At 41.3% G+C, this 144,179-nt stretch overlaps 4 protein-coding genes across 7 annotated transcripts; 3 read left to right on the top strand and 1 right to left on the bottom strand.

Moving 5' to 3' along the window:
• Positions 1 to 12,984: 12,984 nt before the first annotated feature.
• On the top strand, positions 12,985 to 77,722 carry LOC123033072 (ubiquitin-conjugating enzyme E2 E1). Its single transcript, XM_044449434.1, has 6 exons — positions 12,985 to 13,112; positions 14,423 to 14,600; positions 15,913 to 15,963; positions 62,347 to 62,479; positions 74,780 to 74,927; positions 76,832 to 77,722. Exons 2-6 carry the CDS (start codon positions 14,449 to 14,451, stop codon positions 76,927 to 76,929), a joined length of 582 nt encoding a protein of 193 aa, XP_044305369.1. The 5' UTR covers positions 12,985 to 13,112; positions 14,423 to 14,448; the 3' UTR covers positions 76,930 to 77,722.
• A 9,297-nt stretch (positions 77,723 to 87,019) lies between these two features.
• On the bottom strand, positions 87,020 to 105,660 carry NKIRAS1 (NFKB inhibitor interacting Ras like 1). Its single transcript, XM_044449411.1, has 4 exons — positions 105,602 to 105,660; positions 103,210 to 103,338; positions 100,095 to 100,336; positions 87,020 to 87,465 (listed from the first exon to the last, which is right to left on the bottom strand). Exons 2-4 carry the CDS (start codon positions 103,301 to 103,303, stop codon positions 87,226 to 87,228), a joined length of 576 nt encoding a protein of 191 aa, XP_044305346.1. The 5' UTR covers positions 103,304 to 103,338; positions 105,602 to 105,660; the 3' UTR covers positions 87,020 to 87,225.
• Positions 105,661 to 105,741: 81 nt separating this feature from the next.
• On the top strand, positions 105,742 to 108,988 carry RPL15 (ribosomal protein L15). The gene is made up of 4 exons (XM_044449430.1): positions 105,742 to 105,806; positions 106,540 to 106,724; positions 107,353 to 107,489; positions 108,632 to 108,988. Exons 2-4 carry the CDS (start codon positions 106,553 to 106,555, stop codon positions 108,935 to 108,937), a joined length of 615 nt encoding a protein of 204 aa, XP_044305365.1. The 5' UTR covers positions 105,742 to 105,806; positions 106,540 to 106,552; the 3' UTR covers positions 108,938 to 108,988.
• A 6,697-nt stretch (positions 108,989 to 115,685) lies between these two features.
• NR1D2 (nuclear receptor subfamily 1 group D member 2) lies at positions 115,686 to 137,905 on the top strand. 4 transcript variants are annotated; one of them, XM_044449387.1, is made up of 8 exons: positions 115,876 to 116,103; positions 123,783 to 124,043; positions 126,959 to 127,047; positions 127,437 to 127,581; positions 128,848 to 129,509; positions 131,203 to 131,388; positions 133,215 to 133,425; positions 134,995 to 137,905. In XM_044449387.1, the coding sequence occupies exons 1-8, from the start codon at positions 116,088 to 116,090 to the stop codon at positions 135,189 to 135,191; spliced, it is 1,767 nt and encodes a 588-aa protein (XP_044305322.1). In that variant the 5' UTR covers positions 115,876 to 116,087; the 3' UTR covers positions 135,192 to 137,905. The 4 variants fall into 4 exon arrangements, with proteins under 4 accessions (XP_044305325.1, XP_044305322.1, XP_044305323.1 ...); XM_044449389.1 differs by lacking the exon at positions 115,876 to 116,103 and adding an exon at positions 124,504 to 124,600 and having other exon boundaries at positions 123,960 to 124,043; XM_044449390.1 differs by lacking the exon at positions 133,215 to 133,425 and having other exon boundaries at positions 115,686 to 116,103; positions 134,995 to 135,073.
• Positions 137,906 to 144,179: the final 6,274 nt, after the last annotated feature.

Raw genomic sequence — 144,179 nt, forward strand, 5'->3', positions numbered from 1 at the left:
CCACCCTGAGTCCAGATTCTTTAGGGCAGGGATGAGTAACATATGAGCTGCACAATGCAGGCATCCACCCATCTCTAGCGTTTCCAAAATTTGGCAACACTGGCAAACTAAATCAGTAGTATACCATGTTGAAGGGTCAAAGGGGACAACCTTAAAGCAAGCATGGCTTCATCCCATTCTGGTGTGGCAGTGGAGGCCTACAAAAGTGTCTAGATAGTGATGGAAAGCATTCCCCTGCCGCTGCTCACTCCTGTTTTAGGAGAAGGGCAACTCCTTCCAGAACTGGCTGAACACTGCTTTCCCTGGACAGATGAACCACATGCCAATGATATTTCCATCCTCTCTGAGAATTTTGCCTCCTATCCAGTCTATCACTGCCTCCAAGCACTTTGACCACCTCATCTAAATGGAGCAGGGTGCAGGGAGAGGGAAAAAGAGAGCATAGTGTTTACACCACCCTGACAAACTCCAGATAACATTGCTCAGAAGTTTCACATAAATGTTAAAAAGCAAAGAGGACAAAAAAGAACCCTACAGAACCCATCAAGTGGGTGAAGAACCTCTTTCAGCCAAGGACTCCATTTCAGTGAAGTTCGTAGGGCCACATTCCAGTAATAGGCAGGGGAAAAAAGTGAAAGGGCAAGTCTGAAGGCAAAAGGAGCAGGGGAACAAAATAGAATAAAAACAAGCACATTTTAGCTCAAATTATTACTTTTTACAAAGCATCTGATGAGGCATTTCAACCTTTTTTAGAAGGGAGAAACAGCACAAGCCAGGAAAACAGCAATTGATTAGTTGTTAGCAAATGATTAGACCAAAAATGATTTTGGTCCTAAATTTGAAGTTCTGCACCCCCAGGAGAAGTGCTGTGTGATCTAGCAGAAATCCCACAGTTCCACCTTCTGGAATTAGCCTTTCGGGGTACTTGCAGACAAGGTTTTTCTAAGGTAATCACCTCGCTTTATTTCCCATTTTTTACAGATGTTGTCATCCATTCATAAGCCTCTTGTGGCTTCTCACTGCTTCCTCTACCATTTTTCTTCCCTCAAAAAAAATGGAAAGGCAGACACATCGCTACACAAAGCCTATGGCCATCCATCTGTAAGCACCATAGGTAGGAGAAGAACTGCTGTGATCCTGATGCCCAGTTCAGAGAACCTGTTCAAAAGCATGTTGTTATCAATTATTTCAAATACTGCTGAGAGATCCAGAAGAATTAACAGGGTCACATTCTCCTTCTGCTCCTAGTACTGGTTATCTGTCTGAGTAACCAGAGTAGTTTCATGCCTAATGCTAAAGTGAAATGGCTCCTGTAAAAAGTCTCATTCAAGAGCTCCTGGGGTTGTGGAACAACACTTTGACTAGTTTGGGAAGAGGAGGGAACCAGATAGTAGCTACTGCAATCTTTGAGTCCAAGTCGAGTGTATCAGGAGGTAGCTTACTGCTCCACAAGGTGCAGCTGAGAACATGAGGCAGTAGCTTTTGTGCTGTTTCCTTGCAGATGTCACTTGAATGAGGAACCTGGCTCATAGCTACAGCTGGTCCTGCCAGATCGCAAAGTGAAATGACCTGCACCAAGTAGAACCATGGGAGTAGGACAGGAACTCGTGTCTAAATATGGTGGCCTTGTATATATCATGTCCTCACAACAGGAAATATCTAACTAGAAAGGAGAATCAAAGAAAGCCCGGATTTGCATAAAATATGCATACACCAAAAGCAAATATGGAAATAGTTTACTTTACAGAGAAGTGAAATACATGTAGGTGAGGGGATTACCACTAGGGGACTCTGTCTGTTCATCTGCTGCTCAGGTGCTAATGGTCCATGGACAGACTCAAAGCTCCTCCTTTGTCCTCTTAAATTGGTTCTTTATCTTGAACCAACCTGGCCTGGATCAGCCAGGACTTTGATTAGAGGCCACCTTCAGAGGGAAGGCTAGCCCTATGATAGTCTTGCAGATTGAGGAGAATCTTTTGCAAGGTGGGAGGGATGTCTGAATGATATGGCATGGTTCAGTTTGGCTTTTTAAAGTGCTGGAAACTAATGATCAGGAGTGGCCATTTGGGCTGTACTTCAAGTAGCAGAATATCATGGGTTATCACTGCTCACAGTTCCCACGCTTCACAGCTCTCTGTGCAAATATGTACCATTCATTTGAACACCCTGGGACATCAAGGATTCATATTAAGACCTCCGGGCTTAAACAAGATGCATTCTCCAGGAAGTGGTGAACTACAAGACTTTGAGAATGGCAGGAAGTGGTAAGCCACAGGAAGTGGCAAACTACAGGTTTACCTGGAAGTAAGCCTCACTTTCTCCAGTCAGGCTTACTTCCATTTAAAAGTCAATAGTTTTTTCTGGAAGTAAGATTAAATCCGCAGAGTTGTCCTGCAGGGGTTCTCCATTCTTAATCCAGGATCTGCCAGACTCATCCCTGCAAAGTGACGTTTTTCACACATTCAATCAATGTGAAAATCAGGAAACTGATTTTGAAAGAGAAGAGCAGATTGGGATAGTACCCACAGTCTCCACTTCCACATGAAAAGTGACATCTCTTGGAAATCAGTCTTCTGTGCAGTTGCCAAAGGTACAAACCAGTTAACCTGTCTCTCAATTGCTTGGTAAAGATGTAAAACACCCATTGTTAAGTCTTGTATCTCAATGCCTAAATCATGACTGGCAATAAAGCAGACTCTGAAATGTGTATTTGAAATGGGTATGCAAACTACAATTTGCAAAAGCATCTACTCCCATTATTCAGTTGGAGTAAAGGGTAAGTTGCAGAATATGTGACTCAAGCTCAGGGCCAGTACATTGATTCATACATACAAGATTGCCTCATCTTATCATAGAATTATGTATCCTGGGAATTTTCACCTTTTATGTTTGGCTGGGTTGCATGCTTACTGGTATAATGTGCAATAATGTATTTTCTTTGATTTGGGGGAAAATAAAAGGTTCTAAATGTTAGTAATCTTGCCTTGTAATAACCTTAGCTTATAAATTGACCTGTTGACTCCAACAATCTCCTACATTTCTTATAGTTTATTTCCATAAAACTAATAAAGCATGAAATGCCTGTATTCCACAGCCTGTTTTCTATCTCTTTGAAAAGAGTTAAATAAAAAATGATTAAGCAGATGCAGGAGGAAGTTGTTGGAATAAATCCTCCTTTTCCTGATACCCTCATTTTCCCCTTGCCATGCCACCTTTCCCCCAGCTCTGTATTCTCTTTGGAAAATGTTATATGATAGTACCAGAAGTTTAAGGTTCATATTTTGGCAGGCAAAAATATTGTTGAAATGGTTTGCTCTTTAATTCAACAGACCCGTCTGCAGGCTAGTGAACTTCTGCCCCCTTCTGTGCATTCAGTAAGACAAACCTGCATAATCAGGTGTGTGGAGGGGAAGAGACTCCTAAGTACTGTGCAGAGGTAAATATACTAAAGATGCAAAAAAGCATTTCTTGTCAATGATGCTGCTATTTGAGCCAGACAGGGATTTGGAGCATTCTTTGAAGAATGATTGCAGCTGGTAGAAGGACCATAGCCTACTGGTCGAACACATGCATGCAAAGGGTTCCAGCTTCAATCCCTGGTGGACCTGAGACATGGGACAGCTGCTGCCTGTCAGTGTTGACAATACTGGGTGAGGTGGACCAAGTGTCTGATGCAGGATGAGGCAGCATCCCTGGTGCATCAGGGATTGCTACATGGCTAGAAACATGGTACTAATTATCAGGAAGGATTATCTCCAGAGCTGAACTGGCCCCAGGATTGTATTCCTTTTGTGGCGCTCTGAGACATTTAAAAGGCACCTAGATGCAGCCAGCCAGTGCTTCTTGATATTATGATTACTGCAGGAAACATAAGGAAATCTGATAGGGGCAATCAGTTCTAGGCCCCAGGAACTATTTGAGTAGTTGTCCAACAGCCCAAGACAGCATTATTAGTAATGATAGTGGATATTAGACTTTTTGACACTACATCCCATACTTGCTGCCAGAACTCCATAACTTTTGGGCTTCATGAAAGCAGAGCAGCAAATACAGAAATTTAACCCCCAATAAAGCCATACTTTGGAGCATGCAATATGAATCAGGCAGATTTCTAAATCTAATTCAGGACCATCTCTATGGTGGTCCTGAATTAGATGCAGTCCACAATTAGATGCAATACACAATCAGGATGCAGTCCTATCAGGTTATCTATAAGCCTCCACACTCAAATGCTTACAGGCATCCAATGCAGAGTGGGAGAGCAGTGGAGACTAAATAGAGCAGTGGCTTTTCCACCTGTCTAGCAAGAGCATCTCAAAGGTGAAGGGAAGGAGGCTGGAGCAACTTCAAGATACATTGCATCCTGGCTGCTCCAATCTCCTTCACTCCCTGCTCTCCAAAGTACTTCCTTTTAGCCCTCTCTGAGATCCCTTTCCTGATGTTGGAGAGCAGCTGGTGCGATTCTTCTCCAGCGGCTGTGAGTGGGTAAAACACAGATCTGGGAAGCTGAAAAATGACTTCTCAGATCACTCTCTCAATCTTGTTCCTAGTTCATTCAGCAACAAGGAAACAGAAAACCATCTGTAACTTGTTAGGTGATCTTTTCTTAGTTTGAAATCTATTATCTAGCCTTCTCCAAGTATAATGCCATTTGTTTACTCTGCTGATAAGCAAAAGAGAAAAAACTTTCAATAATATGCAAACTAAGAACTAGGGGAAATGTCATGACAACCAAAAACAATGCAACCTCAGTGAGCATCAAGGTTCAAGGTACTAAAATGGGAAAGTGCTTGCAATAAAATGCCTGAAAACAATGTGGACACAACATCAGAGCCATAGATTAAAGACAGAGCATGAAAAATCAAACCTCTGATATGGAGTGATAATGCTAGGGCAGCTGAAAGTGTAACACCAATTACTGTCAGGTTCCTACAATTCTCTCTTTCTGATCTGTGGTATTCAGTGTTGACTAAGCAGTCTTATAACAGTCTTACAGTTACAGCAGCATAAGTTGTGAGAAGAGAGTGAGGCTGTGTCAAGTAGCTTTACCTCTGATGCTACCTATGTCATGCAGGTTCTATATGCAAAGCCCAGAGTAAATAATGATAGAAGTTGCTAATCTTGTAGTGTTACACAACATTCTGAGGCACACTCATTTATTGTTATATCTTATGGGATATTTGTTTATATTTTATGATATGTATCTTATTTTAATTTATAACTTACAGGATATATTTTATGGACTACCCTTCCCCCAGATTAAATAAATAACTGTGATTTGACACAGGAATGACACAGGAATTATCATTCTCTCTAACAGTCAACTTGAGTGGTCAAGTACCTTTGAGTTTGGAAGTAGAACAGAGCCAATGAAAAACAAGGAAGTGCATATAGTTGGAAGACACACAGAAGTCTGTAAATTTAAAAAGAAACATTTTTAAATGAACAGCCTGACAGGCACCTGGAATTGATGGCCATATAACTGTTAGAAAGAAAGGACTAGGAAGCAGATGTCAGGCAGGCTCTGCAGGTCTATCAGTCTATAGTGCAGAGCAATTGAGACACAAATATTAGGCTAGGGGAGAAAAAGACAGTGTGGCTGGGAAGAGGGAATTAATGTAAGAACGTACAAAAGTGCAGTGTTGGATTAGGCCGAAGACCAATATTCTGCACAGTGGCTCATCAATGTGAGGAGAACACAAGCACAACAGCACTCTCCAACTCATCTTTTTCAGCAACTAGCACTGCAAGGATATGCTGCCTCTGAAATTGAAAATAGTGTTCTGGATCTATTTAATCATACTTAGTAGACTGATTGAAATATATACGAGTTGGTGATTGCTATCTGAAGTCCTACTGATGTCCAAAGATGCATTCTAGGTATGATTAAATCTGGATCCGACCCAATATACAACCCTTCCGTATCAGGGGCAGCTCAAGTCCCTAACAGAGTGGGTTTTAGTCATTCATTCATTTCTATACCACCCCACAGCTGAAGATCTCTCAGCAGTTTACAACCTGGAAGGTCCTCTGATACTGAATCCTGTGTAACTGTTGCTGGCCTCTGCTGCCAAGGTTTTCCATTCCTCCTTGGCTGAGGATTGCTCTTTTTCTTTGCCTTTCCCTGATTCCCTTTATCTTTATTCTCAGCAGCCTTGCTTTATTCTGTTGTTTTTGCTGTCTTTCTTCATAGCTTCTCTTCTCTCGTTGGCCTTTTCTGCTTCTCTTCTGACTGTCTTTCTACTCTAGTTCCTCTACCTATTCAGCTGCAGCAGTCTATTTTTAAAATCCACATCCCACTTTCTTCGCCTCCATTCTGCATCCCTTCCACTTTTCACAGCTTGCATTCCAAAACAGGAGGTGTACATCAGAAAAACGTAAACTCTTCAAATGTTCTGTAATGTCCACCTCAAAGATTATTCTGACTTGACTCTAAGCTTTGTGGGACAGTGAGTGGGAGAATAGGGGTTCTGCACAAAAATGTGTGCATATTTTTGTGCTTGTATCACCAAGTGTACATATCAGTTGCACACCTTTTAAAAATGTATTCATTTCCCTGTCACTGATTAAAGTTTGTCTGTGTGCATTTTTTCAAATATGTATATATTTGTTAAGCAAATTGAATTGCAAGCTTGGAAATGTATAGGTTTCATATCACAAGTTATGTTCAGGTCCAATTTGGGTACATTCTGGGAAAAAGCAAACTAATTCAATTTTCTCACCATTCCAAATTCCAAGACCTTTCAAAGTAGGTATAACATACTCATTTTAAGCGCTGAGGATACAAAACAGCTTTCTCTATCCTCATAGACCTCTGGTTTCTTGTCTACATTCTACATTTTAAAAGTCTTAATATTAATATATAACATATATATATATTAGTTCCTAAAATAACATCTCAGACATATACTTCTACACCAATTTACTATCTGAAAATCTTACGCTATTTGACCTGGAATGAAATAGATTCCAGAAACTATTCTGGAACACAAATCTCAGCTTAGAAAATACTGTGCAGCTCCCTGTTGATAATTCCATTACCAAAAATCTGGTTAACAGTAAGTTTAAAAGAAACCAGTTATTTCTGCTGGAAAATATCCTTGACAAGAAAGAATTATTACCCAACTGGGAGGTAGGGGTAATGCCAGTAACTCTTCAAGGGATGCATCATAGTTACATCTAGAGCTATAAAGGCAAACCTAGTTTTCTGGGTGTATCAAATCACATGAAACAAATTAAGGCATATCTTCATTCATTTCCAGTGGAGAACACATGGAAGTACAGGATCACGGCAATTCTGTACATGACAGAGTGGCCATGTGTCCTCTTTTACATAGGTTATATGTAAGGAGCTGTCCTCTATCTGAAATGCTTTCCAGTCCAAATGTGATTTAAAGAAAAACAGCTATAGGAAGAGTGAGCAGGGCATTCAAATTGTTATCAAGAGCACCTGGATACCAGATAGAGCAGGGCACATGGGTGCTTCACCTTCATACCCACGTGGTGAGAGGTACTACATTTCTATTTAAATTGTAATTATTTTCTAATTTGCACCTGTATGTATAATTCAGCATAAAGAACTTTATGCAAATAGGTATCCTCTTTTGTGGTAATGCAGCTTCTTTTCTGCCAGTTTGTAAGCGGCCAAACACATGCCTCAAAAATGAGTCCCATTTTGTTCAGAGTACTCCCAGGGTATACAATTGCAGCCCAAAAGGCAAGAAGTACATGGAAAGGATGTACACTCTGCCCCAGCCCTCACCAGCAAATTCTCGGTTCTGTAAACTCAGCCTGCACAGCTTGTATTTCTTTGTGCCCAAACAACTCATCATCGACTCCTTCTTGCTACTATGTGTAAGAGAAGTGGTCCTTAGCAGGCTTGGCAGCAGGGTGGTGCAAGACATTTTTGTCGCCCAGTATGAAGGACAAGATGGCATCCCTTCTCCCATGCCATGTACAGAGGCCAACCAGAATGGCAGTTCAATCTTATTTCAGCGGGTGTTAGAACACAATCTTCCATCATCCTTCAGGGCAACATGTTAGCTAAGGGGGTGCATCACACACACCACCTCTGCCCTCCAACACTTTTGCCGCTACTCCTGGCCACAAGCATTTCCTGCCTGAGGCAGCTGTCTCATTCTGCCTAACAACAGGGCCAGGCTGGTTGGCACCTTTTTAACTGTGGCTTGCTTCCAAGGCAGCAAAATCCTGCGTTTCCTGTTATATATGAAAGGCAATGTGAATCTTTTTCATGGGTACACACACTGGGGAGTAAGTACCTGTGATGTTAGTCATTCCTATGCTTCAGTCTACCTGCATGATGGATTACCAGTTCATTCAATTCACTTTCCCCTTTTTTGATATGGAAGTAATACTAACGTTGCTATAAACAGATTGTGTTCTAGTTCTGCTGTACATTTAGAAATATGTTGCAACCAGACCAGCATATGAATTCATTCCCGTAGATATACAATGGACTTTTATGATATTATTATGTTTTCATATGAATTCATTCCCGTAGATATACAATGGACTTTTATGATATTATTATGTTTTCCATCGTATTCATTATGTATCTCCAATTAGTTCTTATCATTTGTATTCCCTTTTTGATTACTGTATTGTGCTCAGTTGAGGTTTGTCAGCAATTACTCAAGCATCCTAGTGGAAAGAGCTAATTTAGAATCCAGAACTGAAGAGAGCAGTCATATAGGTTTACTTGGAAGGAAGTTCTGCTTTGTTCAGAGAAGGTTTTTCCTAGCTAAGAGATGAACAGGATTGCAGCAAGATTTTTAATGCAGCTTATTTTATATTAAATGCCAATACTAATGCCAAAACAGTTTATTTACGTATTTAAAATCTTTATACCCCATCCTATACAGAAAATTCTCAGTTGAAACAAACAAAAAAGCTGAATTCAGTTGGATGGTGTCCCCACAAACTTTCATGCCATCTCCAAGTTCTACACCCGGAAATAGGGTGGCTAGAAGTCCTACTTTGCAGAGAACTGCCCTCTGTTGTGGGGAACTGACAAAAAACAACTCTCTATTTTAAAAGCTTCCAGTCAAAATCTGGTTTAAAGAGCGCGGAACAGGACAGGGTTACTTTCTACCTTAAGAATCAGGCTTGCCATTTGGGTGTACTATTGGATGTGGCTTTGGAGCTGAATTCTCAGGTTTTGACAGTGTCAGGAGTACATTTGTGCAGTTGATACTACTGTGCTGGCTGTGCCCATTCCTGGAGATGTCTTATGCCACACACACACATGCCTTAATGATATCCTGTTCAGATTACTATAATATGCTCTACATGGGGCTGTCTTTGAAAACCTTCCAGAAACTTTAGCTGGTCCAGAATGTTTCAACCAGCCAGTTGGCAGGGGCCAGTGACAGAAAGCACATTACTTTCTTGTTCCATCAGTTTTTCACTGGCTACTAGTCTGTTTCTGGGATCTACTGAAATTTCTGGTTATGACTTACACAGCCCTAAATTGTTTACGATCAGGCTTCCTGAAGCTGCATTCTTCTGTATGAACCTGGCCAGGTTTTAAGGTCTTCAGGAAAGACACTTCTTCCTGTACTACTCTCTTTGCAGTACATTGATGCATTTGATGACACTGCAAGGGTGGGTTTTGTTGGTAGTTGTTCCTAGGCTGTGGAACTCCTGCCTTGGGAGGCTACATTGGCTCTCACTGTGTTGTCCTTCCTTTGGTAGACAAATACATTATTATTGAAAGATCATGTAAGATAGACTGTTGATTAGGTACTGTTTTTATTCTTTTACTGCTATAATTTAATTGTGTTTTAATGTATTCATTTTATTATTGTTTTAAACTTTTAAAAATGTTCCTTTGATTGTAAACTGCATTGAGTGCCATTTTCTTCAGAAAGTTTCAGTACAAATCAAATAAATACGTGAACCATAAGGAGGGAGAACAAGGAAAGCAGAATGATAGAAAGGTCATGTAGTCCAAGCAGAGGCAACCTTTTTGGGTCCATGGACATGCTGACATTTTTAAAAAGTGTGAGCCACCACAAATTGCCCCTAGGGAATTCCAGTGCCCTGTTCTAGTGCATAATCGCTATTATGGGAAGATATGTAGTACTACTATTTAAATTTCAGTTACTGATTCTCTGTTTGCAGCTAGACATATACACTTACATCTAGAAATATGCAAATTGGCATCATCTTTTTGATGATTTGTTTTTTTTGGAAATGCATAAATGGCGGCCGCACTCTGAAATTAGGTGGTGTGACAAGCTTCCAAATTGTGATGGGTAGCCCATCTTCCAAACATTCCAGGAAGGTCTGTCTGGCACTTTTATCTTTTATTTATTTTTTTTTAAGATCTTTTGCTAGTTCGTTTTACCATACCTTTTAAATATTGGTACTGCTGGTTTTACTCCATTTTATTGTTCAGCTGTTTAACTTGCTGGCTTTTATTATTTATTTGATTTAATTTTGTTTATGAGCCCCTCCCCACAAAGGCAGTAACATTTAAGGGGGAATGCTTACGTTTCTGAATAAATATAATCACTAACCAAATGTAACAATGGCAGGCTCAATTAAAGCTCTCCCTTTTCTGCCTGGGTCTGGTATGTCTCTGTAGAAGCAAGCCAGCTGCCAAAGAATAGATTAAGCTGACCTGGGAGGGGACCTCTTCTCCTCCTTGATGAAGCTGGTGTTGGTTCTTGTCTCTCTTTAGTTCCATCTTGCTTTCCTCCCACCAGTAGAACTCAACCCTTATAGCTGCATCCACTGGAGGCTTTAATCACATAATTTCCCTGCCTCATAAACAGAATTTTACAGGGGCCCAGGTAATATCATCTTCTACTTGTAACCCTGCCATATTTCTCCACTGCTTCTTCCATCTGTTTTCCTTCCACAGAAATACCCATTAGAGAGGAAAAGACAGAATAATTGTAGAATGGGTGCTTTGAGACAAGGCTTTTATAACACCACTGGCCCTTACTTTTTCACAAAATGTTATGATGGATCCAGGCAATGTCGCCTTTCACTTGTAATTCTCCTTCATTTTTCCCACAGCTACTTCTGTTTTTTATTTATTATTTATTTATTTCCTTGAAAATATATAAAAATCAAAAAGGGAGATAGTGCTAGGAACTGTCTGTCTAGAAGTATTCTCTCACTCCTCAGCCTGCTAACTTGCTTTTGTAGTTTTCTATCTCATACTCGACCGCATTAACAGTGCAATTGTGTACATGTCTACTCTGAAGGTTCAAATAAGTTCAGTGGGATTTACTCCAAGGAAAGAGAATGTTTGCTTCGCTTCCCAAAGATAAAGCCCAGCCTCCCTTGTGCCTACCTTTCCTCCAGAAAGTAGAAGCTGGTCATGCAGGGGAACTATCAGAGCAACCCAGCTTTTCTGCTCCTTGGCAGGGTATGCAGTTACCTTATTTGGGGGCTTGCCTTATCCCAAGAAGCAATAATGCACAGTTAAGAGTCCGAAAGACAGCTTATCCCAGTTATGGGATTTTCTGCCAATTGCAATTACAAGTTGCTTTGCTTTGCTGCTATGCAGTAGCGGAGCAGTTGTAGCAATTTAGAGAAGGAAAGATAATCAGTGAAGAAACTTTATGACTAAGTGATTGGCTATTGAATATATTTGATAATAAAACCAGATTTTCCTTCAGTCTGCTGCTGAGCTCAAGGGTCTACATGTTAGACCATACAATGGGTTTGGTGACATCATAGACTTCTCTACTGTAAACTAATGATGTCACCTGGACGGAACAATGGAATCCTGTACTATAGGATGGAAGAACCAGGAGCTAATGGCACCACTAAAACTGGAGAGATGATCTTGATATTGATAAACATTTTGCTATGGTGTCACACACATTAATGCTTTTAAAACATCCTTCCTCAGTGAAGTTCCACTATGGTCCCTCTGCATCAACAGCTCCAGAACTTGTACTTGCTCACAACTGTCTTTCAAAAATCCTGTTTGCACCTGCTGGATTGTGACCCTCAATTTCTGAATTGCTCTGCAGAGTTAGAGGTGGAAAAACGGGAAAAAAGGTTACTGACTGCTTTAGGGTAAGCAAAAAAGAGATCGACATGAAACTAAGGATTAGTTTACCAAAAGTACTTGTAGGAGTTTACAGGCAGTGAGCAGAAAAGACGAATCGGTGCTTTTAGGGCTCCAGGAGGAGAGAAGCTGCTTATTTGTGCTTCTGCAGAGTTTGGACAAGTCAGATCCGCTTGCTCGAAGAGAAACAGGTCCTCCTCACATGGGAGGCCTGTTGCTTTGGCACCTGGCAGCTGGTCTGCCGAGGCTGTAGCTGGGAGAGCTGTAATCGCTGCTGGAGAAAGCTAGCGAAAGTAGGGGGGCACTTTAACCCCCCGAGGCAGTTGCCAGTTCCTTTCTCTCTCCTCCCCCACCCCCTTTGATGCTTTTAAGATTTGGGCTGGTGAGGAAGAAAGGAAAGGAACGTCACTAGGAGGGAAACTGGTGTGTGAGGGGAACTGGGGGAAAAGCAACCCATGAGATTGTGTCACATTCCGGAGAAGCGCCCCCGCCCCTGCCGGAGCCCTACTCCTGAAAAAAAACATACCTCTCATTGATTATGATTGTTATAAAATATTCCTTTTTGTTTTAATGTACTCCTTTGGACATTGCACTGCCAAGGTGTGAAGCAAACAGCTTGCTTCAGGCACAAAAACAAATAGCTCAGGAGCATTTTCTCCCTCGTTCGCCATCCAAAAATCCTAAGGGCGCAGTTTGCGCGGGAGAGGAGCTGGTGGGGGGGGGGGGATTTTGAGTTATGCCTCAGGGAAGCTCCCTTTTGATGAGTTCCCCTCCCCTCTGAGAAAGAGAATGCATATGTATGTATACGTGTGTGTGCGTGTATATGCACACATGCATATACATTAGCTTTTATGCGTGTGACACCGGCTGGCTGGTTGCCCTCCCCTGCTTGGAGCGTGGGGGGGGGCAGAGGCAGGCAAGCAGGCAGGCAAGCAGGCAGGGAAGCCATTGCCTGTTTAATAGTTGCTGTTGCAGCACTTCCGCTTCTCTCCCAGCGAGAGAGACACGAGTGGCCAGGCCCAGCCGCACCGAGGAGGAGCAGCCAGACACAAAGGGAGAGGTATGGGAAAGGGGCACCCCATCTCCACGGCGAGGCGCAGCTCCCTCTCCCCCCGCACGGCTTTGGCCCGGCAGGGCGCTGAGGGAAAACGGGAAAGGGCGGCAGGAGGAGAGGTGGGGGGGGCTTTGTTGGCTGCCCAGGGAAGGCGAGAGATGGGAGAGCGACCTGGGTTGGCAAAGGAGACGTGGGGGAGGGAGAAAGGAATCGGGGCGATCCTGTCTGGGGCTGTCAGATATCCCACCCGCGCCCCACAGCCGCTCCCGCTGGCTGAGCTGGGGGAAGGCAGCAGTGGCAAGAGGGTGTCTAGATGTTTAACTCTCCCCCCCCCCAGTCCTGCCTGAGAGAGAGAACACAAGAGATGGGCTAGTGGGGGTAGGAATTGGGTGGGGGTGTATTAAAAGGGGGGTCACAGGGTTGCGAAGTAGGGAATGGGAAGGGGAAGCGAGGAGTGGGGGCAGGGTGCCCCTTTTCTCAAATTGGAGGGAGTCTTCCTCCCAATCCGTCCTTTAATTTTAGTTGGGAAATTCTCTCCACCCCTACCCAGCAATGGTTGCCGACAGCTACTGGTTATTTCCCCCAGTACAGTCCCCCCCCCCCCGCCACTCTACTCCCTGCTTTTTCGCGGCAGCCTTTCTCCCACCCCCAAAATAGTAGTCCCCGATTATGCGCCTTCTAAAAAGTATTATTCCCCCCACTTGCTGTGGTTTTTAATTTCCCCGCTAATCTCTTTAGGCATCCCTCCCCCTCCTCCACGACCCCCGTTTCTGGTCAGCCCTTCCTGGTGCTGCCCCCTTCTTTCGAGGTACTGCATCTCTTCTTTCCCCATAACCTTGTTGGCACCGGTTCTGCTCCTTTTCCAGCAACGTTTCCTACTGTCTAAGCGCTGATCTCCTTTCTGTGTCCTTTTTCTCCATGTGTCTTAGATGCTTCTGGGACTAGATATTTGGGAGAGAGGAGTTGATTGGTCTCTTTTTTAAGGGATTGGACGAAGAGATTTTTTTTAGGAAATTACTTAGGCTCCCTAATCCTATTTTCTTTTTATTAATTCTTGTGGCCTCTGTGTATCCCTTCCTTTGCTCTCTCCACATTTCCAGAGATGGAGCTGGTACTAAATGTTACTGAACTAGGGAGAGGGAGAAGCTACTTCTTTTTCTTCCTTGAATCCATTCTCTTTTTATTCTTCAAAGCTTTTGGAGGGAAACAGAAATGCTTCTGAAGAGATAGACCCTGACCCCCATGGCAGTTAGGTTCCTTGTCTGCATGTTAACTCCCTGCTTCCCTCCCTGCTCCTTTTGGCATCTCTTCTCCAGGTTTGGGGTCCGTAGTGGGGGTAGCTATGTCGGATGACGATTCGAGGGCTAGCACCAGTTCTTCCTCATCTTCATCCTCCAACCAACAGACCGAGAAAGAGACAAACACACCTAAGAAGAAGGAAAGTAAAGTCAGCATGAGTAAAAACTCCAAGCTCCTCTCCACCAGTGCCAAGAGGTGAGAATCTTTAAGTCTGCACTGAGTTCTGTGCCTAATGACTTTTCTTCACTCATAGCTTTGTACCATTGTTCTTTCTGCAAAATTCACAGCTTTTTCTACATCAGCATGATCACTCACTCCCTTGATGCTTTATTTTTTTCTTTTCAAGACTCTCTTTTTCCTAACTATAGTTCCAAACTTCTGCTCAAATTTACATCCGGAAAGGTTCAAAAGATGTGATTTGAAAACAAGAATAGCTCTACTCAATTCCTACCTTGTACCTGAATTAGTGCATGGCCTTGAGCGAAATGCTTAATTTCTTCACTTATCAGTAGATGTGGATGATGACAATCTTTACAGAAGTGCAGTAAAGATTAATTAAGGTTTGGCAGCTGTTGGAGGTCATCTGATTAGATGTAAAATACTACACTTCCATGGGGGGAAGCTACTTTTTATTGTTGGTTGCAATTGAAATAAATATTTTCCATTTCTTAAATACACCTTAACCTTACTTTACAACTTTCATGCAAAACCTATCTGTTGCTTGAACAAGAAGAATCATTAGTTTCAATAAGACAAAAAGAATTACACTGTACTAACCTTGCATTTAAATTCCTTCTTGTATATCTGTTGTGTGATTGAAATGAGAATCAGTATTTTCAGCAGGTTGTGTGATGAGTCCAGTGCTCTCCATATTACTCCTCTTGATGTTACTGTGACACAGAGCTGGTGAAAAGAGGAGGAGCCTTTCATCAGAAATTTACACAGAGTAGGTGGATTCTGGTATTGTCTATTAATAACGCTGTCTCTTAAGGAGGAAAAAGAAATACTCTGTACATCTTTTGACCACGGCTTCCTTTTACCTCTTAAAAATCAATGGGAATGTTGCTGCTGATTTAATTGATGCTGGAATTTCCTTCATGCTGGTTAGTGGGGGAAACCTGCCCATGCTATTTTGGTTTCATTTAGGTGATACATTAAAATGTATTTTAGTTTAGCAGCCTTTGTGGGAAGCTGGTATGTCCCACTAGAAGATACCAATAGTGGTAGCCTCAAAGTCTTAGTCTTGCTGATTTCAGGCTAAACAGTGTCTCTTAGGCTGTGTTCCCTGCTGGTGAAGATGGCATAACAGTAGTTTCAGCTACAGGATTGCCATACAGATCACTGAGATTAAGAAGTGTTGAGCTGGCTATGTCTTCATTGACTCATGCAGCAAATTGAGTCAAACTCTCAATATGTTTGTGTGGCTGTTATATGTGGAAGTAAAACTGCATTCTTACACAGGGACTTTATTAAATTGCTTACCTTGTCTTTTGGTTTTTTGCCATAGGATTCAGAAGGAGTTGGCTGACATCACCTTAGATCCACCTCCCAACTGCAGGTAGGTGTTGATGCATCCACTCTAAAGTTAAAAGTGCATGTTTCAATAAACGTATTGTACCACCACGCTCTATCTCCTCCCATGTCCTATTGGCAGCATTTAGGTAAGAAGACATGTACCATGATGTCATTGCACGCTGCATTTCCTGGCTGCACTGGGTACTGCTTGTTAAGAGAGCAGAATATAAAGTACAGTGGCATCAACTCATTCTTAATGAGATAGTGATATGCAGGAGAAGCTGTAATGTTGCAGCAGCCATATATGTATGGATACATATAGACTGACTTTATGGGAAATTGGCAAGATTGTTTGGTTGTTCGTTTTCAAATACTGTTTTTTGTTCTCTATCATGACATGGTGTATCTGTTATGAATGGCTTGAATAGAATAAAACAATTCCCCATGAGCTTTGAAGTTCACAGGAGAAATATTCTGGATGTGAATTTTCTGCTTCTTAGGCTTATTTTAACCTATCTCAGAATAATTGCATTAGGTGTTACTGCATTGCAAGTTGTCATACTGCCTCTTGGTGTGCTTCTTTCTGTCACTGGTCAGTTAGGAAGGTTTGTGAGCATCTCCCTGTCTGCCCTAGACCTCCTTCTGCACATCACCTCTCTATTATTATTTTCACTGAAATTTGCAGTAAGTTAAGGGGAAGACTTGCTTCTCTCTTTTCCAGGTATAATGTCTCTATGTGGAGTACTAAGGCATGTTGTAGGGGTGGGATTTGTGTCTGTAGTTCAACATATGCACATTAAGAGCATGCATGTAATCTGATGAAAGCACACCCCAGGGGATGTCATTGCCTTTTATAAGCGAGTGTTTGAACTGTATGTTAAAAGATTTAAACACTTCTGAAAGTACCTGCTAAGCTGCTTTTTAGGTTATCACTTAGTTTTTGTAGTCCCTATGTGTTAGATGTGGGATAGTGCCGCATATTGGTTGTTATTTCCCTCCTTAATTAAACAGGAAGGCTAATTTCAGCAGAGTTTGTCACCATTTAGGTTGTCTTTTTCTAGAGAGCACCTTAAACTTCCCTTATCTGTTTCTCCTACTAATACCAATTTCAAAAACTGTTGCTGTTGATGGTGGCAATTAAAAGGAAATATTGGTGAAAATACTAATCTTTTAAAATGTTTAAGGTGGATTGTGTCTCCTCTACCCACAACGTGTATGTATTCTTTCCACTTAAACTGCTCCAGCAAGCAAATGATGCTTATGTTTCATTTTAAAAATCATTTTATGTGGAGAAGTTGAGAGGAGAATGTATGAGGATGAGGGAAATCTAGGCTTAATGAAGGGCTGCCCTGTTTATTTAATAGGATCAGCGAAAGACATTTTTCTTTCTGTTGGCTAATGTCCCTACTGCAAATGATAAGAACGATTGCAAGGGACTGATACCTGTATGAAAGAGGGGAAGTTACTGACACGACTGTATTAAGGCTTTAAAAGTTTTTAGTTGATTGTGTTGGAGAAAAGAAACATAAAAGAACACCCAACAAATGAGTTTGTTATGTTAGTAAGACTTCATTCAGTTTTAACTCATGAAGTTGTGAACTTGCTGAATGGGCTATACCCAGGGTTGCTCTGTTCTTAATTGTTTTTGTCCCTCTGGATCGAACTCTGTGTCCAAATCATCCTAGTAATCTCGTAACAGTTATCTCTCTTTAAACAGCTCATATATGAACTTGGTGTCTTTCAGAGCTATGCTAGCAAATTACCTTGTCAGAGCATAATGACTGTAGATGTGGTTTCTTATTTCACTAGTGCGGTCCACTGGGAATCATAAACTTCAAGACACATATGAAGATGTTTGCTTTACTTAAGCCTTTTGAGGGGTAAAATCACTTTACGCTACAAGCACTTTAAACTATCCAGTGATCACAGAGGAATTTTGTACTTCAGACTGTATAAGTGAACAGAAGTTGAGGGGTTTTTTTAATTTTCTTCTCTCCGTAAATACTGTTGAACTTGAGATAAATATATTAGCCTTGATTTGTACTAATGATAAAGGGGATGAACCTACATGTTTTGCTGTTACTGATAGGAATAGTTTTACAGTAACTGCTGTGTCAGCGCTTTAAAATATATTGGTTTGGGAATACAGAAAGGCATAAAACATTCTTGTTGCAAGGTAGTACAGAATATATTTCTCATACTAAGAGCAATTCAAAGTTTTTAAAATGCAATTTTGTATATGTGTGTGTTTGTGTGGAAGAGGACCATTTTTCAGTAAAATCTATATTTTATGGAGTGTAGGCATTGTATTAAAATTACAGACACCGCAAATGGCATAACTGATTTAAGTAGCACTTGTGAAAGTAGTCTAGGTACTGCCAGTCTGTAATATATTCAGAGGGGGGTCAAGCTATTTAGTTGCTGCAATAGGAAGGCCCATTCCTCTGCCCCCAGCCAGTACAGTTTCATGCTGCTCTCATTCAGAGTTAGAGAAGACTTTAGCAGCCATATATAGGCATGAGGCATACAATTTCTGTGGATTTCATAAATCTTTGGTGTACTATATCTTCAGTGCACTTAGTGGCAAAGATTCTAGTGCCACTTTGCAGTGGTCCTCGAACTGTGGGACCAGCTTCGATAGGGGAGTGCCAGAGAGGGTAGAAGCTGTTACAGAATGTCTTTTAAAGACAGAATGTGGTGCCTTTTCACACCATCCTAGTGCCCTGAATATGATAATGGTCATGAGTGGGGGTTTTTTAATAAGCTTTTTGGCGTAATAGCTCTCTGAACAAACACCTTTAAAGCATTTTTTTGGTCCATATGGTCCTGCACCTGCCCTTTCCGTTGATCAGTTTGCCTTCAGGCCAAGGTTGCACATTGCCAGTGAACTGTCTGCCTGTGTTTTGTATTGGCTGTGCTTGGGAAAGCTTGGATTGTTCCTTTTATTACTCAAAGAGCCTCAGCATGAAAACCCCTGTCATAGGCTGCTACCTCAAGTGACAGTAGGAATGCCCTTTTCTTTTACACTTGTGCATACAATTAATATGGGTAATGGTCATTTTTAATGTGAAGTATGGTCCTTAGAAATACTGCTATTAATTTCAAATTTCTAGATGAAATCTATGTCTGCATACAAGCATAGTCTTAAAATGTACTACAATATATCAGTTGCTTTTTATAAGAGAACACATCCAGGCCATACTTCTGAGACACAAGTGCAGCCTTACCACAGTGAATAAGAACAAATATGGTAATACATAATATTGAAACATGGGTAATGTAGGCTTATGTGACTACACAGTTTGGGAAATATGTCACTTGTGAAATTAGCCATTGGCTCTAATCTGTTTTGGGTGGTGGCACAATCCTTGTTTTGTAAAACTTTAGATATGTATATGTTTGATGTTAGAGAAGCAAATGGTGACTGCCTGTAAAATTTGAGTAAAATAGCAGCTTCTGGCTGCTTTTGCGTACTAGATGACTTTTGCACCTCCTCCTACCTAACATGTGATCACCTTCATTACCCCAAGACCTTCTCCTTTGCTCTACAACTGATAACAATCATGATGTTGCCGAAGCATCCCCCTGCATTCACATGGCAGTACTTTTCAGGGGATCAGGTTTCCCCTCTCTTATTTTATGGTCTGGTATTGGTTCTTGGCTTGAAATACTCCAGATGTTGACAGAAAGTGCTTTTCTTTGTTGACTTGGCATACTTCGGGAATGTGCACTGAAGACTAGAATTGCCCTGACTGCACTGACTTATGCACACAATGATGACAGTGCAGCAGACTGAAGAGCAACAACAAATGCTTATGAAAAGAAATAGACTTCTGAGCAAGAAGTCATTCAAATTAGTATATACAAAACTTTCATGAGACTTTGTATAAAATCTTTAGCCTGGTTGCATCTGGAGAAACCTTGCTATTTTACAATGTGAGGCATTTGTATTGTTTGGAAAGTTACATTTCTAGTTAATATTGAGGAGTTTTCAGATTGTTTTGTGGATTTTATTTTGCTAACCCAATACTTCTGAAAAATCTCATTTGAAGGGTGAGCAATGTCCTTTTACTTTATCAGTTTATGAAATTCCTTGGGTTCTGACAGATACAATTAGACAAATGTATGCATGTTTTAGCTTTGGCTTAAATAGAAAATATGACTTTAATATTCAGAAGATCAGTTTGGCAATAAAAAATAATGTTGTGTTCTGAAATTCTGAAAACTGTCTCTGTGAAGTATTCAGTCATAATGCAGAATTTATTTGAAAGCTGTGTGGACATATTTGTACTAGTGAATTGGGAAGAAACCCAGTTAAAGCGTTTGGTTTTTTAAATAAATATCCATTTGTTAGTATATTTTAAATTATGAATTTAATAGGCCTGAGCAGAAAAAACTTAGTACAAATGACTTACATAATCTGCCCAAGAAAAGTTAGTGTTCTAGGATTAGAGAGATAATAGATTAGGCTCTCTAATTCAAACACAAGCCTTTTAAAAGGGTTTTTCAATTTGTGTGAGCCAAACTGATTTTAAAAAAATCAGGGTAAATTAATAATAAATCTACATTTTTCAAACGTTTAAAAATAAGTATATAAGGCTTAGATTGAAATCCTATACTCACTTGGAATAATCCCGCTCGAACTCAGTGGGTCTTACTTCTGGGTAGACGTATTGAATTAAGCAGTGAGGCTGCAATCCTGTGTTCAATTACCTGGGAATAAATCCCATTGAACTCTAATGAGTTTATTTCTGAGTAGACCTCCATAGGATTGCATGGCGAATGTGGCTAGTTGAGCTATCAGATATTTTTTCTTGTACCTTGAGTCTCTCAAAATCCCTTCAAATCTAAGTTAATTATAAGTAACAAGAAACATTTTAGTGTTACGTTAGCAAGTCATGAGTAGGAAGTGAGTGGAATCTTATCACCTGTAAATCACAGAGATGGAAATGAGGACTTTGATGTAGTGTAAAGGTTGTGCAGCAAGAAATTTGCAGCTGTATGTCCTCCTAGCTCTAACCCTCCCCATCCCCAGAATAAAATCTGACAATAGTACTGAACTCTACTTTAATCCTTGCCCTGAGGCTCTAATCCTTTAAACACTTATACACATACATTTCCTTTGATATCAATGCAACTATGAACAAATGCATGTTCTAAGAAGACAAGGTTTAAAAGATATCTGTTTTAATTTTGCTAAAAAAAATGAGATTATAAATGCTGTAAATAGGCTGCTTTCTAACTGCATAATGCAGGACTACTCTGCAGCTGTTAAATCAAGATGAGAGTTTGGGGGGGGGGCTTGGTTTTTCTTTGTTTGCTGGCTTGAAAGAGAATGCCAAGTTTGTTTTGCATATGTATACTCTGTTATTTGTCAGCAATGATGCAATATCAGCAACACTTTTTAATGGGCATTAATTGAAAATGCTTACTTAATTGAAAGAACGAATACTTAGATTTGTATAGTATGATTCATATGGAGTACTGATACTCATATGGGTTAGTTTGTGTGACAACTTACTGTGGGTTGTTTAACCCAGAATGAGCTGAGGCATGTGTCAGTCAGCATTCTGAATATGCAACCTCCTTGTTCTGGTTTCTAAAAACTATTTGAGGGTAAAAACAAGCTGTAATATGAGAGCCAGTGTGGCATAGTGGTGAAGACTATGGGAACTGGGGCTCAGGCAATCTGGGTTCTAGTTCCCAGTGAGCCATGGGGTCAGCTGGGTGACTTTGGGCCAGTCACAACCTCTCAGCCCAAGTTACTTCACAGGGTTGTTGTTGTGAGAATAAGATGGAGAGCAGGAGGAGCAAGCCACTTTGCATTCTTAAAGGAAAAAAAAGGCAGAATAAAATTCTAAAATGTCTTTATAAGAGGGGGTACTTAATTCTCAAATGGCCTGGTTTGCACAGCATACAAATCCCAAGTGGGGATTGCATATTTAAAATGTTGTATATCTGTAACATAGCTCATTCTGGGCTAAACAACCACTGATCAAACTGCTATGTCATGTAAACCAGATCTTTGTTAGTGAAACTGATTTGACAGACTTAAATTCACTCGTTTTTCCCAGTTCAACAATTTTATTTTTAATATTGATGTTGGAGACTGTTAAGTTAATGCATGTTTCTTTCAAGCAGATTGATAAAATGTAGGAAAACACCTTTCAGATGTAAAGTTATTTTCCTGTATGCTATACCATCAGTACTGAACCGATGTCATCAGTACTGAACCAGTACTGCAAAATTTTCAATATTGCAACACCATGCTCACTGAATATCCATTCAGGGGAGAGTTCCAATTTTGCAGCTTAAAAGCCCTTCTGTCTGTAAATAAGCATTAGTAGAGGGATTTTAACATTTTACTGTGGGGGAAGGGAAATTTGCACAAAAACTGGAAAATCACCAAATGATCAGTCATTGGGAGAAAGAGAGTATGGGAGTGGAAAGAAGTAGGGCCATCTGGAGAACCTCAGAGGGGAAGATTTGGCTTCTTGGCTGAGGTTGCTCACTCCTATCCTATGGGCTCCCTTTTTGCCCCTGAGATGTGTCCACAGAGAGGGAAAATGTCTCCTCTTGAACTAGGGTAGATAAACTTTTTTGGCCCCAAGGACCACATGTGATGTTTGCCTGGGGGTTGCACACATGCACATGCATGCACATATACATACAACTGCCATCCCATAGATCAGCACCCCTGATGCAGGTGGCTTTTCCCTTGCTGTCAGCAGCAGTAGCAGGAAAAGAAGAAATTGGCCAGTGCAGGATCACAGTTAATCTCATGCAGCCTACAGGGTGGAGTTTGCACCCCTTACTTAAACAGTGAGTTGTTCTACAACCCTCAAAAGTTGTAAATTGTGTGTCTTGGAAACCATATAGTTCCATTTATGCACTTGATAGTTTCCTGTATATAGCAAAATTTTCCTGCTGATTCTGTAAGATGGGAATAGGCAGCCTTTTCAGTACTATGCTTGAAAACACTCTTGAAGGCTGTAAGTAATCCACATGGTTGTGGTACATGAGTTTAACAGGATCATGAACTTGAATTCTTGGCCTTACTATACTTCCAGAACAGTTTAATTCCAAAATTAAAATAAATACAGGGGTAGTTTGAGCATTTTATTGCCTGTGGGTTCCCATCATTTCTTACTGTTCCAGAAAGATGTGGGAAAAAATTAGGCTGATGTCATTGTCTGGTGATCGCAGGTGAGGCAGGAGAAGAATGGCTTTGCCTCTTTCATGCTACGTAGATAGAGCTAGGCACATGGTGCCTACTCCCTTCATTAGCTCTTTAATGTTTGAGTAACCATGTCAGAAAATCACAGAATATAAACTTGGAAATTAGATGATTTGAAAAATGAAAAGAATGCACCTTGTCTTTTAAAAACAACAAAAACAAAATCGTTTCTGCTCTTTAGCTCTCTTGTCAGCACATTATCCAAGCTGTTTCTGCAACTATAACAGCTAGAAATCTGAGATTCTGTCAAGCATGCTGGACTTTTGTGATCAGTACCAAAATGCCTCAGGTGCTGCATTTTCCCTTCTGGACATAGTCTAATAACTCATTTGTAGTGCACATGCATTGCACACAGAAGAATTCAGGTTCTGCACTTGCTGGCATCTCTGGCTAAAAAGATCATAGGTAGCAGAAATGGAAAATGGAACTGGGGTGCTGCATTGATCCTTTTAGCCCATTGTACCTGGCTAAAAGGATCAATGTCCCAATTCAGTATAAGCCACAGGAGAAGTGCTAGCTACCAAGCAGATATGAGGCTCAGGCTCACAACACATGTGTGAACGCATATGCTTTAAAGTCTGTGTGTGTGTTTAATGGATCCTTCCTCCTAAGAGAATCCCTATTTGTGAATGGATATGTATGGACAGGGAGAGGAAGTCACTGGATTTCAGAAAAGAAACCTCAGGCAGAAAAATATGAGTGTGTACGCAGCAGAAGGTGAAGCGCCTATTAGCAAAATGCCAACTAGTCCAAGGGAATCAGATGCAACAGAAATCGTCAAGGCCCCTGTACCGTTATTTCAGCAGGTGTTCATGAGCAGGAATGTGATTGGCCAGATGGCTTTCCTGAGATTCAGTGCTCCAAATAAAAGATTTGGGGCTTTGAATGAAATATTCAGGGCTCCAGACTTAGTGAGCCCCTTCTTATCACTACCTCTGGTAAGCCAGTTTTGTATTTCGTATGTATTAAGGTGAAAAGCTGCAAGCTGTACCACATAGAACGTGGCTGACATTTTGGGGAAGTTCACATTTGTTATAGCTGCAAAATGTTCGGTTGACTCCCTTCTAAAAATCAGAGGCTGTTAACAGCAGCGGTTCCCTTACATCATGTGGTAATTTCTAGCTTTATACTTGTAGCAAATTTCTGTTTGGTGTATGCTTGTTCAGTAATTCCCTAATAGAGTGCTGTGCAAACTTGCCTGCCAAACATGAAAACAACATCTTGGAAGCTGTTTTGGCAAAGAACTGAGATTTGAAACTTCCATATACCCCTTGATTTTATTATTTAACTATCCTTGTGACCCATTGGTAACACATTTGGCAGTACTGTGTATGTACCTTACCAAGGCTTCATGCATATACAGTGTTTGGTACAATCAAAACAATTATTTGGATAGTCTTATTTTGGTGTAATCATGTAAACAGTGCTTTTTTTATCTAGCTAGGCTTATTTTAAAGTTTAGGATGTTTCTCAGGCTATTTCAAAAAAGAAGATTGTATTGTTGTAAAACACGTCTACAGTATTGTATAGAACTAGCAGAAATGTTAGAAATGCTGCAAACTGCTCCACCCCCTGCTCACAATTTTTGAGTAGAATAGGTATGGTAGAGCAACCCCTTTATGTATGCCAAGTAGCTTGTAAAAATTACCTGCAAGAATACTGCATAGACATTTTTATTTATTCAGAAGCAGATTATACATGGGATCTTAGTGTTAAGAACTTGCAGAGAAGTGTAACTGCCCAGAAAAATCTAGTTATTGAATGGTTTAAAGGTGTAAGAGCAGATAGTTCTTGGAACTATTCTGTAAAATGGAGCATTGTGTTGCCTAGGTCTGCAAACCTTTGTGCTCTGAATGAAGCTGTTTGTAAGTGTACTACTTTGCTGTTAAAAAATAAGGAGCATAAGATAGTGAAAAAGTATGCTTCTTAGGGTACCACCAAAAGCTGTACCAGTTGTTGTTAGCAAGTCGATTAAAGTCTTTTCCATGACCACTAGTGGAAAGGCATTTCTATAGCAGTGCAAATGCATCTGATACAGTGACAGCCTTAAATACAGATCCTTCCCAGGCACATACCTCTTAGTCCTAGATTACTACTGAAGTCAAGAGAGGTGTATTTGAGGTACATGGAGATATGATTGCAAACAGAGCTATTTGGGATATTTTGAAATTTAGTTGTTCTGAGAATAGGTATTCAAACTACCTGTAGATCCTTACATGTGGTGATCCCATACATTTTTCTATATATGCACACATAGTATTTCATAAATGAGAGAGTTATTCTACAGAATATCCATCCTGTTTGAAGTGGGCCTGGAAATATGCTTTATAATGTAGGTATGTGGGGAACATGAGGGGGGAAATGGCAATATGTTTAAATTATAATAGTGTTTAGCTACAGATAGTCCAGTTTGAAGGGGTGCTAAAATGGAAGAGCCTGTAACAATAATATCAGTTTTATAAGTAGTGCAAGGGAGTTAATCTGAGATTCTGATCGATCCAATGAACTGTGTGTGCATGAGCATCAATTATTTTCTTTGAACTGGAAGTGAATTGACTGTTTTAATTTATTCCACACATATATTAAATGCTTAGAACATGCACATTTTAGCCATTTCTGCTTTCTATTAGTAAAGTTTAGTGTAAGATTTCTACTAGTTGAACATACAGATCACAAAAATAGAAAAATACTTGCCCGTACCAAGTGCCATGCATTACAGACTGGGATACCTTTTTTTTGGGCAGAGAAACCGGGATGTTTTATTCTTGCTCTGCTTTTTTATTTTAATATCTTATTTTTGTGGAAATTTGACATTATCACAGATTACCTAAACTGGTAGTGTGATGAGTTTTAAAAGCTATGGAATAGATTATGTTTCTTTCCAGCTTCATGGCATATGAGAACTGTTGTTAACTGCTTGAAACTGGCTTAGTTCCTCCCCGGGCTTCTCTTTTTGACTCACCTTTTCACTGCCCTGAGTATACTTGCAGCTTCATTTCTGGGTTGCCAATACTTTTGAGTGTTCCTTGTACAGCATAGGAATATTTCTTTTGCTTCAGTTCTGATCAGTTTAAGATATAAGATAAACATTGATCTACACAAGCCAGCAGTTCTGTTGCTTCAGAGTCACATAAAGCACCCTGCATGCTTATTTCCCTTTAGCTATTTATGGCTCTCTATTGCACTTTCAGTTTTGTGATCCCTCTGTCACAGGGTGAGACGGCTTTGGGTTTCCCCCCATATTACTATGATTAGACTACTGGCGAAAAGGCACTTTTCAGAGTTTGATTTGTACAGATCCTTAATCTCCGCTTCCAAGGAAACTGTTCATTTTTGATCCAGCTGCTTCATTGCTTTTCATTACTTGTACATAAAATTTGTTTAAACCCACATCTTGTCAGAAAAAAAGCTTGGTGCAGCTAGAAAGGAAAGCAAAGGAAGAGAGTGGAGTTGGGAGTTTCTCGGACTGCTGTGGCTGTAGATACTTAAATGCAAAACTGAAACTCCATATTGTTCCTAGCCTGTATAATCCAGTTGCTATTAAACTGAGAAGCAGGCCTCACTGTTGAAGCACACACTGCTGCTAGAAGATTGTATTCCTCCCAGGCAGTTCCTAGACTGTTCTGTACCCCCACTCCTCAGAATGTCGTATTTGATAAAAGTGTTGCCACACTTATGCATCATGAGTTGCTTTGTGAGCTGTTTTGGATAGTTAACTCCCAGTACCTCTTTCTAAGCCACACAAGGTAAAGACAAGATACTGTGCATTGTGTTGGGTTGGCTTGGCTTGGCTTGGCTCGGCTTGGGTGTGCTATATCACAGGGGAGAATAGTGCTGTCTCCCACCTTTAATTTAGGAAAGCATAGGATAACTTTTTTAGTTCCTTCCACAATGCTTAAGACAACATCAACCATGATGTTGGTAAGAAATTGTTACAATACTGTGAAATAAATTCTGCCTGAAAATTGGCATTTTAAAATGGTATGTACCCTGAGCGCATTTGCACAGTGTTTGTTTTGGGACATGGTTATGTATGTAGGCAGTATGTTTGATTCTTGCAGCTCATGTGTTCTGGGCATCCAGCTAGTGCCCCTTCCTTATTACTGAGTTGAACATTGTAGGATTGGTGAGGTCTGTGCAAACGTGTATAGCAGAGAATATTCTGTAATAATCAAACCTGCACCTTTCAGGGGCATGAACCACTTGTCTAGCTTCTCTAGAATGCAGAACTGAAGTTGGGTGGCTTGTTTTCTGCATGTGTTCTTTCTGTATATTTTGGGCATTCTCAGCTTGCCTCAAGACACAATATTGGTTTTTTTGTAGAATGTCTGTAGAATTTGGGGGAACTTCCCACCTAATCCCAGTATTCTTGAAAAAACAAGGAAAGTTTAGTCCTTGATCGTGTTGGTATGTTTAATTTGCCCTTGCTTATTTTTTGATGCCTACTATATCTATTTAGTTTAATTAGTTTAGCATACTGTGGTTATTTTCAAGCAATTTAAGAATATCTGGATTATCAGATTTTATACTGTAAGAAGATAATTTGTTTTGATATCTGTGACTTCTATCTATATGATTTACTACTATAATAAAATGCCCATTTGCTTGATCTTTATTCCTTCAACTTTTCATTATTGAGGCATCTTTGACTAATTAAATTAGGATGTTGGATTAAAATAGAATCAGTTTAAAAATATAGCTATTGTGTGTATTAGACTGCCAATCAGTTTCACAAGTTTACGATTAGACACAGAGTTCATATGCATGCTTTTTGATGGCTTTTTTTTATTGAACTCAGTATGAATTGTATTCAGTTTAAGATTAATAGCTCCTAGCAGGTATCCTATCATCATTATTTAGAGAAAGGGTCAGAACCTTAATCTCCCAGCCAATTTCCCTTTTGAATTCCCAAGGGGGAAAGACAGAGAGACTTAACTCCTGTTTCATGAACTTTTATTAGCAGCTCTTGGACACATGTAGAAGGTGGGTAATAAATACTTCATTAACTGTTATGTGTGAATGTCTGGAATGCCTGAATGTTTCTCCCTCTCCCTCTGTGTGTGTGTGTGGGGGGGGGGGGGAGTTGCAGCAGTTGAGCAAAGTCAGTTGTCATCTTATAAACAATCTAGCATTTGGGCAAACTGTTTTAATGACCATGCTCCCCTGGGGGTACAGCCCATTCTGTGCAGTGCCTAGCCTATTTTTTGTTCAAGACAATTTTCTGGAACGTTGTCCTCACTTGCACTGCTTTAGGCACTTTCTCCTGTTTTGGCACACAGCCACCATTTTTCCTGTCACAGAGATGAAGTTACAACAGGAATAAGGATAGGTTCTTGCTTCAAGGTTTTGGACTCTCCGTGAGTGTGCTTTGTGTGTACAAACTGGTAAAGCACAGTTTGCACATATTACGTACTTGCTTATAGAAATCCTTGCAATTTATCTTATGCATTATGATTTCATATTTAACCTCTGAAAGATTATATTGCACGCCTGTATGAACAAGTTCTGCAGATAGTAGAAGTTCTTACAGATACTATAGTGTGCTTTTCAGTAAACTTGTATGCTTTGAACAACCATGGGCTAATATAAATATTACCTAATTAGACCTGCTCAGGTTCTCTTGTTTGTAGGCATTCTGAAGTAGAAGTTAATACATACAATGAGGGCATTCACAAAATATAAACTTTATCTTGACTTAAGGGTTTGAATCCTTGTGGAAAATTGATAGACCTGGCCCTATAATTACCTGCTTTTTTAACATATCAATGTAGAGCAGAAGCTTTGGTTTCATCTTTGAAAGCTTCCTAGTTTAACATATCTAAGCATATTTAAAGGATACTCCTTTTTTGAAGTTTTCCACTAAAGCTTGCTCTTTCTTTCTTCTTTCCCCCAAATTAATGAACTCAGTGTTTATACACTTGTGTTTCATGATAACATGGATGTGTGTGTGTGTGAGTGCATATGCATGTTTAATTGTTAATTTACAAACAACACCATCTCAGGACATTCCAGTTGTGCTTCAGAGGATCTGTGTTCGTGGTGACATGTTCTTAATGAAAGAACATGAATCTATGCTACAGGTTGCCTGATTTTATGTCTATCACTGACATTCTGAGTGTGTCAGGTAAACCAAAAGTGTTTTAATGGGCCTGATTTCTTTTCAGGGAAAGCTAGCACTTTTCACATTTATATTTAGCCCTTTGCTCAGGAAGCCGTGGCCCCATAGTGGGTTAATCCAATCTGTTCTTCCTAAACTAAGAAAATAACTTGTCTAATACTATCCAGTGAGCTTCATATCTTCGCAGGATTTTGAACTCAACTTTTCCCAATCCAAATGCAGCACTGTATTTCCTATACCACATTCATGCAAATTATCATGTGGACATGTGTGTTGAAAAGGCAGAAATCTTTGGCCCATATTTAAGATATGAATTTCCTATTGCTAGAAATGAAAGTAGCTGGAACTACTACTTTTCTCAGGCCCAAGAGAGCCTTTCGGTTGTCCCTATCATTATTTAAGAGGAAGCAGAAAAGACAGGCTCACTGTTGATTAAAGAATGGGGAGAGAGTTCAAATTTCCAGGAACTGCTACTTTCCTCAAAGATCTTGACAAGAGTCACCATTTAACTAAAAGCCAAAGTCCATGCTATATGTAATAAGATGATGAAATGGGTTATATTGGAGAAAATTTATTGTTTAGTATTTAATTTTAAATATTTGTTTTATATTGGTTTGGTTAACAGATATATTTATAAAATGTGAGAGGTAATTTTTAAGATTTTATCTGCTGCAAGTTATTAGTTATTTTCTTTGGTCTTAGTTTACTGTTACTTTTGTAACATTCTGGATAATTCTTGGTATCTTGTGATTATTTAGGATTCAAAACAATAAAACTGAACATTAAAAATCAGTGCTAGAAATGAATCTACAAGAGTCAAGGCTATATGTTGGTCAGCCACAAAGTAGACAGTTTAATCCAGTTAGTACATAGTCAACAACCCATGGTTAATAAATGATGGATTGTTGGAAATACTGTGAGAGGGATTATGCATGCTTACTTGCCCCACTACAACAAAATTACTTTATCCTGCACTGTTTATCATAGTCTCTGAACCTGCAGCTCTGAGTTGGTGGATATGAACAACCCACTTTTGAACTCCGAGTAGTCATAGCCTGCAAACTTGAACTCTGAGTAGTCACCAAAACAGCTTTTACCTGCTGGTTGCTTTACACAGTAGGATTAACTTATAGCATGACTTGCTATGTAGATTTCATTCATCATGTGGAAGCGCTTCAGCCTCTGCTTGATTTAGGCACCATGTTGACTAACCCTAAATAACCAAAGATGACCATGAGTTCATGAGATTTTGAACTCTGTTGTATTCCGTTGTTCTAATGTGATAGAGCTTCCTTGTGCTGAGCAAGAGGAATGAGCTATCCAGCACTACTTTCTTTGTTGATCATTTAATTACTAGTTGTAATTATCCCTCCAGCAGACATTTTTCCCTCCACCCCTGTTAAGTAAGGTACTTGAGCTGTTAGTTAGGGACAACACCAGCCATCTCTAGCAGTAAGCTTTAGTGTGTCCACATTTTCTCAATTTTTTCCTTTAGAAAATTATTGCACTTTCAGAAACATGATAGAGAAAATCTTCATTTCTGTACTTGAATTTGGGTATCTTCACCCCACCTTTGGGAAGTTACTTACCGTGGATGAATTCTAAATGGATGAAAGTAGTCTTCCTGTCAGGGTAGTTTCTCTTTTCAGACTTAACTGAATTGTTGACATTTTCTGTGGTTTGAGCAACTTTGCTCAGACTTTGTCATGCATCGGTTCTAAGCCCCATGCCTTTCCCCTGTTTAGAAACCTCCATGTACATTCCTGCTTCACCAACCTGGTGTTACATAGTGATGCCAGTGAGGCTCATCTTTGTTTACGGATTCTTTAAAGGAGAGGGGAAGAACCCAGAAGTTCTTGCCCACAAGCTCTTCTCAAGCTAAGCTTAAAATCTGCATGGTAGAAAAGTTTCCCACTTCCTGTCCTACTCACAGTGGTGCAAGGACAACGCTCCCAGGAATTGATAAGGATCATCATGGTCAATAAGCAATCCAAAGATGAGGCCTAGTGGAAAACTAGGGAAGTATATGTAGGCCACTAGAAACTGGTACACAGTTATTATTCCCACGGTCTGTGCCTACAAGTGAAGGTTTGTAAGCAGGATCCTTCAGAGTTCTTCCACAACAGAGCTGCAAGACCATCACTGCCACTTGATGAGTTATCTGCTCACAAGGAGAGCCTTGCTCACAAGTGTACTTTTAACCATGAGGAGTCCTTAGGCACATACTTGTGTCATCAATTTAGTGCCAACACCCCTTTAGACTAGGTGGCTGCTCTACCTTTGAGTCAAACAATTGAGGAAAAGAGGCACCAATCTGGAATACCCATGATCTGCTTCAAGCTAAGATACCTCTGCAACGTGTGATTTCAGGGGAGGGAACTCCAGGTCTTCTGAGGAGGAGTTCTCCCTACTGAATAGGAGCCATGACACTTCCTCATTTCTTGGGAAGGCTACAGGTGCCATGGGCTTGCTGGTCTTTTATCCAGCTCAGGGAATCAGGATAATAGGGAAAGAGGGGGGAAGCAATTGCATTGCCTCCACTATTCGGTTCACTGCATAAATAAAGGGAAGAGTGCTTTGGGGAGTTAGAATCTGGGAGAAAGGGGATGCTTTTTTTAATTTGCTGAACCTCTTTAGTTGAGCAAATTAAGAGCTTTGTTTCTGATTTGTGGGGAAACAAATTGGTTCATTTCTGTTCATCTCAGTCCAGCGAGAGTTGGAGGGTGTTTGTCCATCTCTCTTGTTATATTCCTTTCCTCATGTTGTGTCATTTCATCTCACTGGTGCCCACAAGCACAACTTGATGTTACTTCATCTTACACACAGTTTTAACTCATCCTGTATCTTGTCTGTTACCTATCGGTGTGTTAAGCTTTTATGTTTCATTAGCAGCCTTGCATGACTTTTGAGAGTTGAGTGATTTTATTTCATTCACTTTCCAGGATAAGGTAATTGGGACCTCCAGCAGTCAAGAATTTACACATATCCCCTTCCTTTTCAGATGTCCCTGTACTGCAGCTGTAGTCCGTGAAACCTTGAGCTTTGATTATTTGTAGGCATATTATTAATAGAGCATGGAAAACTAGTTCTGTTTCTGCTTTTCCAGACTGACTAAACAGGAGACTAAAGAGTATGCATTAAAGCCATCAGAAATGGCAAAGTATCAAATGTGTAATTGTTTTGTAACCTGAAGTAAGATGTCTGAATCTGAACAATTCTGGAGGCAGAGTAAATAAGGAGGGCTGTAATAAGCAGGTTGATTGTACTGTGCTTTGATACTCTTTTTTGTACCTATTGAAGAATATGTCTCACTTGGCTTAAAAAACAAAGTCAAGGTAAACTAATTTTGATGTTTACTGAGACAATGGTTATCATGTCAAGAAGCTTAAAATCTTTGATCATAGCTGTGTTAAGATTCCTTTTATGGACACAAGCATTTCTTATTTCTCTTGCCTTCACAGGAGCTTAATGAAACTCAGTCCCATTGACTGCATGTAGTAAATGGTGATATGCTCAGATTCACTTCATTTCCTTACTGATGAGATTTATTCTCCTTATTTCAAATTGCCAGAAATAGTGAACATGCTGTGCTGGCTCGTGGTTCTGATTTTATTTTATTTTTGTAATCATGTTAGTCATGTCAATAAAAAGCTGTTCGTCTGCAGAGGTTTTTAAAGTTAAGTCTAGGCTTTAAGATGAATCAGTGAAAGGTGTGATCTCAAGGAAGCTGGAGCAGCAGAGAGTTCACTGTCTGAGATGGGCCTCCCTTGTGCTAAATATGTGCTGAATGAACCACTCGCCTCTCTTTAGCCTTGCTCTGTCTGGTCTCCATTGTGTTTCTGACTGATCCAAAAAGCAGCTTCCCTCCCTGTGCCAGTCCTGTTCACACCTTCCCTGTGAGACTGGGGAGCAGACCCACCATTCTATCAAGCAAGTCTGTTGGTCTGGAAGCGAAGTGGTGTGTTACCTCATCGCTGTTGTACCAACACTGACTAGCTAAGAAGTGATTGTTCTTAGAGAGCCTCTTGCTGAACTTCTCAGGGCCAGGATCTGGACCCTCTGTAAGACTTCTGTCTGAATAGATCAGTGTTCAGAATTGATCTGGTAACTGAGCACTGTTGAATGCTTTCAGCCTAGTCCTAGGGGCTATAAAGGAGAGCTGAGAGCTGGGATATGAGGGTCCCAACAAGGGGCAGTAGGGTCCCTGCAATTGAATTTCCTTTGCATGTAAGTGCCATTTGAAAAGGCCTCTCACTGTGCCACAAGGAGCCAGGAATCTCCAGGGTTCCTCTCTTCTATGGAAGGGTCTTGCTGGGAATGAGGTTGAAGTACTGATAGATCCTGACATGCTGTAGCAATGTGTGGCTTTCCTTTCCTCTACAGAATGCTTTCTTTATAAACATTTAGCAGCCTTGTCCAAAGGCTCATCACATATTCATGAGTTTTGATGTACATGCTACACTGTCCCCTTTACTTCAGTGTCAGGGCCAGTTCTGCATACACAAAACTTCCTGGGTCACTGAAAGCAAGTGGGGGAAGGGCAGGAAAGCAGAGTTTACTTGTCTGTAAAGCTGTGAGTGTTAACAGAACATGTATGGACCTTTGGATTTGCATCTTAATCAGGTAGAGGAGTCAGCCTTTATCTTTCAGGACTTTCTCTTTCTCTTGATCTGCATGCCCTCGTGCTTTGGATAAAAGTGAAGTTGCCAGCAGAGTCATTTCATAACTATGTTTTGAAAGTTAGAAAAACTTTCCTTGATTGGGGAGGCTCATTATAACAGAAGCTTTTGCTCTTTTGCACCGTTTTTGCTTGTATACTTTCATTGGCAGGGAAAGGGTAGGATTGCTAACTGTCCAGATTTTGGCTTGCTTTGGGGGCTCCTGGACAGCTGCCAAAATTAATCTGCTTGGGTTTTGTTTCTTTTTTTTACTTCAGGGTCATTTTTCTTCTTTGTATACAATCAAAGTGATTACAAAAACATCTGTGTATGTCTGAGTGGGAAAGGTTTTGATTATGGTATAGGTGCAAGCCTATGCAGTTTAAAATGATCACTAGTTTACTACATTCTTGATTGGTTCCTGTTGCTCCAAACTGTCTCTTTCTGGGCCAGCTGTGTAGTCCATCTTGGCTACTGTTGTAGCTGTCCCCTTAGTTTCTTTCCAGTTTGGCTTAATTCAGCTGTCTTGTGATCCAGTACTTGCAGTAGTAGGAAGTTTGCAGTGATGCTGGTAGCAGACAGAAGAAAGTAAGTCTCTTTCTCATGCCAGAGATTTGTAGATTCTCTGCTTCAGCTGTTTTTTTTCTGGGGGTTGTGCTTAGGAGTGCTTTGCTGTGGTTTCCTTCAACAAGTTTTTCCTCAGTTTTAATATTTCCTATGGGTAAAACGGGATATGTAGAATATCTGCTAAATGGTGAATTCCTCAACAATGTGCTCTTACCAATATGCAGTGGTCTTCAGCTGGGCTTACCAGCTTGTGCTTTGTTCTCTGCATGCACTCTTAATTCTTGCTTTGTTCCTGTACCAAAGGAACAAATTTTGCAGACAGCTTGTATGTGTATGTAGAATTGGGCTGAGTTCTTGGACCTCAGAAATGGTTGATGTTTCTTTGAGGAACAGTGTATACTCTGCTTTCTTGAATGAAATAGTGGTAAGGCCATTCATGAAAAATTAAGTCTTAGAACCTGTCATGTCTAACAGTTGCTGTCCTGTGTGAATGTTTCCCTTTTTGGGCAAGGTATTTCCAGGTGTAGTGGCTCTGCTCACCACAGACTACTGAATGAGACTGATTAATTGGAATTATTTAGATCTGTTCCAATCCACGTTCAGAGCTAGTGTGGGGACCAAAACAGTCTTGGTTACCCTGGTGGTTGACTTACACTAAGTGATATATGGATGTGGGGGGAAGTACAACCCAGTTGGTTCATCTGGGGTGGGCTCAGAAGGGCATGGTGTTATCATAGCCCTTATCCTTCCAAGAGACACAGTCTCAGAAAATGGTGCTGCAGGACTTACATGGCAACTCATGGCCTTTGACTTATTTATTTATTAGATTTATATCCTGCCCCTTTAGCTAAAATTTCCACTCGTATGGGAATCTACAAGGCTTTATGTTGCTCTCCTGCTTCTTAACATCTACATCAGCCTTCTCCAGCCTGATGCCTTCCAGACGTGTTTGGACTACAACACCCAGATTTTCCAGTCAATGGCCCTATTGGATCGGAATTTTGAGAATTGAGGTCCAAATGCATCTGAAGATCACCAGGCTGGGGGAGGCTGATCTACTTGAAACTACTGGGGGAAGCCATCCAGATTTTTAATCTGAAATGTCATCAGTATCTGGATGCAACTCAGCTCTATGTATTGTTTCCATCAGCTTCTTCCAAGGAGGCTATGGAACTCTTGAACCAGGATTTGGAGGCTGTTTTGTGGGTGGATGAGAATGAACTAGTTTGGCTTAATTCAGACAACACAGTTCTGTGGGCAGGCAGATTAGGCATTCTGGATAGAGGTTTCTGCCACTTTAAGAATGTGAAGGCCTGAGAAAAAAGAAAGGGGAAAATGTGAAGGGGAAACAAAAATGGTTAGAAAAACAATAATCACATAAAAAAGCTATTTCCTATTTTTTCCCCATGGATTTTGGAAAATGTGAGCACAAATAATTCCTTATTGAAACTGTGTGTCCCTCCCAACCCATTTTTCCTGCACATTTCTAGTCTTACATGTATTCTACCCAAAGAGACCAATTGTACAGTTTAGGATTCTGTGCTAACTGGTCATACTTAGGTGGAAGTGACTGCCAGGAGTGCCTTAACCATCTAAGGTTTATGTCCATTATCCATGCACTAGTGGCATCTGAACTGGACTGCTGTAACATATTCTACATGGGGGTGTCATTAAAGATGGTTCAGAGATTTTAGCTGGTGCAGAATGGAGCTGTGCAAATGCTGGGAGGGCTAGTAGGTCAGATTATGTGATATTTATTAATTAGTTCCTACTGCTTACATGTGTGCGAACATTAAAAAGAGTCTCCATTGACACTGATTGAAATGATTCTGGTAATAAGCACATAACTAATAATAATCTTCCAAATTATTCCAGAATCTTTCAGTAATATCTTTGGGTTCTAAAAGTGGATGAATAGCTTCAGTTTATGAAATGTTAAGGATAGAGGGTGAGGAGCTTTTGAGAGATTGGGCTCAACATGACAGGTTTGTCTCAGTGGTTTATAAGCAAGCAGAGATTAGTTTGTTGTCCAAACTGACAATGTGTTTGTCAGAGTACCTTAATTTTGGCTTCAAAACACCCCTTATAATCCATAATTTGAAGCTGGGTCTATTTGAACCACAGTGAATTCATATCATTTGAGCCTGGATGATCTGACCCATTAGGAGTTAAGGCAGACTGCTACAAAGCCACTTGCCAAGTGGTTACTTGTCAGCCAGGTTTGCTCAGTGTCAGAGAGTACACAAATAATTGCACTCATTAAAAAACTTGCTGCTGGATTTGTGCAAATCTGGTGGGCTGTGTTAGCATAGGTAGTCCCTAGGACGTCTGTTGGCCAGAGGAAGGACCAGCAGGTACCCACCCTGTACAGTGCCAGGCTGCAGGTAAGTATTTTTCCCCTTTGCAGTCCTCTGCCAGATGCTGAACTGTCAGAGGCATACAAAATCCAGAGAGCTCTCTCTCATGAAAAGGGGAATTGTTCTCTTTTACAGCATGCTTCTCAGGGGGGCTTTGGGGGGGTCAGTTATCCTTCGTGCTCCATCATTTTTATTTATTTATTTATCTAACTATCTATTTATATCCTGCCTTTTTCCTACAAAGGGCTCAAGGCAGCTTACATCTCCTCCTCCATCTTATCCCCACAACAACAACCCTGTGAGGTAGGTTGGGCTGAGTGTCCGTGACTGGCCCAAAGCCACCCAGTTGGCACCATGGCTGAGCGGGGACTAGAACCCAGATCGTCTGAGTCCCAGTCCCATGCTCTTAACCACTATACCACACTGGCTATCCCCCTCATGCCATCATGAATGGAACATTTAAAACTGGTGGGATTCCACATGACAGGAGCTCTCAGTTTGCACATGTCAAACTCAGGGCTCCATTTCAAAATGGGATTTAGAAGGGATTTCTTTTCTGCCAGAACAGGTATATAGGCAGATTTAAAAAAAAAAAAAAAACTTTCAAAGCTCCACTTCACTTTTTCCTTCAGTGGGAATCTCCTCAGGTTTTTGTAGCTTCCTGGAGTGCTCTTGACTTGGGTCAATGACAAAAATGAGGGGACCCTTGTGAGGTGTGACCTGTTGGAAAGGGGAAAGGATTGAGGACGTACCCACAAAGCAGCATCATTTTCTTCAGCATCCTTGGGGGGGTTTGGGGGGCTTACATGTTTTTGAGTGTTCTTTGCAAAACTGGGGACAGGGCACAGGCATGTGAACATTCCAGAAGTCAGACAATTCTATGGTTAAACATCTTTTTGTACTCTCCCCTTTTAAACAGTGTAAAAGAAGGTTTTGCAAAATGATACAGTGTTGTCTTTTGGCACTTTTACTTGCTGGGAGTCATGCTGTAAGACCAGCTGTATTCAGTTGGATTTACTGCCTAAATTCTGACTTTCCTTTTTGAAAAAAAAATTTAATAACTAGTTGCCATAGACCTTGTTTTGTATGTTTTACTGTATTTTATTGTTGTTTTCAATATATAATATGTTACAGTCTATATTATGTTTTATTGTGTTTTTATCTTGTGAGCCCCCAGGTAGGTGCTGTGGCACAATTGGGCAGCATACGAATGTTTTAAATAAATAGTGAGTTCCTCAAAATATCACCATTATTTATTACATTTATATCTCACTTTTCTTCTTTTAAAGAACACGAAGCAGCTTTTATCATTCTGCTCCGCCTGCTCTTAGTCTTACCCCCACAACATCACCCCGTGAGGTTTACTAGGGAATAAAACCCCTTGACTACCATGTGACTTACTTCTGAGTAAATGTAGGGATATGCTGAAGTTCCACCTCAGTTGCTATAAATTAGTGCAGTAGGCTGTCCCTCTGCATTGACATAACAAGTATCATTTTCTCACATCAAGAAACTGACTCTTTCAAAATGCTAAAGATATTTCCTCCTCATTTTATTAAGCAGGAAATCTCTTTATCATCATTTCATTAAATATTTAAAGCACTGGGCATAAGGATGATGAAGATCAAATGGCTAATTTCTTTTCCTCTTTCCCCCAGTGAAATTTGCTATCTGCTTAGCACCTCATCTTCTTTCACTCTTTCCACAGAACTTGTCATAAATTAGTCTGGAGCATCCTAGTGATGGGCTGATATTTGTGACAGTGTAATATATGAACTATTAATTTCCTTTTCTTAAGCAAGACATATATGCAGCAGGTTGGTTGCTTAATGCATAACCATCACTTCTGTTGGTTGTAATGACAAAATGTCTGAATTGTCAAAGCAACAGAGTTGAAAAAAATTACTACTCTTTGGGCATGGCTTTATTTCACTTTCTTCCCTCCTCCTATTGCAGATTTAACATCAGGAAGTGCTTTAGCTGGGTGCATTGAGTGACTACACAAATCTTTTAGCAGATGTTTTGGTGCATAGATTTGTGATACATTCAGCAATTTCCATTCACCATCTTCATATTGGTGTAATAGTTACGCTGTAAGGTTCAGGATATTTGCCTCAGTAGTCTGCATGTATTGTGAAGGCACTGATATGGACATTGGTTCTACAGCAATAGTTATCCAGGCAGACAAGATGCTTCATGTCAAGGGCAGAAGTTTCCTCTTTTGTCAACAGATGAATATTGAAGAAACTATCTCCTACATGAGCTGCTTGGGACTCCAGATAAGTTTATCTTCAGAAGAAGCAGTTAGAAGTAACTTTGCTTGTTCTTTCTAGTAAATGAGCTGCCCTTCTACTCTACTAATGAAAAAATGCGTGCAGCTTAGCACTTTGCTGTCTCTTCAGACCTCTTAAAGATAAAGGGAAACCCTTATGTTCAGAAATATAGCTGCTAAAGACCCTAAATTATCAAAAAAGAGACTCAGCTACTTCTAGAGACGTGTGAATGAATGAATGAATGAATCTCCCTATGTTTGCTTTTTGTTGATCATATTCTGACCATTCACTTGCCTTTCCATTAAATTGAGCTAGAGGTTACTGTATGTGCATGAAGCTTGTTGTTCTTGACATGGGTTGCCCAGAGTCACCATGAAGGTGATAGCAACAAAGATCTTGTACAAGTCAAGGAGCCAGTAACTGCCCACAATGGTAGCTGAGGCATGGTCTGATTGCCAAGTTGTACAGTTTAACATGCAAGGCTTTCGAATGATAAAGAGTGAAACACTTAGGGAGGAGTAGGCATTCAATTCCTATAGTTTGATTCCCACAGATCTGTTTGTGAAACTGTAAACAGTTCCAGCTCTATTTCCCCTTCCCTCCACCAGTTGCACTCGCTCCCTGGTGTCCTCAGAATTCTTCATGTGTAATTCAGTATAGAGGGCTATACTTGGGGACGGAGAGTCAGCAACCTTTGCCTTTGTGTGCACAGTTGAGAGAATGGGAGAGCGTATTTGGAATAAAAGTGCACAGTGTCATGTGAATATGATTTGCCGTGAAATTCCAGGCATTACCCTAGATTGCTGACTTGTAAATCTGTTTCCTGTATCCTGCCCATCAGTTAAGGATATGACCATATCAGGGGCATTGCAAGATACATAAAATATCCAAGTCTTAGTCCATGGGACAAAAGAATTTTACATATTTGCATTTGCTAATTTTCATATGGAAATATATTTGCGAAATTACACATGATGGTTATAATTTAAATTCCATAGATGGCAAGCTAATTAACCTCTTGCTTGCTTTCAGGGCAGAGCTCTGTATTGTCCCAAAGTGTGTTTGCTTAAAACACAATCTCCAAACACCCACGATTTTCCTTGAACTTTCAGGCCCATATCCAAATGGAGGGAATGGAGTGCCTGTAACTAGCAAAGAGTTGTATGACACCTAGATTGCTAACTGAACATAGAATACTGACAAGAGAGTGTGTGGGAATGTAGTGTACACTATAATAACCCATGCTCTTAGGCTGCAAACTTACACAATTACTAAGGAGTAACCTCCATTAAACATAATGGGATTTACATCTTCAGTTCTGAATAGATCCTCATTTGCTCCCTCACCATTGCCCCATCAGCAACACACTTAATAGCGTCAAACATTGCTTTGGTGCTCTAGGGTAGGTGATGAGACAGAGAGGTGGCACCTGGGGCAGCTCCTCCTCATATTTCAAATATTTTATATTGGTAGTTTCTTGGATTTCAGAATACATTTTCCCAAGTTATTGAGTTCTAGCTTCTTTAAATTCTTAATACTGCAAATGTTGTGATAAGTTTTTATTAGCCTCACCATCATACAACTCTTGACTACTAAAATGCATATTTGGATACCTGTATTAGGACCAGGAATTCCTATTAAATTTATTGCCCAACTGTGGGTTTTGAGTTCTTTTTAAGCATGCTTTTTAAAATGATCAAAGTTATCAACCTCTAGGTTTTTCTCTAGATGCATATACTGGAACTGTCTTCAGGGTAGAAAAGGAAGGTTATGGCTCTGAGTGCATTTCCTAATGAGTATGGCTGGAGTCTTACATTTACCTGGGAGTAAATCCCATTGAACTCAGTACTACTTTTAAGTAAACTTGTTTAGGAACACAGTAAGTTTGATGTAGTCCAAAACATTCCCCATCCACAGATCTCTCTCTACCCCCAGTTTTTTTCCTGTACTATCTTAGTTTCCATTTCATATTCCACAGGTCACTATAGCCATGTCCAGGGCTGGCCCTGAGACATTTTGCTGCTGAAGCAAATCAGCAAATGATAGCTTCATGTACCCCACCCTAGTCAAGGCTCATAGTAGTACTTAAAGCCAGTCAAGTTATTCTGGCCCTTGCATCAGAAAATCCTACAAGCACCTCTCTCCTTTTCTGGCAGTGAAAATGTAAAAGTAAATAATATATTAAATAATTAATTTTATGCTTTTTCAGGACACCTGGAATCAGCTGTTGGAGGCAGTTGTCAGGCTCTAAAGAGTGTGTGTATATGTGTTTAAGGGCACTGCCTCTTAGGGATATTCCTATTTGTAAACAAAGCTGTGTGGACAATAGGCATTTGATTAAAAAGAAAACAACACACCCTTAGGCAGGAACATTCAAGCAAAGGCAACAGGAAGGGACGCACACATGGACAAAAAGGCAAGTAGTCAAGAGTTCATATAACTTTATTTCAGCAAGTGCCGTATTTATCTCATTTTACACAAGAACAACATTGCTTAGTATAATGTTCTATACACAGGGGTCCTGTCAATGAAAACTTTTATGACACAGTAAATTTGTTAGTGTTTAACAAAAGGAATGAAAGGATGATGTGATTTTAATATGTACTTGGGATTTTGGTTTTTGAACACAAAAAGGGAAACAGTCTATATCTTCCACAGCTATTCCTCTTCCTCTAGTCTAGTGCAAGCCACTGATGCCTAGGCGGTCCAGTACACCTATCAGAAGCTGGCCATGTGGATCACGTAAAAAAGCAAGTGCCCTCCAGGAATATATTTGCATGGCCAAGGCCCTCCAGATACACTTGACCACACCAGCAAGCAAGGACAGGGCATGTACATTTTTTGTAAGAAAGCCCTCTTCATCTTCGCTATAGCTAAGGGGCCTTGTCCAGCTTGGAGGAAGCAACAAGCCAGAAAGGCCTCTGTTGCTCCATTTGATATGTTAGCAGCCAATGCATTTTTGCCTTGGATCACTGTAGGGAAAGGAAAAGAAGCTCCAATTGCTCACTAGCAAGTCCATACAGAATCAGGCGTACTTGAAGAAAGTTGGGTGACAATGGTTTTGTTAGTTTTGGACTCTGGACTTAAGGGAAATAATTAGCAGACTGTGGAAGACAAGGTGGCCATCTTCCCTCTAGCTTAAAAGGCTCATGCCTTCATGCTACACTGCATCCTAAGGTCTTCCAGGAACAGCAAGGTTACAGAGTTCAGAGGATAGATGTAGGTTTGTATTAAGCCAGATAATAGTAACTGGACACTTCTGAAGATCCCAGATGAGGTCTCTAACATCATCCATGGAACATCTAAAGATGTATTCCTAAATGGGTAGTGAATGCCAGTCTTGAGACCTTAAAACATTATTTAACCCTAGGTTTTTTGCACTTTGTTCTTTTCTGTTTTAGATGTGTCCCATTGGCTTTTTCCTGCCTTAGTGTTTCTTTCAGAGCAGAATGGTTCATTGACAGCAATGTGTGTGCAAGCAGCTCGTAAAAACCTTAGAGAGTAGGCTTGTAAAGTGGTGAATAGAATTCTAAAACCTGTTAAGAATTAAATAGCATGTGGGGGGTGAGGAAGAAGCAGGGGGCATGACAGTTAAATTTAAGTACACTTTTCAGAAAAATGGTTGGTCTTCTGAAAGAAGGCAGTGAGGAAAGCAGGCACTTTATGGGGTGGGTAACGGCTGCATCTTGCCATTTTATTAGATGGCACTTAAAATTATGAAATTAATTACCCAGAGCACACAAATATAAGGGATGAAGTAGTAAATGTGTTTTAGAAGGTTTGACTATTGCAGTTGACATTTATGTCAAAGTTTCTCAAAGGGGTGTTAAAGCATACAGTTCTAGCTCCTAGAGAGGATTTCTCGGTATATCTTCTTCATTGGTGGAAAGTTTTAAGAATAGCTTCAAGAAATTTAATACGAACAATGATTAGTTGTCTTTTCAAGTTTAGATAAGATATCCACTGTATGAACATTCTCTTATTGTAAATTTATGAAATATCCTGAATATATTCCTTATATATAAGAAAGGACTAAGCACCTTCTGCGTTGCTTTTTCATTATACCTTCAGGGTCACACATCTCTCACTTTAACTCCAGTGGAAGTGTAAAACAGAGATGGAAGAAGGAGCTTGCTTTATAAGAGGACAAGGGTTGGCAATAATGTTTCATAATGTGAACAAAACTGTTGTGCCTTTTTATCCTTATGAAAGAGACTGAGGGTGAAAATGTCTTCATTATTATTAGTAGACTTGACTGAAGTTTGAGAATGAAGTAGGAAGAGCTTTTTGTTAACTGGAAGACTGAATCTAAACCACAATAAAATTGGATCATCCAGTTTATAGCATCAGCTTGGCATCCATGGAGTGCCGGACTGCATCTAAGTAGAAGCACTCATTCTTCCAGATTGCAAAGGCCATGGGCTGGGAATGCAACTAGAAAATGGGTCTGTTACTCTGATGTTTAATACACCTTGTTTTCAGAGTGACTTCTTGTAATGTCTGAACCCGACAGAGTGGGTTCTACATGGATTCTCTGAAAGGAATACAGAAGCTCTCACTGCTTCTCTCAGGGCTCTCTGCTCCTCCTCCACCAATTCTCCTCCTCCTTTCATTGTCTGTGGAGGTCACACAGCTATGTCTCATGGACATATTCTAGGTAAACATACGTACCCACAATTCAGTCCCATGGTAATTTGGGAGGTGAGATTTCAGCTTCCCTGCCCCCGTTTTCATTCTGCAATGCTGTCCCCCAAGGGAACAGTTAAAAAAAAAAAAAAAAAGGAAAACTCTCCATTTAGAACCTAAAAATTGAAGTTATAATCCATCTCATCTTACCTAATGTCTTGCCTTAGTTAACATCATCTACAGTTTCTATATATATTTGCCAAGATTCACACTAGCAATCTGCCCATACAGACCTCTCAAATTATTAATGCATTTTAATTCTTATTTGCGGGTGCTCCCCCCCCCCCCCCCGTGTGTGTGGGTGTGTGAAAGAGAGAGAGAGAGAATTTAAGCTTATTATTTGCTTAGGATTTTATAGAAAATGGATAATTACTCTCTATATACTGCAGAAAGGAGATGCCTTTTCTAGTTTTATTTGGGGTGAGTATAATCTTTATTGGTGTCAACACTTGGCTGATTAACAAGAAGTTACACAACTTGCTCGACAAGTTCGTTATAGCACTTTTCATTCTTGTGACTAATAGAAGCTTGGCAAGGCAGGCCTTTTCCAAAGAAATCTTGCTACTGCTAGAAATGTAAGTGGCTATAATATGCTTATCTTATTAAATAAATGAAAAGAGATTGCAGTTTTTAAAGGCTAAGTGGAGAGATAGTGAAGGCCAAAGAGATGATTTCTACCATTCATTTTTGGTTTCGGACATTGCCAAGGGAGCTTGTCATATCTTGGAATCTTCTATTAATCTTGCACAACTGCTCCTCAGTCTAATTTCATGGCATCTCTCTTCAATAAAATGTGGATATGATGGACACTTGCTTGGCTTTATGGCAATTCAAAAGCATTTGGTCTTGTGCCACATCCTTTTTACTGAATGCATACTTGATAAAATCAGTCCCAGTAGCCTCTTTAATGGAACAATTCTGTTTAGGCCTCAGGTGACTGATTTTAGACCTCAACAGCTGGGGTTTGGCATACTTCTTTCCTTTGGCTTCCCATTTCTGATCTTGGGAAGATCAGCAAAGAATTTTCCCCTTGTTCATTCTGTTAATAACCCACTTTCATTCTGAAAAAATAAAGGTCTACGCTTAATGATTGTAGATGATGCACTATAGCCATGAGAAGCCTGTACATTGTAAGCTTTGTTCATTTCAAATGCCTTTGAATAATCTGAAGGGCCAAACTAGGCATGATGTGGCAGATCTGTGATCAGAGAGCCTTATTCTGCCTTCTTTGGTTAAAGGTGGCTGGGTATGTTTATTGTGATTTGGATTGACATGGGGAACAGATTTAACCCTTCTATTCCATGCTGTATCACCAGCATGAATTCCACTCAAGAAGCTGCTATTAGCCGTGGAGTGGAAAAAAGACGAGTTCATAAGTCATATCTGTCTGTCATACCTTTGTGGTTAATAGCAGATGTGGGGGCCAGGAGGATTTTAAGCTGGAGTAAGGCTGAGGAGGGAGTAGGTTTTTTAAATGATTTCCTACTGCTCTGGTGACAAGCTAAATTCCTCCTGGTACACCCTGAGATTTGTCTGACAAAAGTAAGAGAAGTCAGGAGATCCAGTAACAGATGGGGAGCCATGTGAGAGAATGGTGTTCGGCCCGAGTTCAGTTCAAAAATAAAGAAACATAAGAAGCTGAGAGTACATTGGCCATGAAGATCACAATCAATAGCATATGGACAGCTGGCTGAGTGGATACACCAATCACCTAATCACAATTTTCCACATTATGATGAAATCAAGTTAATTTTTATTTAAAGTATAGTACTTACCCAAATTTACATCTGGACATATTAGAATATGCAAAATAGTATGCAAATTACTTCCTCTCTTTGAGTGACATATAAATGGCCACCCTAATCACGGAATTCCCATGTTGCTTCTGCTTTGGTCCTGAGATGAAGAGGAGATAAGAATTCAATGTAGTATGTAAAAATGTATACTAATATGTGTGTAGAGATATGAATAATTTGTTTTAATTCATTTGCCCTTCTTAAGGTAACCTCTAATAGAAACTTAAATAGAAAACACAGTATATTTAAGGACATGTCTGTGGGCTTTCTCATAATGCAGTAGAACTTTATCTGGCATTTGGATGAGGCAAGCAAAAGTGTCCCGGTGATTTTACTCATAGGATTTAGTTCTACCCACAGAATACATGAGACATTTTGAATCTTGCCTTCTTTTTGGATCAGATGTGCTTTTAAAGGGGCAACACTTCCTGATCCTAGCTTCCTGACATTTCCTGGCTCTACTTGGCTGAAAGAATAAAGGACACTTGATTCTTTCATTCTCTTTGATGTGATAAAGGGCACATTATCACGGCATAGAGTGAGCACATGCCAGAAGCATTATTTATGATCTAAATACATTAGATAGTCCAAAATTACCACTCACAATTAAGAATTCACAGTTTGGGTGTGGTGTTTATAACAGTGGCCACTGGATTGGAAAAGGTCAGTTTACATTCCAATTCCAAAGAAGGGCAATGCCAAAGAATTTTCAAACTACCGTACCATTGCACTAATTTCACATGCTAGCAAAGTTATGCTCAAAATCCTGCAAGCTAGGCTCCAGCAGTACATGGACCAAGAACTACCAGAAGTACAGGCAGGATTTCGAAGAGGCAGAGGAACTAGAGATCAAATTGCCAACATACGCGGCATCATGGAGAAAGCTAGGGAGTTCCAGAAAAACATCTACTTCTGCTTCATTTACTATGCTAAAGCCTTTGATTGTGTGGATCACAACAAATTGTGACAAGTTAGGAGTACCAGACCATCTTATTTGTCTCTTAACAAACCTACTGTATATGCGGGTCAAGAAGCAACAGTGAGAACTGGACACGGAACCACTGATTGGTTCAAAATTGAGAAAGGAGTTAAGCAAGACTGTATACTGTCGCCCCAACTATTTAACTTATATGCAGAGCACATCATGCGAAAGGTGGGGCTAGATGAATTACAAGTTGGAATTAAGATCGCCAGGAGAAATATCAACCTCAGATATGCAGATGATACCACTCTGATGGCAGAAAGTGAAGAGGAACTAAAGAACCTATTGATGCGGGTGGATGAGGAGAGCACAAAAGTTGGCTTGAAACTCAACATTAAGAAAACTAAGATCATGGCATCCGGTCCTATCACTTCCTGGCAAATAGATGGGGAAGAAATGGAGGTAGTGACAGATTTTATATTCCTGGGCTCCAAGATCACCACAGACAGGGACTGCAGCCAAGAAATTAAAAGACGCTTGCTCCTGGGGAGAAAAGCTATGGCAAATCTAGACAACATACTAAAAAGCGGAGACATCACCCTGCCCACAAAAGTGTGTATAGTCAAGGCTATGGTCTTCCCAGTTGCAATGTATGGCTGTGAAAGCTGGACCATAAGGAAGACTGAGCGCCGAAGAACTGAGACCTTTGAATTGTGGTGCTGGAGAAGACTCCTGCGAGTCCCTTGGACTGCAAGGCAATCAAACCATTCAGTCCTAGAGGAAATCAACCCTGACTGCTCTTTAGAAGGCCAGATACTGAAGATGAAACTCAAATACTTTGGCCACCTAATGAGAAAGAAGGACTCCCTGGAGAAGAGCCCAGTGCTGGGAACAATTGACAGCAAAAGAAGGGGACGGCAGAGGATGAGGTGGCTAGATGGAGTCAATGAAGCAGTCGGTGTGAACTTAAGTGGACTCCAGGGGATGATGGAGGTCAGGAAAGCCTGAAGGAATGTTGTTCATGGGGTCGTGATAGGTCAGACGTGACTTTGCAACTAGCAGCAAAGCAAGCAATGTTTATAGTTATACAAGGGTTGAGATAGTAGCTGATGTGAGGGGTTCCCCATTGATCTTTGTTCCCTGGCAATTTCTTCCACCCCCATCAGCTTGAATGTACTTTTCCTTCAGAAAGGGCTCACTGTTACACTGCTTTTGGGTGACTTACTGCCAACCTATTTACTTGAAAATAAGTATTTTATGGTTTATGTTCTCCCCATGTTGCTGAAAAATTACAAAATGTACTCAGAATGTATGTTGCTCATGTCCAGAAGACTTGTGTGCTAATCACTAAGTTGTGGTGTACTGTGTGCCTTTTTTCTTTCATTTAAAGTGTCACTGAAAAATGTTTGAATTGCATTCCTAGCTACCTTAGAATGGAAAATAATTCTTATCCTTGTTGAACCTGATGACACCAGCATACATGTAGCAGCCTCAGCATTGTATCATAGTGTACACATGGACCAGCATCATTCTGGGGAACCCAGTACAAACTTGTAACAGGAGTCTCTCCCAAAGACACATCATCATTTCATTCCCTTTGTTAAAGTTCCTCTCATTTGAGGCTGCCTGACTCCTGTTTATAGCCAGACATAGCAGTATGAAGGTGAGGTGCAGTGAGAGAGAACTAGATATTAACTTGCATATGTTTTGTGCCTGTAAATTGACTCTTGGTGTTCCTGGGATCAATTTCCCTGCTTGTTATGATGCTTTGTCCTTCCATACTGCCTATGCACAAGGAACTCTGAGTTCTTCCAAGAAGATGGCACACATCCTAACACCACTCTCAACTAGAATTCCTAATTTATGGTCTGTTTCTGTTCTACAAGAAAGCCTGAGCTGGCAGTTCTTTCTCCTTTCTTGATAGGGCTTCTGATTTGTCTGCAGCAAATCTTACAAGATCTGGACAACAAGTGCATAGATATAGGAAAGCAAGTTTCCATAAATAGCAGACCTACCATTTTACTTCAAGATTTTTTTTTACTTTTTTGGGCAGTTTTGTTTGGTTTTCCAAAGCAATTGGTACAGCCAGAGATGGGGCCTCCTTTATCTCCATGTCTCAGTAAATGGACCCACTTCCCTCTATGTTTGGGCCATGAATGTGCAGTGTCATTTTAAATAGCCTATTGCTTATTAGATATCTATGCTGAATTTCCTGGACTACCAGTCTGAAGTCTCTTCTTCCAAAAGTTAGTTCTATTGACAAATTGAGAGCTTCTTGGAACATCTTGAAATAAGTCCAAGACTTGAAGGTGGTGTGCATGTTGATTGTTCTCCCTGTAAAATAAATTTACTTATCAAACAATGTGCCAGCTATTAAATTGAATGAACTCTGAGGACTTCAGCAATTCTTAATATGTAATGTCTAATACTTAATCACCTCTCTTCATTTACCTATGTTAATTCTTAACAGTGAGCTTTGATAGCATTAGCCTATATTGCCTGTGGGTTTCTTATGGTAAGATCTGAAACTCCTCAGATTAGTGCATATTTCTTTTCCCAAGTTAAGTAAGATGGTTTCTGGTAATCTTAACTGGTGTTTAGGAATTAGGGAGTGTTGTGCAAAACTGAACTGTTTGATCATCTTGACTTTGTTTGCCTCCTCTGTCCTCAACACAAAGTAGTTTTGGTCATATGAGAAAATTAAAACTTTGGGTGGTTTGCTTTCTAATTGTTATGCAAGGTAATTGTTCATTAATTAATTACCTTTAAAGATACTGGGGAAGAAATAGTCTTTTAAAACTACATTTTGGAAAAAAAACTCTAATGCATAAAAGCTCACACAGTTTATATGGCATATCAATATCAACTTTTTCACAAGATTGGGTTACAGTTATTACATTATCGTGTTTGCTGTCTTCACTGACTACTAGGAGCAGTTCAAAACTGAGAGAGTTACAACAGATATGTGCACTTGCAAAAAAAAAGTTGAGAGCCAGTGTGATGTGGTGTTTAGAGCATTGGACTGGAGGCCTGGGAGATCCAAGTTCTAGTCCCCACTCAGCCTGAAACTCAGTGAGTGACTTTCACTCCCTCTCAGCCTAACTTACCTCACAGGGTTGTTGTGAAGATAAAAATGGAACTATTTATGCTGCCTTAGGCTCTTCACAAGAGGAAAAAAGGCAGGATATAAATATAATGTGATGATGATGATAAAGGGTTGAACTTTTTCTGCTTGAGGCAAACCAGAAAATTGTGCTCTTTCCTAGCCTCTGATCTGTGTGTTCCCAACTCCCATTGCACACACTGTAATACACTACTCTGGTACAAAGTCCAAAGTCCAGCTTCCCCCATGAAGCTCATGGCATCACTTTGGCCCAGCCACAGCCTCTTAAGCCCAACCTACCTCACTGGAACGTAATGATAAAAATGATGGGGGAAATCATTTTATACCACCTTCAGCTCCTGGAGAAATGTGGAATATAACTAATCAAACAAAGTTCAAAACAAGCTACCCAAATATACCTAATGACCATCTGTATACTGCATGGCTCCTTATAAGATACACACATGGACATACATGAGCAAAGGTAAGATGCGTCATATGAATATTAATGGCCCTGATGGATTTGTCAGATGGGTGGTATATACATCTAAGTAAATAAAAAAGTAAAGCCCAAGTAGAGATAGTGAAACTGACTTCTAACTAAACACACATCAGATTGTGTGAGAAATCCTTAAAACTGATACAAACTGGATAATTCAGTAGCTGAGCAAGAGCCCTCTTGCATCTCATTTGTACTACCCAGATGACTCCATCTTTTTCATGATTGCCAAGAAAGAAATGCTGTAAAAGTTCACTCCCTGCACTATAAAGTGCAAATAGGCACCACTCATAATACACTTACTGGGGAAGCTGGTCTGTTTCCATGGGCCTGTTTTCCTTTTCTGCTCAGGACTTGTAGGAGTGGAATAGAATGGTGTTCTAGCCGGTGCTGGCTGCTGGTGCTGGAGTATCATTTGGAAAACTGCCAAGAACAAGTTTAAGCATCAGGAGTGTAAAGGTAATGCAGTAATGAATGCCCCCGCTCCCCGTACACACACAGAGTACATATAATCGTAAGTGTCATAATAAAAATAAATTATACATGAAAAATAAATTTCAAACAGCTGTATCACTTTTTAAGCATGCATTACATTGGTTTGTTAAGGAAAGTTTTATATTTTTAGGTATGTGTGTTCATCCAGTTCTGTAACATTTATCTTTGGAATGCTTTGAGCACACACTTAAAGATGGTAATGAGGGTGAGGAGGGGAGAATTAGAAGAACAAAAAAAACCACCACCCCAGCAGGAAGAGAGTTGTAACATTTATTAATCAGAGATTACATTTCCATGATTATTTTAGCTATTTTGAGTAGGACACTAATTGAGGGTGCTAAGAATTTATTTTTGATCTTTTTTTCTTATGGTATATATTTGCTTGCTGTCCTTGTGATATCCTAAGAACCCGGGCCATGCATTCAAACCATGCCTGCTTTTTCCTTTACTAAGCCTGGCACCTCTATACAAAATTTGCTCAGGGTGCAAGCACAGCTGTTATACCTAGTTAGCCAGGACAAGTTGCTTGAACTGGATTTGGGTAGGTGAGTCAACAGAGCAGGATTCCATCAACTGACACAGGAGAGCTGCCACCATCATTGCCAATGCCACAAAGTCTGTGTTGTTTTTTCTTCCTTCATCCCCATCCAAGTTTGGGTGGGCCAAAGGAGCAGGACTGAAGTTTGCTCCAGCTTCTCCTTTCCTCAACAGCAGCAGGCTAGAGTATGGATGAAAGAAACAGGCAGGCAACTGAGGGAGACTGTGGCTGATTGGTAAGCAAGGAAAGAGACAAATACACAAGCACACACATGGAGGCAGGGAAGCATCAGTGTGTGACCCTTACAGATATGTGTGAGTTGTATGGTGGTTTGGAAAGTGCCTGTAGCAGGTGGACACTTAGTGGAGAGGAAACCTGGCAATCGGGTGATGAGTGGTGGCTGATGTGGAGGAGAAGCAGTTAGCAGTGCCAGTCTGCTGTTGCTTACAACAAGTGCCTCACATTTCGTAATGGAAGGGCCTGCCAACTGAGGAGCACATACACATCCCATATCATTACTTACATCTGATTATTAGCATTTTCCCACAAGTATTTGACATGAGTCAGAACAGCATAAATTGTCCTCGGCAAAATGCATTTTGTGACTCTGGGACAATTACTTTGTAGCACCTGGACTGTCTGTGGCAAATTCTGTGGGGTTTTTATATTTCCATATTTTTGTTATCCTTATAGAAGAGCAGGTCTTAGGGGGTCATAAATTCAGGGGGGTCACCCCTTGCTTCTAAAAACTGGTCCTGGCACCAGGGTTGCTGAAGGCTATGCATTCTAAGTAGGTTTTCAGCTCCAGCACCTCTGTTAAGGGGGAATGAAAGAATGGCAATGTGGGGTCATGGGAAAATGAGCCAGAAAGCACCAACAAGAACAGCATCTCCTATCTCAGTGACCTGCAATATATTCCTGTTTCTTTTGCTCTAATCTGATTCTCAGAAAATTTGCTAGCTCCTAAGCTTTTAAAAAACCTTTACACCACAGGCTTTTTTTACTGTACAGCAGTAGAGCCACATCTCTTGAATAATGACTCAGAAATATATTTCACAAAGTCCAAAGGGTCTGCTCCCAAGTATGTTTGCATAGGATTGCCGTTGTCTTTATTCTGAAGCCTGCAATCCAGTTTACATCAGAAAGAAACCAACTTGAATTCAGTGGAATTCATTTTTAGGTAACCCTATATATGTACATACATAGGCTGCATATTATTTTAGTGTAATGTGCACAACTAACCAAATGTGATCTTGTGCTCATCAGGCACTCTGTAGTTCCACCTTCTTTTTAAAATAATTGCTATCCTGTGAAATTCCATATAAATATTAATTTACCCTTTACCATAGTATTTTTTTCATACTATGGTTGTTTTATTGTATTTTGCAGTCCAAAAATGTATAATAATAGCTCTTATTTTGCTCCTTGGATGAATTTCTATTCTAATAAAAGTTACATGCTTTTATTTCAACACAAAATGTTAAGTATGCGCTTTATTCACCTATTATTGCATAAGATGCAGCCTTGTGGAATTGCATCCCATTAAATGGAATCCTCTGAGCTCAAACGAATTTTTAAAAATCCGGTGCTCTGAGCCAAGCCAGAACACTTACCAGTGGTGTGTGAGATTTGGTTCCTGGCCTCTCTTCTTTTCACCTGCCATCCCGCCCCCTCTTTGCCCTTCATGCAGCCTTCTGAGGTTATTTTTTCCACAAAGTCTGCAAAGGTTTGCAAAGACCCAGTGTGGTGTAGTAGTTAAGAACACAGGAGGGGCCAGTCACAGACTCCACACTCAACCTATCTCACAGGGTTGTTATTGTGGGGATAAGATTAAGAGCAGGAGGAAAATTATGTAAGCCACTTTGAGTTTGTTATAAGAAAAAAGTGGGGTATATAGTGGTACCTCGGCTCACAAATGCCTCAGTTCATGACCAAATCGAGTTGCAAACAGAAATTTCATAAAAATTTTGCTGCAGGTTGCAAATTCTGCATCGGGTGACGTGAGTGCGCCCACCTTTCCTGCCGGCGGGGAGGAGATGGCCGTGTTCATGCTGTGGGGGAGGGGAAGATGGCCATGATTGCGCCCATGTGTCCTGCCCGAGCGTGCCATGCCTGCCTCCTCCCCCCCCCACACCCACCTGCCCCTCAGTGTGCCTGCGATCACACCCATCTCCCCCTACTCCCCCACATGATCGCGGGGGGGGGGGGCGGAGATGGCCACGATCTTTGTTGTTCTTTGTCACTTTGCTTCAATTTTTTTAACCTTATTTACATTGACCCTTATGGGGAAATTTGACTTGGCTCATGACCAATTTGGGTCACAACCAGAGTCCTGGAATGAATTAAGTTCATGAGCCAAGGTACCGTTGTAATTTAAGAAATAAAGGAAGGGGCTGGAAGGCTTGGTTCTAAAAATCCCCCACTAGAGGTTGTAGGGGTGTTTATAGGCTTGGGAGAGGAAATCGGAAATATCCTATGATTCTAGGATGCTCTCCTGAGACTATAGAACTATCAGTTAGAAACAGAAACAGAGCAAGTCAGAAGGGACCTCCTAGCCATCCAGTCTGAACCCCGGCTCCAGCTGGCTCCACTCATGACACGCCTACCATGTGCATGTCCAGTCTATCCTTGAACGCCCTCACCAGTGGGGCTTCAACCACCTCCTGTGGCAGCCCATTTCATACCCTTGGGGTCCTAACTGTCAGGAAGTACTTCCTGGCATCCAAATTGATCCCTTGGTTCCCTGAGCTTTGCTCCATTGGAAAGCATCCTCCCTCCTTTGCAGGGGAGAACTGATCTCTACCCACCTCTGTGTGACACTCCCTCACGTACCTATATGTCACCAACAGATCCCCTCCTCTCCTCCAAGCTGAAAAGACCAGGTTCCCTCAGTCTCGCCTCATATGGCTTTTCCTGCAATTCAACCACCATCCTTGCCCCATGCTGCACCGTTATCAGAACATATAAAGTCAATTTAAAAAAATATTTTAGGCAGCTTGTAAGGATAAAATAAAAATGGTACGTAGGATAAAAACATAATATTGCCTTCCAAGGAAAGTGAAACAATGCTAAATTGTGGAGGATGATTCCACTGATGTTTCAATTCAGTCTCTATATGTTTGTGTTTGGTCAACTGGTGTTTGGTATTGTAACTGTGGCTTTTTAGAAATAAAAATACCTATTTTGTATTGCAAATGAAAGGTGAGGCATGACTGCTATATATGGAAAGGCAAGATTCCAGAATCAAATAGAACAAACCATTGCTAGGGAATTAGGAACCCCTTGGGGAATAGAACTGCTTGATTTTATTTTCTATTTCAAAGCCAATACTAAATGGATTAATTTCTCCTGAACCATTTTACTAGGACTTGCTTCTAAATTGAAGTGATTATTGCTGGACTAAGTAGAGCTTCAGTACACTCTTGAGAATATCTTAGCTATCCCCCTGACCTCCCCAGGAAAAGGGCTGGCATTTGTAAGCCTTTAAGAATGATTTAGAAATGGAACTTTTGCAACAACTGTGCAGCTGATTAGCCTTTTCACAAGAGTCTTTGCTTTTAATCTGTTTGAACCTCAAAAATCATGTTGCTTAGAACTAAATCGAAAGGATTCTGAGTTCCAGTCAATTTCTGTGAATTCTACTGCGTTTTAATATCATAATACCACCATTTATATAGCATACTAACTCTCAGACTGCTTTTGTGAAGTTTAACTCAGTAACCTTGACAACAGCCTTAAAAGGTGGACTGGTATGATTGTTGCATATCACAAAGTTTAAAGCATGGTTTCAAATTCAAGATTTAAGAGCTCACCCAATTTTGGTTACCTATGTTTAATTTCAGGAGATTTACAATATCTAATCATAGTCTGTTCTAGGGTTTTATGAATGTGCCATCTTTTCAGTGCCAGGTCAAGACACCCCTTTTTGTGGAGGTCTTTAAAGATCTGGGTTATCCAGTGGCCTGAGCGGATTGTCTAAGTTATTTGTCTTCTTTCCTGGATCTTCTTCCTTTATTTTAAACTGAATTTTAAGCTACTTTAATTCTAAATTCATTTTAACATTGTTGTTTTTATGATATTCTACTTTATTGTTTTGTTTTATGCATTGTCGCAAACCTCTCAGAGAGCTTCAGCTATGGGGCAGCATAAAAATTAATAATAAATTCTAAGAACCCACACTCACCCACTGGGCTTGTTGTATTATCCAGATTTAGGTGACACTTTAAGCCCAGGGTGGTTTATAATCCTACAACTAGCAAGGGATTTCAGCCCAGGTGGCTTACAGTGTCTTAAGAATCCAGGAAAAGGAAGCATTCATGCAAAATGGTAAGTCATACTATGTAGAAAGCTACACAGTGTAGCTTATAAATCACCCCACCCAAATGCATCTGCTAAAAAATGGACACATCAGGAGTAGGGGGTCTCTCTGCTCTCCAGTCCTCCTACAGGTAACAGAATGGACCCCGTGGGAGCAGCAAGATTTCCCCAGCCTCCTTGCCAGCACTTGTTACCAAGGGTAGGTAGAGAAGCAGAAGGTTGTCATTGTATGGATAGGAAGATTTGTAAATATTAACTGTTATTATGACTTTGAGTGAACAGTATCTTTAAAAGTAGCTGTAATCTAAAATAATGCTTCAAAAAGTTTAAGATGCCTGATAGATGGGATAATTATAATAGTGGGTTCAATTTGTCCTGTCTCCTTTGCATTTGCAACAAAACTAGTGTGTGGCACACATGGTCTAGCTGGCACTGTGGCTTAAACTTCAATACCTGTCCACCTACCTGTTCTTCATGGTCTCTGTGCCTCTCATATACAGCCTCTGCACCTGCATGGAGCCCATTGTCTGGAAGATTTCTACCTGTTTCTTCTGCTTCCCATTTAAGCACATTTGGGTTGCACCTCCTAAATTAGCTACTGCTGTGCATCAGAAGCAGTACTCAATTTTATTTGGAGAGTGAAAGAAAGATTGTCCCATTGTTAACATGGGGGGGGGGCATTGGCTTTGTGCAGGAAAAGTCCAGGAGTCACTCTCTAGGCACAATTTCTTTCTGACATCATAAAATCAGCCTGTGGAAATTAAAATTCCTTGTTGAGTGGGTGGATGACTGTCTCAGACAGATTTTATCAACTCTCAGGATCTGCTTTTACTTCATTTTGAAGCATGAAGTAAAACAAAAACAGCCCTGCCCCTCATTTTTCATCACCTCCCCATAATGCTTCAAGGCATTTCACCACAGGTCAATTCATCAATTTATTTAATCTTGACACTAAAGAATGCCATGGACTTGTATGTAATGAAAGTGCACAAAACGTTGCTCTGTTCCATGTTCTACTCATCACTTGATGGATTGGTATGTTTCTTTTGGGCTGCCCGACCACTGCCAGCCTTAGAGGCAGTTGGTTGTTGGTGGTACTTTTTCTTGCATTTTGGGAGAGAGTGAGCATATACATTGTGCTGTTTCTCATTGCTTCACAAAAAGAAAAACTGAAGAAAAAGAGCAAAATTCTATCATCATGTTTTAAAGGGCCAAGGCACAAGTTGATTATTCTTGGCTAGCGAGATGCCTTATGTGTAATTCCATGTGGTTTTAGCTGAATAGTTTTCCACAAAATAAACAAAACTGAACTCTTCTAGGAAGAGAAGACCACTGTGGTTCATAGTTTTCCAGCTTAGAACCTGTTGAGGAGGAAGAGTCAGAAGAATTGTAAGAGTGGCTCCTCATGGACTCTCCTTGCAGCTTTATAGGACTAGGCTTTATGTAAGCGAAAACATCTTGGTTTACCTGAATTCAAAACTGAAGTAAGGGCTTGCAGGCACCTCTGCATTCTGTGTGGACCTATTCTGCCCCACAACCCAGAAAGGAAGGCAGCATCTGGGAAATACTCCATCATGCCTGTTCCCAGGCCTTCTGCAGCATTTTGATTTTAGTTTTAATTGTTCTTTCATGTTTTGTTTTTAATCAGTGCTAGGCACTCTGAGAGCCAGTTTTTGGTTGAAAAGCAGAATAAAATGTGATAAGTGAATTACAAAATAAATGTGATGTGGTATAGTGGTTTGAAGCTGAACTAGGGACCCAAGAGATCCAGATTCTAGTCCCCACTCAGCCATGAAGTTCACTAGGTGACTTGGGGCCAGTCACAGACTCTCAGTCTAACCTACCTCACAGGGTTGTCGTGGAGATAAAATGAAGCTAAATAAGCCACTCTTGAGTTCCTCACAAGCGGAAAAAAGTGGGATGTAAATGCAATGGAAAAAGAAGACAACAAAGCCTCTGTCACACCGCCGCTACCTCCTCTGAAGCTCCTGTCCTCACCCCCGCCACCCCCTCGCCCATCAAACAAAATACACTGCCACAATGTAGGACTAGAAAACTTCCATTTCATGAGCACGTTGGTTACTGTGAAGGGATAACAGTAAGGGATACTGTGGAGGCAAGCTCGGCTGTTTCAAAGTGGGGCGGGGGGGGGGTCATCAGCATCTCAGGGACTGTTTTTTGCGGTGTTGGCAGGCTAATTTGTTTAGTGTGTCACCTATTTTCAGCACCATTTTCCTCTTAAATTTAACCAATGTAAGGGAAGTGCTACTGCTACCGCTACTGCTTTTAAATTTTACAAGGATTCTAGTAAAAGTTTCTGCATGGCCCAACAGGTAGCAGCTTCAAGAAATCCAGCAGGCTCCTCAAGCCACAGTGCTGAAAAAATATTTTAAGCAACAGGATCTGGAATGGGAAAAGTAACAAAAGATTCAAAATAGTCATTCTAAACACCATTTAAAAAAATAACAATAGAAATAATTTTGGATTGCAGCAGGAGCTGCACATTGCCCTAACTTATAGAATAACTGTGTTTAATAGGAGTAATTTTTCCCACTCAGATATTTCAGGTCAGATGTTTATGCTATATTGAGCCAAAAAAGAACATGGGGTATTTTGATTAAGGTTTATTGTTTACTAAATACAACTAGTAAAATAAATGTGCTAACTCAGATCACTCTCTGTACCTAGTCAGTATAGTCCATGGTGAAGAATTAATGGAAGCATTAATCTGAAGGGTCACAAGGTGCCCATCCAAGCCCTGAGGAATCAGATTTTGCCCTGAAGGAAAATGAAAATTTCTAGATGCAAATTAGCCTATGCAGAACCTACTCTGATTCATTACTAAACATAGGATTGCGATAGGATTTGTGTGGTATCTTGTGTGTGATTTATAGAAAGTTAGGGGATACATGCTAAAATAAATGTGAAGGATTACCCCTAAAAGTCACAAGCTGTGCAGGGAACATTTTACAGCTCCCATAAAGTACAGCTAGTTTTAACTTTTAAATGTTTTCCCTTTTCTGCTGATAATGTGTTTAAGAGCTTAATAAAGATAGGAAAATAACATGCTCAACTAGGGCATAGTGACTGAAGTTGCTAAAAAGATTGTTTTGCATTCATACAACATGCCTATAAGTTCTCATATTAAATGCAGTTTGGGGGAAAATGTCAGTAATGCCTCACCCATAATGCACTTTGCATGTATCAGTAACGTTAGTATTATGCTGATAACACTGCTAAAATACTATTTCTTTTTCCATAAGCACTTGAGTATTTGATACCATGTACTGCTTTTTGATGAAATGTTAGGGTAGGTTTTCCCTAGCATTTTCAACATGCAGAGCTTGTTTAATATTTAATATCCTTGTTTAATATGTTTGTTTAATATTAATATTGTTTTACATAAATGGCCAATATTCCTATTAATGCATGAGGGGCTGAGACATCACCAAGGGCACTTGCTGAATGCATGGCTGCATCTGTATTTGAGATTTATCAAATTTGTTGTCTGTTTTGTTTTTAGTGTGTTCCAGAGGTAGTATACTAATTTCAGTACTCCTTGTCAGATTGTATGGTTTCTGGAAATGTAATGAAGAGGTATTGAAAACTCTGATTTGTGTATAAATGATTATTGAACATCTTTCTTTCAGTGGCATTGTTTATTTGGTTGGCAATATTCTCCTCTTTGGTAGAAAGTAAAAGCTAACTAAAGTGGGGCAGTCAAAAATGACTGTATTTAGAGATAATCAAACTCCATCGTAAGAGAGGTACCTAATGCAACTTAAGGTAATGATAGTGTTTTAGCAGCATGGTAATCCCATTTAGACAATTCCTTGGACTGATGGATATGGGTACTCAAGAGAGCTCTTTCTCAATAAGTGTGCACAGTTAGCTCTAGCGTCTGTCAGAGTTGATCATGCAAATAAAGTAACATTACAGCCCTTTTCATCTACAGTAGCTTCCAAGAGCTAGATACTCAAATGTATGAATCTGGTATGGGATACAGAGAAACAATTAGTAGAGAGAGGAGGAGCATCTTGACTCTTTGCGGTATATGAGGAAGGCTATTCTTTAGCATGTACCTCTTCTAAGCTGTTGTGACACAGTTAATTGTGTGAAGTTTTAACAAAGAAAAAATTTAGTAAATGTCTTAACTTAATAAAATAATTAATCTGGTAGTTTCCCAAAAAGGTAGATAAGGCTCTTTCTCTTGTACTTGTCATATTTTCTTTGTCAAATAACCTTGGTCCAGAACATAGTCTGAAGACATAAGTTAGAATAACCTTGTTGAAACTAGCAAGTCTGAATCTGGTTGGTGTCTGCATTGAGAACCCCATGTATGCCACATTAAGGCCATCTTAATGTGCTTAAGAAAAGCAAAATAGAAATGAAATCTGTTGCTATTCTACTGTTTGGCTTTTATCTTCCTGTGTTAATTCTTGTGCCTTTGACAGTTGTATGTTGGGAAAAATTCTGAATCTTGAAACTTCTCCTATTACTGCTTCCCAGTGCTGGGAAGATCTTCATCTACTGATTTTCTACTTCAGAAGTGAGAAAGTAGTCATCCTGCATCTTAAATCGATAAGCAAGCATAGGTTCTATATATCTCATTGTAAATACAGTGTTTAAGTAAAACTGCAAAGTTCCTGTTTACTGTTGAGATAAGTTACCTCACTTGTGACACCTTAAAATTAGGAAACTTACATGAGTTTTTATTATTTATTACCTACATTTATATACTGCCCTATAATCCATGAGGCTCTCTGGGTGGTGTACAGTAGAAAACATAATAAATAACATTAAAAGATAATTAAAACAGAATACATGTAACATGGTAACTCAACAGGCCATAAGAAGGGGTAATACAACTTATAACACAATGGCACCTTGAAAACATCAATAAAACAGTATTAAAATCAATATCTAGTTAATTATTAAAATGTTTGGTAAATAAAAAAAATTAAGCTGGTGCTGAAAAGAGAAAAAGGACAGTGCCAGGCAAAGCTCCTTGGTAGAACAAGTTCCACAGACAGGGTACAACCATAGAGAAGGTTCTTCTCCTAACCGTTGTCCCACTTTTAAAAGAAGGACCTTTGTTGAAGATCTTAAGGTTCAGGCAGGAATACATAAAGTATTCCATTACAGTAATCTAGTCAGGAGGTTACCAGAGCATGGATAAATGTGTCAAGGCTCTTTCTGTCCAGGTGGGGATGCAGTTAGTGAATCAGCTGGAGCTGATAAAAGGTGCTCCTGGCCAACGAGTCCACCAGCAGTTGCACTCAAGTTGCACTCAGGATAGAGTGAATGTTCCCAACTGGACAGATGATCTGCCCATCATCAGCATCTCTATCTTGTCTGGACTGAGTCTCAGCTTATTGGCCCTCATCCAGTCAGACAGTGATCTAGAACAGACTTTTGTGGACCATAGTCTACTTCATCAGCTGCATGATGTGCTTCTTGAGTTACCAGTATGTAAACACATTGCAGGAGGGCTGATTGTAAACAGGCCAGGGGGAGTTGAAATGAAGGAAGTACTTAACTGTGGCAATACATAGAACATTATTTTTGTTAAATCACAAATCATTGCAATGGTGAATTGATCAACAGAGTTGGGAATATAGTGTTATATTCCTTTTTGAAGAGACTTGGAATTTGATTGTTAGTGGCTGGGTTCAGACCTGCACTCAAGGGTTGAATATGGGTTGAGTGTGGGTTGTTGCTGCAATGTGGGTTACTGTGCTGTCTAAACCTAGCTGTGCTGAGAAGCCACGGTTTGTTGGTGGGCTTTGACCTATCGGTTGTTCAGCATGCTCTGTTATCGCAACTGAGTTCAGGTAACACAATAACTTATATTTCAACAACAATCCACAGTTCTGTGACAGCCTATATGCAGCCTATACTCAAGTCTTGAGTGTGGGTTATTGTGTTGTCAGTGAACTCAGTCATGGTTTCATCTGGCATTGAATTGATGTTTCTGGGGGCAGAGGGGTGTATTTTTCTTTTCTTAATCAAAAATAGATACATGTTTTCACTTGTTATTCCACAGATAATGATAAGTTTGTCAAATGCATTGCCTATCCACCTTTATAGCACTGGTTGACAACAAAATTGCCAGCAGTAGGCCAGCTCAGTGCTGAATTCAGGGTCTGCTTGTTGCTTTTGTTGTCCTTCTGCCCTGTGTCTGGCAGACATGTAAACACTAGACAGATCTGTATAGGGAGTATGTTTGGGAAACGGCATCAGCACAGAAAAGTTGCCATCACCTGAACTCAGAAGTCAGAGCAGGGATTGGGATGAAGTTCTTAGTGAGCTGTCAGATTCATACTGAAGAAGCTAGTCCTACACAGACCCTGGAGCCAGGTTGCTTGGAGCTTTATAGGTCAAAATTAGCACTTTGAATTGTGCCCAGAAACACACTATGGAGCCAGGGAAACAGCAGGAACTACATATGCATGGGGACGACCAACCCACACTTTTCTCTCTTTCTTTCTGTTTGTTCGGAAGCTGTAGAGGACAGCTGCAGAATTCCTCAGCAACCTACACATACAGTTTCTTCCAGTTTCCACCTCCACCCCTTCAGAGCCTGCCAGTATGAATGCAGCTGAAAACAGAGGCAGTTGTCATTATGCCTTATTTTAAAGTAGAATGGGAGCAGCAATATTCCCCAACCCCTGTCCTCCACAACACCCTGGATGGCAACTTTCTGCAAGTCATTTCCTACCGTGGGCTGCTGCTTGTCGGTCCAAAGCCTCAATTCACTAAGGAGCATGTGTTGCAGGAATTTAACAGCTTTTCATAAATATGTGAGTCTTATTTAGGGAAATCATTCTAAATGTCTCCTTTCCCCTTCTAATTCACAGTGCTGGCCCCAAAGGTGATAATATCTATGAATGGAGATCAACTATTTTAGGACCTCCAGGTTCAGTATATGAAGGTGGAGTTTTCTTCCTTGACATCACATTTACACCAGAATATCCCTTCAAGCCTCCAAAGGTAAGCAATGCATCATGCAACTCATGTCTGCTGCTAGTGCGTGACTGTATACAGTTGGATCACATTTTTTAAAGTGGTCACGCACATGAGCAAGTATAGCTATTGGCATATATAGATCACTGAATCAGAATCCTTGCTTCTTAGTGTATGAAGTAAGATTGAATGATGCAGGTGGTAGTGGTATGAGATATAACAACTGTTTGATATACACAAACAGGGAACACCAATTCTAATGGATATAAAGCTAGCTAGTACACATAATTCTGTTGTGCCTGTTTGTGAGCTTAAATGAAAATAATCACATCCTGTCTGTGATGTTTCAGCATTGCTTTGGTTTAGATGTGAAATTTGAAAAATATTTTTGTTGTTGCTGTTGTTGTTATGTGCCATTAAGTCATCTCTGAGATATGGCAGCTCTGTGAATGAAAGCCCTTCATTACAGCTCTGCTCAGCTCTTCTAAGTTCAAGGCTTTGGCTTCCTTTATGGAGTCAATCCATCTCATATTGGCCTTCCATTTTTCTGCCTTTGACTCTCCCTAGCAAGATCATCTTCTCCAGCAAGTCTTGCTTTCTCATGATGTGTCCATAGTATGACAGCCTCCATTTTGTCATTTTTTACTTCTAGGGAAAGTGCTGGCTTGAAAAGTAGTTTACCATAGATGATTTTTCCCAAGTATAAAGGTTGTCTTGATGTTTCTTCACATGTGGATTCTTTTCATTTAGTGAGATGTAAGCTGCCTTGGGGTTTCTCACAAAGGGAAAAAGGGCAGAATATAAATGCAATACAATAATTTGTCCAATTGTTTTTCTGAAAGCCTGCTGTTCTTCATTTTCATTGCTTAAAATAATTATATCCTATGTTGCACAAGGTGATTTAATACAAAAGACTGCAAATAAAAGCTTTACAGGATATAAAGAAAACCCCTTATGTTGCTTCTAAGTGCTTCCTGAAATAACAGGGCTCTTAACTTGATGTTTGAATCCCATTAATGAAGGAGTTAGGTGAGTTTCCCTAGGAAGTCGTTCAGGTGCCAGCACTGAAAAGCTCCTGCTGCAGGTAGTATAGGAGAAGATACACCTTTAATTTAATGCTTTAACTGTAGCCAGTGCCTGGCATGCAGGAAAGCAGATTATCACACATTGAAAATGGCCATCTCTTTGCCATTGATTAGATTAGTGCTTGTACCAGTGTAATTAGTGTAATTCCAGCAGTCTTGTCAAACAAAGCTCCTGTTTGCTAGTCTAAATCAAGCCCTCTTCATCCTTTCTCTAGAATGTGTGATCAATAAAACTAATCAATGTTCCTGTGCCCTCTGACCCCACGGATACTCAGCCTTGCCATGTTTAGGGGTAGGTTCTGCAGGAGAGCCTGTTCATGTACAGACCATGCTGCTCAACACAGCAAAGCTGTGACTCTGAGGGGGTGGGGCCAGCATATCTGTTCTTCCCCCCATCCTCAGTTTTACCTGTCAGACATTCCAGAGAAATATGTGATAGGACTACAGACAAGACCCATGTGATACATCCTTAGAGCCAGTAGCAATAACACAGTGCTTTTCTGCATTCTTTTAATTCAGCCTTTGAAGTGTTGAATAACGTCTTTTACAGTGTTGAAAATCTTTTTGATACCTGTTCTTTTATTTATTTGTCCTTTTCTTTCAGTCTCTTTACAGTAGTGTTGTAAAGAGCATTTAAACAGAGCCCTCCAATTATTAGAATCCCAGTGGATTTACAAGCTGTTTTACAAACTGTGAAATAGGTGCACTTGAAAACTATGTATCCTGTTAATTGACATTGAAAATGCAGTAGTGTGGTCAATGAAATGCAACACTTGGCAAAGAGATTATTCAGTTGAGAAAGGTCTTTTAAAAATTTAGCTAATCTATACTTTTGAATGTTTGGTTTTGTTATACCGAGAGGACCAAAGGACATAATACTAATTGGATTCTCTCCTTTGCTATATATCTCGAATCTTTCCATTAGGCTACAGATTGGCCTTCGACAAATGGAAGGTTCTTTCTGTTTGTAAAGGGAAATGGGATCCATTTCCTTGCTGGAAGAAAGTGGTAGGAGAGGTGGCAGGTTTTTTCCGATTTCCCCATCCCCTCTAGCCCCAGTATTACCTCCTATACTGTTCAGACTTTTCAGACTTCAGGTTTTCAGACTTTTAAGTATCCCATGTTTCCTTTTGAAGTTATTTGTGTAAAATTTATTTTAATCTTCTACAGTGTTTCAGGAAGCTAACACTTTCAAAGGCAAATTCTGAAAGGGTGCTTTTGCTACCTTTCGTATGAGTATGGTTAGAACGTGCCGAAGAAGATCTGGTTTAAGCAATTTTGAATGTGTACCTAGAGTCCCATTGACTTAGATGGAAGTTTTCCTAAATGGAGTTTAGAAGTCATGCTAGTTCTCCACATTACTGTTAAGTGTTTCTTAGGAGAAAGGCATACAGGTTGCTTTCATCAAAGTTTCTTTGTTCTAGTTTCCATACTGTTAGCAGTAAAGCATTCTGACAAAAAGGGAACTAAGCTAGGTTTCTGGAACCATGAATAGTATGTATGCATCATTCTGTTCTCAACTGGGCTAGCATAGCACAATAAAAGTAATAGCAATCTATAAGTTGAGGGAATTCCTTGGAAACGCAGCGAGGTTGTACACACAAAACAGAAGGCAATGCAGTTACATAGCTACAGGCACCACACCCCTGCCCTGAACTCTGTGAAGAATGACAGATTTGTGCTAACAGCACAGCTAAGAGGGGGGATGGGCAAGACTAAGGGGTTGCCTCTGTGTACCAAAGGCAAAATGCTATGTTTTGCCTCATCACTTGCTAATGTAGTTCACAAATACGTTTTATACCAATTACAGCTAAGATGCCCCAGACAGAAGCATCCTTAAATTCTGAGAATCACTGAATAGCAGAGTTAGAAGAGGCCAAGAAGGCCATTGGGCCCAACCCCATGTTCAGTGTAAGACCTCAAATTAAACCATCCCTCTCAGATGGCTGCCCAGCTGCATCTTGAATGCTTCCAGTGTGGGAGAGCGCACAGCCTCCCTAGAGAAAGAGGTGGCCATTATCCTGCAGGTGAGGTAGCCTATGTGCTGCCCATGAGCACCAGTGCATGAGACCCCTTTCTTGGCACTTGCCAGTGTGCCCTACCGTGGGAGAACACTTTGCTAAAAAAATGTTCTTGCTGGCAGCCGGGATCACTTCAAAGCAAAGTGTATGGGCCTCAAGTTGCTACCCATCTTCAATTTCCGCAAATGCCTCTGGGTCACATGTGCCACGCAGACATTCCTAAGAAGTAATAGAGCAGTGGGCAGCTGCGGACTGATTTTTCTGCAGCATTCACAGCCACACAGAAAAAGGAGGAGGAATTCCTTTTGATTCTGCACATGCAACACTGGTGAGTGAGGAGGGGGCTAGGGAGAGCAGGGAAGTTAAACAGGGCAGCATAAGCCAGATGAGAGGGACAGAGAAGCCAGAGGAGACTGGAGGCCAGCGAAGAGCAACCAGGTAGGGAGGAGTGCAGGTTTATATGCATACATATAATGCATCTGTATGCATGTGGGCTGCACACACATTAGAAGCAGACAGAGAGAAAGAAAGGTTTTAGGAAGAATTTGGAGAAAAATGGAGAAAAGTCTGTTTATCATGTGCATGAGAGTGACAGACAGAGCATGCATGCATGCATGGATTGGTGGGTGGGGCTTCCGTATAGCCTGAAGTGCCTTATCCTGCCTAATCTTAGAAGCTAAGCAGGGTTGGGCCTGGTTGAACTCTGTCCAGAGAGCTTTGGCTATGGGCAGTATAGAAATGTAATATAATAATAAGGAAAGACAGAGACCATGTCTATGGATGGTGAGTGAGTGTATGAGTGGTAATTTTGAGAGAGAGAGACTAGGCTGGCAACAGGAATGGCAGAAAAAACGGCCCTGCCTTTGTGATAGACGTTTCTGTTTTCATTGAAAACTCTTGTCACAGGAGCTGTTTCACATGTTGGAGTCAGAACCCACCTCTGGCTTGTGCTTAGCCTTTTGGGCAGATTACTTGACTGTTCTGACATGTAGCTATGTCTTCTGGGTGGCAGTTTCGTGGACTGCCTGGGAAATTTCTTGAGGTTGTCCAATGTACCTGCCTATAGGCTTTAAAAAGTTGCCTATACGTATTGCAGAATATTTATAGCCTTTTGGGCAACAAGATTTTCCCTTTAAAGTCTCTATTTCCTTTTAAATGCCTTCTTGGCTTATTGTAAGCATTTCAATTATATAAGAACAACTTGTTATAGAATTACTATAATATAATATATGAATGAATGCACCGCATTCTTGCTATTTGATCAAACCTGCCCTTCTTTTCAATGATATTTTCCTGTCTAATCCTTGTAGAGCCAGTTTGGACAGCTTTATAGGGGCCAGGGGGCTCTCTGCCCCACCCCATGGTTTATACTGCTGCCTCCACATTGAATTTGGCAACAGGTGCAAAAAACTGGCAGTTCACTGGCTTTTTGCCCTCCTGGCACCACCTCATGTCTGTTGCCCACTGCTGTTATAGAAATGGTCTGTTATGCTGTCATTGCACTGGATCTGCTTCTATGCAGAAAACCCAGTGGGATTGATTCTAAGTATTCTAATGCTGCATGCTGCATTCCATTTAGGAGTGGGATCAAGATGATTTCTGATTTTAAGTCTACTCAAAAGTAAGTAGCATTCAGGCCCATTTTCAAAGCAGTTCAAATATGAAGTTTCTGGATGTCTGTTCAGAAGTGAGCAAGACTGAATCACTCAGCAGTGTGTTCAGGCAGCATCCTACATAACAGCCCTCTGCATATCTTCTCAAAAGTGAATATGTCCGCTTGGAAATAAGCAGGACTGGCCTTGAAAGTTAAGTAGGGAAGGACTCTGCAGGAGAAGCCTCAGAAGTAAGCAGGACCAAATTACTCAGCAGTTTATTTTCAAGCTTTGCACCCTCTCTTGAGAAACAGCTTGTATCTCTATTCAGCAACTGATTTGCAGATGAGAGTTTTTCCTTGCTGCACAGAACCCTCCTTCTAGTGAAAAAAATAAATGCAAGTGGGTTACTGTTTGTATTGGTTGTAAGTATGTTTTTTGTTAATTGCTTTGAATTTTTCTTTGAAAAACTAAACTTTAAAGAAGCATTTTAAATAAACAAATTTAAAGAAATAAAATGAGCCAGTTAGACGTAGACAGTAAGGCATTAATCAGCTCTGAAGGATACGCAGAATGATATGATCTCTGATGAGCTAGGGAAGCAAGAATAATGAGACAAAATAGGTACACAACTAGACACTAGCATCTCTACTGAGCTTATGCTAATTAGATTCCCTTACTGAAGCATTCTGCATATTGGGTTGAATCCAGACTAAGGCTTAAAAGCCTACACACATTTACCTGGGAGTAATTCTCTTTGAACGAAGTGGTGCTTACTTCTGAGCTAGAATGTATAGGGTTGTACTGAAAATTAATTGAATTTAGACCACATTAAAATCAAGAGAACAAGTTAGGACTAATTCAGTCTGAATCCAGTCCATAGGACTTAAAGGAACTCTTTCCTATCAGAGCTGGAAAATAGAAAGATTCCTTTAACTCCCCTGCTCTCCTTGAATAGTACTTTTTCTATCTCACTCCACTAGACCAGCCTCCCTCAACCAGGGTACCTGGAACTATAGAGTTCTGTGAAAGTTCAACAAGAGGTCTTGGAAATACACAGACGCACTCTTACCCTTTCACATTCATGTGTATTTCTAATATAAACACAAACACAAGATAGTCAATCATTTCAATAATCTTAATAGCATAATGTTTAAATGAGTTTGGAACAAGTATGCAAAAACTGAAATAAATACTACATTGTAGTCATTTTCAATTTTATTCTGGTAACTTGTGGGTGGAGTGACTGCTTTGATAAAAGAGAACCTGGGGTCCAAAAATCACTTCCAAGTTACAATATTTTCCTGTTAAATGTTATACATCTTGGATCAAAGTGGGAGACTCGACAAGATAGAAACTGCTGGGACATCTGGTAACTCCACTGCAGCTTCTAAAAATTAGTTTATGTAGTTAAGGTTCAGAACTAGCCATATTTGTGAGGCACTTCCCAAACAGAGTAATCCAAGTTAGTTTCATGTTACATTTAATATAAATAATCCAAGTGTTACCTTTGTATGAAGGTTTCAACAAAGTGGGTGTTAAGATGACTGCATTTATGTTAGAAGTCCCTTAAGAGTTTCCTTTTGTAGTCCATTGTTCAGTATGCATTGCTGAGTATGCATTGTCTTGAATGAAAGACATAGTTATGCTGTAGCTTTACAGCTGCTTCAGACTTTATTTTACACAATTTTCAGCAGTTGCAGGAGTATTTTTGGCATCTTTATGGGCATGCACTTAAGGATCTAAGGACCAAACTCCACAGTAGAGGCCAAGTTGTGTAATGGCACCTACCTGTTCTTTCTTTACAGCAAAAGTTTTTTCCTCTTTTTTTGGTGTGGGGTGAAGTAGAGAGGTGGGACCTGAATGCATTAATTCAACTCCTAGTAATCAGGAATTTTGCATGGTAGTGTTCCTACCATGTGCTTGCACAGAGAAATAGTTTGCAGGGTTCATTTCCTTCCACTTCCACTCTACATACTGCAAAGTTCTCCAGTGTTGGTATAAGGAAAAAAACCCTGTTCCTATTCTCACCCACTACTGCTCCTCTTACCACTCTTTTTTCCCCTACCCTGCAGCAGCTGCTGTCACCAGGAAGAATCCCAAATTGAGCAGAACAGACAAAGGGTCAACTAATCTGCTGAGGGCAATGCAATCCTTCACATGCAGTCCTTCACAAAGCACATTCATATGTGCTTTGCATGTGTCAAGTAGATTTGGCCAGGGAAGGGGGGGGTCAGTTTGATGGCAGACTGGTTTGCAAGAGCAGAATATCCTAAGTATGGGTGGATAATTTCCTGAATGACCTTCCAATTGATGTCTCTTCCTATCCATATTTAGACTAAGGACACGATCCTTTCACACGTTTAGCAGAAAAAAGTTTTACAACACCATGGCTGACTGGATGATACTGGAAGTTCTAATTCTGATAAACATGCATAGGATTGCACCTTGGTTCAGAAGTAGAACATAGATTAACTTCAGGACCCCTGCTCTGGGTTGCTAGAAGAATAGAATAAATTGTGACAAAAACAATGGGAAGTATACCCAAAATATAGCAACAGTTGCTTCTTACTTACTAACATTTGTGGCAAATGGTTGCTAATATGCATTCCTGAATAATGCAGATGTCTTTGAAAAACATGTGCTGATTAAGTGCATTGTAAATAATACAGCTGCTCTTTTGTTCCCTTAAAGACCAAGGTAGCAAGGACTAACACACTGCAGTAATCTTGTACCTTTTAAATTTAAGCAAATCTCATGTAATATAGACCATTGACACAAGAGGGCAGCAGTTCCCCATAAATGAAGACAGACTTAGTCTTATAATTATTCTAATTAGGTTGAAAGGAAGAATAATAGTTTTCACATGGTAATAAAATTATTAGAATAGTAATAGCTCCATAAATTATACCAAGTGTAAGATTAAAACATGAAATTTAATTTCACCATTTGGTATAGAGTTCAGTAATCACTTTAGCAGAGATCTAAGTGTGCAAGGGATATATTTCAGTAAGGCATGGGATGAGATTCAGCCAAACTCCAAAGACCTTTTCCACTTTAGATGTATTGAAGGGCCAGTGAAAAAGCTGCAAATTTTAGAAGCATGTATTACAAATTACACCTTCTAATATTAACAGAAGATTACCATGATTCCCTCTTTCTAAAAATGAAGATTCCATTTTGCATATACCCACATACACATTTTAAATATTTTAAAATGTTTATCAATTCAGTGTATAGATAAAATACATTTGCCTAAATTATAGGTACCTCTGAAGCATAATCAGAAGTGGCCTGAAACCTTATTCTGGACTGTCCCCCTTGCACATTCTTCCTAAATGGTGCTGTTACATGCGAGATTCACTCTTCTTAAAGTGCTTGTTCTGTCCCAACTTTGTCATGGCTTCCCAGCAATAAATATTGCTGGGCAATATCAGCCTCGGGCACCCAGTCCTATAGTCACCTGGTGTTGGGGTAGGGGAAACAAGTGATAAGATTATTTGGAGCACCAATTCCTAATTCCTGCAGCCACTCAGGCAGTGTGGAAAGAACTGTGCCAGCGGTTTCCCCATGATTCCACTGGGCCTTAGAGAGGATACAAAAGGGTGTCCTAGAGGGCAGGGAAGGAGGGAAGCAAAAGCCGACAACTTAGCTCAATTCCTATCAATGGCTCAGCCTTCTTTTCTCCCCTCACGGGCACTTAATCCAGACAGTCAAAATGGCTTTCTAGAGGAAATGCACATCAGTGGGCACAGTCGCAGCAGAAATAACTTCTGCTGCACCTTGCTCAGTGAATTGGATGCACACAAGCTGTTTGGAGGTAGAAGCTGACATGCATCAAAGACAGAGGGCATCAGATTACACCTTTATTCCCACCACAGTTGCCAAACACAGAAAAACCTCTTCAGTTAAAGCCAACATGTTTACCACAAAGGGCTTACCAATGGTCCTCAATAAAGGAGTTCATATGCACCAAAGATATAGAATCTTAGAATGCTAGAGTTGGAAGGGGCAGAAGGCCATCAGGTTCAACCCCCTGCTCTGTGCAGGACACTGAATTAAACCATCCTTCTCAGATGGGCTGTCTGTTTGCATCATCATGTTGTATAATGTGTTCTGAAGCAGGATTAATAATTGTGATAGATGCTTCTCCAAAAAAAAAAAAAAAAAACCATTAAGGAAGATGAGTGTGAAAGTATTCATAGAAACAAGCAGGAGCATTTGGCTACCAAGTTCTTTCTTCAGTCCCCATTCACTCCTCAGCCAGTGCACATAACTGACTCTGGCTAAAAGTCCAGTTGTCCTGCTTTCCCCTGTGTTTCAGGCAGCCATCTACTATATCAAGGGTACCACTTTCTTTTCCTAACTCCTGCCTGCTTGTCTAGTTGATATATTGCATTTTTATACCAACTAATATTTCAGATTCTCTGAATGGTGTTCAACACGTTGAGAACATGAGATGCAGGTAATAAAACAATTAACAGAAGTGGTGATTTGGCACTTTGATAGACACTTTGAAATCTGCTTAGGGAAGGAAAGGGAAACGAAGGGAGTAGAGACAAAATCCAGCTTCAGTTCAAACAGAAACACTAATTCCCCCAGAGCCTGGTGAGGGCCAGAATTATGTCAGAAATGTGGTGTGTGCTTTCAGCACAGTCTCACTGCTGAACTTGTGCACATATGCAATTGTGCCACAAGGCCTTTCCCAACTTGGTGCCTTCCAGATGCTTTAGAATACAACTCCCAGCAGGCTTGATCACTGGCCATGATGGCTGGGGCAGATGAGGGTGGAGGTCCAAAACAGCTTTGAGGGGATCAGGTTGTGGAGAAGGCCATTCTCTTCTGATGACAAGTGAGGTTCAGTCAAAACCATAACTGCATAATATAAACATTCATTTGAACCAGGCAAACACAGAGACAGGCACGTCTGCATTTCTGCCAAACATAACAATTGTGAGAATTTTTACAGCTGTCTGTGGATACCACCTTGCTCCCACAAGACTGTGAGACCAGAGTTCTGTGTGCAAAGTTGCAGAGAGTATCACCAGAGTTCACATGTATGAGCTAGCCCTTAATCTAAATATTCTTTCCCTGGAAAGCCATTGTTTGGTTTGTGATGCAGCAGAAAGTAATTGCTCATTAACTTGAAATGAGATTTGTGATGCAAAACAATTCTGAAGCAATGCATATTTCAGACATATGGTTGAATCCCACAACAGCCTAAAGAGCCGATAAAAGAAATGCCCCAGGTGGGCAAAAGGGAAGGACAGTGTCACATAACAAACGTGATCTCGTATTTTCTCGTCCTACTCATGTGGTTATGTCTCAGAAGAAAACATAAGCTAAAAGTGCTGGCAAATCCCCCTCACTTTTCTTGTGCATTTTAAAATTTCAGTCAAATTTGCTAAAAAGAATGCCTTCAATATACTCTTAAACCATCATAAACATATTGGATAAATTTAAGATTATTATTAATATATTTATTTTCCTTGGCTGATCTGTTTGTTCAGACTCACCCAGGATAACTGTAGCCAGACTATTTTTTCAGTGTTGTCACCTAAGCAGTGCATAATGGGGCAGTGATCTTTCTTTTGATGTCTTAAGCTGTGTTGATATCATAGTTTTTCAGAGTACTTTTTTGCATTAGTCATTTATTAAGGCTTTTTATTTTCCATAATAAACATTACATTTAATGATATTGTCCTTTGATTGGTCCAAAAACATTTTGAAGAAAAAAGACTTAAAAATGGGTTGTGGGGAAGACTTCTTAATAATTGAATTATGCCTATATTGTTAGTCTTGGGCCTCTGAGGATTGATGGAAAATCCTGTTTCCTGTTTTCAGTCAGATAAGTAGGAAGACAAGAAACAAGATATATAAAAGGGAAACATGAAATTGGCAGGAGAGGATAATGGGGTAATTTCATGTGTCAGCTGCACAAGAAATCAGAGTACCAGGTCATATCAATTGCTGTTTTAGAGCAACTGTCTAGTCCAAGTACACCAACAAGCCTATTGAATGTCTGTAAGAGTTCCCCTCGTATATGTTGCTTGCTCTGGAGGTAAGAGTTGAAGAAATTCAGGGTTAATTACATGACATATTAAATATATTGTGTGAGATGCTTAGCGCGCTCTTTTTACTTGTAAGTGTGGGTCCACAATCTGATTTTAGACTACCATGGGTGTATGGGGAAGTCTAAATCTTCTCTTCCAGCTGCTCGTTCTCCTAAATTAGCCTTTCTCTAGCACAAGGCATGTGGTTGCTTCTTGGTGCATATCCTGTGAAAAGCCACAAATGAGCTTACAGCTCCAAGTGCATGTGTTTACGCATACCTTCAAAATTCCAGTGGTTTAATAAGCTTGTATTCTCTCCAAACATGCATAGAATTGTGCCCTTACATTTTAGTTGAGTTGAGTTGACTTGATAATCCAGTGTCCTCCATTTAGCTTTTCCTGCTGCGGTACTTAAGGGAAAAGCATCACCTTCCATCAAAAACAACAAAAGTGGCTTTTCTCATAAGTTGGTACACATGAGATTGCTTGGGTGAGAGTCAGCTTGTTTTAGGCTGTTGAGAGATCCCCCATCTAAGTAATCGGGACATGGCTGGGAGAATGGTAGGAAATAAAATTAACCTGCTGTATGTGCCACTGCATTTTAGAAATACTAAAATGAAATACTACAATGTCAAATCAGACCATAGGAAACAGAATAGTACTAAGTTAATTTGATGGAAATAATACGTTGAGATAGTAGCAGTCCCTGTAAAAATGTAAATCAAATATTGTAAAACATTCATTTCATTTAAATTCACTCATCCACATATTGTAACATCTGACTGATTGTACTTCAAGTATGATTTTTTTTAAAATTTAATTATGATAAAGTCTTAACCCACACCCAGATATTTGTTTTATCTTTAGACCATTGAAGAGGACTAATTACTATAATTATGTCAATGAGCATTTTCTATCCACATCTAATAATTCTGATTTGCTCCAATAGATTGTCTATCCAGAATGTGCTCCAAATTCTGTAATTGAACAAATGAGGTATAGATGAATTAAAGGGTTTTTTTCCCTTTTATTGAATAGGATGCAATTATGCTTTCAGCATAAAGTAGAATGTTATATTTTTATTAATTTTTATTGAAGTTCTTGACTTCTGTTATTACACAGACCAGGCTCAGATGCCAAATCATATGAGGAAGGAACACTTTCAGAAAAATGGGTTGTAAGTGCCTCGGTGCCTCAGGCTATTGAACATGGATTTTTTTTCCATGCTTTGATTTCTTGGTAGATATTTTGCAGAATTACTTAGAAGCACTAAAGGGATAAAAAGAACCTCTAGCTGACCAAGGGCAAGCAACACAGACAAAGTGATGTTGTCCCATGGCTGATAATAGTTTATCAGAAACTGGAAGGATCAGAATCTGTAGACAGGCTTGGACAAATTGGTGCTTAATTTCTGTTGTGAGAAGTGCCAGAGGGCCTGTCTGGAAAATGCCAGACAGAAGCTATTTATGACTGGGTCATTTTTTTTTTAGTTGAGGAGGCTATAACCATTTTCTTATGTGCTCTTTTCTTTTCTTTTCTTTTCTTTTCTTTTCTTTTCTTTTCTTTTTTCTTGTAGGTTACCTTTCGAACAAGAATCTATCACTGTAACATTAACAGCCAAGGAGTGATCTGCCTGGACATCTTAAAAGACAACTGGAGTCCAGCATTAACCATTTCTAAAGTTCTCCTCTCCATCTGCTCACTTCTCACAGACTGCAACCCTGGTAAGGCTTCTGAAACACAGGTGGGGAGTGGGGGTGATGAGAGTGTCTGTCCGAAAAGGGTTTGATTGCAAGGAATCTGCACTAGTCCCTTGCTTATCAGTATGTCAAAGAACTCTCCAGCCCGGTTTGGTGCAATATGACTCACTGCTGCTGGCAAACACAGGAGTGCCGTGATGGAAGGAGAATGGCTACCTGTTCCCAGTACGCTCTTCCAGTATCGCTTGAGAGCTGGACTGCTGCCTAGATGTATGCCTTAAGACAAGAGGTGTGGGGTTATTTGGTTCCAGACAGGGTCCCATTTCTTTAATCTCTGAAAGAACAATCTGTCTTTTAATAAGATGCTAGTGTTCCTGCACGCAGAACCACACATGGCCAAGAGCTACAACCTGTGGTGGTGGTGGTGGTGGTGGTGGTGGTGGTGCTGCTGCTGCTGCTGCTGCTGCTTAGCAGCTCATTCCTTTCCCCACAGCTATTCCCTCTGGCTGTCTGAATTTTTCCTCTGCCACTAACTCCCACTTAAGCCACTAGCCAGGCAACTTCTCCTTCTCCAGCTCAGTTTTTTGGTCCTGGGGACATCATTGAACCCCACAGATTTACTGTCACAGGCCTACATGACATAGCGAAACTGTGGACAAACGTGTCAAAGCTATTCACTGCAAGGAGAACAACAAAACAAACATACAGACTGACATTCCAGAAAGGTGGAATGTATGCTGGTTAGAATGCAGCACTTAATGCATTGTAGTCACATCAGTTACAAAAATGAAGAGAATTGGTGAAATTTTAGATTTGTTTTTTAAAACCTGTTATATAGATAAGTTTTTAAAAAGCACAAAAACTTAAAGTTCAGAGACTACATGAGATGAAAACACACCTACTAATGGCCTCTGGTGACCGAGTGTTGCACCCTTAGATGGCTTTGGTGAAAACAATTGCAGTCTCGTGCCATGAAACATTTTCTTCTCATGGAACCACTTTTGGATAGTCTCTCTACACATTTAGAAATTTTGTCTAAATTGTTCATGTAACTTTGTTCAAGCAGATACAATATTAAACAAGCCCTTACATGGTTCGTGCTTTAGAACAGTTCGTAGATACTTGTTTTGTTTTTCAAAATAAAAGTGGAATAGAAATTAATTTCGGATGGAGTATTTCCACATGGAATGCAGTCATAAGCTTACTTAGATCCATTCGACAAAAACGAGACCTGACAATATTTTATTATACTAGTAATTTTCTTTCTAAAATACTTAAGTGTTATATGCTTGGAAATGTCAGTGGGAGGAGTGCCAGCATATTTTAGCTTAAATCTCTTACTGCCAATTACCAAACCTTGGCAGAGACACTTCAACCTTTTGCAGGGATCAAGGGGACTGCACAAAATATGGAAACTACCAAATGACTGATGTTCAAGGGAAAAGGACATGGGCCACAGGAAAGAGGCATAAGCAACAGCAGAACCTGGATTTGGCCTACAGAACTGAGGTTTTGTGTCCTGAGTTTACAGCCTAATAAGTGCAAAGAAATCCAAAAATCCTCTTGTGAGAGAAATGCATAATATAACCAGAAGAATATTCAATCCCCTTTTGAAAACAGAGCTTTTGGGTGGAGGGGAGGGACAAAATTCACTGTATCTGGAGAAATACAAAGGATTCTTATACATGTTTGCTCAGAAGCAAGTCCTATACATCAGTATGTGTATGGGAGAAAAGGGAAAAGTGTCCTAAAAAGGGAAAAATCTAGTTTTAGTCTAAAATTGAACCTAAAATTTCAGAGAGTTTGTTCATTGAATCACAGCTTTAGGCATCCCTATCAAATGTCATCTCTTTTCTTCTTTGCTCTTTCCTGCCCCAAAGAGCTAAGATCTACTGGAATTTGTTTATTCAACTTTATTTCATTTGCAGCTGACCCGCTGGTTGGAAGTATTGCTACTCAGTACATGACTAACAGAGCAGAGCATGACAGAATGGCCAGACAGTGGACCAAGAGATACGCTACATAAACTGGATTTTTGTCAAAACCTTGCATTGAATTATCTGTGATGGAAAGAGCTGCTTATGATTTTGAGGGGGTGGGACAGGGAAGGGGAGAAAGTGATAAAGAGTAGGGTATTTCTATAACAGATTTTATTCAGTCTTTTATTTCCTAAGATTTTGTTGTTGTAACTTAAGGTATCTTGCTACAGTAGACAGCTAGAATGGGGAATAGCATATTTTAAGACTGTCATTAGTTCAGCAATAGTAGCTCTGATAATAGCACCAAGAAGAATGTAAACTACTCTGACAATTGGAGGGGGGTGGGAAAGGGTGTTTGGTTATGTGTGATAGCTAAAAGATTAAAACAGCTTAATTTTGTACAGGTACATATATTTGGCATTTATGTAAAATTCTTTCAAGAAGACTCGCTATGTGTGTCAGGGGGTTTTTAAGTTTGATTTTTATTTTGTAAAAAGATGTTGGGAATATTTTTCCCCCATGGGAGGTGGGAGAGTTTGGTATTTAACAGATCCTTTTAAAAGACTGCCATCTCATCAATATGAAATATTGAGGTGTGGGCTATATGCTGCCTCACCTAGAATAGGTGAAATAGTTTATGTATTCATTTTTCTATGCCAAGTTACCTTTGTGAAAACGAAGGATTGAATTGGGTCTTAGGGCAACCTGTAGTGAAATACCTTAAGCTGTTTAACTGTAAGGCGTGGAATAGGAGTCACTCAGTGGATTGGTTGTATGTTGTGGGCTGACTAAGCCTGCATTTGTTACTGTGCTAATAAAAATATGTACAAAAAAATCCGCCTCTCTTCTGTCTTGTTGAAATAGCTCTAAATATATTCTGACAAAAGGATAACCTTGGGCAGTCATTAGATTTGTGAATCATGCAAATTCAAAATCAAGAAGGCACTCTTCGTCATGGCCTCTGTGCATCACACATATGGGTACTGCGCCTGCACAGTGCCTTTGGCCGGAAGATTGATAGTGAACGGTTTTTGGCGGGAAGCTCCGCTCCCCCTCCCCCTTGTGGCGTATAAGGAGCGGAGCGTCCGCCATTTCGTTCAGTCTTTGCGACCGCCGTTCACTGTGCCTCGTGCCACTTTCGACTTTCGCTTTGGCTATTCTTCGTTCTCTCCTTATATATTGCCCTTATACTACTTTCCCCTTACTTTGTTTCCCGCTTCTGTGTAGTTTTCTCTTGTTATTTCTTCTTCGATCTATCAAAATATACACACACACACACACCCTCTGCACTATGTCTCTTCTTTTCTTCTGTGATGGCGCAGCGAGCGGCTTTCTGCAAATGTGCAGACTGCGGGTCAAAAATGGCACCTACTGACCTGCACGACCTATGCCTCCTCTGCCTTGGAGAGGGGCATAGGATGGATAAGTGCGTTCATTGCCTAGCCTTCTCAAAGCAGGCTAGGAAGAACCACGAGAACCGGCTTCGGAGGCTCCTTTGGGATAGGGCTCTGATGCAATCAGACCCGCTCGTCTCTATCCCAAAACCTGGCTCCGCTTCTGTGGCTCCACACACCCTTCGGATGAAGGTGCGTCCGCTTCGGTGGCCCCCTCTGCTTCACCAAAAAAGAGGCATGAGAAGCGAAAGCATGCCGAAGAGAAGCCGGCAGGCCATAAGAAGGCCAGAAAGGAGAAGGCCTCTAAGCCTCCAAAGAAGACTAAGTCCACGGACCGTTCCCGACATCGGGACTCGGAGCCGACGGGACCCTCGGTACCGGTGGCGGTTACAATACCGACCCCGCCCGAACCGATCCTTCAGGAGGCCATGCGGGTTACCCCTCAGGGGTCTCCCTGACGTGTGGTCAACTTCCCGCCTGCACCCCTTCCAACTTTACGGGGGTCTATTTCGGATTGGGAAATCCAGGACTCCCCTCCTAGAGTGAGGTCACCGACACTGATGCCCGCGGTGACATTAGAAACAGAAGCTGGCCTGTCCCTACCAGGGAATCGGAGCAGCCACTCGGTAGAGCAACACCCGGAGAGTTGGCGTCGTCCCTACTACCAACCTTGGGGAGACCCGCTCTCTGTGGGGTACTACCCTGCTCCCAGGGCGCGATCCTCACCTCCGTCCCGCGACCAACCGCGGTCTGTGGATTCAAGGAGGGTGCCACCTCGATTCCCGCAAAGCGGAAGCAGCCGCTCCTTCTCGCCAGCGGAGTCATCATCTTCTGCCCCACCATACTACGGTGCTGATTCGGATGACTCTGAAGTAGACTCAACCTCCCCGGACGTCGTGGTGACATCCCAGGATCCTGCGTCACCCGATGAGTCACTCGTCTCCTTCACGGAGCTGATGTCGAGGCTTGTCCAGTCCCTGGACATCGACACTGCCCAGCGCCCGGGACCATCGACGGACAAGTTTTACGACGTCGTCCGCGGGGAGCAATCGACCTCCATCGTTCTGCCACTTATAACTACCCTGCAGCAGGCGATGACGCAGCCCTGGGACCTACCTTCATATCCTCAGCCGACGTCCAGGAGATATGAGTCTATGTACAGGGTCCGGGAAGAAGACATCTCCTTCCTGCTAAAGCACCCGAAACCAAACTCGGCGGTCGTCGAATCCTCACAAGGCAGAGAGGCGAGAGGACATATGGCGCCGAGGGATAAGGCGGGCCGGAAAATAGATTCCCTGGCCAGGCGAGTCTATGCTGCCTCGGGCTTAGGACTTCGCATTTCCAACTACGAGGCGACATTGGCGCGATATCAATATTTTATTATGCAGCGCCTCCACAACGTCGCCTCCACCCTCCCAGACCACCAGGGTGACCTTGCGAAGGTCCTAATCAAAGAAGCCATGCAGGTCACGGTGCAGCAGTTGTCCACGGCATGTCACCACGTGGACATTGACTCCCGGGCCTTGGTCGGTGCCGTTTCCCTCCGGAGACACTCACGGCTTCGGAATTGTAATTTCCCAGAGGAAACCAAGCGGCGAATAGAAGAGATGCCTTTTGATGGTTCCGGGCTCTTCCATTCACGTACTGACCACAAACTCAAGAAACTGCACAAGTCAAGAATGACGGCGCGCAGGATGGAGATCCAGTCACACAGCAGACGTAAGTGGTCCTGGAATCGGCCATCCTACAGGCAGTCATACCAGCTGAGACAGCTGCCGCAACACTGCCAGCAACAACAGCATCAACAGCGCCGCCGCCCTCAGCCCCAACAGCGCTTCTAACAGGGCCGCCATCGTTTCGACGATCGGAGGCAGCGCTGACGGGACTGGCGAACCACTCCTCATGCTCCTCTAATACCCACCCCCCTCTCATCTGGGGATCAGCTCCGAAGCCGACTCCCCATTTGGGAGTCCATCACATCTGACCGGTGGGTATTATCCCTCGTTCAACACAGCTATTGAATAGAATTCAACATTGTTCCTCCATCAAGTCCGATCCGGTCTACTTCATGTTTGCCGGTACTTCTCGATGAAATACATCAACTTCTCCTTAAAGAAGCGATTTGTCAAGTATTTCCATCTGACGGACTTCAAGGATTCTATTCCAGATACTTTACGGTCCCCAAGCGGGATGGTGGTCTACGTCCGATTTTGGATTTACAGGACTTGAATAAGTTTATTATACCGAGAAAGTTTCGTATGACCACCCTTCAAAACATTTTGCCATTGTTAAGGAGAGGGGATTGGTTCACCTCACTAGACCTGAAGGACGCCTACTTTCATATTTCAATTCATCCAACTTACAGGCGTTTCCTCCATTTTGCTGTAGCAAACCAACTTTATGAGTTCACAGTTCTACCCTTTGGACTGGCTACGGCTCCGAGAGTTTTTACCAAATGCATGGCTCCTGTCTGTGCCTTCCTATGCCTTCAGGGTATACAAATTTTCCTGTACCTCGATGACAGGCTGTTGGTCTCGCAATCCAGAGAAGGACTCCTAGACACCATCCATACAACCCATACCTTACTAGATAGTCTGGGCCTACGTATTAATACAGAGAAATCTTCTCTTCTTCCGACAAAGACACTCACCTTCATTGAAGCCCACTTGGATTCGACGTTGGAGAAAGCCTTCCTCCCTCAGGACAGACAGCAGACTCTCGCTCGCCATATCCATCGAATCCGACGAGAGGGAACGGTTACAGCGAGATCCATCCAGAGGGTCCTGGGGTATATGGCCTCCTCAGTTGCCGTAGTTCCACATGCCAGACTTCGGCTTCGCCCACTACAACTATTCTTCAACAACGTGTATCATCCACAAAGAGACCCACAGTCAAAACAGATTCGGATCCCGTCTTCCGTGCTCCACTCCCTGTGCTGGTGGCTAAAACCGACCAATCTCGTGATGGGAGTCCCCTTCAGGGCGCGACCTCCTTCGATAACTCTCAGTACTGACGCGTCTCTCCTAGGATGGGGGGCAATATGCTCTGGCCTGTCTACCCAGGGAACGTGGACTCGTCTAGAATCCACGAATCATATCAACTTCTTAGAGCTGCTGGCAGTCTTCAAAGCCCTTCGTTCTTTCGAAGACCTCCTTCATCATCAGATCGTTCAGATAACTTCGGACAATATAGCGACCGTTTTTTATCTGAACAAGCAAGGAGGGACGAAGTCACCGACCTTAGCCAGGCTTTCTATGAGAATTTGGGACTAGTGCATTCAGAGACACATTACTCTGATGGCTGGCACAGACAACGTGCACGCGGATCTTCTCAGCAGACACATCTTCACTTCTCACGAGAGGGAACTGGATCCTCGTACGCGCAACCACCTTTTCAGGCACTGGGGGTTCCCCGATGTGGACTTATTCGCTACTCTATGGAACAGGATATGCGAGACTTACTGTTCCAGAGCGGGAATTGGACAAGCATCCCTAAGGGACACATTCATGATCCCTTGGGACAACATCAACTTCTATGCTTTCCCTCCAATCCCTCTTCTGATGAGGGAGGGATCATAGCAAAGATAGTGAGCGACCGTGCATCGGGGATACTAGTTGCCCCTTGGTGGCCACATCAAGCGTGGTTTGCGAAACTGCTCGACATCTCCCGCGGGGAGTTTCTTTATCTTCCTGCACTTCCATATCTTCTTAACGCAAATGGACGGCACACTTCGTCACCCGGACTTGCTCTCATTGAACCTGACAGCGTGGCGGATTCGATGATTGACCTTCCACCGGGGCCGACGACGGATTCGAGAGCCTCGAATCTGACAGCTTCTATTACTCCATCAGTATCGACGATTACTTCGACCGCTTCGGTTCCGATTCTCGAATCCAACCATGCGGGTGCCTCTCACTGCCACAGTCTCTCCGTACCATCCAGTTCGAGACAGACCCCGTCAAATTGGAACCCAACGCTCTTGCACCCTGAGATTCAGCATATTATCGACGCTGCCCTAAAGCCGTCCAAAAGGAAGTCATATACAGCTAAATGGAAATGTTTTTCCACCTTCGCCGAGTCTCATTCGTTCTCCCCACTTGTCTCATCAATCAAACAAATTCTTCAGTTCCTTCTAGAGTTGCATCACTCTGGACTGAAGCCATCTTCTATTAAAGTGTATATGGCCGCAATAGCCTACTACTGTGGCTTAGTCGACGGAACACCCCTATTTTCTCATCCTATGCTCGAGATTTTTGAAAGGACTGTATAATCTTAATCCATCGATTAGACCGGTTATGCCCACGTGGAGCCTTTCTGTAGTTCTGCAGGCCCTTATGAAGGCCCCCTTTGAACCTTTGGCAACTGTGGATATCCGATTAGTTTCTTGGAAGACGGCGTTCCTTGTAGCTGTCACATCAGCCGGAGGGCCAGTGAACTTCGTGCCCTCCGCGTTGACCCTCCTTATCTAAACTTCCACAGAGAAAAGGTCGTTTTACGCCTCAACCCATCTTTCTTGCCCAAAGTCTCTACACCTTTCCATACAGGACAAGACATTGTACTGCCTGCCCTTTTTCCATCGCCGTCGAATCCCTTGGAAAGATCCTTGCACTCCCTCGACGTTCAGCGTTGTTTAGCCTTTTATCGATCGTGAACGGAGTCTATTCGGTGATCCAATAAACTGTTCATCAAATATTCGGCTAGAGATCAGGGCGACCCAGTCACTCCACAAAGGCTTTCTAAATGGATAGTCCACACTATTGTCTTGTGTTATCAGTTAGCTAAGCTCGAATTGCCTTCAGTTCCTCAAGGCCATTCTACTAGAGCAGTCGCTACATCTTCTGCATTTGCATCCGGAGTTCCGATTGATGAAGTCTGCAGAGCTGCTACTTGGGCGAATCCCTGCACTTTCGCCAAGCATTACCATCTTGATGTTCAGGCTCGACAGGACTGCTCCTTCGGTAGAGCTGTTCTATCCTCCGTCCTTCGATGAGGACACCTTCCCTCCTCCTTTGATGGTAAGCTTGTTAATCTACCCATATGTGTGATGCACAGAGGCCACGACGAAGAAAAGCAGGTTGCTTACCTGTAACTGATGTTCTTCGAGTGGCCATCTGTGCAGTTACACAACCTGCCCGCCGGCCCCGCTCGGTGTCGGTGAGTGGATGCATCGACAGCTCAATGTCGATGAGAGGGGGCATTTTCGGTACCGATCATCTCCTTTATAGTACCGACAAAAAAAAAATCCATTAAGATACCGTACGTTCGGTCGCAAAGACTGAACAAAATGGCGGACACTCCGCTCTTTATAAGCCACAAGGGGGAGGGGGAGCGGAGCTTCCCGCCAAAAACCGTTAGCTGTCAAACTTCCGGCCAAAGGCACCACGCAGGCACAGTACCCATATGTGTGACTGCACAGATGGCCACTCGAAGAACATCAGTTACAGGTAAGCAACCAGCTTTTCTCTACAGAAGGGCCCTGGGTGCATATTAACATATTGCCTAGACTGCTGCAATCTGCTGTATGTGGAGCTGCCTCTGAAGACTTTCAGGAAATGTCCGTAACTGCAAAATACTGGCTAGCTTACTGCTGAGACATATAGAAAACACTTCTGTCTGCTGCACTGGGTGTTGATGCAAATCAAAGTGCTGAACATTTCCTAAGTGACTTAGGAACTGACTATCTTTCTCCACAAAGGCCTTTATGTGGTCTCATTCTCCACTGAGCGGTCATCTGAAGTTAGGGCAAGTGATGATTGGGGAAAGAACTTTCTTGATCAAACTGCCTCATATATGGAACACTTTCTTCATATGTGTGTTGCATCTTTGTTGACTTTTTAGCACCAATTCACCAATCCATTACAGCATTTTTAATAACTAGCTTCAGTTTTTTATGGCTTTTTAGTGCTCCAAATATTTCAATATTTTATATGGTATTGTATTATGCTCGTTAGTATTTTAAATGGTGTGCAATGCTGAGAGTCTTGTACTGACGTGCTGCTTATAAATGAGCTATATAGTTGCTCTTTTTCTGGCTTGTACTCCTTAACAGGAGAAAAGCTACTTACTGAAGTATCTAATCCAAACTACAGTAGGGTCACTGTCCTAGTAGCTTTGAGCCATTCCTTGTAAAAACGGTTCTCCTGTGTTACATAATACATTATAGAACAAAAAAGCAGGTCCTGCAGCCAGTGCCTTGCTTAGGATTCCAGCCATTTTAAGAATACTTAAATCCATCCCAATCTATATCATCCCCCATTGCCCCAGATTTTCCCACTGTTTCTTACCTGCTGTCATTTAGCACTCTATGCCATCTGAGCATGCTCTGTCCTCATTAAGGGTAAAATATTATGCAACTATCAGGAAGCTCCCAAATTCAGAGGCTTGCAAGCATCCAGCACAGAGTGAGGGTAGATCTCTGCCTTCTCACTGCTTCTACTCTGCATTTTTGTTAGACATGTTTGCATGTTTAGTTGGGGTGCTACAGAGTAGGAGGGAAGGAAGCTGGAGTGGCTTCCATAGACCTTGTATCCTGCCAGCCTTACTCTCCTCTACTCAATGCCCCCTTTAACCTTGCTCCAAGACTGCTTTCCCAGCCTTGGAGAGTAGCTGCCATGGCTCTTCCCCATTCTCTTGGATCAGTTATTTTTGTTACGTAAGAAACCACCCTCAAGGTGGTGGCCACTGTTAGTATATAGGAAGGGGATGTTCTGCACTGTCCTGTCAAGAAAAATGTATCCAGCTAGGTTGTTCTCATGAGGGTAAGATTGAGATGTAAGCCACCTTAAGTTCTTTGAAAAGAATGGCCGGATATAAGAAATACGTAAATCATTTAGAAAGCCATGCTGTATTAACATATAGTGCTATGGTGTGCATTGTTCAAGCCACAGCAGGCACTGCTGTTGCCTTAAATGCTTTCCTCCCAGCTTAGAAAGTGAAGACATCCTTCAGCCAGGGAGCAGCACTTTATCATTAGCAAGGACATGAGTTGCCACAACTTTCAGGATTCTTTGCCTCTGAGCTTAGCTGTGATCCTCATAGTACCTGGGAAGGAAACATTTTTCCAGCAACAACATACTGTTCCTTGTAAAATATTTTGGTGCAGCTAGAGGCAAATTAAGCCCGATCAGCACTCCATAAAATCTGGCCCTAGGATATGCAAGTTCGTAAAACCAGTATGTGTATTTTGATCAGTACAGCTTCCAGCAGCTTGATTTCTTTGGGGTATGACTTTGTAGACTGTCAACATCTCCACCTCAGAATTTCCCATTATACCACTACCTGCTTCAGCCTACCTGTGGCTCAGATCTTGATATTGCTACAAGTGCTGGCTACACACCCTCTAGCTCACTTTTACATTGATCAGGGTTACATTTTTAAAATGAAAGCCACTGCATTAGCAATCTAATTCTAGGCAACACAGGTACAGAAGAGGACATCTGCTGTTGGGGTTGCCAAACTGAGCTGCCATTTTTACAAGGTATAGCAGGTGGCTAGAACGGGAAGGGCCTACATCGCAGTGGCAGCACTCTTGACTGTGGAGACCTCTGTCTGGGGAGGCTTACCTGCCCCTACCAGTCACTCCAATGCCAGGCAAAGTCCTTTCAATTTGCATAATCATTTTTCAGGTTCCACTGCATGTGTTTATGCCACCAGGTATTTGCTATCAGTTCTGCTGATCACTTTTATGCTGCTCTTAATTATTAGGCTAGATCCAGATGTAGGCGCAGACAGGTAGGGCTGGCTAAAGCAGTTGTTTCTATCCCCCAGTCCCCACAGCAACCCTTCCAGTCCTCAGAAAATGCCACACAAACAGAGGACCCTGTTGAATAGGGTAAGTTCTGCATGTATGTTTAGGGGTGGGTGCTCTGAAAACTGGGCACCCTCCAGAAAAGCAAGCAAAAGTCAGATCCTTGTACCTTGAGAGCTTCCGTATACCATTTATCTATGACACTTGTCCTTTTTCAAAGTGGTATGTCTATTTAAAAAATCTCTGCTTAGTCATTATTTAATGTAAATGATTTGTAAATGTCAAATGAGTGGGTAAATAATAAGCAAAAGTCACTAGGAAATGAGGGGATGGATCTAGGATTCGATAAATGAAAGGTTCTACTTGCCAAAGGGGAATGAGGCTCGGTAATTGCATGATGGAGGGTGATTTGGTTTGGATGACACACCAGACGCCCTGGAGGTTAGGTAATCAGGGTTGAAAATGCAAACCTACACACCACAGGTTCTGACGGGATTAACCCTTGCACAATCCTCAGTTTATTATAAGGTTATGCAAGGATGGCTAACCCCTCAAATACTCCTTGGTGGCTAGGTTCACATAACACATTGACTCCTGCACTTGGGGTATTCAAAAGGCTACCCAGACTGCACCACAGCTGATCATGGGCTAAATAATCTTGTAGTGAGCCCACTGTGATATGGAAGCACCTAGGAGTCAAATGAGACATTGCTTTAAATCTGTGTCTAGCATCTACATCACTTTTATTTTTACTCAAGAGTAGATGCAGGAGCTGAATTCAAATCTTAATTCCCCTTCCCAAAACAGCTGAGCAATCCAACTGGTCCCCACCCCTACTCTACAGTAGACAAAAAAATCTAACTCTAAAACAGATTTTAAGTGGCAGATTTTGAGTATGGTTGAGCCCTAGGTGTTCCTGTGTTGAAATACTCAAAAGAACTAACCCATCTTACTTAGAATACTCATGTAAAAAAACTAATAGTTCAATGCATGTGATTCTTTCAATACTTTTATACAGAAGCTTTCAAAGCCATTCTTATCCTCAAATCCCCAGGAGTTTCAATGGCTTAAGAAATAACAGAGAAACTGCATGCAGGAGTTTACCAACCACCCAACCCCTTTAATGTTTCCCTAATGGCAAAAGGCAACAGCAGAATCAGGCATTCACTTCCAGAAGAAGAGAGTGGGGGTTCTTTTGTTTTTTAGCTATCATCATTATTGCCTTTGGTCCTCCGTCCTGGAAGAGGAAATGTCGATTTGTTCTGGGACTGAGAGAGTTTGCTTGCTAATACTGTGAAGGGCTCCATCAGTGTCTTGGTGTCAGTCGTGCTCACCTCCCACAGCTTCACCTTCTCAAGTCTGGCCCACTGCTGTGCTACTTCAGTGTCCACCTGCCTTTCTTCCAAAAGGTCTGCTTTGTTGCCTAAGACAATCACTGAGCCCTGAAAGGAAGGAAACAAACCATCATAAAAGTGGGGAGAAGCTCATGGCAAAGCACATGCACCCAGGTTTTATTGGGGATCTCCAATAAAAGATTCCGAGGAACAGAAATCAGAAAGGCACTTCACACCCGTCATGGACTGCTGCACCCTTTCCAAGGAGATTGTGTCAAACCCAATGGATGAATGGGCTGAAGGAATGTCTACCTTGGGGTCTCAATTCTTCAATGTCGCTTTAAATGTTGCCTTTTCCCTATTGTAGGGATTGGATTCAGGTGTTCATACTTAAAGCAAAATCCACTGAAATCAGCAAGATCATTTCAACAATGCCAGGCTCTAAATATGAGGCAGTTTGATCCAGCCCAATGTCAGAGGAAGCCTTCCTTTCTAAGCCCCAGATATAAGTTTGTCTGTGCTAAAATAGTCTTTGTATCACCCAGTCCATCATTTGAAAAACGCCACAAGATAAGTAAACAGCAATCAGTAGCTTCCCAATAAGTATGTCAAATGCCTTCAATACTGTTCTTATTCTCCTCCAAAACATGAGTTAGGAAGGTTACTGTGAGCTACAAGATTATTCATACATCAAATATAGCACAGTTTAGGTGGCCTAAAGGGTTTTACATGCATTAGCCTGTGACTCAAATTCTGGTTTGAAACAGTCTGTTATTAAGGTTGCTCCTGACTGATTTTAAACCCATTTCCATCTCAGCAAAGTTAGTAGCTTGTTTTCTTTTTCTTTCCCATCTTGGTCACCACAATTTCCATCTCTGCTTTGCTTCATCTCTTCTGCTTGCTTTTCATATCTTTTTTTGTGCATTTTTAAGATTTTAAACTAAAAACTAAAAAAATAATCATCAAATACATCAGACGTACTGGGTCAGCCCCCTATAACATATCTTTTAAACATTCTATAATCATATTCAAATCAATTTATAAAAATTTAAAGACATCTTTAAATCTAAGCCAAGTCCTTTTTCTCCAGCCACTCATAAAAAAGGTCCCAAGTTTGATAGAAGTCAGTATCTTCTTTCTCCTTCAATAATAGAGTCAATCTGCCCATTTCTGCACAGTCCAGAATCTTTTTAAAAATCAGTTCCTCAGTGGGTAGGTCCTCACTCTTCCAGTATTGAGCAAGCGCAATCCTCGCTGCTGTGATTAAATGTACTATCAAATACATTTCTTGTTTGCTAATATTTTCCGGTACAATACCTAACAAGAAAATTTCAGGTTTAAAAGCTAAGGGTTTTTGTAGCATTTCCTCAAGCCATTTATGTATTTTAATCCAATACTTTTTCACATATTCACAAGTCCACCACATATGGTAAAAAGTACCCACATCATGTTTACATTTCCAACAACTGTTTGACATATTTGGCAACATTTTAGCTAACCAATTTGGCAAAAATTACCATCTATAAAACATTTTATATAAATTCTCTTTATACGAAGTTGCTAAAGTTACCTTAATATTTCTCTCCCATAATTTTTGCCACTTTTCTAATTCAATATTATATCCAAAATTGTGTGTCCATGTTATCATAGTTTCCTTAACCTGTTCCCCTTCCATTTTCCTGTCAAGTAGGAACTCATAAATTCTTTTAATCATTTTCTCATCTGATTTTAACATCACTTGATCAAAGGCTGTTAGGTCTTTATAAAACCCCCATATTTTACAATCTTTAGCATATCTTGATTGCATCTGTACCTTATACCACCACGAGATATTGAGTCCTTCTTCTTGTATTTCTTGATCTAGGTTCAGGCCTCCATCCTTATCCAAAATATCATATCTTATGATCCCTTCAAAATTCAATACATTTGGATACACAAAAGCTTCCATAGGTGAAAGCCATCTTGGTAACTTATTATACAATTTTGACTTTAACTTTTCCCACACTGACATTAATGATCTTCTAATAAAGTGACTTTAAAAAGTCCCATGAGACTTAACCTTCTCATACCGCATATAAGCGTGCCAACCCATTTGCAAATCATGTCCTTCCAGATACAAGATTCTCTTATTTCGCAAGGTTATCCGTTCTTTTAGCCAAGTTAAAATAGACGCTTGATAGTACAACATCCAATCTGGTAAACCAAAACCCCCATTCTTTTTGGTTTCCTGAAGCATTTTCAGTTTAATCCTTGCTTTCTTTTTTCTCCAAATAAATCTCAAATTTTGAAATTTTAAATCCACAAAAAATGTTTTATCAATTTTTACGGGAATCATTTGGAACAAAAACAAAAGTTTTGGCAGTGTGTTCATTTTAACCAGTGCAACTCTTCCCATCAAAGACAGTTGCAAATTGGCCCATCTTTCCAGATCACTTTTAATATCTTTCAATAATTTATCGTAATTGTCTTCTTTCAAAGTTGTGCATTTAGCTGTAAGATAGATTCCCAAGTATTTAACCTTTTTGACAATCTGCAAGTCCACTTGTTCTTGGAGTCTTTTTTTCTGATCTTGCATAAGATTTTTAACTAAAAGTTTAGTTTTTTCCTTATTTATTTTCATCCCCATAACCTCACCATATCCTTCAATCCATTGTAAATGTTTAGGGATTGTTACAAAAGGTTCCTCTATTATAAAGACCAAATCATCTGTGAATGCTTGCAATTTATACTTTTCATCCCTAATTTTAGTATCTTTAATGTCCTCGTCATCCCTAATATTTCTATTCAAGACCTCTAAAGTCAGGATGAACAGCAGGAGTGACAGCGGGCATCCCTGCCTTGTACCCTTTTGTATCTCTATAGCCCTTGTACGTTCTCCATTAACTAAAATCCTGGCCGATTGTCTTTGATAGATGCTTGATATCGCATTCATAAATTTTCCCCCAAACTCCATTTGGTCCATCTGTTGCATCATGAATTGCCAATTAGCATTATCAAAGGCTTTCTGGGCATCTAAAAACAGTAGAGCCATTGATTTTTCCGTGTGTGTCTCGTAGTATTCTAGGATATCCAAAATAGTCCTCAGATTGTTCTTCATTTGTCTTTTAGGCAGAAAACCATTTTGGTCTGGATGAATAAAATCTATTAAAAACTTCTTCAACCTTTCTGCCAATATAGAGGCAAAAATTTTATAGTCCACATTTAATAATGATATGGGTCTGTAATTTTGAATTTATGTTAAGTCCATATCTTCTTTCGGTATTAATGTGATATTTGCCTCTGTCCAGGTAGCTGGTATTTTAGCAGTTAACAATGCTTCATTACATATGTCTTTGAGAAAGGTAACAAAAATTCCCTCAAAAGATTTGTAAAATTCAGCTGGTAGCCCATCCGGACCAGGGGTTTTATCGTTCTTTTGTCGCATGATTGCCTCTGTTATTTCCATAGTTGTTCCTTCTTGATTCAATATTTTTTGATACTTTTCTGGTAATTTTGGTAATCTCCCTTTCAAATGTATTCTTTTACCTTCTTATAGACCTTAGAGCAAATTTGACATGGACTTCTCTTGGAAGTTTCTTTTTTCTTGTATAAGAGGAGTTGACCCTAAAAACAAGATCTGTTCCCATACCCATGACTTCGTTCTTGATTTCTAAAAGCTCCGCCAGCATGACAGTTATGATCTCTCGGAGGTCCTCATTTTTCTCTTCAGGTATATTCTGAAATCTTAGATAATAAGATGACTTCTCCATCTCTAATATAGCCATTGAGTCCCATTGTTGACTTATTTGTTTGCTTAAATATATTTCTTTATCTACTGTCTCCAATTTTTCACATACTTGTTGTATTTTTGTGTATTCTGTTCCACTTTAAGTGGGACATCAGATAATTGAGTTGTCACCTCTCTAATAGAGTTATCCAATTTGTCAGATCGCTCTTTTTGCTCATTTGATAAGCTTTCCAGCCATATTGACATCGCCTCTTGAGATGCTTGCAAAGTTGTTAAAGCCGCCTGTATCGCCATTAAGTTTTTTGCAACATCTTCTGTCTTAGGCTGATTAATTGGATTCTGACCCACTGAGGAAGGTGCTGAAGAGGGCTGAGTTTTCCTCATGATGGAAGTTGTTCACCAAGAAATTTCAATATACCAAAAGAAAAAGGAGGGAAAAAGAGAGCGAGAGAGAGAGAGAAGAGAAAGAAAAAAAAAAAAAGAAAGTAGCTTGCAATAATTCCAATAGCCACCGGGTGGCAGCAAAAGGCTATTTAAAAGGCAAAAGGCTATTTAAAAATGAAAAAATATCAGACCCAGGAAGATTGGAACCTGGCCAAAAAAAATGGCCACCGGCAAATTAGGGGCTTTTTCTTTCTTCTTTATGCCAGTTATCAACAGATAATAATTTTTCCACCGGTAATATTGCAAAAAGAAAGTAAGTAAAAGAAAGTAAAAATGCTCACCAGAAAGTCATCACAGTACAGAGGAAACACCATGTAACAAAAACTTTCCTGGCTAGTGTCCAATTAGCCTTGGCAGAAGTCCAAACAGTCATCCAAAGTGTACACTTCTACTTCTTCTATCCTTTGATTTAGTTCCATAGCAATTATTCACTTTGCCTTCGCCCTTAGAGACATTAGAAGAAAAATCTTTCTCTTCCGCTTCAATTCAGATAAGAGTCTTCACATTCTCTCGTATGTCAGTTACCGCTTAAAAAACTTTGAGAGGGCTTTCTCTTTCTTCTAAGTCAATTATAAACAAGTACAGCTTTTCCATGGGTAATATTGCAAAAAGAAATAAATAAGAATGCTTACCAGCCGTCCGATGCTTATCTGGCTAAAGTAAGCTAATTAATCCATCAGATGTCAAGAACTGGCAGGGGCTAAGAAAACCCCCTGTATTGCCTGATTGAGAAATGCCTGAGTCTCTTCCAGTAGATATAGGATTGCTGTCCTACACCAACCAGAAGAAAAGATGCCAGGCAATCTTCCTTCGCCCTGACAGGGCTTAGATGAGTCTCCCACGACTCGCTACCAAGCAATACCAGCATGATAACAGAAGCTCCATTAATCACGTCCGTGTCTTTCCGACGCCATCTTGAAAGTCCCGCTTACTTTTCATATCTTGTTCACATTTGTCTATTGCTAATATTCTCTGGCTTCTTAGTGGTCCTCTCAATTTGCCTCATCATCACTCTGCAGAAAATCCTCTTTTGTCTAAAGGTTGTAAGTCAATGGTGGGGTGTCCTCCAGAAATGCCAGACTGCAACTCCCATCATCTCCAGCTTAAACTCTGGCTGGTGACAATGAGAATCGTAACTCAACACCTCTCCAGAGCACCTTGTTAGGAAAAGCTGCTGCAAAGATTGGTTCTTTTTATCTTAACTGTACAGCATCTGGTGTCTGAAGTGTTCTGCAAATATTGCATTACCGTCTCTCACTGCTCCTAGCTACAACAGGGCACACGCAGGTGTGCACACACATGCACACGCAGCATCCATATGTTTTTGCAAGAGGACGCCTGCATTGTTGGCTCCAATAAGAAAGCCCATTGACAAAGACAACTGAAACAGAAGGTAAGGGCAGAAAGGTGGGGAAAGGAAATACAGCCTAGTGACCACAGCAATCGTGGAGAAAAGTTACCATTTCTGCACGTGAACTTCACATTGGTTCTGTATTGGTTAGTATGATAAAAATGAACCATCTTCTGCAATGTGGAAGGTGTATTGCTACTTCTTGACACATCTGGCTCCCCTTTGCTTTACCTTGTCAGTAAATGCTGCGAGTTTTCTCACACACATCAGCCCCTCCCCCCTGTAAACTACATTTGAAATTATATAAGCCAATTCTAGCAGTTTTTTCTTCAGATTGTTGTGTTAGACCCTGAACTGCTCCTTAGAATTGGCCAGCTCCAAGCGTAAATCTTGAAAGAATGAGAAAGTCTGCCTTGCTAGACAAGATAGCGAGAGCATTTCCTTTCATAAATTGCCTTTCACTCTCTCCAGGAAATAGCTCAAATTCCTTTCCTTAGAAAGGCACTGACTGTGTTCAGACAACATAACCCCCAGTCAAGGATTGCATATGGGTTGAGTGTGGGATTGTGCTGACCCATGGATTGTATTGGAAGTTAATGGCTGGATCCAGACAAGTTTGCCAAATATAGGATCAGTACACAGGTTCGCATGCAATCCTAGCCCAACTTACAACAGAACCAAAGAAATGAATGGGACTTATATTACATGACCATTGGCTACAACTCATGGTTTTCTACTGTAGTGGGCAACAGCCACATCAATTCCAACTTAAAACAGGAGTGTAGACACTCAGGCCAGGAGACCAAATCTCTGAGTGGCACTGCCACCATCACCACCACTGATCATGTGTTGGTTGCCCAGCTTGGCAACCAACCAACTTGGCAACCAACCATAGCCTTTCCTTAATTCTAGAAGGTTGAAATGTCTCTCCTAAGGCTTAGCTGCTATCAGGACAAGCATGAAGCTACAGGATGCTGATACTTCTGGCCTCACACCATTCACCTCTGATACTTCTGCCCCCCCCCCCCCCCCCCACACAGCAATGCAACCCCGCAAGCTTCTTTGAAAACGATTCCAGTCCTGTGGGCGAAAGAGACTGGATCCCTGACTTAGACACTGCAGTTGGTACAATATAAATAGAAATTCATCTACATCTCACAGCACTACCTGGTGGACATTTACTCAGATGTAAGCCCACCACATTCAGTGGGACATATTGCCTAGTAAATGCATTTAGACCTGGGACTGGCAATCTGATCTGAACATGTGGCCACATTAAAAAATAGACTTCACTGTGCATAGCATTGTGCTGCTATTAATTTATGTCACTGAAGGGCGAGCTACATCTGCAAAGTATTCTTTCCTGCTCAAGGAAGTGTATTTCTTCAGCTTTAGGCTGGCATACAAATTTAAATGTGCCTGCAGTAGCTCTCTTTGCATTAGAACTTTCCTTCAAAGTGCTTTTTCTAATTTACGATTCTAACAGGGAATGCCCTTACACCTTCTCTGCTTGACATGTTATGCAGCTATGCAGGGCATGAAACTTGGTTAGGTTTACTCAGTCAGCCACCTGTACCAGACACAGGGATCTCTGGGGGAAGAGATGAGGCAGTTGTTTTGCTCCAACTGGTCATCTTCCTCCCTTTTTTCCTCACCTCTGAAATACAAAACAAAATGAGTGCCAGAAAGTTTCTCTGCTCCAGAATACAAGGTAGGAAAGTCAGCATTTCAATACCTTTTAAAATCCCCCTTTCTACAAGAATTGGGCTAGAAGTTGGAACTCAGCAGTTCCAGAGAAGACTTGCAGTATTCTTAGTCATTCTTGCATTAAGAGGAGAAACAAAAGATGCCCTCTGACAACACCTTGACACCAAGGTTCAGATGCCATCACAAGGCCTCTACACATTTTTTTTTCAAGAATCAGTCTAAAGGCATGGCTATGGTCTGGTTCCAGCTTCCTCTTCTTCCGTCCCAATAAAGTACCTTGGTGAGTTCATTTTTTACCTCATCTGAATTTTATTCTTCAGCCTGAAAACTGAAGTGTATTTGGGACATCTCCCAGAGGCTATGAAAATCCTTCCCACAAGCAAAAATCCGTAAGTGGCACCATGGCGCAACCCTCCTGTGTTAAAAGGCAACCTTGCTTTCAGAACCATCAGTCAAACATACGCAAGCCAAAGTAAAGTTATTTGATGCCAGGCAGCTTGATGGACACTGCAGCTTGACCAGCTCCTCCAATAGCTGGCCAACAATTCAGAGCAGAACTGGATGACAGAGTTTTCCACACAGTCTGGGACAAAGATGCCAAGATGCAGGCCTAGGGGCCAAGTACACCCTTCAGTGGTTTCCCAGTCACACCTCTTCTCCCAACCACTTTGTGTTGAGTAATTTCTCAGCTTTTCTGCCATTTTTCCCTTTTCTGAAATGCCTGGCTTACCAAGCAATGAGAACCTTTAAGCTGAAAGTGCTAGTTTTTTGGCCCTGCCTTTGGACCCACCCACCACATAGGCCCTGAAAGCCCGTCTGAAATAGAACTTGGCACTCCAACAGAAAAAGGTTCCTTGGCTTGTGGTCATGACCTGAAAATCATGCCAATTTTTCTGCTGGGAGCTAAAATAGAACAGCTGAAATGATTGACCCCATGGCAGATTCCATGGCAGAGAATTTCAAGAAGACACAGCCTGGAAAGCAAACATGACACATCTGTGGACTAGACAATCACAACAGAGGCATTATCCACAGTAATGAATATTCTCCTAGCACAAGGGGTGGCCCTCCAGATGTTTTGGCCTGCAACGTCTATTATTTCTCCCTATTAGTTATGCTGGCTAGAGCTGATAGGAGTGGTTGCCATCCAGAAGTTTTGGCGTACAAGTTGCCAACTCCTGCCCCTACTTTAACCAGCTCTAAAAGGAAAGATCTCTCATTAAATGGCAAATGCTTAAAATTGGTATCTTGTGACTGCAAATCACTGCAGTCACAATCCATGCCTTTGGGTTGCATCCAGACTTACTCATACTTGGTGTAAACCCACTGGAATCAATGGGACTGAAGTTGGTCACAACTAAGTCAGTCCAGCCCTTTGTCTTGCTCACACCATCCAAATATTACAATGACACTGGGGTGATGTGGATGTGTGTGAGTGGGTGTGAAACAATTGCTACCATCTGTAATCCATTAGTACTTGGGTGTGAAATTAGCACCCCTTAATTGCTCAACTGGATCCAATTGGTTGAGATGTAAATACCTGTGTACATAGCTGTGATGATGCTGTAAGGCATCCAAAATGTCCATCCTATTCTCCAGAATAAAAACTGGTTTAAAATATGAATAAGTTGCTCGTATGCATTTAAAAAGGGCTTGTCTGGATCTAAGCCATTGCATTTACAGGGTAGGATCCACAGTTGTTCTTCCACAAGTGGAAAGGCAGTACTTCCACAAAACAATTCTGCTAACTGAACCAAGTAGGAAGTGGTCGTCTTCACCGATTCTCTTTTCCCTGCAGTGTCCATTTCACAGAATCTGCTCTAGAGAGCTGAATCACAAGCATCACTTCTCTTTTCACTCATGGTAGCATTCTAGGCAGAGTGTGTGGCACTAAATCAAATCATTTTGCTCTCCTGCAAACCTGCAATGGAGATTGCCCCTAACAAAATGCGGCTCATTTAACAATATTTGCACAGTTGTGGCTCAGCCGAATTTGTAAAATTTGGCTTGAGGTGCACCTTCTAGATTTTGAACTGCAAGTGATTGATGCTGCTTGATAGAGAGAGAAGGAAAGCTATTTTCCCTCTGCCTCAGTGGCACTTTTTCTGTACCACAGGATGAGTCAATTCAAGACTTGCCCACAGGATAGGTGTTGTGAGATTCAGGTTTCTCAGTGCAAGGCACACTGGTAAATTAGGAAGCTGAATCAGTGCTGCTATGACAACTGATTATATAATCAGATTAGGAAATAATTGCAGTAGTACTAGCAAACAAAGACACTGCTACATTGTAACAGCCTGTTGTCTTTTTCACATTCTAGTATTCTTGCTGGTTTAATAACAGATGTTTGTTATTGTGCAGCCACTGGGGCAGGAAAAGGCAACATCAGGGCTCAAGGGGGCATTTTTATTTCCCCACCCCACACCACACCAGGCTGCACTCCTGACACAGAATATCAGTGGGTGCTGCACTGGGTAGTTGGGGCCCACATGTTCCAGCCGTGGGGTGTCCATCCTGGGCTAGCAACTGTCCCTGCATAGCCAACAATACCACTAATCTAAGAAGAAATGCAGGTTTGCTTTCTTTCTCTTCCAAACAGCTGATCAATGATAGCTATCACTGATTCCTTGACCAGGGCTGTGTACAAGCAACCCTGACTGTGGCAATAACCCCACTGTAGCTTGCACCCTTCTGCACATGTGCCTCTTCGCCCCATTTCTGCATGCACAAGCCCAAGCTAACCTGACGGCAAAAGATTCTTGAGCAGTAAAGTGACTGTGCAGAGCAGGAGCAAGGCACCCATGTCCCTCCAAGGACTCAATCCAGACACAGTCACCCTTAAAATAGAGCTGGTGAAATGAATGAACCTAAGTTAATCATCAAGTATAAGTCCTAATGATTTCAGTGGGACTGCATTTAGTATGACTAAATTTGGACCCAGTGGATCCTTTCAGTCCCACCCAGCATGGCTAATGGCTGGGGCAGTAGGATTTGTAATTTTACATCTGGATGACACCAGGTTTCCCACTTCTGTGGCAGATAGCAAGGTTTTTAAAGAAGGATGCATATCTTACGCACAGCTTTGCTTCCTTCCACAAACCATCCTGCACTCTATTCCTATGTACTGTTTGTTAAATTGTGTACACGTGTAATAGAATCGGGGAACAGGACAGGATAAAGTAGCCCAACACCAAGGAACAGACCACAGTGATGCGGACAACAGGTGACAGCTCCCACTTTTGAATATCTTCACATGTTTTTAAGATGTCTGCCTGCAAACAGAAACCAGAGCTTTGGGAGGAAGTGTTCTAATCCCATGCTTTACAGGGGTTTTAGCATGTTTAAGACTAATATTAACTGATGGAGATGGACCTGGTGCTGGAAAGTCAGGAGTTGATTGTGCAATGGGGGATGGGGCGTGGCTGGCACTAGAGTCTAGAGTCCAGATGCCACAGAAGAAACAGCTGTGATTACTGTATCTCTGGGGAACTATGTGGCCAAATACATCATGTAGTTCCATAGAGATATTCGTATGGGGTTTATGACAGTCTACACATTCGTAAGTATGGGCTATTTGTAACCTGGACATTCATAACTCAGGGAGTACCTGTAATGACAATTGCGCCCCTCTAACAACTCTCAGGATCTGCTGTGTGGAGCTGATACCTAAAGGTAAGGCCAGCCCTGGGGAAACGTTCAAAGCTGCAGTCTGCTGTAGCATAGCTCATCCTACCGTCTTTCTGATAGGAGTGCACAGGCTGCAGAGAGAAGGAAAAGATCGTGGAGGCCAAGGGATTTGCCTGAATGGCCTGCAACTCTAGGACCTGGTTTGCACAGAATGACAACCCAGAGCACAGGCTGAATATCAGCTGCCTTGGAATTGTGAACTGATGTTGTATTGTGGGTTGGCGCTGCATGCAAACCCTGCACTGTGGGATAAGTAGGGCCAGCATTCACAATCTAACAGCAAACCTTGGGGTCCTCTTCAAAGGCAGCCCATACTCAGGGCAGTCGTACAACCCATAGATGTAGGCCTACAGTTTGACAAATCTTGCTGACACTGTGTCAAGTCAGCTGTACTATGGAACAGGCTCCCTACCTTCCCATCACTGCAGATTCCACTTTCAGAATCCTCCTTATACAAGCTCATGAGACATGATCAAAGCCAATCCAAGTGGATCCTTTGGTAATAATGCATTGTGGTTACACTGCAGGCAGTGAAAGGTAGTGAAGGCTTTCTTCTTCCCTGGCATTAATCACGGCAACCAGCAAGCCCCATGTGTTATGAAAGAACTCACTCAGTCAACATTATGCAATCACAGCCACACACACACTTGCTTTAAATGGCCCCAGATGAGTCCTTGCTTTTTTGTTAGAGGCACTTAGTTAAAAGACTTATTGCAGGCTCTTACTCTCTGTGTGTATACAGTTTATTACAGGAAGATGCAGAGCATACAGCTGCATACAAGCCGTGGTGTTCTGTTAGCAAACACAGAAACCATTTCTTCTCTGAAGGGCCTGATTTAGCAGCTGCAGTAAAACAAATTAACCCTATACATGTCTTCTCAGAGATAAACTCCACTGAGTTCCATGAGACTTACTCCCAAGTAACTGAGCACAGAACTGCTGCTTAACTATGTTTCCCAATTTTCCTCTAAATCTATTGTCCATTACTGCTTGTACTATAATTTCATTTGAATTTATGTCCTGCTTTCTGAAGGAAGCTAAACAACAACCATGAAATAATGAGCACAAATGCCAGTATGATATAGGCTGCTATGGATTCAGTGAATTTTATGACCCTTTTACAACAACTTTTTCAATTCATATGGAGTCCTGTTGTTGTGAGATTGCCCCCCTCAACTCTGCAGTTTCCTTTGGGAAAGAAACACAGGGCACCTTCTGCAAAAAGAGTAAGAAATGCAGAAAGACTAAAAACATTTAAGGAAAGCAGGAAAAAAAGGCCATCAGTAGAAAAAATACATGTCTTCCCCCACCGCACTGTAGTCCTTGTGTCCCCCAGTTTAGAACAGGTTGAATGAATGGCAGACAAGAGGAGGGGAGGGGAGGGGAGGAAAAAAAATCTCACCACACAAGCTGAAGTCCATTCATGCAATGTTGGATGCAACCCATAGCAAGCAACCATTCTGTTGCATTTTACCAGGATTTATTCATAGTGAGACATTTCCCTTTCTCTCATATCCACACTCCTGAATTCTCTGGTACATACAAAAACTCTTTGATCTACTGCAGGGGTGGGCCACTTACAGTCTTCTTCTGTGTTTTGGATTACAGCTTCCATCAGCCCAGGTTGGCACAGACTATGTTAAAGGATCTAGAGTAGTAGGCCAAAATATCTTAAGGGTTATACAGTGTTGTCCTTGATCTACAGGTTACTAAGTAGTCTGGGGAAACTGTTTTAGATAACAAGTTTAATTTCTTTCATGTATCATTTTATTATTATAATCTTTCGTGTGCAGAGAAAGAATGAAGGAATCAGTCTTTTACCTCTTTTTTGTCTCTGCACTTGTCAATCTCCTTTTTGAGCCAGTCAACTCTCTCAAAGGATTCCAGGCTATTCACAGCATAAACCAGAACAAAGCCATCTGCAATAGAGAAGTAATGCTTGGGGAACTCCTCTCCTTCTTGGACTCCCTTGGTGTCATAGAGACGTAACTGCTCCTTTACGCCCCGATCTGTTTCAGCCAAAACCACATAAATATCTTCTATTGTTGAGCTGCATTCTGCACCTATTTTATTTTCAAAATGAAAAAAACACAAATCATATGTAGAATGGTTCGCACAACTTCCGCTGCACATGGGATCAAGGATCCATGACTATGGATTCTGACAACCCCATTTTCTGTTTTTACATGGCTTTGTAATGAGATACAATTTCCTTTGTCTCCTGCACTGATATTTATTCATTTATCATCACTGAAGTTGTTGTTATTGCTTAAGGGCAAATGAATAGATTTACTTAATCAAATCATGTGTTGCGGGAATAAGTACAAATGTGAAGTCTGCTATACGTTGAACTATTGCTCTTGCAGATGCATCCTTCAGGATCGGAACCCTTCTTCTCTTGCACCATTGTGCAGAGACAATAAAGACATAACATACGAAGAGTTGTGCAAGACCAAACCTAAGACAGCTCCAGCGCTTTATCTACACAGCAGCTGCCAGACACCCATGGAAAGCACACAACAGGACAGGAATGCAAGAGCGCCCTTCCACTCTCAAGGAGCAGATAACACTTTCTGTGCCTACTAGTCTTGCATTGGGTGGTTCTTGCATCGGTGGGCTGGCAGCTCCACTCTAGTCTTTAATCAGAAATTTGAAGGAGCTGTCCATGGTGCTAAACCCCAGCCCGGAATGGATGGCTAACATCAGTCCCATCTACATTACAGCCACCAGCTGCCACTGGCTACATGCTATGTCCAGTATCAGACGTGGTACATCTATATTGTAGGTGGAACGAGTGCAGAAAGTTGCTGATGAACTCAGGTCCTGCTTGTGGGTTTCCCTTGAACAGCTGATTGGGCACTGTATGAACAAAATGCTGGACTAGATGAACATTGGTCTGATACAGCACAACTCTTATTTTATAATATTATATTAACTCTTCTTTATATTATACTCTTTTTCCTATATTCTTCAGCAGCATATAACATCTCATACTGAAGGTAACATGTGGCTTTCATGACTAATGGCCATCAGTGGTCTTACCCTCCACGACCAACTCTTCATGAACAAGACACTGTTTTGTATCCTGTGGTCCCCATGAGAAAATTCTCTGTCCCCACTCAGTCAAGGAAAACACTGTCCTCCATGCCTAAGAAGCTATGCTATATGCTTTTGTTTCTCCTCCCATATTTGGTTACTCCGATTCAGGGCTGCAGCTCTTCTTCCCAATTCCAACTCATCCTTAAATACTTCCCTTGTCCCCAGCTAGGAGCAAATCCAGAGTTACTCACTTATATGGGAAAAGGAATGAGATGAGCAAGGGGCCACTGCTGGAGACTCTGCCCCAGACCAGATCAGGGACTGTGAAAATACAGCGCAAGTATTTACAGAAAGGAACAGAAAGCCATGGAAGAAGCAAAAGGAGAGCCCTGCATTCTTCCCCATTTTAGCATTCAAGTTTCACACAAGCAGGCTTTTTTCTGAAGAAAGAAAAGCCAAATGTGCAGAGGTATGACTGAAAGGCCAAACTGAACCTGATGTTCTCTCAGTTTCCTTCTTACTGTATCTATTCTAAAGAGACATCCTAACAGACATATGGTGCAAGGCAAAAAGTCAGAATCATCCTTTGCTCCATGTTTGTACCTTGCCTGGCATAACCAAACTCTCTTCCATAATGGGAACTTCTAAACATGGCTTGACAAACAAGCAACCTGGTTTGTTACTCAGTGTAAATGAACAACTAAAAATTATAAACAAAGGAAAGTCTGCTTTATTTATGGAAGACTTAAAAATGCTGGAGGTTTGGGTGCTAATCATTTTACTGTATTGTAATATTTGTTTTAATCAATTTTAATTGCTACTGCAGGCACTTTGAATGCTATTTTGTAGCAGAAAGGCAGGGTATAAATATCACTCAATTCTATGGCTGCTAGACAGAGTTAAGACAGTCAAGGGTTTTTTGGAGTCCCAACTCCAACCCCGGAACCTTGCTTTGAGGTTAAAGCTGAGGTTAGATTTGGAGCACCCTCCTCCTTCCCTTGCAGTATATGTGCAGAAGGTACTATACCAGCTGCTGCTCCAAGGTTTTAAAAAGAACCCTGGAGTTGGGATTTTGAGGGAGAGAATCGGAGGAGACAAGTTTTGTCAGCATATGAAGTTTCTTATCAGAGCCTTACACTCCTTCCTACCCGCTCCAAGGTCAAACAGGCAGCCCAGATTAGCTATTGTAAATGTTTTGCATGGCAATCTTCATCTCTGCACACTTACAATGCATAGGTACTATAATTGTCCAAATGTTGAGGTTTCTGAGCAGTTCTGGGCACCAAGATTTAAGAAAGCTGCAGAAAAATTAGAAAAGGTCCAGCAGAGGTTAACAAAAATGTTCCAGGGTTTGGAAACACTGCCCTATGAAGAAAAACTGAGAGAACTGGGCATGTTCAACTTTGAGAAGAGAAAACTGAGGGGGAACATGATCCCTCTATAGGTACCTCAAAGGCTGTCACAAAGAGGAAGGTCAAGCTCTCTTCTTGCTGATACCAAAGTGTAAGACACAGAATAATCAATTCAAGCTGCTATAACCCAGATTTAGGCTAGATATCAGGAAAAGTTTCCTTGCTGTCAGAACAATACGACATTGGAACCAGTTACCTAGAGCAGCCATGGGCTCTCCTACACTACAGACATTCAAAAAGAAACGGAACAGCCATCTGAGTGTAAATTGGTGTCCTGCAGCAGCAAGGAATTGGACCCAATGGCCTTCTTGGCCTCTTCCAACTCTACTAGAGACCATGATATGAACTAAATTGGCCTGTGCCCTAAACAAACACTTTCACAAGTAATAACACAATTGAGTTACATTATTTTATTAGATTCATTATTAAATAAAACAGTCATTTTGCAATAAGCTATTTTTGGAAAGAAAAGGAAAGATTCTTACCAATGGTGTGATTACCATAGAGAATTTGTTCCAAAATGGCTGTCTTGCCCACAGAAGCCATTCCACAAACCACCACTTTGTAGCCTTTGCCCATCTCCTTTCACACTGTTAGGCCGCACCTAAGAAAACCTGTCCAAATACCACAGTTGTTGGTGATATTTACAAGTATTATGAATGAGATCCCAAATTTGCTGAGCTTGAAATTAATTTTAAAGAAAGAGTTTTAGGATAAAGAATATAGGATCCTTTATACCAAATCAATGAATTAGTCCATTAAGCTTGCATTATTTATACCAGCCTTCTCCAGAACAGTATCCTCCAGATGTTTTTGACTACAATGCCCAGCATACCTGACCGAAGATGATGGTGGTAGGAGCTGATGGGAAGTTAAGTGCAAAATATCAGGACAACGCTAGGTTGGCGAAGGCAGCTCCATAGGTGGCCACTTTCGGGGTTCCAGTCAGGAGCCTTTGCCTGTTCTATACAGTAGCACCAATGACTATCACTGGAAACTTCTGCATCCAAACCATGCACTAGGTCACAGAGCTACAACCTTCCCCAAAAGAAGAGGGGTCTTTTTTAATTTCTCAAGGTTAGAAACATGTTCATAAGTGTATGCATGAGCGGCTTCATGGAGACACACTAAGACTGTATTTGAAGAACCTAGAATTGAACATAAAAACCACCTTTTGAATGATAATGAGTAAAAACACTGCAGTTGCAAAGCTCCTTGAACCTTAACATTTTCTGTTGTGAGGTAAGAGGTAAAAAGTTCTCTAAGATTATTTGAAAGCCACTGAGAAATGACAACATTATTATTCTTTTCTACCAGAAGAATCAGACTGAAGGAGCTAATACCCCTTGTTTGTTTAATCCTTTGTACACAGTCATGAAGCTCACCGAGTGATTTTGGACCAGTCACTAACTTTCAAGCTAATCTACCTCACAGGGTTGTGAGAAAGAGGAAGATTATGTAAGCAGCTTTGGGCTCCTTACAAAATGAAAAATGACAAGATATCAGTATAATAATACATCAGAACTAATCAGAATTCTAAACTAAACTAAACAGAAATGTTTTAATAAATAAAATAAAAAAATAAAATAAAAATAAATAATAAAATAAAAATTCCCTCTTTGTCCATTAGTAATGTATAGAACAGAAATCCAATATTTTATCTACTCCATAGAAAGCACATGGATCAGGGAAACTGTATTTCCAGACAGCAGGTTCCAGCACTATCAGTGAGAAGTCATTGCTTAACCGCTATGCACTTTTTCTTTGTAAAAAGGTTTTCTGCAATTACAGAAAAGATGGAAAAAGTGGCCCAAAACCAACCACATAACCATTTTGCCTACCTCACAGGGCTCTTGCAGTAAAAAGGGGTAGCACTTTTTTTGCCTTCTCTTTCTTAGAGGAAGGTCAGGGTATAAGAGCAGACGCTAATCCCCCAATTACCCTGATTTTAAATGTGAAATGAAAAGAAGCTGCTGCTCATCCCTTTAACCCACAAGAAACATCTGATTGTGGGATAGAATTCGAGCTTAATTTGAACCGGGAGTTTAGGTACACCTGTTTCAGCGCCAAATCCCAGGTCTGCAAAGCAGGAGTGAAAGGGGGAGTGTTTCTGAGTGTGTGCAGAGAGCACCCACATCTTAAAAGACAACACAAAACTACTCTATCTATTATTTATTTATTTATTATTTGCATTTATATGCCACCCTAATAGCCTAGAGGGCTCTCTGGGTGGTTTACAACATTAAAACCCACTGATCCTAAACAAACAAACAAATTGGCTATACCACGACTGTATAAAATAATATAGTTGAAATAAATCAATAAAATAAATAAATAAACCATTAGAACTAATTAACTTTAAAATATTGGTTAAATAAAAAGTTATTGAAAATAAACTATAGTATAAATATGCATTATATACATATAAAATATAATTAAGGCACAAGGAAAGAGGAAAACCTGCTTAATGAAAAGGCCTCCCTCACAAGAGGTCCAAAGCCAGGTCGGGCTGTTTGGGCAGGATGGGGGAGCAGTGGGAGAGCTGTCCAGTATTTGATGAAAAGGGCATTTTCCATCATAAAATGCTTCCACTTCCCTCGGGCTTTGCCATCCTCACGGCACCACGAGTCCTGAACATACTCCCAACCCATGAGTATTTGCTCGGTCCACCTGAGGAGGGGCTTCGCCCCCGGAAAGCTTATGGCAGGATAAAGTTGTAGCTTTTGAAGGGTCTGGGGGCATTTCCTCTCCCCACTGCTGCCGCCTCCTGTGGGGAAACTGCGGGGAAACTATGCAATCTATGCAATTAAGGAGAAGTGTTTCCAAGACAGATATAAATTTTAGGGTTTCTCATTTGACTAAGCACATGCTCTTCACCTTCTAGGAAAAGAGGAGAGATTATGTCAGCGTTCTCTTTACCCTTGCCGAGATCAGAGCCTTCCGTGTCACATGGCCTTCTGAACTACATTTCCCAGCAAGCACCTGCGCACAGACTCTCCTCACAGGACGTCAACGCGTTCTGGCGCAAAGCATTTTGGGAAGCAGGCCTCTTCCTTTCCGGCTCGGGGCTCCCGCAGTTAAGGTTCGTGGCTTTGCTGTTCTTGGTGGTATAATCCGTTGCCATCCTAAATTTGGAAGGTTTCGCGGGGGCTTGTTAGAGCTCTCCCTCACGAGTGAAAGTGGGAGGGGAAGGGTGGCTGAGTTTTTTCATCCGGATCGGGATGAGAAGCTTTTAATTCTGTGGTGGCGGATTGAGAGGATGGTGTCTTGGGCCTTCAGTTTACGAAGCGAGAGATTTTCGCCAGAAGCGTTGAAGGGACTGGGTGGGAAGACAAGGAAAAATACACAAAGTTTTGTTTCTCTGCTTTACTAGGATGCTTTTCATTTAAGTGTGGGGACTTTTCTCACGCAGCGCTCCGGCGAAGGGATGTAATTTCTCTCTACAATGGATCATAATTCCATGGCCAAATAGAGGGCCGGGCCCTGCAAAACATCAGTTTTTCAACAGCCCGATTCACTTCAACTTTAAAGTGGTTGCTATTTTTTATCGTTGTAAATTTAACATAAAACTATATAGACTATGTTCCCATAAAATAGCATTAGTAGGATAAACAGGTGTCAGAAGAATAACGCTCTTGCTTTTGGTCTATAATACTTTTGTAAAATCAAACATGGATACCAATAGCAAAGTGGAAATAAAGATGCTTTGAGGCCCATGAATCAAATTCATTATGTTAAAAACTGCACTTTATAATTGTACACATTGTAAAAAGTTGCATGTTTCTCAGTGGAATGTAAACCTGTGTCTCTTGTAGCAGCTAAGCCAGGATGGGTGCCTATAAATATATTCAAGAATTATGGAGGAAGAAACAGTCAGATGTGATGCGTTTCCTCTTGCGTGTTCGTTGCTGGCAGTATCGCCAGTTATCTGCTCTCCATCGAGCTCCCCGGCCGACCAGACCAGACAAAGCTCGACGGCTGGGATATAAAGCTAAGCAAGGTAACTGCAACTTAAGGAATGTAGCAATGCTGAGCTTAGTCTGCCCACTTGATTATGTGCTTAGTACAGGTGTTCTGGAGTACAATTCCCACAATATCTGATAACTAGTTGTGTTGGTTGAGGCTTACAGGAGTTTCATCTAAAACATCTGGAAGGCACCAGTTTGTTGACCATTGGTTTAGAGTGCATGTCCCTAGTTACACTGAGCAAGGCTCTACTGTTTTGTTGTGCTAGTAAAATGTGCTAAGAGTAAAAGCAGCATAGCTTAATTTCCAGGCCATCCTGCAGGCAATGATACTAAACCACAAGAGCACATCTGCTGCATCAAGCTGGTTGAAAGGAAACTTTAAGCATATCCTATAATGGCAACTTACCATTTTTGTTTGCCATTCACACAACCTAAACAATCCCTCCCATTCTTCATGCCTTAAGACAATCTTGGATGGCCTAAATAGACTATATAAAAACATGAGGCAGTCCAGTGATTGGATGAAGGCTTATTTATTCAAATGAGATTATTCAATGATGTTATAAACAATGCAATATTTGGAAGAATACTTACTATAAAATAAAGTAAAAAATACTGCTGGGAAACCTGGAACATTGTTTTACATAATCTGTGTTGTAGGCTATGTCATCTATCGTGTTCGTGTTCGCCGTGGTGGTCGTAAACGTCCAGTCCCTAAGGGTGCTACCTATGGTAAACCTGTACATCATGGTGTCAACCAGTTGAAATTTGCTCGGAGCCTGCAGTCTGTAGCGGAGGTGGGTATCCCTTTTTCTCACTGCCAGGTTCTTATAATTCTTACTATTTCCAGATAGTTTGAAAACAGTCATCGTCATAATCTAAGGACTAAGCGATATTGAAACTTGTCATGGGTTTCAGTTGGTTTATGGTATGTCTTTATGTCCTTTAATTCACATCACATTAGAAGGGTATCCAGTTTTCAAAAAGTCAGCTGGATACTGCTGAGTTGGAAATAGTGATGGTAGCTTTTAAAAGTGGTGTATGTTGTGCAAAGGAGATAGTACAGTTAATGAACAGTGTGTTCATAGCTAATGTAGTGCTTGCATTTTTGTGTTTAATTCCTGGGTAGAACTTACAAATATTTAACTCTGAAGGATGCTGCAATATGCAATGGCTTTATTTTGCTCTCTAGAGAAGCAAAATACTTCCTCTGCCTTAAATATAACTGGGCATGTATAGAAAGACAGATACAGTGAATGGAAAAGCTATATAGCATGATAGCAGCAAATTATTTTGTATTGGTAGTTAAAACTTGACCCAGAAATAATATAGGAGCTTTCTTTGGTGGGCAGGTGTTTAATAGTTAAGTAGATGTTATTTGTGTTCTTTGTTAAGGCATGCATACTTTATAATTCTGGAAACTCAGCCCAGAGCAGCATTACAGGAGAAAAAACAGTATTTTCCAACCTGCTTTCTTTCAGGTATTTTGAACCGCAACTCCAAACATTCCTGACCATTGACAATACTGGCTAGAGCTCATGGGAGTTGAAATCAAAATACCTGATAGGCACCAGGTTGGGAAACTCATATAATGTATCTAATGTAATAGTAATTAGGTTAGTACTCCTTACTGTTCTCATTCTTCACTATATAATAACTCTAATGTTCTAATAAAGACTTGTGCATTGGTCTGTTCTACTTTGACAATGCCAACTGATTGTGTTGTACTGGAAATTTAAAAGTGCTTAATGAAATCTTTATAGAGATAGTACTAAATTAACTGTTTGGAATTCTTACTGTATTTTTAAATGTCATAATTAAATACCTAATTTTATAATGAAGTTCTTCTGCTTGTTTACCAGATACCTGCCATTCTTTTAAATTTCAGATTTTTCTTAGTATATTTATGTACTTAAATGAGCCTTGTCTTTTCATCAAGGAGCGTGCTGGTCGCCACTGTGGAGCCCTGAGAGTACTGAATTCTTACTGGGTGGGTGAAGATTCCACATACAAGTTCTTTGAGGTCATCCTGATTGATCCTTTCCACAAGGCTATTAGGCGTAACCCAGACACCCAATGGATCACCAAGCCAGTTCACAAACACAGAGAGATGCGTGGGCTAACCTCTGCTGGCAGGAAAAGCCGTGGCCTTGGGAAGGGCCACAAATTCCATCATACAATCGGTGGTTCACGTCGTGCTGCCTGGAGACGACGCAACACCTTGCAACTTCATCGTTACCGCTGATCCTTTTCGTTATAAATTTCTCATTATAATAAAATCAGGCCAGAAGCTTTACATTTCTGATGTCTTGTGTTTTCATTGACTGAGATTTGCAACCCTGCAATTAAAAACATGAACTATGTTCTATAACTACTTGTTCTTCTGTTTTATAGAAGAGTTCTTGCTGCAGCCTTTTTTAGAAGAAGAAATTGATAACATCTCAATATATTTTAGTTATAGAGTAACTATTATGCTATTAATGTGTGAGAACTAGATGTAATGGTTTTTTTGGCTCATTTTATGTACAAGAAAAGTAATACTAGTCATTACTTACAAGTTTGTGGGGAAAGTCCAGAACATGTAAATGTGGTAATTAAACTGCAAATATGTTTTATAAAGTCATGAGCAATTTTGAAATTGGACAAATCACAGTTTTTCTGAAGTGGTATAAGGAAGGCTGTGATTAAAATTGGCTGAGGGAACTAGTCCAGCAGATCTATATTAGACCCTTATTCAATCATTACCTACTTTCCACTATCAGACTTCTGTTCCCATCTGTGGTGTGGACATTGATGCATGTTTCTGGGAAATCATTGGTGCTATAGAAGAGCTATGTTCATTTGGCTACTGTGCAGTTAATGAGCCCTTTATTGCATGTGCTGTTCTTTCAAGTATGAGCAGATATAATAGGAAAATACAGGAACACTTTGACAGTGAAACCCTTACTGATAAACTTTTTGCTTCTAAACCAGGAGTAGGATTACTTAATAGTCTTGTATGTATGTGCAGTAAATGAATAGGCAGAATGTGGCCAGCTGCATGGGTAAACCTATTAACATTCACGGTTACCCAGTGTGCAAGTTCAAGACTTTCATATCCTGCCATATAATAGCTTGTATGCTTGGATTTTGTGTGAATTCCTTTGTGATGGCATTAAATGCTTTAATGCATGTCAGATAAAAGCATTCGCTTTAATCTGAAGTTAGCTGTGCTAGTCCATTAGAAGCAATCCCAAATAGTAACTGCTATCACTCCATTTACTGTGAACAACCCAAGTATCAAATTGGTGAGATTTCTAGGATTCCTACTGTAGCAAAACAAAATGGGCAGAAAAGGTGAATGTCCAAGAATTCTAAAATTTAGAACTTGCTTACAGCTCCAATTTTTGAGGTGGTCCAAATCAAAGAACTACCAAACTGACTTAAGCTCAACTATTTTGTTCAGTGAATTCAGTTTTGCCATTAGAATTAGATACAAAATGGACATACTACTTCAGTGCAGGTGCTGAAAATGCAGGTGGTCAGGATATTTACTGCAAGTACAGCCACAGCCTTGCTCAACTTTACATGTGAGAACGAGATACCATGCCCTCAAAGTTCCTCACAAGGAGCTTTTGTAATCCTTCCAAGCAGTTAATAGCCATGTAGTCCTAAACTGGGTGAGGATGCTAATCGATTATCAGTATTGGCTGAGGAGCACATAATGCAGTAATTCTTTTTTAATTAATTGCTGAAAAGCTTGTGGGGCACAGCTTCAGGAATGGAGCAATTTGTAGAACTAAAAGGTAAATATCAAGTGTCAGCTGTACCTTAAAAAGCAATTTTGGCTTGTGCAGTTGGTTTACTCCTTGACAGCTGGAGCATTTTGGAATTGATTGACCTTATTCTAAGTCCATGAAGTCTAGGCTGAATAATCTTACATAGTTCAGTTTTTGCTGAGTATTGCTTTCCTATTAGACTTAATAAAAAGCAGTGAGTTATGAATTGCCATTTAAAAAGGCTTAAATGTACTGGTATGTAGGGAATGTATTGTTTAAAATATTTTATTTACAATAAGCTAAAATCAGTACAGTAGAATTACATGTTTTTAAATGTATTAGTCTTGCACTGTAATCCTTTATCTGACAGTTAAACCTATAAGTCAACACTTCTTAGCTGAGTTTATCCAAAACATTGATGTCAGATGGGCTAATGAAATACACCCCTCTGAATTGAACATATGCATTGAATAAGAGTATTTAAGTCATTGGAATAATTTTAATATTAAGTATGCAATCATGGAATTGTGAGATTAGCATTCCACTCCTAATCATAGATTTCTTTTACATATTTCTTTTTCTTTTGCATATGGATAAGTTGCTTGTGTTCATGTAAAAATGACATTTTATTCATTTACCTTGATTGCTCCCTTACAAATCCCAGGATTTAGTGCATTATGTTACGGTCAGGTAAACTACCTTGTTTACACTGTAGTCTTTCCCCATCCCTCAACTCTTAAGTTTTTATTTAAAGAATATTTTGCACGCACGTGTGCATGTATATGCAACTGTGAAGTAACATTCCTATTTTGCGGTTAATCTATTTGAATGGAAATTCCATTCAGAAATTCAAACCTGTGGTTTCTGAGTCTACCAGAGTCCAATTGGTTCACATAAGCAAATGCTGGACAAGTACCCCCACTTCTAGTCAAGCACTTGGGCCTTACAGCATACATATTACTGTTAAGACTGCAATGCAGTGCTTGCTCAGGAGTAAGTCCCATTGAACCTGCTGTGACTTACATTGAGTGCACAAAAGGATTGCACTGTCCATTCTTTCCGTTCCATTAGTCATGAGAAAGTCTAGCAATTTAACTGCAGCAATTAAGTCTAAATTGCTAGCATAAACTGCACCACTTTTTTACAAAGACAGTTATATATAAAGACATGTCTTGACATCGAAGATTGGGCAGAATGTTCCATTATGAGCTGCTTAGTGAGAGGCACAGAGGGGACTTCTGTCAAATAGCTTACAATCTGAGAGCAAGATAAAGTTTTAAGTGTACAAGCTTTACCAGCTTTGTAGATTTTCATGATTAAGCAATGTTTCATGCAAAAGCACAGACCAACCCTGCTGTGTTAACCTTTAACTGATTTTTTCAAAAAAAATGAATTTCTTAGTCTCCACTGTGTTCATTAAATGCATGGCTAGAATTAATAGTTGGCATTAATATATCCAAACTTGTTTTAAAATACAATAGCAGAATTCTTCATGTAAAGAAATGAGTAGCTGGAGGGACATCAGAAACTAACCACATACTAACCAGAGATTCTTGCACCTACTTATTTTCATAGATGAAAATATCAACATGTAATAAGTAGAATTGATAGCTTTTCATTTTGTATCATGAATTGTTAAGGATCAGATTTATTCCACACAATGTATAATGAAGTTCTAGATCATTAATCCAGCTATATTAAGAGCCAGTATTTACAGCTCTACAGCTGTCCCTATTTGTTTCTGTGAACTTCTTAATTTTAGCCAGAGATCTTTACACATATAACATGCAACAATTAAAATCCATTTCAAGGATACAGTTTAAGGTGTTAGATGTGAGCAGGTGGGTTTTATGTATGGCTGTTTTTCCTGGCTCCTACCAGCAATGTCTGGCTTCCAGGCTCTTCTGTCTACAAGGATATAGAAACTGTAGAAAAGGACTCTGCAGCTTTGGGGCCCTGGCAAATGAAGAGAAAGCCCTAGTTCAAATGATAAAAGGAACTGTAAATAAGACTCAGAGCTGTAATCGTGAAGCCTGATTTCTTTTACTAGTTTAACAGACGAGTGGCCATACTGCCTGTGAGTGATGGGAGCTGCAGACCAATATCAGGCTGGCCTGCATCAAGTGGAGAAAACAATTTCACTACCACAAAAGTGAGGATTTGACTCAGATTTGCGAAGATGATTGAATCCATTCTCAATATAGAATAACTGCAAAATAGTGTGGCTACTAAGCCTATGGAACTAAATTGATGAGGAACATAAGACACTCCAGGTGCCAGGTAGCAACTCCCATAAGCCCTTGCTGGCATAGCCAGTGGAGCCATTGTGGGGGGGGGGGGGGGGGATACATGTTCCTTGCCCCTGCTCTATATCCTCCAAAATTCGAGATAATGTGAACAATGACCATTTCATTTTCACCTGCCTCTGCACAATCCTATACATGTATTCTCAGAAGTAAGTACCATTCTGTTATGGGGTAGACCTACTCCCAGGAATGTAACTAAAAGATCACAGCCTCATGAAGTTGGTCATCCTTGTCAGATTGTTTTGGATTCATTTTATGAATTTAACTTGGTGAATTTCGTTTTATGAAATTATTGCCTATTTCTTACAGTTGGACTGTGCATGACACCTTAAAGGGTTATTGCTGTACTTCCTTGAAACAAGTGACTTGCTAAAGCCAGATCCTCTCACCCATTACCTCAGTTTTCAGGATGGAAATCTTGTAGTTCTTACTGAGGTTATGAAATAGCCTATCCTGTACTACTAATCATTCTTGTAACCTTCACTGATGCAGTGATTATCTCATCCCTCAGTCATAGTAGCATTGGAGTTGCAGCACTGACAGGAAATGCTTATGCTAGACATACAAGGATGCAGTTAGCTGGCCTCAGCGGCTCTCTCACTAGTAAAAGAAAAAAAGGCATTTTACATTGGAAGGAAGAATGGCATTGATATCAGTGAATGCAAAGAACAGGTTTGGGGCCCTGATCCAAATTTTGAACACTTGGGGTTAAAAGCATGCCCCCATCCCCTTCAGGGTCAAAATCTGGATCAGTTCTTCTTGCTATTTGCTAACTCTGTGAATGTCAATTGTTAGAGGAATAGTGTCATGTTTAGTTATGCCCTCAGCTACTGGTTGCACAGAGAGCATGGAGAGGGTGAGAAAAAGATCAAAATGTTTTTCTAAATTTGCTGTGGTGACCTGTATGTTTTTAGTTGTGATTGTAATGAGATTTAGTTCTGTATGTGAACTGCCTTGGGAGGCTTGGCCCTGAATGGCAACATAAAACTATTGGAAAGAAATGATAAATAAGGGCTGTCTTTTATCTTTGTTTTATTTATTTATTAAAACATTTCTGTGCCGCCCCATTCGCCGAAGCCTCGGGGCGGCTCACAACATAAAATTAGAATACAAGAAATAACAATATAAAATAAGTCGCCCTGGCCAGATAGCAGCATTTAAAAATATTCACTAGGTTGGATAAAGACCCAGTCACACTGTCAGGCCTCTCCTAACCAAAACTGTAATCACATCTGAGGCCAGACACTGTAATCAACATCTGAGGCCTTTCTTCAAGTGCTCCCCCCAAGGCTGGTAACAAAGCATAGAAACATAGAAACAGAGCGAGTCAGAAGGGGCATCCTGGGCCATCTAGCCTGACCCCTGGCTCCAGTCGGCTCCGCTCATGACACGCCTACCATGTGCATGTCCAGCCTATCCTTAAACACCCTCACCACTGGGACTTCAACCATCTCTCGTGAAAGCCCATTCCATAGCCTAGGTTGAATTTTTATTTTTTTTTTTAGGTTGAAATTTTTTATTTAAATAGAAACATACTACAAAGGTACAAAAAGGCCCAAAAATTGCAACATGCCATACCCTAGGGGACCTGTCAAGAAGTACTTCCTGGCATCCACCCTAAATCTTGGTTCCCTAAGCTTTGCTCCATTGGAATGTGTCCTGCCCTTCACTGCAGAGGGAAAAAGGTTGTTTCCCACATCTGCATGGCACCTTCTCATGTACCTGAAGGGAGCAACTTCTCTAAGGTGGCCCCAGATAATGGAATTAGCTCCTCACTGGGGTCCACCTGGTACCAACTTTATTAAATTTTTTGGTGTCAGGTTCAGACTATGGGGGCATTTATGTCAATCTGGTTGTAGGAAATTTTAAGCCCTTCAGACTGTTTCATTTTCTGTATGCTGGAATGCCAGTGGTTTTCTGGTATGTGTAATTCGTGTGTGTTTTTTTATCGATTGTGACCCACTCAGAAAGCTTCAGCTATCAGGCAGTACAGGAATGAAGTGACAATAATAGTTACAGACCAACAGAAGTCAATGAGATTTAAGTTATGCATATTGATTTCAATAGGTCTGCTTTAAGTATGTCTAACACTGGATAGTTATGAGAGGCAACACTCTTAACAGTTTCCTTCCTTTGGGGCTCCAAGAGGGTGGTGTAGTGGTTGGCAAGTTAGACTAGGGGTGGGGAGACCCAGGAAGAGCTGTCACAGTCATGAGAGCCTGGGCCAGCCATTCCCTCCTAGCCTAACCTGCAGGATTGTTTTGAGAATAAGGCAAGAGGAAACCAGGCGAGCTGCTCTGAGCTCCTAATTCATAGATACCGCAAGTAAGAGTGCCTGATTAATCACAGCCATATTCAGGACACGCTTCTCCTGATGGGAGAAGTCACTAAGGAATCTTAAGGCCGTTTCACCCCTACATGGAATGAAGCTGATAAAAGCGATGAAGACCTGCCAAGAAGAAGAAGAAGAAAGTCGCGGACTCCAAACTAACGAATGCAGATGGAAATTTGACAACCCTGTGCGAGCACGAGAATGCATGGAGGAAAAATGACCGAGCCGCTATCATAGGGACCCGGGTCACGGATGTTCTCTCGAGTACAACATTAAAACGGGCGGGGGAGGAGGAGCGCAAGCCTGCGATCTTGTGGCGCAAGCGTTTTGGAGGCGGGAGAGGGCTGAGCAACCCGCTCTTCGGTTTCTGTGTCCTCGGCCCGCGAGTCATTGCTCCGGCGAGGAACCCGCCCTGAGACACGTATCTATCTCCCCCCGTGGGGGCTACACGTGAGGCCAGCTCGCTCTCCTCTCCCAGGGAAGTGTGTCACTGGGTGAAAGAGGCCCGGGAGGCAGCCAGAGGCGGAGCGAGTCGGGCCGCGGGAGGGCGCAGGTAGGGAAGGGGAGGAGCCCGCGGCGAGGTGAGGCACGTGGGTCAGCGCCGCGCTCCCGCTGACTCGCCGCCGCGTGTTGGAAGGGGAGGAGAGCGCGGCACCAGCAGCCAGCTCAGCAAGGAACTTCGCCAGGGAGGCTCGGCGGCTGGTCCCGCCGCCGCCGCCGCCGCCGCCGCGCCTCCTCCCGCTGCGCACACGAGGCACGTCCACGCACGGGGCGGGCCGGCCACTCGGCCGGCGGGCGGGGAACCGCGGCCGCGCCTCCCACGGGGCCAGCTGCCGCAGTGGCTCTCTTACACACACAGGCACCGCCGAGGAGGAGGCGCCCCAGCTGCCCTCGAAGGCTGCCCGGAGACGCGCCGTGCTGGGCGGACTGTCCAAGGCCAGCTCAGGAGACCCTTCCTCGCCCCATCCGCTTTGGCGTGTCGGAGCAGACGGGGGAACCATGGAACTCAACGCAGGTACGTGGCCTGAATATCTTTCTTCCTGCGCGAGGGAAGAAGCGCGGAGCTGCTCCACGGCGGGCGATGCTGGAGGGAGCGAGCGAGCTCCGCGGATCGTCGGGCGGAGGGAAGGAAGTGGCGCGTACCGCGAGCAGCCCCCTTCCCTCGCTTGCAAGGGCGGTCCTCCGAGCCCGGTGACACAGGACGCCCCAGCCGCCGCCAGCCTTCTGCTCCGTGCTACGCGAGGCCCGCGGTCCCCACGAGCCAGGGCAGGACGAGGAAGCGAGCGAGCAGGTGATGGGGCAAAGCGAGGGCTGGGCGACCGGGCTGCCTGCATGGCGCAGGTGGCGGAGCAAAGGGGTTCAGAGCGGGTGTGGAGGCCCGAGGGGCACGTGGCTGGGAAGCGCGGGGATCCGTGTGCCTGGCCCGGAGGGCTCGAGATCCCTTTCCGCAGCCATTCTGGGAGGGGGGGGGAGCGATCGCGGTTGTGTCTCGGGCGGGGGATCAGGCTCTGGGACCCTCTCGCACACCCGCCGTAGTTCCCTGTAGTTGCCCCTCGGCTGGCTCCTGCCCACCCTCTCACATGGACTCGCTGGCAGAGCCATGTGCGCCTTTTGTTTACGTTCGGCGATGCGTGCGTGCTCATTGGCCTGCGTGACTGTGACGTCTGGATTACATAATGATTCTGGGGCGGCTTCGCTGGAGACCGCGTGTACCGACACGTGAAGGCGGCGGGAGGCCGTTGTTTTGGTGACCTACATCCGGAGGGGTGACGAGCGAGGGACACGTGGGGGCGGGGGCAGCAGAAGGAGCTGCTGCCCTGAGCCACGCCCACCAGAGCTCGTGTTCTTTCTCCCCCCCCCCTTTTTCCCCCCCCCCCCCCCCCGGCGCAAGGTAGTGATATTGCTCCTTTCCAGCCTTCCTGAAAGTTGTCCTAGAGGAGTAGGAAGGCTTATGGTATTGGCCGGTCAGAGAACCCCATGACTGTGCACCTTTGGGTGGGAGAGCGAGACTGCAGTCCTGTACCTGCTTATCTCAGAAGAAACTGCACTGAATACTGCTGAATTTACTTCCGAGCAGACCTACATAGGATTGCAGCCTGTTAAAGAGCTGGCTGGAGCCGGGGGTCAGGCTAGATGGCCCGGGAGGCCCCTTCTGAACTTGAAAGCAAATCTTAGTTTGGTTACCTTCCAGTGAAAGAAGTTTTTGTTTTTCTATAGTACAGAGTTTGTCACTTTTAAATTGCTTTTCAGGGGTTTAGGTGTGCCTCATTGGGTATATTTCAATTCATTCGTTTATCTTATCTCTATACTTCTCAGTAGCCAAAACTCTTGGGATAGCTTACAGAGATTAAACGTTTTAAAATGCGGTAGTAATGTTTGTTGATTCTTCTGGCAGCTGTACAGTAAATCTGTCCTGTTGGGTGGAAATCGTGTGTGAGAGTGTGTAGGTGTACTTGGCCATGTGACTTTAATCAAGGACAGCCCTAACAATCTCACATGTATGGAGAACAGCCACACTTGAACTGCAACAGGTCGGGGGAGGGTTGTAGAATAATCTTCCTTGATGACTGAGCTCATGAAATAAATGGAAGTCAGATGGCACAGCATGTACAGATTCCAGAGAGAATTACATAACAACGGATGTTGGGCAGTTTGCTGGAGAATTAGAATCATGTCATGCTTTATGAAAAACTTAAGCATTGTGCAGGGAGTGGTTCTTTCTCTGTCAATCCGGTAACTGAAATAGTGGGGGGGGGGGATTCTCATCCTCCCTCAATCTCTAAAGTAAATTTGAATGAACCAGCACATTTGATAGCACAGTCTGGTTACATAACAGTACACACTACTTTGGGAAACAGAATGCAGTTGAATTCCAGGGACATATCTTGACTTGGAAAAAGTTGAAAGAGTTCCCGATACCTTTAGAAGGTCAATAACCACAGAAATATTATCTCAAACTATGTGAGACGGGTTTGGGGGGGAGAAAATGTAACAAAATTAGAGTTGTCAGTGGGAGAATGTGTGAATTTAGGGATTGAGTTTCTGGGTCAGATGAAGAATTTCTGCTGTCACATTCTATTGCTGGGGCCCCTCTCAAAGGAGATGAAGGAATGGTTCCCCCACCCCAAATTCCTTCCCCAAAAAAGGGGATTCGGAAGCATAGTCCTATCATGATTGGTTGGTAGCCCTGTCCTTAATGAAATTTTAGAAAACCCTTTTAAACCTTTAAAACTAACTAAAAAAAACCTTAAGCCAGTAGCCATAATTGCATCCCACGAAAGAAAATCCCATATAGAAAGTATGTGTTGTGGGAAGGAGTAACTTTCTGTTGGCCCATATTTGTTGCAAATTAATTACATTTGCTGACTGAAGCTGTCTTAGTATATGAGAGGGAAAGAGAAAAAAAGTTTATCCACTTTCTCCATGTTCAAAATAATATAATGTTTTGTTTTTTTCATATTTTCTAAACTAAAAAGGTCTGATTTATTTAGCATTTTCCTGTAATCTAAGCCTCTTGACCTTTTGGATTATCCCTTTCTGTACATTCTTCTGAGCTTAAGCAGCTAAAATTCTACATAGTATCCCAAATGCAGCCACATTGTATTATTATTATTGTTACATTGCATTTGTATGCCTCCTTTTTCTTGTGAGGAATACAAGGTTGCTTGTTTATCCTCAGAACACCCCTGTAAGGTAGGTTGGACAGAGTCTGTGACTGATCCGGGGTCACCTAGTGAGTTTCTTGACTGAGTGAGGACTAGAGCCCAGATCTCCCAAGTCTCCAGTCTGTCACTTTAGCTATCATATCACATGGTCACTTGCATATCATACATTATCTTTTTTAATTGACTGTGTACATTGGGATGCATGATAGAATAGCAGAATTTCCCTTCACCACCACCATCATTAATATCCCTTTCTTTGCTTGCTGCAAATGAAGTTGTAACTTTAATTGACCTGTCTACGGGAACCCTAAAACTTGGGTTGTTGCCGATTAAAATCAACTTGGTGTATATGTGAAATTGGGATACTTTGCCCCAGTGAGTATCATGGCAAATTTCAATTACTATTTTGTTACCAATTATCCTAGTTTAGATACATCCTTTTAGGGTTACATCATTGTGTTAGCATCCAGAATAATTAAGTACCAGCAAGGCCATTTTTAATGTGAAAGACCACTAATTCCAGTATAGATCCTCAGGCAATTCCACTGTTTACATTTTCTGTTGTGAAAATTGTCCCCCCCCCCCGCCGCATGCCTCTTGTCATTTAGCTTTTTTTAGGCACAGGTTATTGAACTGTGCATCTTACTGAACACTTTTATAAGCATTTGTGTGCTTTAAGGTTCTTTACATAATTGACCATACATCTATATCAATATGTTCCATAATGACTACCTGCCAAAGTACATAACTAAAACCATTGTAATGAGTGTGAAATTATGTTCATTCATTGCACTCCTTTGTACATGTGTGCCTGATCCAGCTCTTGTCACGTGTACTATAATACTTAAATAGACTAATTGTACTAGAATGCTGGTTTCCAAAAAGTCATCTCATTGAAAGCAGTGCTGTCTCATTGGATCCACGTTTGAACATGCATTCCACTGTACACTTGAACGTTCGTCCAGATAATAATTGTCTCATTTTCATGTGCATTTTTTTCCCTAGCCTAGCATCCATCTGCCTTTGTAGTGCAGATTGACACCTTATAACTATAGTTGGCAATGCTTCACATTTAGAATTAAAGTTAACCCCTTTCTGTGTCACCTCCAGTTTCAAAGCCAGCTTTTGTTTAAAAGTTCTATACATACTTATGCCTTTGCATGTAAGTATATACATGTAAGTATAAGTATATTTGTACTTATGCCTCTACATTACCATTCTCTATTGCTTGATGGGAACCTATGCTGAAACCTGATGCTAAATATGACCATATTTGGGACAGCAGGAATACGAAGTTGAATACAGTGGTTGATCTGCATGAGAATCTGATGGTTTTTGTATTTTATTTATTTCTGTATGTTCTTGCATCCATGTTTGCACATTTCTTACCATAAGGACTGAGATATGAAGAAATTTTAAGCATGCACAGTGGGGTATTTAGTATGTTTTTACTTCGAATAGGGGCCCTTCCCATGTAATAATCATTAACTTCTTTTGAAAAGCCTCTCTGTAATGAAGGCTGAGATCTGTTCTTCGGGAACCACGTACTCTGTATTCTGTGTTCCTCTGGTTACTGAGAAATAATTGTATATCCTTTGGATCTCATATCCTGTAGGATCACAGATACGTATCCAATGCTGCAGAAAAGAAGTGGGTGGAGAGATCTTGATACATTTCCACAAAGTAACTAGATCAACAAATGGATTTACCTACAGTTGGGCTTGTTTTTAAAAAAAAAATACAAGAGAGGAGTGGGGTTATGGAAAGCAGACAACAATACCAGTGCTGTTTAGCTTTTTATATTTATTATTGCAAAATAATAGTTGAAAATTACTTGCTTAGATCAGAAAAAGGCAAATAAATCCCAGCATGCTGTAGCCAGCATGGAGCATATGCTGGGATTTATTTAATGGTTTACACCATTAGCATCGGTGGGATATTTAGGTTGAAATCCTATACAGTGGGATTTACCTGTGAGTAAACCCCACTGTACTCAGTGGGGCATATGCCTAAAGATTGTGTTGCCTGCTTCAATCCTATAATATTTATTTGAGGGTCAGTCCCACTGAGGTCTTGCTTCTTTCTTCCAGGTAAGAATACATGGAACTTCTGGTAGTTTATTAACATATTCTCCTAAGGATTTTTTCCCCAGTTACAAGTAATGCCACAGGAGGCTAGAAGGGGCCTGTGCCTCTTGGAAAAACTGCCTCCTCCTTCACATTGTTTAGCTCTCAGCAGGTCATGAGTGCAAAAGAGAACTTATTCACTTAAAATATATGTTTACCAATTTCCCTTCTCCTTTATTCTTCCTATTAATGTCACTGTTGCATGCTGTAAAAATCTTAATTGAATAGGTTCAGGAAAGCTGTTACAGAGTCATTTAAGACAAACCAATTAAATTCAATTACATGCCCATGTCACTGATTTCACATAAGTACTGAGAATTGCTGCCTTATGGCTGGTTTACTCATAACAAATGCCACATGGTGGCTATCACCAAACAGTGAACTGGTAGTTCATGTGCAGCAGCTTATCCTAGGAATTACAGTAACTGACTTGTGTTCTTTGTGCAACTACAAGTGCACCCCAAAACCTCTACAGTTACATAGAGAAAATGGATCCAATCTGCATGAAGAGCTGTTGTACAAGTGATGATAGTTGTTTGTTGTTGTTTTTTTAATAAGCCTCCACAATGGTAGTTGCGGGCTTGGACACACAGCAGTTCGAGTCTCTCCCTTATTGTGCTAAATATGGGAGAATGTAACATGACATAGAATTAATAAGTGTTCTCAAACTATTTAATGTTGGGTCACAACAGAATAATTTAGGTCAGAATGCTACTGTCTTTCTCATGTACGGTATAATTAAATTAGCTTTTCTTTTTTTTTAAAGATTTGAGCAACCTACTCCACAAGCAAAGGTTGCATGTTGCAGGTTTTGTAATTTTGCTAATGTGTATGATCTCACTTTTACCATCCAGGAAGACAAAATATAAATGACTGTTCTACACTAATGAAGAGGAATGGGGGGATTAGAGACAATCCAAATTGCCTCTATTTTAGTAAGCTAAATGTAAAATTTAGCTTTGTAATGTAAAATATGTACATTGATTATGAAAAATGATACCTTTTGAGATAAAAAGAGTCAGTTTTCAACAAGCACGTTTTTAAAAGTTTTCATTTGTTCTAGGAGTTTTGTTCCCTGAGGGAGCATTCATCTGTCATATGACCTGGAAAAGGGGATCTTGCTCAGCTCACAAACTCTCTCTCTTCCATATATGAAAGAAGATGCAGCTCTAAAGCATTCACTCTATTTTGCAAGGTAGAATATCAGGTAAAAATTTCAAAAGCACTTAAGTTACTTGGGAACCTGCATCTCACTGAAGGTGTGGAATGCAGACAAGGAAGGCCACAATTATCAAGTTACTTGCTTTGAGGTTGTCCTGTGACCATCTATGGGACTGCTCTGTAGTAAGTTCTGTGAGAATTGGAGCCTAAGTTATTTATGTGCTTGTGAAAATTTTACTCTTAAGTCTTTGTCTACATCTCAGACAGTGTGCAATCTTATGCATGTTTAGGCAGAAAAAATGTTTCAACTCGCAGCATTCTCCAGCCAGTTGTAGGATTGTTTCTGCCTAAACATGCATAGAATTACACCTTTCTTAGGTTTAACCATCATTCTCTGTATCAAGGGAACTGTACAGCTGTGAATGGAGCTAAGGATCTTGAACAGGCATCTGTACAGTTCCTAGGATTCTTAGGATGATACCTTGATAGATAAACCAGTATAAAAAGCCTGAAAGTGGATAGTTTGAATATAGTAAAAGTTTGCACCAACTAAACTGGCTTCCTTTCTCCCTCTCTCTGTCTCTCAGTCTCTCTCTGTGTGTCCATCTTTCATAAAGCACTCCATTACAGACAGCTTTCTGTCGCTAAGAGAGCAATCCTGTGGCCTCGGGTCAGCATCTGGGGAACCATAGGATGCTGTGGATCTCTTCCACACCTGTAGACAGAGTAATGAGTGTGGAGAAGGAGATCCATTTGAAGAAGGAGACCTTCCCTCCCCCTCCCCACTCACAGCCATCACTGAAAGCTTCTCTTAGGAAGCTGCTACCTTGTAAGAGAAGTTGGGAAGAGAGAGAAGCAGTGAGAAGAGAGGCCAGGATATTCATCATTGTATGACATCTCCCCGCCCCTCCCAAGCAATTGAAATGTAAATCAGATAGATGGGCCCAGAGGCCCAGCTAGTTGGATTTTGTCTTTTAAACAGACAACTAAAATGAATGTCCTCTTTTTCCTTCTGCCTGGGTTTTGCTGGCAGGACATCAGATAAGCAGAGAGCTCCAACCGCAAAGTCCCCATAGAATCGTGCTCCTAATATTGGGCAGTATTTTTAGTGCTACTTTTTTGTCTTCGTTCCACTGCAGGTTTCTTTCTGTGTCATTTTAATATTCAGTGGGTTGCTGAATGCCCATGATGTTGCTGAAGCTAAACATGTATTGAGAATAATTTGGTCAGGATTGTAATGGGAAGCTGCTTGAAAAACCAGGTTGTAGGTGAAATAAATACATTTTGAGCTCTTGTTGCATCTAAGAATTGCTTATATTTTATTTATTGCACTTATGTAATACATTTCTGTCAGTGCCATCAAAGGGTTTTCTTTAATGGTTTACCATCTGAGATGATATAAGGAAGATATCTTTCAGTCTTTCAGTAACATCCAGTAATTCCTTTTCTTTTGATACTTTAGAAACAAACCTTATTTATATGTACATATTGTTCTTCCCAGTTATATCCTGTTTGAGTTAGTTTCATAACTTCATTTTGCTTTGGTAAGTCAGGTGAAATTGGAAGTCACAAGCAAGACAGGTATAGTACATATGGCAGTAAGATTCTAAAAAGTAAAAAGGTGCTTGGGAAAAGGATTTAAATAAGCCAGCGGGTATGGGGCGGTGGTGGAGACTGTGACTGAATTCTTGTTTTGGCTCCATGAGGCTGCTAAAAGGTATATTCCTCTCTTCTTTCTGCAGGTGGCGTGATTGCTTACATCAGCTCTTCAAGCTCAGCATCTAGCCCTGCCTCATGTCACAGTGAGGGCTCAGAAAGCAGCTTCCAGTCCTCTTCTTCGCCCATACCACCATCACCAAACAGTTCCTCTTCCGAGGGCAGCTGTAAGAGCAAGAGCAAAGAGAACTGTGATGGAGCACCAAAGTATCACCAGTTAAATGACCATATTAAAGCAAACCATTCAAACATAACTGGATTGGCCAAGGGTCATAGAGGACTTACAAGTAAGTATTCTCTTTGAGGAGGCCCAATTTCACTTAGGCTCATTTCAGACATCATGTTTCCTAGGCTGTAGTTGGGAATGTACCCAACTCTCCTTCCTCTTCTTTTTTTTCACATGTGGAGTCCTCTACCTTTACCACACTTTGCTGTAATGTTTGCACTGGGGCTGATCAGGGACCCTCAAGTCAGGGTTTGGAAATCCACTGGAATGCAATCCTGATTTGCATTATTTAGTCCCAGTTAAGACATAATGGCATATATGGCTATAATGGGCCATAAAAGAAAGTGGCGGGAGGAGGAATGCTGCGTGCTAAATTTCCAGTCTCCAAACATGGCTGAACTGACCCTTAGTATGTCCACATTGAATTGGAATGATATTTTTCTGAGGCCTGGCGGCATCCTCTGCCTGGAGCCTGGAGAGCTCCGCTTTCAGCTTTTAACCTCTGACTTCCTTCCTTCTAGATAGACGGTAGCTCTGGTACCAACTTCTGGCAAACTGGAGCTTCTGTCTCACACTGCACAGTGGTGCCAACAGGCCATGCTGCCCTGTGGTCCACAAGTAAGTTTGAAGTCAAGACATCCTAAAATAACTCCCAGATTTATTATCCAACTTAGAAAGCAGTGTTCCCCTTTTAAGTCCACATATATTTCCGATTGTGCAAAGGTGCCTTTTAAATAACCACACTTTTTGTCATTGTAAGTAGCAAATGAAATACTGATGCGGAAGTGTGTAAAATTTGATGGTCCTGTAGATCATTAGTAGGGCAAGCTTACAAGTTCCCAAGACTTACATAAATAAGAACTCCTCACCAGTGGGGCAAAGTTGGCCATGATAAATGCTCTTCCTTGTTTGAGCTTTGAAGGTGGTATTGTCATTTCAAAATAAAAGCAACACAAAAGTATGTTTTATGGATCCAACTCATTTTGTAACTTCTCAGTGACACTACTTCAGACACTTCTGCACTTGTGAAGAATCACTGTAACAAGAAAGCCTTTCCCCTTGATTTTGTAAGATTTTGTACTTACCTAGAGTGCAAGCAATTTTCTTAAATCTGATAATTTTGCATTTGTATCTCAAGCTTCTGTTGGAGTTATTGCTGTGAAATATGTAGAGCTGCTACCATTACTCAGCAACAGAGTTGTCGTCTTATTTCCGGTTACCTGAAAGTCAGAGAACCCAAACCGTTTAACTGGACACACCAAAGAGTGAGGGTGGGGCCTTCTCACACATGTAGTGGAAATGCTGTACTACTGGGCAATGGACTGAGGCTTTATATTACATAATGGCAAGTTCACAATATTGGATTTTTAAAAAGCTAATCTGCAATCCCATTAAGCATATATGCATACTTACACATATAATAAGATGTATTCGTATTTTACTAGGTATTTGTGAAATAAAACTTTAATTAAGTGCATTAAACTTTATTACACTGGTTCAGAAGTAATAGGACATGAGAAGCATCAGGTGTAAGCCCAATTATTTTACTAACTGCTACTAAATAGCCCACTAAAAACACATCCCTGTCTTGCCTAACCATTCCTAGGTATCCATATTTGTGTTTTCTAATAGTTCAATAGTGATGTGATCATTCATTAGTTATTTTTGCATGTTTCTGTTGTGTTTTTCCCCTGAAAGGCCAGCAGAGAGCCAGTGTGGTATACTGGTTAAGAATGCATGTCTGGGACTCAGGTGATCTGGGTTCTAGTCCTCAATGAACTGTTGAGCTCACTGGGTTATTTTGGGCCAGTTACAGACTCTCAATCCCAGCTACCTCACACAGTTGCTGTTGTGAGGTTAAGATTGAGAGGAAGAGAATTATATAATCCATCTTGTGTTCTTTGGAAGGAAAAATATGGGATATAAAGCCAGAGAACTAGAAATTATTTTTCTTGATTTTGCTTAGCAACCAAGTAGTTTCTTTCTTTCATTGTTAGTTCTTTAATTTTCTGCTACTTAGAACCTTTCAACACAACTCATGGATAACTATCCATCAGTTGTAAACTAAACAACAAGTTGAGTGTTTTTTTACTTTTGTTGATGTTTTAAGTTTGTGTGTGTGCGCGCGCATGCATGCGCCTTAATGCGTGTTTAGCAGTAAAAAGGTTGTTCTGGTAAGCAGTCCCCAAAAGAATGCTTTGGGAATTAAATTTCATCCAAACAACGTGACAGTTCACATTTGAATGCTACGCACTCATGCCAGCATGTTTGCTGGATTGGCACCAACGTAATATCACTGCAGCGCTGATATTGTTCTATTGGTCTGTGACAGAGAGCAGATGTATCTATAGGAGCGCTTTGCTAAATAATGTTGTGTTTGTGCAGCTAGTATTAATTACTGTGTGAGAAATGTGCATACTGTCCTGAGACAGGTTGAAGGCAGAAAAATATGGAATGTAATTTAGAGAGAGCCAGTTTTGGACAATGGGTTCCAACGTTTCTTGATATGGCGGTAAAGGTCATATGTGCTGGGGCATTTCTAGGGTGGCAACTTGCTCTTCTTCCATAGGCTTTCCAGAGTGGTTGTTACAGGCCAGCCTTCCCCAAACAGGTGCTCTCCAAACTACAGCTCCTATCACCCTTACCCAACAAGTCCATTGGGTTGCGCTGACTCAGGATGAATGCAACTGTAGTCTTGCACATCTGGAGGATGCCCATTTGGAAAAGGTTGTCCTAGGCTAGAAAATCTCAGGTGAAAAAAACTCCATCATCCTAAATTAATCACTGAACCCTATCTATGAAGAACTAGATTAATGGATACCTTTGAGGAAACATGTCAAATTCTATTTTTGACATCCCTTTTTGTCTAGAGTAAACCCTTCTGAATTTTCCTTACCAAAAATAATGTAAGACAGTACGTGCCATTCCTTTTCCAGTGTTTCTATGGGTTTTTCATGCTGCTTTTTTTCTTTGTAGAATTTAATGGTATGGTCTTACTGTGTAAAGTCTGTGGAGATGTTGCTTCAGGATTCCACTATGGAGTACACGCCTGTGAGGGCTGCAAGGTAATGGATATTATTTTCTAATCTAAATAGTTCACCAGTACATTTAATGCATAGAATTTCCAAGTTAAGTAGAATTTCGGATGTTTTCCTTCCACTAAATCCTTGCCTTAGAAACTTTCAAATATTCAGATTGTCCTAAATACATTGCATTATTATGGAATTTCTTCCTCTTTGGAAATCCAGTATGTTTAGGTTGAGGCAGGGCTCTTGAGGCTTGTGTAAGTATATGACTCCTGCTGTCTTTGCTGCTGTTTGGATTGTTTGTTTTTTAATCACAGCTAAATTTCATGAAACTTCCTTGTTTCTGTGTTACAAATGCAAATTTCTGTTGATGAGGCATGCTTTCAAACTGCTGGCAAAAGATGTGAAAAGTTGCTTGTTCTTTTCAGGGCTTTTTCAGAAGAAGCATTCAGCAAAATATACAATATAAGAAGTGCCTGAAGAATAATAACTGTTCTATAATGAGAATGAATAGAAATAGATGCCAGCAGTGCCGATTCAAAAAATGTTTGTCAGTCGGGATGTCAAGAGATGGTATGTTTCTGTATTGAGCAGTGACCTTCAAAAAGGTGAATTGTTGTACTTTTTGTATCTAATTTAAATGGAAAACTTATAAATGCTGGTATAAAGTAATGGTAAAGGGTGTGAACTGCGAATCAGGCCTCACCTCAGCCAAGAACTCATGTAGTGTCTCAGTGGCAAGCCATCATTCTTGCAGTGTCCACCCCCGATGGGGGATAGTACTAGCCAACCCTGCTGGGCTGTGGTAAGGAATACTGAGGTAATGTATGTGATGTATGGTAATGATATCTGGATTGGCAAGATAAACTGATGAGAATAAGCATAATTTAAATGAGCAGTATAAGGAATTATACAGTAATATACATTAATTTCTAAGGAGGCAGAGGATTCTTATGGTAGCTAAGCACATGGGAACCAGCCTACAGTTGAAGGGGCAATGTTTCCCATGTCCTCATGGCAGCTCAACTCATCCTGATCCCATCTTCCTCCTCGCAAAAGAGCTGATTCTTATTTCCTTCCAGCTACTGTACCCAAATGCACTCTTCCCCCACCTGGTGTGCTTCAGATAACATTGAGCTCTAGCTCCCATTCCAGTTAGGAATTATGGGAATTGCAGTCCAGCATATCTGGAGAGCACTGCTGTACTAACTTCCAGCCCTCCTTGAGCTGTCGAAATAAGCAGCCCTGGCTTCCGTGCTCTGAGGGGATGGCCTGTTTCCAGTCAGCTGCAGGCATATGATGTTCCTTGCTGCTTCCTCTCTCTCCTCACTCTCAGCCCAAAAAGGACTTCTGCGCTGCCTTCTTGTTTGTGTTTATGGGAAGCACAGAAGCCATAGCAAGAGTTCTATCTCTTGGAGCTGTGCAAATGTTCTGTAGGTAGACCTAAAAAGAGAGTACTATTTTAACCTCCCTCCCCTTGCCATGGGTTTTCATCTCTGCTGCTTTCAGGTTTAATTGAAAAATTACTTAGGCTTAAATTAGCAGCTTGCTGAAGCCCAGCAAAATCTCCCCATCTCCAGTACTGCTGACTTCCTCCATCCCCTCTGTACCTTTATATAAATAGGTTTTGAATTTTTCATTGTTTCAAAGGCAGCTTGCCACTTCGTAAGGAAGAGTCCTTTGGAGAGAAATACTTTTTCTTGATGTCAGAAATACATTTTCTGGTTTGATCAGTGGCATGTGTTTTTGTGAGTGGGGAATGGCAGGTTTGTCATAGCATTTCTGCCAGACTTGGGCATGTGAGTGTGTAACTAAAACTTCCAATGTTCTTCTTGGTAGCTGTTCGATTTGGTCGGATTCCTAAACGAGAGAAGCAGAGGATGCTGATTGAAATGCAAAGTGCCATGAAAACCATGATGAGCACTCAGTTCAGTGACCACTTGCCTAGCGAGGTGTTGAAAGAGAGCCAAGAACCATTACTCCTGCTGCCTCAGGAAGAGCTGAACTCCAAATCACAGCAAGAGCAAGAAAATAACAACAGCCCATCTTCTCCTGCTCCTGTCCCCCCTCCCCCTCTTCCTCCCTCCCTCCCCTCTGACATGGCCAAGGAAGAAGTGATTGGCATGGTGACTCGAGCCCATAAAGATACTTTCATGTACAACCAGGAGCAGCCAGAAAGTCCTCCCATAGCTGTGCAGCCCCAGAATGGGGAAAGAATTCTCAAGTACCCGGAGCCATATCATTCCGGTGGTAACCCTGACAGTAGCAGCATGAGCAGCCGCCACCATGGTGGGAAGGAGCAACATTTCAATGGACAGTACAAAGGGCAAAGCAGCATGTATTATCCAGATGGGCATCACCTTTGCTTCACAAGCAGCCATTCTATGAACTTGACTGATGGCCTCATCTTAAAAGGTTGCAATAGGATGCCCAGAAATGGTTTTTCTCCAAATGGATCTATGAATGTTTACAATTGCAGCACTGGAGGCAGGATGCATCTGGTACTATAACTGTTCATTTATGTTGTCAAATAGTAGTTGCCCCACTCCTCTGCTTCTCTGTGATGACACTGAGATCAGGCAGTTCCACTCCTGTACTAAATGAACAATGGTTTAATTTATTAACCTAAACCTTGGCAAATGGTAGCAAATCACTGAGAGCCAGTTGGCATAGTGGTGAGAGCACCAGGACTCAGAAGATCCAGGTTCTAGGCCCCACTTAACCATGAGGCTGACTGGGTGCTTTGGGCCAGCCATGGACTCTCAACCTAGCCCATCCCACAGATGGGTTGTTGTGAGCATACAGTGAAAGGAAGGGAGAGCTATGTAAGCCACCTTGGATTTCCTGCAAGAGGAAGGAAGGTTGACTATAAATGTAATGGAATAGTGGCCTTATCTGTGTTAGCTGAAACAAGCTAACTTTGAACCACAGTTTATGAAGCCTGGTTGTTTCAACTAACCATAGTTAATAGCTAAAGTTTGTATATGTTTAGTGGATGTAGCAAGCTGCAGTTAATGTAAAATGTAAATAGAAGCTTCCAAGTTCCTTGTAGCTATTCTAGAGGATCTGGTGCACAAACCATCTGGGTTATTTTCACAATAGTAAGCTATGCTTTTTTGCTACATGTGAACCAAACCACTCTAATCTCTGTGCTGGAAAGAAGAGAGATTCTGTCACTTATTTTAATGACTATGCAAAAGCAAAATCGAGAAATACATTCATATTAATTTTCCAGGCTGCATAATACCAGCAGAATTATGACTTGTGCCACATTTCAGAGGGAGCAATAATGAGTATGTTTGTGTTCTGCTTGGAAAATTACCACATTTAGAGAAACCGGGTGTGGCACAATCTTAAGGCACTCTAGCTCCCACAGCCCATAAATTCATTTAAAGAAATCATTATGAAATTTAGTCAGTGGCTAATAGAAACTAATTAGCACTCAATGAACTGATAGGGACTGTTTTTACTGGAAATGGACAGTGATCAGACCCATGGTATTTCTGCTTATGACACCTTAAAGTCTGGCATGTGCTATGTTCTTTTATATAGAATAGAAAAAGGAACAGAAAAAAAGTACATGATAGCATATTTTATGTAAGCATATCCAAAATTATTTAAGCCCCAGTGGTAAAATATTGTCAGTATTGAGGTAAACTGGGACTAATTGTGCAAAAGGACAATAATGAGGTTCATCCACTGTTACATGCAAAGTAAGGTCATGCTTTCCTCCAAACATATTGCAGTGAAGCAAAACTACTACAACAGCAGCTATTCCAAATTGCAAAATGCCTGGGTTGTCATATAAGGCTGGGGATTTGCTTATGTGTAATTTAAATGGAAAATTTGCTGTAAATGGGAAACAACTATTAGCTTTAGTTCCTTTTAGGAGAGACTTTTCACTAAATTAAACTGTTGCTGCTGTTGTTACCTTGCATTGATATCCTATCTTCCTGCATTGTCCAGGAAACACACCCAAGTTTAATTAATGTCTAGTATTTTTTAGACATAATAAGTTTTACTAGGAGCAATTTTGGAGCAAGGAGCAAGTTTACTAGGAGCAAGTTTTACTAGGAGCAATTACTTTTGTTGTAATTTGTTGTATCGCCAGTATGAGGGCCTTTGAAAATGTGAAACTGCTTGGGCAGTTTGTTTTGAATAGAATTTTGAGCCCTTGTATGTGTAAATATCTAGGTTTGCCCGATGAACAAGACTCCTTTTGTGGACCCAAATAAATCTGGTCATGAAATCTGGGAAGAATTTTCCATGAGCTTCACCCCTGCAGTGAAGGAAGTGGTGGAGTTTGCCAAACGTGTTCCAGGCTTCCAAGATCTTTCTCAGCACGACCAAGTAAACCTCCTAAAGGCTGGAACCTTTGAGGTGAATATTTTGCTGAATGCTTGCAGTATAAATATGTTCTGTAAGATGCTATATATAATAGGTTGAGTCTCAACTTGGTCATATCTGAAGCAAACCAATTTGAAAACAAAGCTTTAATTCACTTGTGACTGACTTAACCTCCATTCACTACTTTTGCCCAGTCTTCCTATTATTCCTACAGAATATCAGAAGGTTACTTATTGGCTAAGCTAAACATTGTGGTTGCCAGCCTTTCTCTTGAGAAAGGTTAGCAGGGTGACGGGAGAGAGTGTGAGTTGCTGGTTTATAAAGCTTTAAATGGTTCCCTCATTCAGATTGCTGTCTACTGCCTTTGCATCGAAATGCAAGAATGCATTCTTTTGCTTGTGTCAGATTACATCGCTGTAGAAATTTCCTGTTACACTTCTTAACTCACTTGCCAAGAAACAAACCCCACAGAGCACAATTGCACTTAATTTTAACCACACAGGACTGGAGTATTCAATTTTTAGGTGTCACAGGTCTCACTGTTAACAGCATAGGATGGCTGTTCCTTAAAAACAGGAGCAGTGGACTCTTGAATAGTTTGTAGTAGATCAGCAAGAGTTTCTGACTCCTAATCGTTTAGCATCCTCTGAATTGCCCCCTACCAAACTTAAATTTAGAAATGTTTTAATAAATAAATAAAATAAATAAATTAGGCTATGAGACAAACAAAAATTTGCAGGTCATCGCAAGCTGTATATCTTGAGCTCTTGTGTTCCCCAGATATAAAATGGGACTTTATGTTTAAGAATGGTGACATGCATTGCTTTTCAGTGGGCACACTTGTGCGAGTCATTTAGCTCCTAGCTTCAGTGTTCATTATAGGTAATATATGACTAATTTGTTCTTTTTTTTTTTTTTAACCAAATCATTATGTGGTTTCACTGGTACAGATTAAGAGCTTTGGGCTAGAATTCTTGATCTGTAATAACACGGACATGGATTTGTATTGGTATATGCAGATTATCTGACAAATTAGCTGGAAAGGTACAGTAGGCTATCAGCTCCACTCTGAGATGCCCATTTTTGTCTTGATTCTGCTCTAGGCACTGCTTTTCTGGACTTTAGTACTGCAGGAGAAAAGAGCAGTTTTCACATTCTTGATGCCTGCTCACCCTGCCTTAGGATGAATTCAAGAACCTTTTGTGACTGCTAGCATCCTCTAACCCCCTTTCTCATTTCCACTCCAATTCCACATTAGCAAAATACTTTTTCAGAAAGTGAAGAGTTTTGAATTGAAATAATGATTGCATTCAGAAACAGAAGGTGCATGAATATTCAGACAGGAAATAACAGAAGCATAATAGGGAAAGCAGTGCTCCTTATCTCTGGTACTCCTTTATAGACAACCTTATTTGCTTTGTTTCTTGAAGGCTCTGTTGTATGAATGAATGAGTGAATTTCATCATTATGGGTGGGAAATTCTTAGTCGGTGTGTAGCTCTGGAAAATTGTGGAGAATGTCTATGAACAAGCCAGTGATATAAATGTAGCTGGTGTCTCTGAGCCAGAAACAGTCTTGCACTGATGCAAGTGCCTTCCCACAGTATTTTGTGAAAAGACTAGTTTCCTTGTGCAAGTCTGCCGGATGGCTCTTGAGTCACCGCACTATTTTCAGGATCGAAGAGAGAACATTTCTTCTCTAGCCCTGAGCAAATATATCAGTTTGATACCTGTCAAATAACACAAGTTTTGCAGACTTTACACAATCAGTGTACAGAGTTGCACACTAGGTTCATTTCTCCTGAGGTTTCAACAAGTAATTTTCCTTTGGTAAAACAAACTGTCTTTTCTTTTGATCAGGTTTTAATGGTACGGTTTGCATCTTTATTTGATGCAAAGGATCGTACTGTCACCTTTCTTAGTGGAAAGAAATACAGTTTGGATGATCTGCGTTCAATGGGAGCTGGTGATCTCCTCAACTCCATGTTTGAGTTTAGTGAGAAGCTAAATGCTCTGAATCTTAGTGATGAAGAAATGAGCTTGTTTACAGCGGTGGTCCTTGTGTCTGCTGGTAAGAAAACAGTGTTATGCCTGTACCAAGGAATAAAGTTCCCTTGTTTTGCTTCAAACCAAGCCAAACCTCTGGAATGCCTTATGAGAAAATGTTAAGAAAGTCTGTCAGCATTGTCATATTCTCAAACAGGCTATAAAACTTGGCTGTTTTTCCAAGTCTTTACAAGGACAATCCTGTGGCCAATAGATGTCGTCTGGCTGGCTGTAGGGAAAAGGGGAGTCCCGCTGCAATCATGGGAAAGTCTCTCACCAGTGCAGATTTTAGCCGTGCGAACTGAGGTCCAAAGTCAGAAGACCATCTTCACCACAGGGGCTGGGGGCTGGGGAGGAGGGGCAAGACACTGCTGATGCCTGCCAAATCCAAGCAGTGCCTCAGTCCTCCTCCTGGGAGGGGGGTGGCGACATTAAATGGCCAAAAGCAGCCAGCTAAATGAAAGCTGGTGAAGGGGGTCACAGCAGTGGTCCTAGCAGCCATGCTTAATAGGTTGCCCATAGCCTTCTGAGTTCAGAAATTCATAGGCAGCCTTGTAGGCCTGCATTGCAAGTGAGGGTTCCTGTTTCCTGTGTCTGTTTCTGCTATATGTGACTTTATCCTTGCCTTATGATCACTCTTTGACTTGGTGATCATAAGGCAAGGATCATAAGGCAACTACTTCAGACTCTGTGAAAAAGTGGTACAGTATGTAAAACAGACATAGATGGTGAAAAACTACAAACTGTCAATATAGATACATTCACAGTTTCCAGTGAAAGCTCACCAAACAAATTCTGTATGTGAAGTGATCTATGGCAGTGAGCTTCAGCTGCTAAAATGATGGCTAAATGGTGGTGCCGTGTCCTTAAATGGAGCAGGCCCCCTTTCCCTTCGCTTACCATGACATCTCTATTGGTACAAGTAACAGGACTCTTGCACTGGCTCATAGGCTACCAAGCAAGGGAGCACTGCAGATACTCCTGGGGGATGGTTTTTGATCTAATTTTGTTCCCCTGCTCACAAAGAGGAATGGGGGAGCCCTCACCAGAGCTATTGGATCATAATTCAAGTGCCACCTACTCTTGAGACGATATTAATTTTGCTTTTCTAAGGATTACAATATGGTGGTGAAGTGCTTCACTAAACTGGCACTCATCTGAGAGCCAGTGTGGTGTAGTGGTTAAGAGTGAAGGACTGGGACTCCAGTAGACCTGGGTTCTAGTCCCTGCTCAGCCATGGAGGTCCCTGGGTGACTTGGGCCAGTCACAGACTCATAGCCTAAGCTACCTCATAGGGCAGTGGTAGTTCTGATAAGGTTGAGAGGAGGAGAATTGTGTAAGCTGCTTTGAGTTCCTTGAAAGAAAAAAGTAGAATATAAATATAAAGTAAGTAAGAATGTTAGCATATAGGTTTACATCCGTCTCACTTATGTTGGTTGTTTACTGTATGTATGTCCTTTCTGAACGCCTATCTAGCAAGACATATGTTTTGATGAATAGCTGAGTGTATTCTTGAATTCGTTAGTGACTATTTAACAGGGTCATATTTTGCAGACTAAGTCACCATCTCTCTCCCCCATTATCTTTTGTTTAGAGCGATCAGGAATAGAAAACGTTAACTCTGTGGAAGCACTGCAGGAAACGCTCATCCGTGCACTCAGGACCTTAATCACGAAAAATCATCCAAACGAAGCTTCTACATTTACAAAACTACTTCTGAAGCTGCCTGACTTGCGTTCTTTAAACAACATGCACTCTGAGGAACTTCTAGCCTTTAAAGTTCATCCATAGGCATTTACCTCTTATTTATATAATGGACTTGCTTATTGTTAATTCACTGTGTGTCTGTTGTGCTGAAATGTTTATTTATGTTTGTATGTATCTCTTGTGAAGAACTCGCTGACTCCGTGTGATGGTTAGATGTTGAGTGGTCATGCAGTAATGCTTCAAGTTGAACATTTTCCCACCAGTGAAAAGGACCACAGATTTTTTCATGATTATCTAAACTAGTCCATTTGCACTAAAGTTGAACAAGTACACTACATCTTATGGTCACTGACCTTTAAGTACTGTGCCCCTACAACAAAAAAATACTAATTTTCTCTGTTTTAAGGAATGAACATAAATGCACAATGGCTACATGTGGAAGAAAGAGGATATGCAAATAACACTGCAATGACTGAAAAAAGATTTAATTGGGGTGTTTGTCATTGTCTCTCTGTTCTCCCTCCCCTGTTTGAGCTCATCTCAGCAGGGTAGGAGGCTCTGAAAATCTGTCTGTAGTTTCGCAATTCTCATTCAAGGAAATGCCATGGGACGTCTTAGTGTGTTCCCACTCAGTTGCTCTAAATGACTCGTGTGCTGTGTATGGAGATATGAACAGAGATGTTGGGTGCGTAATATACGTTGTGTATGTACATATTCATGTGTATGTATATAAATAGCTTTCCATAAGCAACAGACCTATATCTTCACAATATTTTCAAGTGTGAAGAAGTTAACCAAACAAAAGATGACCCATGGGAACAACCAGATTGATGTATTTGGTTGTCTACTGTTAACCCTTGAGACACCATAATGTTTAGAGAATTGCATGTTAACATTGATATGTGGAAAATCTATTAAATACTACATCACCAAAAGTGTATGGAAGATAAAACCTCTAAAGGAAGGAAAGGTATTAGACTAGGCTGATTTTTTAAAAAGTCATTGAACCTGAGATATCTTAGTGCCTAATGGGCATTTAAAACTGCTGGAAACATTCTAAAAGGAAACTTTAAAGCATCATTATAGTGCTTTAAAACTCAAATTATATTAATTTTTGTTGCATATTTGTGTGTGTTCTGTGAATCACTTTGCACTACACTTATATGCTTCTTGAATGTTACATAAGATGACACAATATTTGTGTCACCCCCCCCCAGTTGTCAGAGCTGATTTGTTAAAACTTTTTTGCTGTACACAAGAAAGGTCTTCTGCATTGTCTAATATATCTGTTTTCTATAAATGTGCTTTTTTAAAAATATCAGTGACAAATTCCTAAATTCAAGGATCTGCTTTGTATCCTGCTGTATCTCAAAACATTTTCATAGAATATCTACAAAAGAAAAGGTGAAATGAATCTCCAGCTGAGCCAGAGTATTTTAACTTCATGTTTCAGAGTATGAAATGAAACATGCTTTGGTTTGGATGCAAACCTGATCATTCTTAGACTCTCTGCAAATGACTTAAGAGTGGATCAAATCCTCTGTCATCTGTCTCCTGATACAGATCAAATATTGAATTCACAGTTTACAATGTTCATATCACAACCTGGAAACAATTACATGATTGGGGAACTCCAAACCTCTCCCATTAAGGTTATGTGATGAATCATGGATTTGATAGATGTTGGTTTAGGTCTAGTTTTCACTAAACTATTGTTACTGAGAGAGTTGCCATATGTTAGTGAAGGTAGATTTAGTGCTCTGTTGTAGCATAAAGTGTGGAACGTTTTGTATTTGCTGCTTTCAAAAAAACGTGATTAGGTTCTGTCTCAAAGCAGTCTTAATTCAAAGGGGAGTGTACATTCCTTTTCTGCACAAAATGGAGGCCACTGTATTCTCATTCCTCTAGAGGAAGAGTTGCTCATTCCTGTTTCAGATGAACTATCACTTTGCCATTTTGTCAGAAGACCTTCCCTCACAGTAACACTTTTACATTTTCAAAACATAAATTGCCAATTTGGTAGGATGCATGTGTTTTTCTTAAAAGTCAAAAAAGAAAGTTGCTCTAATTCTAGGCTTCCTACAGAAGTCTCTTCCCTGTATATATAATGTCTTGACTTTTATTATTCTGGCTTTAGAAAATTATAATTAGCATTCTGCGAGATACTGCTTAAAAATCCCATGTATATATGCACATAGATTAGATTATACTGTAAAATATTCATACAATTTCATTTTAAATAACATGTTCCTGCACATTGCAGAAAAACTTTATTTTAATTACCGAATTCTAGATCCATACTCAATTTTTAGAACATCCCCTGTGTTGCAGTCTTTAAGGCCCAGTACTCCGGCTATGCTGGTGGCACCAGGATTGCTGCAGCATTATTGCTTCCCACCCTGTGGGGTGTTGGAGAGAGCTACAAAGCAGCCCTTCTTGCCATTAGCATCAGCCTCCAGGTAACTGGGATGACACTGGTGTAGAGGAGCACTGCTTTGCATAGTCCCAAGCAATGCAGAAGAGCAAGTTTCCGCTGCAGTCCCCCGTGGCCAGAGTGAACACAAGGACTAGGCCTCCATGAGTTGATCTAAAGAAGCCATTTATCATGAGCTCTGCTTTACTGTGCCACTGGTTATTCACTTGAGAAATAACAGAAATATTTCATACCAGACTGTTGAGTACTTACTGTTGATGGGGCATTGCTGAGAGATTACAAACATGTACTGTATGAACCTAAATGATTTTACCTCTGGTTTTACATGTTTTAAAAGATTAAATATGGGCATTATGTTGGCAAAGCAGACTGCTTGTCATGTGTGTTTTCCCCTCCTGAGCTTAACATTTGGAAGTGAAACTTCAAAGAAATGTGTATGCTCTACTTGGGCTTGAGTCTTGCAACAAATTTACATGTTTATTTTCAACATTCCAACATCTGGATAGAGCTTGTGTGTTAGTCTGGGCTCCAGCCATCCCTGAGCGGTCACCTTTGCAAAATCTGCTTTACTGCTTCGCAAAATCATTTTCTGAGTTTTTATTGAATGAGGAAGAAGGGGGTGCTTGCACTGCTCATGGAACCTTCCCCTTGCAAGAAATTCCAGGTTCTGTGATTCGGTAAAGACTTCTGAGTTCTGATCCAGAGATAAGGCATCCTGAAACAGAGAGATCAACTGTAACTTAAATCACAATTTAAAGTCTGGCGAGCATTTTCTTGTTCTGCCTTCCCCAACACAGTGCTTTCCCAGTGTTTTGAGCTATGATTCCCACAGTCTTGGACCACTGACCATGCCTAAGGGAAGCTGCAGCCCCAGATATCTGGAGAGCACCAGGTTGAGAAAGGCTGTTAGAGATGGTTTCCCTCCCTTTCAGGTTAATGGAGTCACTTTGCATTTTGAGTGTGTACTGGGGCACTTTTCTGAAGTAAGTGCTGCAGTGGGCCACTCACAAATTGGCTTCCAGGGTGGATGTGGCTACATCCACACACCCATTTCACAGAAAGCGAGATGGTAAGACTGACATCCTGGACATTGACTTGAATACAAGGACAAGGAGAGGTCTGAGGCCAACTCGGGTAGCTGTCCCAACTCCCTTTAGACCTCCAGGGCATTCTCAAACACCCTCAGCTTGCTTTTTTCTCCAGGTGACTAGGAACAATTCAATATGAAGCACCGGGTTGCAGTCCCTCTCCCACTTCTATGTTCTAAGAATGTCTCTGGAGCCCACATGGGCACAGAACTATTTTTGAAAATAAACCTCATGATGGACGTAAGCACTTTGTTTTGCAGTTTGCCAGCCAGGGGGCGGTGGAGCAAGGAGAGACGGAGCCTGAGGAACACCTAGAAAGATGCAGGCACATGGACACTACGTGGAGGACCATTGACTTAGCAATAGCTTGTGTCCACCCCCAAAATGGCCAGTTGTTCTATAATCTGGACAACCCTTGCAAGACAAAACCATTTCTCGGGTTGGGTGCAGGGTGGGAGGGAACCCACTCTGAAATCCCAGTTTTGCTAAGGCCGCTCTGCAATGTCTGTTTCAAAATGAAGCAAAACAAGATGCAAGACTGATCCACCACAGGAACACAGGGAGCTGCCTTGGCCTGTCCAGCTCCGGAAATCATGCGTGGACAGAGAGCACCTCTCCAGGGCTTCAGGCAGGATTTTTCCTACCTTCCCTGGTGATGCTGTGGACTCGCCAGTGACCTGCATGCAAAGCAACTGCTCTGTCACTGTGCTACTGATCCTGAATGAACATAGAAAGGAGCTTCCTTTTTTGTTTGGAAAAGTAAATTGGATACACACATTTATCATGACTCTGGTTTTGGTGTTCTAATTATATACTGAAAGCATTTGCAGAATATTGATTTTCCTTACAAACAGTAGAGGTCTCTAGAACAGAACTCTCCCTTTGCCATTGCTTATTTCAACATTCTACCTCCTTGACACATCCTAATTTACCAGTCAGCTCACATACTGCCTACCTGGTCACCATTAGAGGCTCCTCTGCATCTCTTCAGAATGGACACAGTCATGAGATACTCAGGAATCAGAATGCTGCCAGATAACTAGATTCTGTAGTGTGTGTGGCAGATGTGAAATCACATAAGCTTCATTTACACCATAACCCATGTGATGTCCTATGAGGATTTTAAAAAGGCATATTAAATGCCTTCTTGATTTGACAGGTTATCTTGCAAGATGGCATGGCTGAACTCAAGAACAAGCTGATGTGTGTGTAACAACTGTGACTGGCAGGAAACTGGCTTCGGTTTGTTAAAAGAAGCTGAGCCATCCATAAAGATGAAGGAGGAAAAACAATAGAGTCATCACCTGAGTTTAAGGAAGAGCTTCTGTTTGCAGCTTCACCTTATAGAACAATGCTGGTTTTGGCAGGGAAGAAATGGAAGCAACAAACTTTGACATATTTTGTTTAATATACGATTTGTGGGGTATTTCTCAACCCTTCTCTGCAAGATTATGTAACTGACTAGTTGGGGAGGTCTACAGAAGTTTGGGGGGAAACAAGCATCTTTTGGGCTACCAGGCCGAATCAGGGACGGTCCGGTGTTGAGCTCTTAGGATATGAAGACAACACATGGCTGCAGGCCAGTGCTTTTATCTGCAGCATGGTCGGTTTGTTGTGCCCAGAAAAGTTTCTTAAATTGCCAAAAGTGCTCCAAAAGGTTGCTTACCCCTGCCCTGGGATGTCCAGGAACAAAAGAGGACACAACTAGTGGCAGAAGAGGTGCTTTCAGCAAGTTCACAGGACATGAGAAGCTACACCTACATGAGACTACTCATTTCCGACTAGAATTCCCATTTCTACCCCAATATTAAAGGTACAGCCACCCTGTCCCCTTTGGTATCTCTCTGGAATTGATATTCTGCACTCTACTTCAGCTTTTGATTTGTTAGTTGCCTCACTCAAAGTTCTGCTTCTTGCCTTTGGCCAGGTCACAGAAATAACTTCACAATTCCGTCACAATTTTCTCATTCACTGAGCTGGTCAGAACAGGCTCTGTCAATGTCAGAGGTCCCAGTGTCTGAGGGGAGAGTGGAGAAGACTCATTTGGGCTTCAGATCTCAAATTTCAGAAAGCCCATCATAGGGAATCCCACCTAGATCCTTCCTTGCCAGTTTTTAGAACGATCCCAAAGAGCGACCTTTTTCAATATTGCAGGAGTACAGAGGCCGTATTCTGCCCACCTGAGCTCCCAGTCTGGCCTGTTGGGCGTAGCCCTCTCTTCCCCTGCCACCAAGCATTTGGTGGTTTCTCAACATTGGTTCAAATTTTGCCCCTATTTTGCTCTATTGCTCTATTTTGCTCTATTGCTTAGAGCATCTGGATGAATAGGCAGATTTACAGATGGTCAGAGTTTATTGCAATTTTCAAAGCCCTGATAAAGAGGATAGAAACCAGGTAGAAGAAGTTAATAATTATTTTCAAGATGTTAATTGAGGAAATATAGTGCTCATTGCGTGGGAGAGGAGGAAGAATGCCTTGGAATAATACCAGCCCCAGGATAGCTCTCTTCAGCCCTTTCAGATTCATCTCAACCTCAGCCCACCTCAAGGGATTAGTCTCCAATGTTTTATTGTAGCGGTCCTCCCTTTCTTCCTCTCCCTCTTTGAAGAGAGTCTGCACTTTTACAGTTGTGTATAAAAGGGTTTTCTGGCAGGACCGCCTTGCAGGCAGAGCTGGGAAGCAGGGCCAGTTGACCCTTCTTCTCCATTTGGTCTCTGTTGTGTCCATTTCATTTTCTCTTTTCCTTCCTTGAAAATTAATTAAAGACCAGGGGGATACCACTGCTGCCCTTGTGGCAGGTTGGGACACCCTTATGGGTCCTCACTCACAAGCTGAAGGTGGCCATGCGAGGACCACTTGCTCAGGCAGATTAAGGCTGCAGCAACCAAGACTGCTGTTTGGGGTTTGGCTCAGCAGGGGGTGATGCAGTACAAGGAAAGCAGCAGTCAGAACAAATGCAGAAACCGAGACCTTGCGTGCTGCCATGTGAATTCTCTGCAGGCAACTTCATGCAGCACATCTTCCGTCCACCTGAACGATTCTCCTGGGTGGATGCTCACATGGACAAGAGTAATGTTATTGACAGCAGAACTGCAGATTCAGCAGCTCCTCTGACTGCAGTGCTTTCAAAGCCATGACCAAGGAAATTGCTCCAGATTTGGCAAGGGTGACCACTTTTGAACTGCCAGATGAGAGGAAATTCCTTCTCAGAAAAGAGAAAAAGAGGACACTGATCTGCATAACATTTACATATCCCAATGTATTTGTATAGATAATAATTTAGAAATAATAATTATAATGAGCCGCCCCGAGGCTTTGTTGCCATGGGGGTGGCATAGAAATGTTTTAAATAAATAAATAAATAAAATGATGTAGAAACGTAGTCTATGTCACCATAATGTTGGGCTGTGTTCAGGTGTCCTGAGTGCCTCTCTATTCACTCTGCTTTCAGTGTGCTAATTTGTTGATGGGAAACTCAGGAACTTTGGAGGCTGCCAAATACTGAATCCGACCACAGATCTGTCCAGCCCACTGACCAGTAGCAAACATCCAGAATTTCAGGCTGACTTGATGCCACGGATAGAAGCTGGGACCTTCTGCATTCAAAGTCCATGCAGCATCTCAGTTCTTTCCTCTTAGGGTTTCTTTTGAATAGGTGGAATATGCAGCCCTTCAGGTACAGCAGATTGGCTCAGTGAGAGCAAAAATGGCTGCCTGACCTCCCACAGGCATGTACCACTTGGGTGGCCATGTGTGCTCTTTTTCAAGTCCAGTTCTCTATTTGAAGGGGTGCCAAAAGACTGTTCTCTGTTCTGAAGGCATCATCTCCTTGAATCCCAGTTGAATGGTACAGTCTCCTGAGGAGATGGAGCCAGCAGGGCCATCAAGCTACCCACCAAGAGGTGGCATCTGGGGACACACACTAAACAAGCCACATAGGTCACCTGGCCCCGATCCCTGCCCCACTATGGTGACGCATACTGTGTTTATGCTTGCATGAGACTCCTTCTCAAACTTGCATCTGTACATGTAAATTAGCATATGAAAATTGTATGCAACTAGTTGACATTATATTTACCAGTTTGAGGGTGGTGATAGATTTTCTTTCTTTTGGCAATTTAGTGGCCACCTTATTAGGCACTGAACCTGGAATCTTCTGTATGAAATCATGATCTTCCACCACTGAGCTAGAGCCCTTCTCCTGAAGATATGCCACACCAAGCCAAATGCAGCCTACTGTCCATCAAGATCCGATGAAACTGTTCATGTTGTTTGCCTAGGACAGCAAAAAATGCCCTAGCCGTAGGCTGTGGAGATGATGGGACCATAGGGTTGGGTTACTGTGTACTGTGTAGAGCCCAGTCCATGTCCTATGGGCCTCGTTGGGATGTGGTGTGGTTGGTCACATGTTTAGGAGAACTATTTGCCTAGACTAGCTTTTCCTGACCTCAAGTGACAACTACAACTCCCATCACCCCAGTCCCACCTGGCTGAGAATGATGGAAGTTGAATTCTGACATGTCTGGAGGACTCCACATTGGGGAAGGCTGGTATAGGATCACCTGTCCATTACATGGATGGGCCCTTAGGTATGACAACAAAGGGAACTGTTAAGAAAAATCAAAAGTATCATGGCTTTAAGATGGCAAGTATTTTAATAAAAGGTATATATACCTGCAGCCTTAGAACAGAGAATAAGGATGAAATGAATCTGCAGACATGTCAGAAAGAATGAGAAGAGTACAACCAGTAGTTTAACTTTAACCAAAAATGGGACACCTCAATATTAAAATAATGAAATCAGCAGAGAAAAGTAGTGGTCCAAGGCTGGAGCAAAATCAAGTCACAGAGCAGAGGTAGCAAGCCAGAGAGCCAGCAATGCCATCAAAGACAGGAGCTGTAGCTTTCAAAATAAACATAGTGCATCAAAGTGAAAGGCATGACTAATCCAATCCACCCAAGTGCATTAAGGGCTCTGCTTGACGGTGACATTTTCTGTATCATTGCTACGGCCTCTTCCCTCTCTCCATGGGAAGCTGTGCAAGGAGTAATGAAGGGGCTGATGGAAACAGTGGAAATGGAGCCCCCAAAGAACCCCTCTCCCAAATATATGCAATAAATAAGAAATGAAACTGACAGTAATAAATAATACAGCAATAAACAATGACCTAAGCGTACTGATTGTGTGCTAAGCCCCACAAAACACGGCAGCACTTACATTTCACAATAAAGGTGTATCTGACTGCAATGTGAGCGATATTGTTCTGCTGCCATTTGTAAGGGTATGACATCCCCATCTTTACTTCCCTTAAACTCACCCAACCTGTCATCCTTCAGAGGAGGACGAGTACAAGACAGTCCTAGGAGTACAAGAAAGTCAAAGTTGCTACAATGAGCCATTCCCAGTGCTATGAAATGGCACTCCCACACTAGAGATATTCAAGGCAAAAATGGACAGTCATCTGAATGGGATCGTGTGATTTGGTATCCTGCACACACAGAGGGTTGGACCCGATGGCCTTCTTGGCCCCTTTGCAACTTTACAATTCT

This window comes from Varanus komodoensis, unplaced genomic scaffold, assembly GCF_004798865.1.
Source record: "Varanus komodoensis strain SLA01 unplaced genomic scaffold, ASM479886v1 scaffold58, whole genome shotgun sequence".
Lineage (NCBI taxonomy): Eukaryota > Metazoa > Chordata > Lepidosauria > Squamata > Varanidae > Varanus > Varanus komodoensis.

Coding starts and splice junctions, on each gene's coding strand:
- NKIRAS1 (XM_044449411.1), bottom strand. CDS start 103,303: ATGGGCAAAGGCTACAAAGTGGTGGTTTGTGGAATGGCTTCTGTGGGC. Junction 100,337..103,209: donor CTATGGTAATCACACCATTG/GTAAGAATCTTT, acceptor AAAATAAAATAG/GTGCAGAATGCAGCTCAACA. Junction 87,466..100,094: donor AGTGCAGAGACAAAAAAGAG/GTAAAAGACTGA, acceptor CCTTCCTTTCAG/GGCTCAGTGATTGTCTTAGG.
- NR1D2 (XM_044449387.1), top strand. Junction 127,582..128,847: donor AGTCGGGATGTCAAGAGATG/GTATGTTTCTGT, acceptor TCTTCTTGGTAG/CTGTTCGATTTGGTCGGATT. Junction 131,389..133,214: donor TAAAGGCTGGAACCTTTGAG/GTGAATATTTTG, acceptor TCTTTTGATCAG/GTTTTAATGGTACGGTTTGC.
- RPL15 (XM_044449430.1), top strand. CDS start 106,553: ATGGGTGCCTATAAATATATTCAAGAATTATGGAGGAAGAAACAGTCA. Junction 106,725..107,352: donor GGGATATAAAGCTAAGCAAG/GTAACTGCAACT, acceptor TCTGTGTTGTAG/GCTATGTCATCTATCGTGTT. Junction 107,490..108,631: donor GCCTGCAGTCTGTAGCGGAG/GTGGGTATCCCT, acceptor CTTTTCATCAAG/GAGCGTGCTGGTCGCCACTG.
- LOC123033072 (XM_044449434.1), top strand. CDS start 14,449: ATGTCGGATGACGATTCGAGGGCTAGCACCAGTTCTTCCTCATCTTCA. Junction 14,601..15,912: donor CTCTCCACCAGTGCCAAGAG/GTGAGAATCTTT, acceptor TTTTTGCCATAG/GATTCAGAAGGAGTTGGCTG. Junction 74,928..76,831: donor TCTCACAGACTGCAACCCTG/GTAAGGCTTCTG, acceptor TTTCATTTGCAG/CTGACCCGCTGGTTGGAAGT.